Source organism: Mytilus trossulus, chromosome 8, assembly GCF_036588685.1.
Source record: "Mytilus trossulus isolate FHL-02 chromosome 8, PNRI_Mtr1.1.1.hap1, whole genome shotgun sequence".
Classification (NCBI taxonomy): domain Eukaryota; kingdom Metazoa; phylum Mollusca; class Bivalvia; order Mytilida; family Mytilidae; genus Mytilus; species Mytilus trossulus.
In genome coordinates this window covers 9,446,597-9,590,775 of record NC_086380.1, presented here as the reverse complement: position 1 = coordinate 9,590,775, position 144,179 = coordinate 9,446,597, and the positions used below count along the sequence as shown (strand labels likewise).

The window sequence follows — 144,179 nt, the reverse complement described above, 5'->3', positions numbered from 1 at the left end:
ATGTAAGAAAATACCAATGACTTTCTACACCATGAATACATGTATATTACCTTAGTCGTTTTTCGCAAAACATTTTTCAAACTTCGGGTCCTGAACATTTTTTTGCTTCGTACTTCATTTCGTATTTTGAAGTTTTGATTTGGACGTTACTAATGAGTTTTTTGTAGACAAAACTCGCGTCTGTATATATATACACAATAAGATGTGGTATGATTGCAAATATGACAACTCTCCACAAGAGACCAAATGACAAAGAAATTAAAACAACTACAGGTCACCGTAGGGCCTTGAACAATGTTGAAAGCACCGAAATGACAACTGTAAACAATTCAAACGAGAAAAAAAAAATTGCCTTATTTATCTACACAAAATTTACCCAAAATAAATATATAACACATCATCAAACGACAACTACTGAATAACAGGTTCCTGACTTGGCACACGTAACTCTGGCACATACATACAGAATGGAGCGGGGTTTGACATCCCAACCATCCACCTACCCTGGGACAGTGGTGTGACAGTACAAAAAACGACTATTACCATTTTGGTTTTCTTGTAGAGAGTTGTCTCATTGGAAATCATACGACATCTTCTTTTTATATAAATACAAATTAGTTAAAAAGGGTTAAGACGGATACTAAGAGAAATATATCTAACAAACACACAGAGTTGACGTGACTTGGTACTTGTATATTCCAACAACAAAAAGAGAGTAAGTATTGATCTGATAGTACTCACTGTTATTGTTAGTTCAAATTAGTAAAGTAGTTATTTAGTGATGCCATACTCTTGTTTTAACTGACATTTTGTATCTAATAATTTATATTGATTATACGAACCCACAGTTGATAGTTTGCTATTTAATCCGGAATCCAGAAATGTAAATAAAACACAAGTATCTTTACTTTCCTCACAGACTCTGCTATAAAATACGTTCATATCTCCCTGAAAAATTGATATTTGCTTATGAAAATAAATATTTTCTTATGCAAATAAAAGACAGTCAGAAAAAGAATAATATTTTTTATAACTGGTATTTAATATTTCATTTTCTGTGTCTCGTAACAAAACTTCTAAAGAAAGAAAGAACCTCCAACAAAATATTTTTTTTCGACAAAATAAATTCAAAATAGGTAATGGTTACCTTTAGATTAAAACACGATCCTGAAACTGTTTCGAATCAGCCTTAAATAGCTTTATTATATTTTTGAATATTATGGTTTTATCAGTTTTATTTTTCAACATTAAGTTTTTATATATTTGAAAATTGGGAAATACATTTAAGCATAATTTAATAGAAATTATTTTGGATGCTTAGATAAAAACTTACAGTTAAATGTTTTGAATTCAAGTGAATATCGATTCGAAACCATCCAGGTGTGACGGTTGCTGTGAGGATAATTGCTGCAGCTAATAAGCTTAATCCAATTAAAACAGCAGTCATTTCAATGAGTTGCTACACCTGAAGAAAGTAGCATGCTATTTATTTAAACATCTATTGAAAGAGCATGAGTTTATGTTTCAACACAAGCGATTTTTTTTTTATCTTAAAAATATTCTTTGCTCCGAATTATGACTTTTAAATGTGATATATTATGTATGTCTTTCATTTTGTACTTTTTCTACAGCTTAGTTTATATGTGTTTAACTTTAGAAAATTCTTTTGTCTATTTAAATATAGCTGCTAAGTAATGGATGTGATCATTTTCGATGACCTTTGCTTAATACACTTTAATTTGACCCTGTTGGTTGTCGTCTCATTCAGCATTCATACCACATCTTCTTATCTTATATTCATAAGGTATAATTGATAATTATCTCTTTCTTGTAAAGTTAAATTCACCAACTCTCCCTCTAAATTCAAAGATGTAAGTAAAAAGTTAAAACGAAATTAACAATAGCTATTACGTTCTTTTTTGTAAAGTTTAAAGGAATAGATACCTGTTAACATACCTGTGATAGGCACGGTACTTGTCTATCCCAAATTCATGTATTTGGTTTTGATGTTATATTTGTTATTCTCGTGGTATTTTGTCTGATGCATGGTCCGTTTCTGCGTGTGTTGCGTTTCGGTGTTGTGTCGTTGTTCTCCTATTATATTTAAAGCGTTTCCCTCGGTTTTAGTTTGTAACCCCGATTTTGTTTTTTGTCCATGGATTTATGAGTTATGAACAGCGGTATACTACTGTTGCCTTTATTTAACACACGTTTTCTAGTTTATATCATAAATGCAAGGTACGACTTAAAATAATGGTACCGTTTGATAACTTACAAGTTAACACACTTGTCTTACGGTGTTTTCAGTAAATGTCATACTTGACAAGGTAATAGTATCTACTTAGTGTTAAAGAGAAAACGAGCTCATATATCCTTTCTCTATTTATAACGTACCGTACGTATCGTGACCATCGTCTTCGTAGGATTCAGACGAATTACTAAGAGCATGAACTTTCTCAACCTGATATACCTCAATGGTAGCCGTGCCATTCTAACAGAAGGGTGTTCTTCAAAGGCGTCTCAATACTCGTATTGACAGTTTTCTTTGAAATACCCTTTCACATTTGACCTGAGCAAAATTTTGCATAACAGAAATCCTCTTCCTTTCTATGTTGTGTTAAAGTATTTACAAATGAATAATAAAAAGCTTCTTCCGAACTATAACTTTGGTTAATTATTGAACCTATGATACAAAATAATCACACATTGATCACAACAGTAGCTAATTTGTCATAGCATATTGTTATTTCTCCACTCATATCTTGTTGAATAATTGCAAATTGTCCTTAGTAACACGACGGTAAACAGTGGGTAACTGTAACGAGACTAAAAACCCTTTTAGAAATTCGATCCAGCTATCATCACTTTAATGATCCTCCCGATGCTGTGCTGACTGTTATTTCTCGTGTAAATTTCAGCTATAATGTTGACTCTTACTGCGGAGGATCTATACTAGTTTTTGATAGGTGATTCTTGTTGCTCAGCATTTAGTTATGTAAGTGTTTGACTTTTCACCATTTTTTTTGTTTGTTGTTATATTTTTTAATGGCATTGTCCGTTTTCAACTTGAAAATCCCTTTGGGATCTCTCTAGCCTCTCTTCTTACATGTTCTAAGATGGCTCATTCTACTCACCAAGAAGGTGTTAGGACGTGTTAAGATAAATTACGAGAAAAATTAAATGTTCAAATGTCGAAACGCATTTAAATATTAAACAAACTGTAAATCAATATATAATAAAGTTTCAAAATACGTGAACTATGTATATAACAAAAGTACATTCTTTTAAAACTATTAACAATGTAGAATGTACACTTTTGCTAAATTTATTCGCTGACTTGTCATGCCATGAAATAGTAAACCATGAAATATTATTGACTGGTGCATACGTTTTGCAAAATTCAAAAGCAATTCTAGACAGATAATTAAAATTTTCAGTTGTCCAAAAGCTAAAAAAATGTCATCTTACCTTTTGCGTAACAAGTTAAAACGTGTAGTTACAATCTAAGTAGGATACGTGTATTATCAATTCCATCAAAATAATGTCACAATATAATTTGTTAACATCATTTAAGACACAGAATTGATGTACATCAACTGAAAACAAGATTTAAATGAGAGCATATTTTCAATTAAAAATATTTTTTTTATAATATGATGTTTTCTTGGTTATACCGATTTTTGAAATACATATATACTTTCTAGAAAGTGTGTCTTGCAAGCAAACTGACCAAAGATATTACTTTCATCTGCAAAATCAATGCAATCGGCTGTTATGACTGCGGTCAGTTAAGTACAAACTAATGATTACTGGCTTGTGAAAAAAATTTCTTGACAACTGTGTGTTGACGTATTGGTGTCTTTGTGGGTAATTGGGCGGTTGCTAAGGGTAGTTTTTATCAATCTATTCTTTATCAAATGCAATGCTTTAATATTTAATAATATTTACAGATATAAAACGAATTGTCTATAAACATAACATAATAAAATTATTCAAACGCACACTAAAAAAATGACTTAAAGATTTGTATACATATTTATACAATTAAAAATCTGTTTTGTATTTAAGAAAAAAAGATATATTTGTAATTGAAAGTCTGTCTTGTTTTTCACCTTGTTTAAGTTGATGTAAACTAAATTTAGCCCTTGTAAATCATTCAAGCGTCCTAAGTTATGTTATCAAGTTTATTGTGACATTATTTTTTACTTAAAAGGTAGGTAGACATGTTTTTCTTCTTTTTGACAAACAAACATTTTAATTATCCGGTCAAGAATTTGTTTTTCAATTTTGTAATTAATATTTATCAGTTATAAAGAGAATAGTTTATCACTCAATGGCGAGTCAACGAACGAATTTATATATGCATACTCTACATTGTTTATAACTTTGAAAAACATATTTTCGTTACCTATGTAATTCATGTATTCTAAATGTATTATATATGCATTATTTGCTTTACATTTAAGTATCCAAAAAGATTATTTAAACAAGTTCTTACAGCTTTGGAATAAGAAGAAGGTTCCTAAATTATTTAAGATGTGGTAGGAATGATTAGTGAGGCGACATACAACTGAGTCAAAATGAAGTTTATTCAGGAAGTTCGCTGCTTAGTTTCAAAACAAATAGTTTTTCATAACACTAGTATATATTGATTGGGGATGAATTGAGGAATCAAAAAAGCAAAACAAAAATTACGGGTTGATGTGCTTGTTTTCGAGAAATTTGCCATTTAAATTTTAGCGGGAAATGTTCTCTCTTGATTTTTTATAACTTTAACATTGACCAGTTAAAGCTCTCAAAATCTATCAAAAACTAAATAAGATTTCATAAGACTTTTACAAATGGCTTATAATTATACATGTAACAGAATAATAAAAAGAAAAATGAGGGTCCATGGGCAAAATATTTTAAAGCATTCAAATGGATATAACCAGAGGATTTTTCGAAAATCTGGCAAACATTCCAAATCATAAAAAGCAAACATCATTAAGCAATAATTTAACTTTGGGTGTAACGTGTCTTCTGTTTGTTTTGTTTTGTTTTCCCAGCTCATAAACATAATTTTGTCATATGGCTGTGACGTCATCAACATTTTTTCTTCATTTACTCCGGCTCAAAACGGAATTAAGAATTAAATTATAAGGAATGACTGTAAAATGTTTAGTTTTTATTCGAAATAACATTAAAAATAAATGTGGTATGCTCCTTAATATAACCCGCTACGCGAGCTATTCAGTGTGCATCACATTTTTTCTGTTATTCGTAGTATTCTTTAAAAGAAAGGTTACCAAACGGGCTTGTTAAATAAGCAAAAACTATAAAGGGGTTATATTTAAGAAAAATGCATAAATGTTTTGAAAGTTATACACGTATGACCTAAGATGTAACATAAATGTACAAATTAAAGGGAAAAAAAACAGAAGTCATAATTCAAAAAAAGAATTTAAACAAACTGTGAATAGACACAAACATTGAATTGCATGCTCTACTAGATGTTCACACAAACATACACATTTTTTTCATCAGATTAAGCAGATAACAGAAATGACTACAGTTTTAATTGTATTAAATGTATTAGCTACAGCAATGATATTCACAGCAACCATAACACCTGGCTGGTTATGCTAAGATAATTATTTGGATGACACCAAGATGTCAGGTGTAGCTGTGAGTTGTTTTTAAATACTGTAAACCAACTTTTTTTCTGGGATATTTTATTTCTCGATTGCAAAATGTACATGATTTATTATTAAAACGAATGATTCAAGTTTAACAAATTGAGGCAATTTATATTTGCCTTATTCTTCTGCTCGCGAATATCGCGAAAATAAATCCCTCGCCAAAAATTAGTTGGTTTAAACATCCAAATTAATAATAATTGCATTATTAATATTGCTCAATATTTTAAATTTTTGTAAAATATATTCTCTAAATCATAAATTTCATATATGAAATGAAGTTATTCAATGCTTATTAAAAAAACTTCGTGATTGGATTTTAATATGATGGGAACCGTTAAATACATGTATATTCAAATTTTTGTGGATTGTTCTTGTTTGATATAGACATATCGATACGAATCAAAGAAAATAAGATACAAACTATCAAATAGCTAAATTATAAAAATATAATCTTTTGTTCTAACTGTCTTGTTTTTGCATGGACAAATATTTATTTTCATAAAAACAGATATCTATTTTCATAAGCAATTCGTTAATTTCCAGCTAGACATGAATGCATTCTATAGCAGAGTCTGTGGATATGACAGTGATACATGTTCTGTAGTTCCATTTCTCGATTATAGTTCAAATAGCAGACTGTCTTCTGTAGCTATAGGTTCGTATAATCTATATGAATGATAAGAAACAAAAGCTACTAGACAGAGCAAAGCACTATTATAATACTAATTTTACTTTGCTTAAAAAATGTAATGTAGACTAATTTAGGTAATTTATGAATTGTAGTAACATCTCTATACTGAACCCGAAATTTTCAAAATGTTTATTGATAAGTAGCATTGTCATCTTACAAATACCGTTTAAACCTCCGAAGCAAGGTTGTCGGCTCTCCAGACTGTCCAGATGCCATGTGCTTGATTGCCAGGTTTATAGTTTATTAACATTACTATAAGACGTGCGACGGTACTTTTCTATCCCAAATTCATGTATTTAGTTTTGATATTATATTTGTTATTCTCATCGGATTTTGTCTAATGTACAGTTCGTTTCTGTGTGTGTTGCATTTTAATGTTGTGTTGTTTTTCTCCTCTTATATTTAATGTATTTCCCTCAGTTTTAGTTTGTAATTCGGATTTGGTTTTTTTCTATCAATTTATGAGTTTTGAACATCGGTTTACTACTGTTGCCTTTATTTATGAGCCTCGGTCCTTGCTTGGAAGTTAATACCTTTCATGTCTACAAAAATTGACAGTGATGTGTAGTAACTACTCATTAAAACTAAGATTAAATTTGATAGTGCCAGACGCCTTTTTCGTCTACAAAAGACCCATCATGGATGATCTGATTAACATTTTAATAAGGCCAAATAAAGTAAGAAACACGCCGAGAACCCAAAATTTAAAAAAAATAACGTTTTGTGAAATACAGTGTGGGTAATTTGTTCCTTGGGTTTAAAATTCTAAGCATTTTTGAGTATCTAAAGTTTTGTAAAGAGAAAATGTATAAATATGACCAAATCAAAGTTAAACATGTAAGTGATAACGATGGGTCTAGCGAAACACTCGGGTGAACAACATATATTGGCATTGAAATCGTCCCAATGATTGTAAGTAAATTCAACATAACTATGAAAAATATTGTGTATGCTTGATGCTCTTAAATTCGAACCAAAAAAGGGTTAAGCCGAATTTCAATGTTTTATTATCACTTAATTTACCCCGCACCTTTTACAAGTTGACTCCATCTAACAAATAAGATAACTGAGACCAAATTTGGGCCTACAAAAATTCCATGGTGACATACATCTATCTATTGTATTTTGTCAATTTCATGTCAAAATGCTGGTTGTGTAATGAAAGTACCATGAAACTTTTAGTTCTTTCTGTAAATAGACGGTTAGCTTTTACTAGATTTTGAATGCAAATTCATTGAATAACCTTTCACAAAAGTTTCTGTAGACGTATAGTATTTTGAAGCTTGTGTCTGTCAATTTACTATTGACAGATAAAGTGCTATATTCACTACATGTTGTAACATCGGAAATATAAAGCACCCTAAATAGAAGTTTAGTGAAATTTGCAATGATCAAAGAAGGCATTATCACTGAACTAGTGCATATTGATGTGTAGGGGCCAGCTGAGACTTGCTTCCGGGTGCGGGATTTTCTTGCTGTATTGAAGAGTCATTGGTGGCCTTCGGCTGTTGTCTCTTTGACACATTCCTCATTTTCATTATCAATTCTATTATGAACATGTTAGTCAAATGATTACTTTTTATTTATTCAATTTCTTTTTATTCATTTTCCAGCGCGGTAGACACCACGTTATACCAAGTACTTTATTGCATTACAGTCTATGAACATTATGTTCAATATTTAGCTTCTTGGGTTTAATCTAAAACATTCTCTTCGTGATTTATGACCTAATTATTGTCTTTTGTAACGCGTCATTATTTGATAACGATTACCAAATACATGTATTATATTCACTCATACATAAATAGTTCTCAGGGAAATGAAGTTTGAGCCCTCGTCCTATTTCTAACAGGATACCGCTGCGTATTAGTCGTATGTTGTTTTGGCTCTCAATCAGACCTTAATGTGTATACAGTACATTTGTCTGTGTCCAGAATTATACTATTCCAGTGGTTAATTTTCCGGTCGATAAAAAGGACATTAGATATACTGTCTACTCCCGCCACTGTGTTTGGTAGTCCTGGCCATCAGCCTTGCATTGACAACCACAAGTTACTTGACCAATAATTTAATGGAGACAATATCTCACAACAACGGTACAATACCATCAATTGTAGTTATTAAGTAACTGACGAAACATCAAACAATAAAGATAAAATCGATTAACACGGATATGTTCTTAGCAACAAGATTAACAAGCTTTTTAAAAAAAAAGATGATTTAGTGGTATGGAGGATAGACTTTTGGAATAAACAATCTGGGATCGAGTGGAACACACCATTTTTGTGATTAAATCTTTTCCATTATTTAAATTGTCCTTTAATTTGATATTTTTTGTTTATTTGCAAGAAAGCTTTAACAAAGCCAAAAAGTAGACCGACAATGATAGAAATTATTGCTATTTCATTTTCTTGTCAAACATATTTCTCAGACCCCATAATATCGATATAGTGACATGCTTTGTACATACACACATAAGATCACATCTTGTTACGAAAACTACATATTTACAATATATAGGCTTACATACTTATTTTTTAGAAGGAAGATTTACGGAGTATCTTGTAGAAAGTATATTAACAATTCTATGTACGACTATTGGATGTTTTCTGACAGTTGTATATGTATTGAGAAGGAGAAATCAGCACAATATGCATGACTTACGGCACACAACATCAAAATTAACAAATGCTGGTGGATTGTGTTTGTCTATAGTTGGAGGTATGATAATGCCAAACAAAAATGTTAAAATGTCAGTTTCAATTCAAACATTAGTCGTCTGGCTCCAATTAGCAAAACACATGCATGCATGCGTCCCTTGGAAGTAATATGGTACTAAAATCATCTAGTTTAAAAATCTTAAGGTTTTTCAATGACATTTAGACAACCTGAAAGGGAACAAAACACTTCAGGTCGGACGTCGCGTTCCTAATGTCAGTAATTATTTACCTTCTCTTACTTTTTAACACAAATCTGCGTGGTTGATTCTAAATTAAGTAAAGAACATGTTGACATGCATATCAATTTTATGGTCATTTTTATAAATTTGCTGTTTGCAAAAATATGAAATATTCAAAATATTAACGATTTTCTTATACAAGGATTACCTAAGCCGTATATAGCACAACATTTTGGGGTTTTTGGTCCTCACTGCTCTTCAACTTTGCACTTGTTTTCGATATAACTGTTTTGATCTGAGCGTAACTGATGAGTGTTATGTTGACCAGATTTTTTTAATGTTAATAGGTTAATGATGATGTGGTATGAGTGCCAATGAGACAACTCTCTAAAATAAAAATTCATAAAAGTGAACAATTATATGTCAAGATTCGGCCTTCAACAAGGAGCAGTGGCTCACATCAAACAACAAGCTATAAAGGGCCCCTAAATTACAAGTTTGAAACCATTCAAACGGGAAAACAAACGGTCGAATCTATATAAAAGACGAGAAAACATGTATAAATTACAAAAACAAACCACAGCTACTGTACATCAGATTCCTGACTTAGTACAGGTGCAGTTTTACTGATTTAACTGAAATTGCTGTATAACTCCTGAAAAGGATATAAAATGTTCAATCCCAAAAAGTAGATCAATTCAAAAACAGTTTTGACAATCTGAGATAGGTTGAAATATAATACAATACAAATTTGCCTTTTCTAACATCTACCTAATTAAACACATATTTTTTGTTTTATTAATTCTTAAAGATACTTGATATGCCTATAATTCAGGTTTTAAAATGTCATCATCTTTTTCACGCATCTATTCAAAATATTTTTGTATTTATCATTCCAGGAGTGTTCGGGTCTATTTTAGCAATTGAGTTTGTCCAATTAAATAGGAAGTACGATAGTTTTAAACGCCACACTGGTTTTGAAAGAGTTTTGAGTTATTACGTTAGTGCTGGACATACCAACAATTATTTTGAGAAAAGGTTTCCCTACTCGTTAGTGATCATTTCTGAGGGTTTATTATTACTGGCAATATCAATCATCCGTCATATAAATTTGAGGAAAACTCCAAATATTGGAACCATATTAAGTGAACCTGTCAATGATCCTACTATTGAAGAACTTGAACTTATTGTCTCATCTACACCGTTAACTAAAATGACATAGATTTAGCTTTCACCGTTGTATAACGTCAGCAACAAAACACAGATTACTACATATCCAAACGGCACGGAACAGTAATAGCACGTATTTCAAAATCAAGAAAACACTGGTGACCAAATCTGCGATTATCTCAAAAGTTCTTAAAAGCAGGAGTTTAGTTTGTTCTTCTTATTTAATAAATCGTTTTAAAATATGCAATGCACCACTTTGAAAATGGCGTCGTTCAACAGTATATATAGTGTGAATTTATAAACATTTTGTAATGTTTTCGAATTAAACGATATTTTACCAAACATTCTTGGAAATATTTTCTCTTCGGATTTTTTCTCCTTCAACTTGGACAATAACGTATTGGATTATTGCATCATTGAAGAGTTATCAATTTCATACAATCGTCCTTCAGTTTCATTGTCTGTAGCAACACACATACAGCGAAATTTTCTCTCTTTATTTATTTATATGTCAATGCAGTACAGAGATGAAATTACATGTTAAAAAGTTCGAGTGCTTACTATTTATCTCCATTAGTGATAAGATTCAGTATAAAAGAACAGAACTAAATATGTCTTTAAAAGAGGTCAAATAGCCGTTTCCGTCCCCTTCTCCATATTTTGATTCAGAGCTGGTATACTTTTCTATAATTTTAAAATTATTTGTCCCAAAAGTAGTTCACTTGATTGTAAATATGCTTTTGAGATAGACCTGGTGCCATTTGTTTTAGAAATGTACTAAAAAATAACTTAGTTACATGGCCCAGTTTCAATCATAAGCAAACGCTTGTGTGTGCAATAGTTATTTCGACAAATTGAGTTATAATCGTAGTCTCTACACCGTGTTCCATTTACAATTTAAGACCAAACTACTTCAAGTCATCGTATCGTTTTGATCTGAGAATTACAAACATCGTTATACAAGTGAGAGGTTTAGCTACCTTTAAAACCGGATTCAATCAATATTTTCTTCATAAGGTAATACCTGTAAAAAGTCAGCACCATCGCTCAGGGTAAAATATTTGGCATAAAGGGTCAACCCGTGGTAACATCACGATGTATTCAAGCCCCCATGAATTATTCCTTAAATCTCTTTTTATTCTACTAAAATATGCCACTATAGTATAATGTATATAGTTTCAAATCGATGTTTTTCGCTTTTTTGTTTCAATGAAAGATCTTAGAGATTGAGAATAATGAATTGATAAACAATATTGCATCTTTCCAATTATGCTTACAATCGACGATGAAGGAATTTTGTATCTGCTTAGTTTCTTCCTCTTCCGTTTAGTAAAAAGCGAATTATTATTTCACTGATAGCCTTTATTTAATGATTGAGCCAAAAAATAATAATATATTAGATGTTTTATATATCTCGTACCTAGTGCCCCTTTATCAAAATATTATTATTGTTTAATTGTGTTACATTTTTACTCTTGCTTTTCAATAAACTATTCGACATGTTCTTTTATATATACGATAATAATAATAATTTTATATTTGGAGTTTTTATCACAATTCAATACAATAAATTTATGTATGGATATGTATGGATATGTATGGATATGTGATCAACATTAATAATTCGACAATCAAGTAGAACAAGTAAAAGACACAACATAACATAAGTTAAAGGTTTCAGCTCCCGCAGCCAAATTAAAATTCTTTTCTGTTATATAGCGCTTCAAATTTTTCGAGTTAGATACATCCTCGAGATCCAGATTTTAGGCTTTTGATGATGAAAATAAATCCAGAACAGCGCGTCTGAAAACATGAAATATATAACGTGTTCTTTCATACTTTTAAATAACTTACACGTATTAAATAGGAAAAATACCGGAGGTAGTACACCATTGTTTACAACACAAGTACATAATAAAAGATACCATTATTTACTATACAATGAATGCTGGTTTTTGGTCTAATTTTCAGGATATACATATCTTTTGAAAAAAAAGAAGTTGTAGAACTATTTCACAATAAAAATGTTTATATGGAGATTGATAAAACATATGAATCAAATAGAAAAAAAATACTAAAATATGTGTTGTAATTGCCAATGTGACAAAAAAGAGGGACGAAAGATACCAAAGGGACAGTCAAAGTCATAAATCGAAAATAAACAACAACGCCATGGTTAAAAATGAAAAAGACAAACAGACAAATAATAGTACACACGACACAACATAGAAAACTAACAAATAAACCCCACGAACCCCACCAACTACTAGAGCACTCTCCACAAATGACAAAATGACACTTAGATAATCTACTATAAGTCATCGTACGTACTTCAACAATGAACGAACGCCATACCGCATAGTCATCTATAAAATACCCCGAAATGACAAATGTAAAAACATATGGAACGAAAAATTTAACAGCCTAATTTATGTACAAAATATAAACGAAAAACAAATATGTAACACAGCAACAACGACAACCACTGAATTCTAGAATAAATTCATAAGAGTGTGTAAGGCTTAAACATGTTAGCGGGATACTAACCATTCCTGAATCTGTGACAGTAGTGGAACAGTACGCTATAATAACGAACATTTAAAATCAGTTGACAAAGCTTAACTCATTAGTTGATTTGATGGATTAATTGTTGGTCACTTAACGCCAATTTGAAGCACCATTTCGGGCTACTAAAGTATTTTCGTTGCAGCCAGGTTTTAGTGGTGGAGGAAGCTCAAGTGATTTGAAAACACATCCGACCTTAAAAAAAACCCTGACAATTCTAGCCAATTAAGATTGGAAACTAGTGCACCTGCATGGGCGGGGTTCGAACTCAGAATCCCAGTGTTGACTGGCTAGTGATCATACAAATAGAACTATTTAGACCAGTTAGCAACCGATGCACCCTTCTCATATATATATATAGATAGAAATAAAAGCAAGTTTAATCAATTCGGTCTTTGAGGTGTAATGTCACCATTGATTTCCCCATGTATATTAGTTATTTTAATTTTGCACATTTCAAAATTATGTGCAGATTTAATTTTGTTTCAAATACAGAAATATTGCCATGAGTAAATGGTTATCCTGTCCAGAACTATGGGGGGAAGGGGGGGGGGGGTAATCACGTAACATTTCATTGAATATTAGAAAATAATCATCAGTGGCAAGGCAATGCAATCAAGTCTTTTTAACCTGTGTGCAAGTTTAAGCAAGCATGTAACCTCAAGTATCCAGAATACTCCATAGAAACACCAAATAAAGAATTAAGTTTGCTTAGAAACATGTAAGATTTTTCATGACTCAGAAATGTTTTACTACAATAAAGTGTAGGATTAATTTCTAACAACTGTCAAAATCAAAATTATTTTATTTTCGACCCTGTTTCGTAAGCAACCGGATGTGACGTACTATGACGTACCAGAAACCTCGTCAATCGAGTGACCTATACAAATTTTGAAATATATGCAATGCAATGTTACGCAAATTGATTACTTTTGGGAGCTACTCGCATATACTAAAAAAAATCAATTAGCAGAGACTCACGATTTGCAATATCGACACATCTTTGTACATATAATTAAATTCTATGCGACTGTCATGCAAGTGAGAGATAAAGTTACTTATAACACAGGCTTACCAACAGTTTTCTACATAAGAAAATGCCTGCATTATTCTATATAAAAAATACCTTTAACAAGTCTGGAATATCACAGTTATTTTCGATTTGTTTAATTTTTGAGCTTTTGATTTTGCTTTTAGATAACAAACTTTCCGTTTTTAATATTCCTAAGAGCTCGATATTTGTGTTATTCAACTTTTTCGAAAGAAACTTAGACAGTAAAGAAGTTCAAAACCATTATATTAATCTTGATACAGGGGACCTATCGCTACAACAGATTATCACAGAGCTATAATCTAGAGAGCTAGAGAGTTGGAAAGTGACACGAACCCCCAACAACTTATATTCATATGTTTTCGTCATCAAATGAAGAAAGGATGTATAGTTAAGGGATTTTATTTTACACTATGTGTTCATCCAACCAGCCAATTGATTCGTAGATAAAAGAAAAATTAGTATACCGATGTTCGTTCAAAGGTTATAATTCGATTTATGTTCATGTAAAGTCATTTTACTTTAAAAACTGAATTTCAACCCTAGAAAAGGAGTGCCCTATTACGTTTGTTGTTTATTTGGATCATTTTTTATCTTGGATAAAACTAGGTCTTATCAATGTGCGAACAAATACAAATTTCAATGTATTATTCTCACGAACCGAAACATGTTTTACTTATGTCATTTAACCTTCAAAGGTAACTACTAATTTAAAATTAGGACACATGATCACTTACAGTCACAGGGAAGACAAGCGGAGTTGTTTTAAATGTATCTGATTGCGCTCATTCAAAGAGTATTTTAACTCTAGCATTTCTAGCAAAGAATCAAGATGACATTCGTCATAAATTTCTTGTTGTGTTAAACTATTTTGAATACTTTGTAAAAAGTAAAATCACAAAAAAGCATATTGCTAAAGAAAATTCAAAATGGAAAGTCCATAATCAAATGACAAAATCAAAAGCTCAAACACTTCAAACGAACGGATATAACTGTCATATTCCTGACTTGTAAACCAATGTATCTTCAAATAGACAAGATCAATAAGCTAATTACTGGTGTTCAAAACATTTAAGATTTTTTTGATACATTTTAAACGCAAAGTTATCTATACATGATAAAAGGTGACAAAATGAAATGATGACTATTACAGCGGATTTCATAGATCATGCACAATTGAAAAAAATTGAAAACAACACGTCTCATAGTTTCTTGCGTCCAATGCGCTTTTCTGGATTTACCTTCATCAGGAACGCTCAAAGCCAAACATTTGAAATCCGAAGATGTATAAGTACCGAAACCGTTGAAGAGCTATATGTCAAAAATACCTAAAATAAATAGCCAAATTAATCTAAAGGCAACTTTACCTGAGGGAGTTGAAACCTTTGTTTCTTAAGAATTTCAAAATTTGAAAACGGACAATTTTCATAGTTGGTTCAATCATGTCAGTACCGAAGAATTGACTACTGAGCTGATGATACCCTCGGAATCTAATAGTACACTAGCAGAGGTATCGACCCAGTGATATAGAAATTGAAAACAACACGTGTCATCATTTGAAAAGGTTTTAAAATGTTGTCCGTAGGGCACATGCCACCTAGTTATACTTTAATACATTACTACAATACATAAACTCAATATCCTACCATGTCTTAAGTGATACAGAAAGCTATCTCAATGAAAAACAACGAAGACATATACAAACTTGTTTTGAGAAAGTACATGTATATAACCAATAGTTAAAACGAACGATATTTAATAAAAAAAAACAATTAATTACTTATTCGTTAAGAAAGACACGTGTTGACAATTGTGTATTGGCTTATATATATCGTTCGTTATTGTGATTTGGTGGCTTATTGTCGTATCTCGATATCATCAATATTTTCCTGAATACATAACAATGTGTTTTATACTAACAGAAAATGAAACTTCATTATGTAAACCTCCTTTTTAATAGATGTTAACTAGAATTTGTCCATGTAAATCATTAATGTGCCCTAAGTCATGTTAACAATGTATTGTGACATCATTTTTATGTAAAAGATAATGTACACATCTTACTGATACAAATGTATTGTAATTACACATTTTAATATTTTACCAAAAAAAGGTAAGTAGACATTTTTGTTGCTTTAAAACAGCTACAAATTTTACTTTTTCCGCCGTGAAATGTTTTTTAAATTTGTTATTAATTTGAAGCAGTTAAGAACTAATCAGTTTAACATGCAATGGTAAAAATATCATCAAATGAATTCATACAGAACATGTTTTCGTTACATTTTTTGTTAGTATTTTCAAAACGTTAAATTTATTATGTACAAAAAAATTGTATGAAGGCAGTAAGAAATACCAAAAGGATGGAACAATTACAAAACTTGCAAAAAATTACCACGGCAAAAGGACAAACAAAGGAACATAACCTAACAAAGACAACTAAATGCTTCGCAACATTAACTACCCATCGAAAACTAGTGCAAATCCTGCATGTTAAGTAAGTTCACTTGTCATGTTTTAAAATTCTTGTTCGATTTTTGGAATCCTCTAGTTTTGTCCATTTGAATGCCTTAAACTATTGCCCATTGACCCCATTTTTCTGTCTATAAATCTTTTACATGTATCATTATTAGCCTTCGGTAAAAATCTTTTAAAATCGTTGTTATTTTTTAATAGTTTTTTATAACTTAAACTTGTTAAAGATAAAGCAATGAAAAATCAAGAGATAACAATGTACCGCTAAAATTTCAATGGCTTAAATCTCGAAAACCAGCACATTGACCTATATTTTAATTATTCTCTTTTGATTCCTTTATTAATCCCCTATTAATACATGCTATTCATATGGAAAGCTTGTAGCGAAGTTCCTTTAGATTCAATAATATAGCTAAACATAAAACAACAAATAACAGCTATAAGAGCATTCTGATAACCATTAAAATCCAGAGTAATAAGTCTGTTGTATAAAGGATTTTTTGTTATGTCAGCCGTTGCGTATCTAAGACAACTGCGTTATTTACAAAGATTTGAGTTGAGAATATAGAACGGGTCATGGATTTCATAAATCAAACATTCCTGTTGTCAATTGTTACACAGATACTTTATACCAAATTCTATTATTCGTCCAAGTTTATATAGAATAATAAACAATTTCAATTAAAGTATTTCCAACAATACAACATCACACTACCATGTATTGTAATAATGAACTTTTATTCGTGTAAAACGCATTAAGCAAACTTATAGAAATAACGAAAATGATTTTATTTTTTCATATACCTCGTAGCAACATTTGAGTACTCCCGTTTTTAAACAATTATACCAAAATATGCTTCTATTCTCGACAACTTGTTTTACTTGTATGAGACGGTCTTCTCGCGGGATCTTCTCCATAATACAGAAAATAGACAAAAAGGTTTCTCAAGTTATACACGTATCAACTAAGAAATAGAAAATTGAAATACAAAAAATGAAAAAGAGACAAAAACTACAGAACAAATACACGTCATTATTCGAAAAAAAGTAATTTGTTAAAAAATGAAAAAAAATATATCGAAACACCAATTACATGCTCTTACAGATGTTCACACTTGTTACTTTCCTTCAGATTTAGCAACTAACAGAAAATGACTTGTGTTTTAATTGGATTAAGCTTATCAGCTGCAGCAATTATCCTCACAGCAACCGTCACACCTGGCTGGTTTTGTTTAGATTTCCATTTGAATTATCCCCCAAAGACGATACATATAACTGTGAGTTGGTCGTTAAACATACTATTTTCCTTAGATTAATGCCATCAATTTATTGTTTAATATTTCATATAATAATTCAAAAGTGATGTTCAAAATATATTGTTTTCAATCTTACTAACGTTCAGACATTTAAGGATTAACAAAACAATTTCGATATCTTTTTTTTTTAATTTCAATTGCAACTAATTCATATCTTGGAATTGTTTCTTCTCGAAAATTGAAACTTGTGAATAATACTTTTCTATTCAGAATTTCAATACGAGACAAAAACAAATATTACTATAAGCAAGATATCAACATTATATATTTGTTTTCTGTTCTATTATCTTAACAATGAGCAAATAAACAAATATTTACTTTCCAGGTGGACTGGAATGTGATTTATAGCAGATACTGTGTAACCGACAATGATACATGTGTACATGCAGTTTCATTTCAGCAGTATGAATTGAATCGCAGACTTTTATCATTTGGTTCGTATAATCTGTAGGAATACTAAACAAAAAGGTGATAAAGAACATGGATTTTTGACATGTTTGCAAAGTGCTAAATAAACAGTGATTTTTTTTTAAATCAATTAATCAGAGACAGTCAATATACTCATTTACAATATACTAATTTACAAAAAAACACTACAGTATAATTCAAGTGAGTTATGAAGTGATATCTCTTTCCTGTATCATAAATTCTCAAAACACAAAATGAAGTATTACTTCCTCTGCAGAAGACGTTTTGGCATCAAAATACCGTTTATGTCTACAGTAATTGCCTGTTGCGTACAAAAACTCATCGTAGATACCAGCGTTAAAATTGTGAATGCCAGATGTGCTTTTTAATAAAACAGTATCATCTGTGACGCTGGCATTAAAACTTCAGAAAGCAATTAAAGAATGAAGTTGAAAAGCCTTTTGAAACCAACATTTCAGACAGTTTTGCAATATACTGATACGGTAATCCCATTTATAGGGTAAAACTCCTTAATATCATCATATAATTAACTCATCATAGATACCAGGATTTAAACTTTATATAACACTAGACACGCGTCTCGATTACCGAAAGATAATCAGTGACGCTCGTTTAAAGAAAATGTTTAAAAACCGAATAGAGTACGAAGTCGAAGAGCTTTAAGCACAAAATATTCTACAAGGTTTTGCCCAATACAGCTAAAGTAATATATTCCTGAGGTGAAAAGCATTATTTTTTCAAAAAATTCAAGTTTTGTTAACAGACAATTTATAATTATGAACATATCAATGATAACTCAAGTCAACCCAGAAGTGCTGACTGCTGGGCTGGTGATACTCTCGGGAAAATAAATCTCCACCAGCAGTGGCATCTACCCAGTGATTGCAAATAAACTCAGCAAATATGACCTTCCTAGGAGTTATTGCCCTTTATAGTAAATTTTTAACAATTTTTATAAAATTTGTAAATTTTTACTAACATTTTCCACTGTAACTGCTGGGTCAAGTTCATTAAAGATAGAGATAATTGTTAGCCGCAAGAATGTTCAGTGAAGTAAGATCTACAAACACATCACCATCACCAAAACACAATTTTGTCATGAATCCATCTGTGTGCTTTGTTTAATATTTAGACCAAGGTGAGCGATACAGGCTCTTTAGAGCCTCTAGTTATTATTGTCTGTCAAGCTTTTCGGTTTTAGAGCTTTATAATTCAGTGTTCATGAATTACTTAATCATTCAAACATTTAAGTGTTTCTTTTCAAATGTCACTTTAAAGATTATTTTAGAACTATAATTTACATCGTAATTGATTCAAATCTACATACTATTCAACATTTTAATTATGGAAAATATTTTCAGTTCATGTATGACAATTGTGTAAATGTTACTGCAAGTGATTTCTAGCTGATGTGATACCCATTCCAATAGTCATACTAGTTATCACTTGGATGTTTACATGATTTATCATTGCTAAGGTAATAACTGTAAAATATAGAGAGGGACGAAAAAATACAAGAAGGACATTAGACATAACTATGTACCTGTTTATTCTTAGTAAAAAAATTTAAAAAAAAGACAAAAACTGTATATGTAACGAAAGCTAAATAGATTCAATCTAAATGCAAACATATTTCTTTTTAAAAAGGAAGGTTTAAGGAACATTTTGTAGAAGGAATATTCACAATTCTGTGTACGACTATTGGCTCTTTTCTGACAGTTGCACACGTATTGTCCGTGGGCAGAAGAAAGCAGAACAACTCCCTTAACTTAAGTACAACAGATTCTAAATCAGCAAATGGTGGACTTTTTTTGTCGATAGTAGGAGGTAGATATATTTACAATGAAAATAACTTAAAAGAGTTTAGAGTTTAGATTGACATACATATGTATGCCTTTTTGTTTCCATTAACCAATTCGCAAACACACATGTATGCATGTGTCCTTTCGCAGCTATGATTTACTTTTACTTCAACACTGGCATGAAAATAGGCATTTTTTGTGTTATGAAAATTTGCTGTTAAATTTTTTTACAAATTGTTATAAATTCAGGAATGTATCTCCCTCATGCAAAGCTCTGATTCTTTTCACAGATTTGGCTTTTTTTTGGACCTTTTGGATTATGGCTCTTTGTCTTTTACATAAGATTTGGATTTTAAATATTTTGGCCACGAGCATCACTGAAGAGCCATGTATTGTCGAAATGCGCATCTGGCGCAGGAAAAGTGGTACCGTTAGTGATATTACTACCACTGGGTCGATGCCTCTTCTGGTGGACTGTTACTTCCCGAGGGTATCACCAGCCCAGTAGCCAGTACTTCGGTGCTGGCATGAATATACGGATTTTTTGTGTTATTAAAATTTGCTGATAAAAAATGTTACAAATTATTATAAATTCAGGCATGTATCTTCCTCATGCATTTTTTATATAAGATTTGGATTTCAAATAATTTGGCCACGAGCATCACTGAAAAGACATGTATTGTCGAAATGCGCATCTGGTACAGGTAAATTGGTACCTTTAATGTTATTACTGTATACATTCCAAGTCAAACATATTCGTTTTAATGCCAGGAACCATTTTACCTCCTTAAAACTTAACAAAATCTGCGTGTGCTAATATTATTCATAGTTAATGAATTTGGGTACCTTAAAGTTAAACTGGTTCCGCCGCTTCATGTTATTCGAAGCCATTGATTGCTTATCAAAATGTTCGATTATATTAAATGAAAAGGGTATATTTTTTACCAAAACATTATTACATTTTTAACAAATGATGTTGAATATCCGATAATGTTAACAATCAAATCAAACCATATGTCTCACGTGTAACTAATTAAAAACACCATATGTCTTTCATGTAGTTAAAAGTACACAAACATATGTCTTACATGTGACTAGTTGCAAACACCATATATCTTATATGTAACTAAATGAAAACAATATACGTCTTCCGTGTAACTTATGAAACCACCATATGTCTTACTTGTTTCTAATTGAATACACCATATGTCTCATATGTAACGAATTAAAAGCATTATTTATTTTCGTACACACGTCTTCTAAGATATTTGATATGCTTAGAATTGAGCTTTAAATTCGTATAGTCGTTTGTTTCTCGTTTTGTTTATATAGATTAGACCGTTGGTTTTCCAGTTTGAATGGTTTTACACTAGTAATTTTGGGGCCCTTTATAGCTTGTTGTTCGGTGTGAGCCAAGGCTCCGTGTTGAAGGCCGTACTTTAACCTATAATGGTTTAATTTTTAAATTGTTATTTGGATGGAGAGTTGTCTCATTGGCACTCACACCACATCTTCCTATATCTATTATAAAAATAAAAAATAAAATTTTATTCGTCATTTCAGGACTCTGATAGAGTTCATTAGGTTAAATACAGTTGTCGGACAAATGGAAAATAATGGCTTCGATATAAGAATGGAAAAGAGGTTTCCTTACTCGATAGCGATCATCTGTGTCGGGATATTACTACAGGTCATAGTTGTCATCCGTTTTGGAAAGTCGATCAAAGCTCCGCCAAGTGAAGATCGTTACATATCTACACCGTACACTGATTTGACATAAATGTGTTTTTTATCGTTCTGTCACGCCAACAACAAGACACAGATTTGTAAATTGCTGAACGGAACTATTATAACATTTATGTCAATACAAGCCTCTAAATGGATACTACATTTGAAATTATCACAACCATGAGTACAAACATAGTTTGTATTTAATCTTTTTAAATCGTTTTTTAAATGCATACCTCTATAATATAAGAGCGTCTGTACGTGTATAGTGCGATGTTTTAGAACATACAGTACTGTTATTGAAACGATATATTATCGAACAATCTTGGAAAATTTTCTCTTCCTCTAAATTCTCTCCTTTTCATGTTAACTTTATTTTATAATGATTTAATTATGTACTTAGTGACAGCACAATATATCATAAGTAAAAAATACAAAAAAATACCTCTCAAGGAAAATTCTAATCAGAAAGTCTCTTATCAAAAAGCATATACAAAAACCGAATTATTTTTACAAGATCAAACTAGAGGCTCTTACGAGCCTGTGTCGCTCACCTTGGTCTATGCGCATATTCAACAAAAGACACACTGGGGCAGATGGATTAATGACAAAATTATGTTTTGGTGATGGTGATGTGTTTGTAAATCTGAACATTCTTGCTACTTACAATTATATTCATCTTTAATGAACTTGGCCCATTAGTTACAGAGAGAAATATTTTGTAACAAAAAACTGTAACTCCTTAATGGGTCAATTGACCATTTGTGTCACGTTGATTTATTTGTAGATCTTACTTTGCTGAACATTATTGCTGTTTTACAGTTTATCTCTATCTATAATAATATTCAAGATAATAACCAAAAACGGCAAAATTTCCTTAAAAATTACAAATTCAGGGGCAGCAACCCAACAACTGGTCAGATAGATCTTAACTTGATAAACAATTAACCCCATGTTAGATGTGCTCTAATTGCTTCGGTTTCATAGTTATAAGCCAAAATCTACATTTCACCCCTATGTTCTATCTTTAGCCATGGCGGCCATTTTGGTTGGTTGCCCGGTCGCGACACACATTTTTTGAACTAGATACCTTAATGATGAGTGTGGCCAAGTCATTTCAGAGGAGAAGATTTTTGTAAAAGATTACAACAATTTAAGAAAAATTGGTAAAAGATGAATATAAAGGGTAATAACTCCTTAAGGGGTCAACTGACCATTACGGTCACGTTGACTTATTTGTAGATCTTACTTTTGTTGGTCATTATTGCTGTTTACAGTTTATCTCTATCTATTATTATATTTAAGCTATTAACCAAAAACAGCAAAATTTCCTTAAAATTGACAATTCAGGGACAGCAACCCAACAACCGATTGTCCAATTTGTCTCACAATTTCAGGGCAGCTAGATCTGAACTTGATAAACAATTTAACCCCAATTCACATTGCTCTAAATGCTTCGGTTTCAGAGTTAAAAGCTAAAATCTACATTTTACCCCTATGTTCTTTTTTTTAAGTCATGGCGGCAATCTTGGTTTCTTGGCCGGGTCACGCCACACATTTTTAAACTAGATACCCCAATGATGAGTGTGGCCAAGTTTGTGTAAATTTGGCTTATAGTTTCAGAGGAGAAGATTTTTGTAAAGTTAACGACGACAGACGCCAGACGACGACGACGGACGCCAAGTGTTGAGAAAAGCTAACTTGGTCTTTAAGGCCAGGTGAGCTAATAATATTGTAATTGTGCAGCTTTGAGGCATGTGTGATTTTATATATAACAAGCGAAAGTGCTATTGCCTAAGCCAACACGACATATATATAGTTCATTTATATACACATATATATAGTTATAGTACAATTTTACTTTACATCATATTTACTGTAAAATTGAGAATGGAAATGGGGAATGTGTCAAAGAGACAACAACCCGACCATAGAAAAAAACAACAGCAGAAGGTCACCAACAGGTATTCAATGTAGCGCGAATTTCCCGCACCCGGAGGCGTCCTTTAGCTGGCACCTAAAAAAATTATACTACAGTGTAGTTCATTGATAATGAATGCCATACTTATTTCCAAATTGTACACAAGAAACTAAAATTAAAATGACACAAGACTAACAAAGGCCAGAGGCTCCTGACTTGGGACAGGCGCAAAAAAGCGCCGGCGTTAAACATGTTTGTGAGATCTCGACCCTCCCCCTATACCTCTAGCCAATATAGAAAAGTAAACGCATAACAATACGTACGTTGAAATTCAGTTCAAGAGAAGTCCGAGTCTGTTGTCACAAGATGTAACCAAAGAAAGTAAACCATAGACAATAACACATAAATTACAACAGACTCCTAGCAGTTAACTGACATGCCAGCTCCAGACTTCAATTAAACTGAAGGAAAAATTATGATTTCATCATATGAAAATCCGGTGTAATCCTTCCCGTTAGGGGCTTAGTATCATACCATCATAACATATATGAGAAGAACATACCCCGTGTCATGCCAACAACTGGTTTTTGAATAAATGTGTTTAGTTCCGATACAAAGACCCTATAAGTGAATAAATATTAAGGCCAAAATGTGCAATCTTTAATGACCTGACAACAGTATCGTAGCTATATCCCTTCATAATTAGTCTATTCAAAGGTTTAGTTAGTTTATGAGGTGAATACTGACACCTTTGTGCTTTATAAAGAATATTTCCATAACAAATTGGATGTGAAATTTTGTCAGGGTGATGAAATCTTATATAATTAACTGTTGCTATGAATTAATTGACCATCGTGTCCTAACTCAGGTATCACAGTTTCTTATCTCTATTTTTTTTTAATGTATTTAAAATTGCTTAAGGTGGTATGGGTGTCTTCCTTCATCTTGGATTGTAAAAAAAACGGGAAACAAAGGTGCAGATTTTCTATCAAATTAGCAAAATTTGATGCAGGAATGCAGATATTTAATGTGGATTTTCATTTAAAAGAATCAATGTATAAGAATATAACTTATAATTATAAATATTTGTGCAAATATTCATTATTTTTGATTATTTATAAAAAGAAAAGTAAATGGCATTTTAAGGGGAGGTTACTCTTAAACCGTGCATTTTCTGAAGGATTCTACATGGAATTTTCCTACTTTGTATTTTAGGCGGGAAAAAACGTACGGTGACCCTATTCTTTTCTTTTGATATCCTCAAAGCATTGTCTGAAAGCTATCTTTTGCTTAAGTATTTAACAATTCTATCATTTTGTTTAGTTTCTAATCACAAAATGTTTTTTTTTCCTGTGTAAACCATATAAAATGTGTCATTTTGTCACGTCCTGTAGCTTGAGAAAATGCGCGGTGACCTATTATTATTATATTTTTTTTCAACATATATCAATAGATTCTACGTTTTGGCAAAGTATGAACAAATTCTATCATTTTTATTTTAGACTCCCATACCACCTTAATCATTGTGTCAATACATATTCCAGTTTTAATATAAAAGTGTTAGTTACTCGTTCTATTCTGAAAGTTTATACAATCTTATATCATTGTACATAAACTGTTAAGGATAAAGTGTGAATTGTGACACATGCTAATACAAGTGTTTCAAAAACCGTTCATAAACTAGGGGGAGATCTAGTGTAACAAAGGTATCCTATAATTAGTCAGGCCGAGATTACTCTGACGTCCGACGGCTGTTTTGCCCAGCTTGTCTGGCAAAACAGCCGTCGGACGTCATAGTTATCTCGGACTATCCTATAATACTATTTTTAATTAAAAAAGCAGAAAGTAAAAGAAAGCAAAACATATTAATAAATAGATAATACGAAAGCAAAATGAAGATTGTAAATAGATAGAATCAATAATTTTCAAATATGAATGACATTTATAAGATAAAACACGGGCCGGTATCAGAACATAGTACCTATTTATGAAAGAATATGTTTTAGTTTTAATGATACCATTGAAGTGAGAAACATGTAATTTTAAAATATCCACTATATGCAGATTTACGTGCTGTGTTGATTAGTCATACCAATTCTATTTTTCATAATTTTAATAGTATGTCAGATGACGATAAATTTGTATTTTTATTTAGTGATGAAAATGTTTACTTTTATACTGCCAATTCTGGTATGATATTTTACTGAAAAGAAAATGTTTATTATATTCTCAAATTTTGTAAAGTTTTGTCATTTTATATTTTAGATATCTCAAGATGGTTCTGTTACTGCTTCTGTGTTGTGTGATGTAGTCCATGACCTGAGAAAACAACTACCAAATATACTGGAGGTAAACTTCTTCTCAGATAATGCAGGATGTTATAAGAACACAATGATGATGGTAGCACTTAAAGATGAACTAGGAGATAAGTTGAAAACATACAATTTCAGTGAAGCACAGGATGGCAAAGGTAAAATTTCATAGTTTTCAACTTGATTTTTCAAAATAAAAAAATATTTCAATATATTGAAAAAAGATGACTCTCAACAAGATACCAAAATGACACAAAAATTAACAATTATAGGTAATGGTAAGACCTTCAACAATGAGCAAAGCCCATACAGCATAGTTATCTTTAAAAGGCCCTAAATGACAATGTAAAACAATTCAAACGAGAAAACTAACGGCCTTATTTATAAAAAAAAATAATGAGAAACACATACACAAATGACAACCACTGAATTACAGGGTCCTGACTTGGGATAAGCACAAACATACAAGTCAATTTTAGATTGAAGGTTTTTTTTTTGTTGTCTTCAGATGGGAAAAGAATTATCAAAATTTACATTTTGTGACCTACAACTGCATTAATGTATTGTCCTAATTGTATGCATGTATAATGGAATAATGGTACTTATTTTAAGCAATTTTAAAGGTCTTGTCTTCTGATCCTGATATTTGGAGAATAACTTTTTTTTGGTAGTTTCTCAAATATAAAATGTATATATATTCATATTGATTTGCAACCATTGCATTGTATGTAATGACAGTTTACAAATGTGTTGTAGGTCCATGTGACCGCAGAGCTTCACATATCAAGGCATGTGTTAGAAGATACATTAATGAGGGACATGATGTCACATCTGCAGAGGAGATGAAAAAGGTGAGTCTGAATAAAATACTAATTTTATATGCAAAAATAAAGAGTAAGAAGTTGACATAGTAAGAAGTATACCAATTACAAAAAGAGTGTTATAAACGTCTTGTCAATGAAACAAATCTCCATAAAGAGATATATAATCAGCTAAAGTCACTGTATGACCTTTAATAGAAAAAAAGTCATTACTGCATTGAATGGTTTACAGGGCTGAAATAAGTGAAAAATTATTTTTAAACACCTTAAGAAAACTTACAACCTAATTAATGTATAACACAAATTTCCAAAATAACAATGCATCTGACTTGGGACAGGCACATGATATTCATTGCAAGGTTTAACATATCAGTGTGTACACTACAGTAAAAATCAACTAAAATGACATACCCCACCAAAACGACATAATGAACAACCAACAATACACTAAGAACACAAATCATCATTTGAGAATTGGTATGCATTAATTTCAGCCAAGATGTTATGCATAGTTATATGATAAGAGAATTGGTATTTATTATGCATACCCAGTAACTTAAGTAATAACCTGTTATAAACATAGCAATTCTAATTTTCATTTCTGCTTATTTTTACAGGCTATAGATGTTAAACAGAAAGGATCATTTAGGGTTAGAGTTGTTGACATTGTTACTAATTTGGATGCAGAGAAGTCACAGATTAAACCAATTACTGGAATTACTCAATTGCATAATTTTTCATTTGATGTCAATGGAATAACAGTTTGGAAGGCATATGGAATAGGAGAAGGTAATAAACAGAATTATGAATCTGACCTATGAATAACTAACACATTTAGTTTTGTGTCGCAATGAATATCATCTGCTTGTTTGCCATGGTTAACATGGTTAAGGTGTACATTTAATTTATTGCACTTTTTCATGCTTAAACAAATAGTCAATATTTACTGCTTTGACCTTGATGGCCAATTGTCTAAACTGCTACTGTAATCACTAGCCAGTCAGCATTAAGTTTGTATGTTCATTCTCTGATCGGGCATTATAGACACCAATATACTAGATAAGATTCCTTATAAAAAGTTAGTGGTATTTTCAGGTCACCCCTGCTTCCTCCAACCATTCAACCAGATTGCCCCAAAATAGCCTCAAAAAGTAGCTCAAAAGTTGCTCATTATCCACCAACAAAAATTCAATCAAAATCAGTATAATTCTCCTGGTATGGTTCTGATAAAGCCTGTGCAACATTTTGATCTATTTTTCTACTCTTTTGAAGAAATGTCAAATAAAGCAGTAACTAGGTTTCATCTTGATAATTATGGAGAAACTGTTCAAATATAAGTGTCTTTCATGTGTTATTTTCAAAAAAATTGTCACAGTATTTCTGTCTGACACTGAAGTTTAAACTAGTTGTTGCAATACATTGAGATTGTATCAATTTGACCATAGGAATTGGTGACTAATAAGTATATAATTTTTGTAGGAAAGCGGATAGCATGGGAAAACATCGGAACCACAGAGCAAAGAACCAATCTGTTGGTTAAAGTTGATTGGACAATTACAGCTCCTCAGTTGTTGGAAGTAGAAGGTAATCCATTTGTTTTGAAAATAACCAGCTACTCTAAATTCAGAAATTATTGCGAGGTTTTTATCATTTCGAAAAATGCAACAGAGATGTTAACGCAATAATTTAATGTTGAGATATTTTATATGAATTTAACATTTTTTTCTCTCAAAATGTTAAAAATGAAAATTGCATTAAGTCCCAAATTAAAAAATGGCAATAAGTGCACACAATACTTTCTGAATTTACAGTAATCAACTTCCAGCTAAATTTTACTTTATTTTTTTACAATTTATTAAAACAATTTAACAATTTAAATTTAAACAGTTTTTTTACTTTTGAACATAAGAATTGCATGATATTTTTTTTTATGTGTAACACCATCATCACATCCTAAAAAGGGTGCACAAAAAAATCATTTGAAATCTATCCTACATTTCATTGCAGTAAAAATAACCTGTGCCATAGACATACATCTTGGTCTTTCAAAGCTCTATTATTATTTTATTTTGTGATTCTATAAAATGTTTTGGAAGCTTGAGGTTGCATGCAATGCTAAAACTTGTACACAGGAAGAAAAAAGGTGAAAGTTTTATTGTTAAGGTTTTTGTAAATTTGAATATATAGTACTGGACAGGATATATCACCTGTGTATTGTACTTTAAAAAGAGTTAACTAATAATAGGATAACCACAAATTCAACTTAAAAATTTCAAACAGAAAAAATATTGTAGAAGAGTCAGAACATATAATGATCCTGAAAACAGAGGGCATTTTGCATGCTTATGATTTCTTTATCTGCATTTTCTATGGAAGGTTAGACTAAACAGTAAAATTAAAGGGTAATATATTTTGCATTTTTGTCAGTAAGAGAATTACTGCAGTTGACTGTTATCATTTATTGGTAATAATTTCATCATATTTGAACATGAAATAAAATTATAAAATTGTGTTAGAAAATAATATGTTTTTTTTTAATCATTTCAGTTATGGCACAAGAAGAAGAACTTGTAGAACCAAACCCCAAAAAACAAAAGAAGAACTCCATCAATCAGCCATATGATTGCCCAAAAGATGGCTGCACAAGAGCTTTCAAAACTCAAAGTGCACTGGAGCAACACATCATTGTTGGTAATTGTGATTATCACAATGAAAAAACAACTCAAGATAAAGCCAAGTCAATGTATGGACAAAAAGTTAATTCTTTGTTTCACGGAACAAGGGTTCAACTGGATTGTAACTTTAATGACTGCCGTACATCAGAATCAGTAAAGGGATGGGCACTGAAAGGTAAAAAGAAAAGAACAGTTTTTACTCAATCTCAAGTGAATTACATGAAGGAGAAGTTTGATATTGGGAAGGTATCAGGAAGAAAAGTCGATCCCTTTCAAGCAGCTGATGAGATGAGACAGCTGCAAGAAGAGGGGAAATATGTTTTTTCAAGGAAGGAATATTTAACTGGGCAGCAGATTACAGCATATTTTTCAAGGTTGGCACTCAAAGACAGAAAGACCGACCTTGATGATTTCAGATCTGCCGAAGAGGAAAATAATAAAAGATGCCTTAAACAGGAGATTTTGGACAGTGTTTCTTTATAACTTTGATTAAACAGTGTCTTCCATAAATTGAGCTCAATCATCTAGTATCACAATTTTTTGAATAATATATTTATAGATAATTCAGTTTTAATATATGTGTACTTTTATGTTTTTTTTGTTAATTCTAGTACGAACAAAACCCTTATCTCATTTATCAAGGCAAAAACTTGAACTTTGCAAATTTGACCTTGACAGTTTAAAGTTGTCCTGAAAGTGCAATTTGAACCTTTTTTTTAACATCAAAAGGACATATCCTTATTCACTGACTAGCTTGATTAAAAATTGCAATTCAAGAAGATCTGTTACTCTTCTAGACTAAGACTAGACAAAGTTGAGTAATTTTTTTTTTTTTTTTACCTTGACCTTCAATTTTGAATTTTTACATCTGGCAAGTCTTATTTGTGTTTCTTTCTTTATAGTAATAACCAATGTAGATATATACTATTAACATTAAAGAAACAGCCAGGAATATCATTAAAAATCTACAAATTTTGGCAAAAATGTCAATATTTCAGATCTTTGACATTGACCTCTGACCTTGACCTTTGGAGTATTGATCTAAAAGTCCTTATCAATCTTTTGCTTTTAATAGCATCTCATTGGCCTTTACTTTTTGAACATTTTGGTTAATGATTGAATGTAAGAAAATGAAAAAAAAACTTACCTTGATATGTGTCAAATGAAGAAAATGTGCAACCCGGTGGGGGCTTTTTGGGGTTCATGTTAAAGTATAAATACTTCTTACCCCACTAATTTTTTTTAAATTTTGGACAGCATAATAACAATGTTCTTTAAAAAGAGTAATGACTTTATCACTGATTTGGTGCATTTTTATAAATTAGCCTTAGAAATCCATTCAATATTTGACATATTAAAAAAATGAAAAAGGAGGGGTGACCTTCTATATTTTTTTTATAGTAAGGAAATATAGATGTTTACCAATAGATGTATTTATGACATGATTAAACTATACTAAGTTCATGATTTCTTTGTTATTGCCCAATCAGTTATGCATAATGAGATTTGAATTACAGAAAATGGCCAAAAAAGGGTATTATTTTCATGTAAAATGGATGTAAATAAGCATGAATGGTTACCATGGCAACCGTACTGAAACTTTGAATTTTTTTATTGTTTAAGTTATTGTAGGGTGGTAATAGACTCTGTATACAAGTATGACCAAATTCTGAGACTATGCATGTCTGGCCCCCTCATTAAAATTCTGGTCCTTACAGAGAATTCGTCTTAATTTGTATCATATTTTATATTTTATGCGTGTAGCTATATACCATTTTTTATAGTTTCTCATAACTATTTTTAGAGTGACTCTTGTTTTATTTTGGAAATTGTAATTTTATGTAAATGTTTTGAATGAGGTGAGACTAAAATTAAATATTGTCTTGTCTAATACGTTAATTCAGTCAAATATGTTGAAATAAATATAATGTATCAACTACATTTAATTGTATATATGCCTTTTTTTGGTGTTATGTTGTTTATATGACGTGGCCTTGTACTTCAACAACTCGTTATTGTGTTATTGTGCCATGGTTAATGTTTGTTTACATGTTTATTTGTTTTATAGTGATAAAGATAATAACATAATGTTGACTTCTTCACCCCAATTTTTGTTCGTGTTTACCTGTCATGTCTTTTTGTTTTATTTACACATCACACACTAGCTATAACACCAGGTTAAATCCACCATTTTCTACTTACGAATATACCTGTACCAACTCAGGAATATGACAGTTGTTGGCGATTTGTTTGATGTGTTTGAGCTTTTGATGTTGCCATTTTAATTTTCTTCGGATTTCAGTTTTTTTGGTAATCTTACTATTTATATCATAATCAAATAGGAAATTGGTAAATACTTTTTTGGAAAGAAATCTTGAACTGAATGCGTTTCGATATTAGAATAGTAGACTTTCAATTTAATTGATTTAAAATTGATAATCTATATGACTCCACATTTGGAAGAAAATCTATAAATAATATTGCAATAATGATTTTGATTTAAAACAACAAACTGTTGAAATTCTTTCGGAAGCGAATACTTTCAGATCCAGCTTCGTTCAATTGATATATTAAATCAAATAATTGCAAACAAGGGATAATGTTATTCTCAAATTCAAAAAGACGTTGCTATAGTTGCTTGAATCTCCGTCATTTGGTCTCTGGTGAATAGTTCTCCTTCGCAATCATATCACATTTTACTACTGTTATTAAACTTGAAATTGGTCTTCGATGTTCGATTCACTTTTATGTTCGTTTGATTGCATTACGAAAAATAAAAGTTATACTCGGATTTATTTCCTCTAGATCGTGACAAAGGTTACTCTAAAATGCTATCTATGTCCGGTTAAATGGTTAAATTAATAAACCATCAGAAGATGATGTAAGTAAATAATCAACTTTATTGTAGTATCTACTTTGCATAAAAAGTGGAAGAACTGTTTCGTACCAATATTGACAAGGTAGTAAAGTATCAACCAACAAGTTGGTAAGTTTGTTATTTTAAGACTAGTTTGATATTTCTTAATTTGTTTCAGCATTATTTGTCTTCATTTCAAGGGTTCACAAATGATAAGTGGGGGCAAATTTAAACATTTGATTAAAATTTTGCTACTGAGTTGCTACATTTATTATTCTGTAAAAATTATTCAGCAACTCAATATGACGACTATTCTTTTTGTTTACTACTCATCAATTGAAACCAACGAAAGCAATGCGACATGATAAGTACATTAGAAATAGCATTATCTAAACTATACGGATTATATGAAAATAACAACAGACATAGAAGACAAGTCAAATACAGGTCATCATACAGCCTTCAGCATGAACAAAATCTATATCGCATAATCAGTAATAATAAGCCCGAAATAACAAATGTAAAATAATTAATTCAAACGATCATATGAACAGCATGACTTTTGTACAATACAATAAAAAACAAAACAAAAAAAACAACAAATATTATATATAGCAACAAACAACCACTGAATTTCAAGTTCCTGACTTTGGACAGACACATACATAATGTGGCGACAGTGGTTGAAGACCAATTGATGGCCTTCGGTTATTGTCTGCTCTTTGGCCGGGTTGGTGTGTCTTTGACATATATCCCATTTTTATAAATTGATCAATGTAATGTTTAATTATATACAAAATTAGTAAACAAAAACAGCCATCATACCAAAACAAAACATAGAAAATGTTCCTTCAGATCTCTCGTAATCAGTCTTTTTTTAGTTTGAATATAAAGTTGAACTTTTTTTACTTTTAGTATGATTAATAAAATAGAGAAAGGGTAAAGCGCCAAAGTGACAACAACCCTTCAAAAGGCCACATATGGGTCTTCAAAATAGCAAGAACATACTGCATCCGGAGGCGGGATACAGATGGCTCTTAAACAAAAACGTGTAATAGTTCAATGAAAATGAAACATTAAACACCAAAACATATAAAAGATCTAAAACTAAAAACAAAAACAACTTTTTTTTTAAAGGAACCACAGTTTAATAGAAATGTAAATGAACTAAAATTAAAAATCATTTTGATTAATTAAGGAATGACTGTAATATTTTTTCTGTATTTGAAGAAATAACAAACAAAATGTGGTGCACACTGAATAACGCGCGTAGCACCACATTTTTTATGTTATTTCGAATAGACAGAAAACATATTACAGTCATTTCATATAGTTTAATTCTAAATATCATTTTAATCCGTAGAAAACCATAAAAGAACGTTCATGACGTCATGGTCACATGACTAAATTATGTCTATGGGCTGGTAACAAAATAACGTCAGCCAATCAGAAGACGTGTTACATTCAAAATTGAATTAATGTATTTTAAACTGAAAAGGAAAAAAATAAGTCTGAAGATCTTCCTGGGATTACCTTCATCAAGAACGCTCAATCCCAAAACGAGTCTGAAGATCCTTCTGGGATTACCTTCATCAAGAACGCTCAATCCCAAAACAAGTCTGAAGATCTTTCTGGGATTACTTTCATCAAGAACGCTCAATCTCAAAACAAGTCTGAAGATCTTTCTGGGATTACTTTCATCAAGAACGCTCAATCTCAAAACAAGTCTGAAGATCTTTCTGGGATTACCTTCATCAAGAACGCTCAATCCCAAAACAAGTCTGAATATCTTTCTGGGATAACCTTCATCGAGAACGCTCAATCCCAAAACAAGTCTGAAGATCTTTCTGAGATTACCTTCATCAAGAATGCTCAATCCAAAACAAGTCTGAAGATCTTTCTGGGATTACCTTCATCAAGAACGCTCAATCCCAAAACAAGTCTAAATATCTTTCTCTGGTTACCTTCATCAAGAACGCTCAATCCCAAAACAAGTCTGAAGATCTTTCTGGGATTACCTTCATCAAGAACGCTCAATCCCAAAACAAAGACGAATGAATGAAAACCCTAACAAGGATTCGGAACATGAATGCTATATTATACCATTATCCCAAAATATGGTTTGCGCCCGAAAACATTAATTTTCAAATTATGAATGTTTATATCCCAAGTCAGCAGCATGTAATTAAGTGTTTGTCTTGTGTTGCTGTCATATTTCTATCTTCTTCTTCTATCATGTAAATCAGGTCGTCGGTTTTCTAGTTTGAATTGTAAAATTTGTCACTTCTCAGCCTTTCAGATCACGCTTTACGTTATGAATTTTGCTTTTTTGTCGCCGGCTGAGTGGTGACTTGAAGTTGCCAAACACATAGCTTCATTTGGTTTATAATTGTCTATTTTGCAACCATAGTTTTACTACATTCTTATTTATAATTGAATTATTTAATATCATTAATTAAATGAAATAGATTAAAGAGAGCAATCGATTTGTATGTACAATGCATTGTCTTTTTTATTCTCGTTGCAGAACGAAAAAGACGTTACTTATTAAAAAAACACCATGGATTTGAATTCAAACACAACTACATTGTTGAACCAAACTTCAAGCACTATACAATTACCATTTCCATCGTTACTGATCTTATTTCTTACTCTCCAACAAATTATCTTCGTGGTTGCTTGTACGAGTAATTTGTTTGTTATATATACAGTACTGAGATACATGAGCTTGAAAGACAGTTCGAACGTCTTTATATTGAACTTGGCTATAGCAGACTTCTTCACCGGTATATCTGTAGGAATTCAAATATTGTATATGTTTTACCGCCATTTAGACAATAATGCCGTTACCTGTTTACTACGTTATCAAGGAGTGGGTTCCATGACTATTGCGTCACAAGTTACTGTGTTCCTCCTCTCAATTGATCGATACATTACTGTCTGTTTTCCGGAATCGTATAAAGGAATGTCGTCGAAAAAACTATCTATCATTTTTGTCACACTACCATGGCTTGTGTCTATGTCTTTGTCAGTCCCGCCATTTTTCGGATGGAACAATTTTAAAATTGCTCATACGTGTAGCTACAGTCTTTTGTTTACACCAGATTACTTCTGGACAATTGCTATAACAGTTTGTTCCTTGAATCTTTTCTCTTTCATCGCTCACTTTCTCATTTTTAACGAAATTCGAAAATTTCACAAGAGGACAAGCCCGCTCATTGCATTGGCGATGAAGGATAAAATATTTAAAAGAGGAATACGAGGATCAAAAGTTATGTTATTCATAACAATAGTCTTTACCATATGCTGGATACCATCCATGTCATTTTCATTTGCTTACGCCAATGGGCTCACTAATGATTCCAATCTAAATGAAGCATCATTCTGGCTAGCATTCCTTGGCATTTTGAACAGTGTTATCAATCCTGTAATATATGCATGGTATAAGAAAGACTTCCGAAAGGCATGTCAAAAAACGTGTTCGTGTTGCTACGAACAACATCAGACACACTGAGCTACATGTGAATGACTACTCAACCACCGTAGAAAAAGTGCGCATGAAGAGTGGTCCGAGATGGTAGACATTTTTGTGAATATCCACGTACCCCTTCAGAAGTCTTTATATTTTGTCATAGTTGCTTTAACGTTTTTTTGTTTGAACTTTTATGTAGCAATTTCTTTAAGTTGTATTTGCTTTAAAATTGTTTGTCCTAACGTCTTTTACACTGACAAGCACACATGTTGTATCAACGATGCATACTATAAATAAAGGCAACAGTAGTATACCGCTGTTCAAAACTCATAAATCCATGGACAAAAAATAAAATCGGGGTAACAAACTAAAACCGAGGGAAACGCATTAAATATAAGAGGAGAACAACGACACAACACCGAAACGCAACACACACAGAAACGGACCAAGCAACAGACAAAACACCACGAGAATAACAAATATAACAGCAAAACCAAATACGTGAATTTGGGATAGACAAGTACCGTGCCACGTCTTATCTCAATATCTCAAAAATAAGAGAAAACACAAACGACTCAACGTTAAAATGCAACACACACAGAAACGAACAATATTATAACAATGGCCATCTTCCTGACTTGGTACAGGACACTTTTAAAGGGGAATAAAAGTGGTGGGTTGAACCTGGATTTATGGCATGCCAAACCTTGCACTTTAATGGCAAAGTTAAATATAACATTGAAATGACAACATAATATTACAGGACTACAATACAAATAAATATGAGAACACATTAGACAAAGAAAAACATGATGAATAGATAACAAAAGGCATCAGGTTTAAAATTCAATACGCCAAAAACGCGTAAATGAGTTGATTAACTGTTTGATTGATGTTTGATTTTTAAGGGCAATTTTGTTTTTATAAAATATTTTCTTAGGGCCAATTTATTATTGACGTAGGAATCTAAAGTGCTCAGAGTTCACCACTGACCTTCGGCAGGAAAGTTACATATAGATCTGTTTTGTTAACGAAGTCAAAAAGATGAAGTCTTCTAATTGTAGACCCCTGTCAGAAATCTCACCAGAGACGCTCGATTGGAACAATTTAAAATGCTAAGCAAACTGAAAATATAAAGTTGAAGAACATTGAGGACCCAAAGTTCCAAAGGGTTTTACTCAATACAAATAAGGTGACTATACCTGGCGAAGAACATCCGTAGTACTTGTATAAAATTACTTGTAATTAATATGTTCAGTATGAAGTCCTTCGATTGAATGAAAAAAATGAAATACACCACAACAAGAGTAAAGCAATATGTTTACGCAATCAATAGATTCTTACCCACAAAAACCTCTCGACATATGTAAAGTGGTTATAATTGATATAGAACACTACCGCGAAAGTGGTCTTTGTCATGTTATAGGAAAAGTGTGAGCAATTTTATTTGTTCTTTAATTGGATAAATTCTTTCAGGAAATTTAACGGTACAGAACAGTAATTTCAGGGCAGTTTCTTTGACATATTTGATTAGGACCAAATCACCAGCACTGATCAGGACAAAACAACTAGCACAGATCAGGACCAAATATTTTGATCCTCAACGCTCTTCAGCCTTGTACTTTATATGGCCTTTATAACTTTTCTGGATTCGAGCGTCACTGATGAATCTTATGTACTCGAAACGCGCGTCTGGCGTAAATACAAAATTGAATCCAGGTATCTATGATCAGTTTATTTACAACCACTGGGTCGATGACACTGCTGGTGAAGTTTTAAATCCCCGAGGGTAAGACCAGCCCAGTAGTCAGCACTTCTGCGGTGACATGAATTATCACTGAATGGTCATATTGATAAATTAATAACTGTTTGCAAAACTTTTGATTTTTTGAAATACTAAGGCTTTTCTACTTCAGCAATAGATTACCTTACTTGTATTTAGCAACACTTTGGGGAATTTTGGTCCTCAATGCCCTTCAACTTCATACTTTATTTGGCCTTTTTAACTTTTTTGGATTCGAGCATCACTGATGAGTCTTGTGTAGACGAAACGCGCGTCTGGTGTAAATACAAAATTTAATCCAGGTATTTATGATGTGTTAATTTACAACCACTGGGTCGATGCCACTGCTGGTGGGGTTTTAATTCCCCGAGGGTATCACCAGCCCAGTAGTCAGCACTTCTGTGCTGACATGAATTATCATTGAATGGTAATATTGATAAATTAACTGTTTACAAAGCTTTTGAATTTTTGAAATACTAACTTAAAGGCTTTTCTACTTCAGGAATAGATTACCTCAGCTTTATTTAGCAAACCCTTTAGGAATTTTGGTCCTCAATACTCTTCAACTTCGTACTTTATTTGGCCTTTATATTTTTTTTTCGAGCGTCACTGATGTGTCTTATTAGACGAAACGCAACTCTGTCGTAAATACAAAACTTAATCCTGCAGGTATCGATGATGATTTTTTTTTACTAGCACTGATCAGGACCAAATCACTAGCACTGACATGACCAGGATAAAATATATAATCACCAGCAGGACAAACTCACCCCATCACCTATACGGACCAATAGCACTGTTAATTATAACAACACAAAACGATAGAAGTTGGATCAGTATATCTTATTGTTTCCTGTTTTATGCCTATATATAGATAAGCACTTCTGTTAAACTTTGAATTGTTGATAAGGTCGGAGTTAATTAAAGCATATACTGGATAAAAAGGATATTATAAAATCGTTCTCACTGTTCACACGCTCATACCAACCAGGACTTTTAAAAATATATAGAGAGCGACCTCGATTCATTTCAGAATTTACTATATCTGTGTTATGAAAACATGAAGAGGTTGGCTTTTGGTTTAAAAAAAAATGCTAAAATTGTATTAATCTATTACACTCATATACTCCAAGAGTATACATCAGACTCGGACTTCTCTTGAACTGAATTTTAATGTGCGTATTGTTATGCGTTTACTTTTCTACATTGGTTAGAGGTATAGGGGGAGGGTTGAGATCTCACAAACGTGTTTAACCCCGCCGCATTTTTGCGCCTGTCCCAAGTCAGGAGCCTCTGGCCTTTGTTAGTCTTGTATTTTATTAATTTTAGTTTCTTGTGTACAATTTGGAAATTAGTATGGCTTTCATTATCACTGGACTAGTATATATTTGTTTAGGGGCCAGCTGAAGGACGCATCCGGGTGCGGGAATTTCTCGCTTCATTGAAGACCTGTTGGTGACATTCTGCTGTTGTTTTTTATTTGGTCGGGTTGTTGTCTCTTTGACACATTCCCCATTTCCATTCTCAATTTTAGTCTCTTTTATAGATGGAATTGTTGTTTATTCAATTATTTGTTTCTTTATATATGCATATATCCTCCGATTGTTCGTTTGGTATAGTTTTGTCTTCTGCTGGGATAGTTTTTGTCAGGAAACTTTCCGCCTCTACTTTTTCTTTTTCTGTTCTTTCTGATTCAATACTCCAGTCCGTCTTTTTCCGTGCCAGGAAGAATTGTAGAACCTTTAGTCCAAACACACCATTATTTAATGCAGTACTTGTTCCATAAATGAGTATTCGAAATTTATAGTTATCGTACAATGCGCATGCTCCTCTATTATTACACTTTGAGCTCCATAATAAACAAGCTAGGGCTATAATTTTTCCATATAAAACAGGGCCAGGAAACCAACCTGCAAACAGTAAATAATATAAACATGCTAGCAAATCGAATTAACTTTATTTAAAATAACTCAAAATAAGAGATTTTTTTTTTAAATCGTCAAAAAAAAAGGAGTAAAAATGTTTTGTTTTTTTGTTTAGATCTTAATGTCGACTCTTAGACATCAAACATACCAGCTCATAATTTTAATACACCAGACATTCTGTGCGTCTTCAGAAGACTCGCCGTTAGCGCTCAAATCAAAACAATTGAAAGCTCGAAACTTGTATCTAATGATGGCAATACGTATTCTTGATGATTGTTGAGCTATACCTTGAAGACTATGAAATTTTCATTCATGTCAATGGCAAAGGTCTATGCAAATACAAGAGTGGATTTGTAGTTTAAAGCAACACTAAAATGTTTTCAAAATAGGTGTATTTATAATTGGCCGTTTCATAATCTAAAGAAGCATGGGCAATTTCATTGTTCGTACCCCAAAATGAAAATAACGTCACGTCATTTGTTAAATTTCCATTGTTTATGGTGTACACTTTTGAAAATATTACCCAGGATGCATTAGATTCTAAAACGGAGAAGATGCTGTGTTGCCAGTGAGGAAAGTAAGATAAACCTTACCCAGCAGTGTAATGATGAAAGATGTAAATCCAACTACAATAGCTTTATCTGATGCTGACACTGATCTAAAATAGTTCAATTAAAGAAAACAAGATAAAAAAAATCAGAAAATAATGAATATATGTTTACTGATGAAAAATGCATTTTCTGGAGTTTTATTTGAATTCGACTGTCATGAGATAAAAAAAAAAAACTATATATGATACAGTAGCTGCGCTTCATTTCTCTCAGGCTCTTGCAAACCTCAGTGTTGGTACAATTTTGATACAAAATTATTTCTTTGTATTATTTCATAAAATCATCAAGTAAACTGTAAGTATAATTTAACTTAATTGACAAATTCGAACTGTTGTATAACTATGATATAACAAGTTTATAGATATAGGATGATGTGGTATGAGTGCCAATGAGACAACTCTCCATCCTAATAACAATTTATAAACCAATTATTTAAGTAAACCATTATAGGTCAAATAGGTTATTATTAGACTGTTTAGTCCTATGTATGCATCAACTGTTAAAATGTTTTTAAATTTAAAAAAATAACTGTTACCTGATAAGTAATATAAATCCTGGTATGCTACTGCATGACAGAACCAGTCTAAACAGCAATGATACAATAGTATACGGAATGAGAAACTGGCAAGTCCAGGTTTTACTGTAAGATCGCTTGAAGATACCATGTTGCCATTAAACGAAAGACATGAGCAGCTGCCATATGACTTCATTAGAAATAAAAATGTAAAAAAACGTTTCACAGATTTTTTTTTTTTATATAATTTTGTTGATATTTAATGCAATGTGACATAATAGTGGTGTGTGTGTCCGCAATTTTGAATCATCAGGTGTTGCTTTTTTCGTGCGTTCTCCATTTTTCGACATTGTTTTTTTTAGTCATGATACTTCTATTCGTCCAGCATTATAGTTTTTCGGTATTACAGTAGATGTTATAGGAACAACACTAAATTACCATTTTACTGTTCCTATATATACATGTACATATATAATAAGAAGATGCGGTATAATTGCCAATGAGACAACTCTCCACCAGAGACCAAGTGACTAAGAAGTTAACAACTGTAGCTTTACATACGATCTTTAACAATGAGAAAAACCAGTACCGCAAAGTAAGATATAGGGGCAGGGTTGAGATCTCAAAAACCATGTTTAACCCCGCTTGATTCCGCCACATTGTTGCGCCTGTCACTAGTCAAGAACCTCTGGCCTTTTTTAGCTTGTGTTTCTTTTTCACGGCTGCACGTGAAATAAAAATTGCAAAACACGTTGTACGACAGTATTAACCCTTTACTACTCTCTTCGGTCATTGCCAAACATACGACATCTCATTGTTTTAGTATAAAGTTATAACTGGTATGGCGTACTTTTGGTTTTAGTATAAAGTTATAACTGGTATGGCGTACTTTTGGTTTTAGTATAAAGTTATAACTGGTATGGCGTACTTTTGGTTTTCGCCGCAACAACATATAGCATCATTTGATAACTGATAGACATATATTTTAATGAATATCCGCTGCACGTTTGGTAACCTGCATCATTTTAAACAAGCAAACGTTACATATATGAGGCTCTGGGTATGGTTTACAGAACAGAGGATAATGGGGGAATGCAGTACAAAGGCCCCCCAAAAAGAAGAGAGAATAATGGGGTGCTAGTATATAAGAATAGAGAAGATGTGTGAAAAAAAGAAAAACAAAAAAAGCAAAAACAAAAAAAATGAAGAACTATCCAAGTTCGTATATATTACCTGTTGAAAATTTTCTGTACATCCAGCATGGCATGGTGAAAAGTAGTTGGTGTTATGTGTCTCTGCACACACTGGGAGGTAATTATCACCACAACGGCATTGGTGCATGCAGAGCGAGGAATTTGTGTTCAAATGTCTGTTGAAAAATTAAAAGACTTTTCTTTAACGGAATGAACTTATGAAAACAAAGTGAGACAGGTTATTTGAAATGGAGAACACATGAAATCATCGTGGATGAAGCAACTAATTATGTTTTTCAAAAATCAAATTTATAGATATTAATTGAAAAAGATACAAGATCAAAATAAAAATAATAATAAAAAATCGTTCACGGCTTGTAGTGAGGGAGGCGATATATTTTGATAGATACATACCTCATTTTGACTTACCGCGTAGGGGAAAACAATTAAAGCGCTGTTCCGATGCTTTTGGATATATTTTATGTCGTTCAAGTAATTTTCAATCATGTATTAAGATTCCTTCTTGTCCATTAAATACTTAATTAATAAAATTGTGAATGGAAATGGGGAATGTGTCAAAGAGACAACAACCCGACCATAGAACAAACAACAGCAGACGGTCACCAATAGGTCTTCAATGCAGCGAGAAACACCCTCACCCAGAAGCGTCCTTCAGCTGGCCCTAAACAAATAATATGTATTCTAGTTCAGTGATAATAGACGTCATACTAAACTCCAAATTATACACAAGAAACTAATATTAAAAATCATACAAAGGCCAGAGGCTCCTTGGGACAGGCGCAAAAATGCGGCGGAGTTAAACATGTTTTTTTAGATCTCAACCCTCCCCCTATACCTCTAGCCAATGTAGAAAAGTAAACACATAACAATACGCACAGTAAAATTCAGTTCAAAAGGATTCCGAGTCCGATGTCAGAAGATGTAACAAAAGAAAATAAACAAAATGACAATAATACATAAATATATTCTCCAAGTCACAGTGGCACCCAAAATAACTTTATGTTTTGTCAATAACTTGGTTAATAATCAGGTTACTTAGTGTGAATGTGTATTCATTTTTTTTTTGGTGCTTTAATCATTCTAATCATTTTCTGTGCTTTATTTTGTAATTCATTTGATTGTATAATTCAAATTTTGGGCACCATGATTGGTAATAAAAACAACTATCTTATTATTTTATCTGAAATAACAAAAGACTACTAGCAGATACTGATATGCCAGTTCCAGGCCTCAATTAAACTGATTGAAAGAATATGTCGTCATCATATGAATATCAGGCACAATCCCTTCCTTCCTTTGGGGTTTAGTATTATACCATCATGAAATATATGAGAAGAACATAATCCGTGTCATGCCAACAACAAGTTTTTAAATAAATGTGTTTAATTCCGATGCAAAGACCCTATAAGTGAATCAATATTAAAGCCAAAATATGCAATCTTTAATGATCTGACAACAGTATCGTAACTATATCCCTTCTTAATAAGTCTGTTTAAAGGTTTTGTTAGCTTCTGAGGTGAATACTGACATTTTTGTGCTTTGCTTTGTAAAGAATAATACCATAAAAGATTGGATGTGAAATACCAGAACGTATAAGAAGTCTGCATGTTGAGTTATATTTACGAATGATGTCCTTGTACCGATGATAAAATTTAGTAAATGTTTTGACTAGTTTGTGATATCGAAAATCCTGGTGTAATATTTTTTTCAGTAATACGTTAAAATCTAAAACGTTGTTACATACACCAGCGAATCGTACCACTTGAGATATATAAACACCGTATATGGTGACAAGGGAACGGATAAAAATGGATAATTCACGATAGGAAATTTACAACGTGTTGTTTTCATACTTATCATTTTAACTAACTAATCATATACCTAAGTAAGCCGCAGTACTGGACTGTTTTACATTGGTGTCGATATAATCAATTAGGTAAGGTTCAACTGGTGATCTCACGATTCCTTGACGTATCATTCCGGAAGCTATGATTGCCATAGCAACCACTGTATATGGTGTAGAACTTCCAACCCTTGTTATGTCTGAGGTATCCTCACACTGGTCCAGTATATGGTGTAGAACTTCCAACCCTTGTTATGTCTGAGCTATCCTCACACTGGTTCAGTATATGGGGAAGAACTTCCAACCCTTGTTATGTCTGAGGTATCCCCACACTGGTCCAGTATATGGGGAAGAACTTCCAACCCTTGTTGTGTCTGAGGTATCCTCACACTGGTCCAGTATATGGGGAAGAACTTCCAACCCTTGTTATGTCTGAGGTATCCCCACACTGGTCCAGTATTTGGGGAAGAACTTCCAACCCTTGTTATGTCTGAGGTATCCCCACACTGGTCCAGTATTTGGGGAAGAACTTCCAACCCTTGTTGTGTCTGAGGTATCCTCACACTGGTTCAGTATATGGGGAAGAACTTCCAACCCTTGTTATGTCTGAGGTATCCTCATACTGATCCAGTATATGGGGAAGAACTTCCAACCCTTGTTATGTCTGAGGTATCCTCATACTGATCCAGTATATGGGGAAGAACTTCCAACCCTTGTTATGTCTGAGGTATCCCCACACTGGTCCAGTATATGGGGAAGAACTTCCAACCCTTGTTATGTCTGAGCTATCCTCACACTGGTCCAGTATATGGGGAAGAACTTCCAACCCTTGTTATGTCTGAGGTATCCCCACACTGGTCCAGTATTTGGGGAGTTTTTGTACTTGATTGTGAATCCTCTATGGCATAAGTTTGGCACAGGTCTTCAGAATGACCATCAACCAAAGAAACATTTCCAAAGGATGTTTCGTTTGATAATTTGAATTCGTATTTTAATGGAGACTGAGGCAACATATGATATTGAACTAAGATATGCTGGTAGCCCAGCTAATACGTTGGAAATAAATAAAGCACGTGGTTTGTGAACTCTCCCAGAAAAGAAACTAGCAAATAATATAAAGGAAAGAAATCCTATATCAAATGCACTTATCAATAATCCACACTGAGTGCTAGAAAATCCAATTTTTTTCTCTAAAGTTGTAATTTGTGTCGAAACAAAAACTGTTAAAGTACTCGTAAACAAGTTAGATATGGCACAGAAGGCACAAAATACTTTCATACTGGCAAATCTTTGCATAAATTGTGGTGAAAATCCACCGATTCCACATCTAGTTGAAGGCATCATTATGGTTGTCTCAGTCTATAGCTGTCTGTTTCCAACCTCACTTTCTAGTGGAGAAATCGAAAGCAGTCCTAATTCTTAGTTAATATATGTTGACATGAACAGGCTATTTGATATTGTATTTATATTTGTGAATCATAAGAACCTATCAACGTCCACTCTGTTTTTGTAAATGTATTTCTGCTTGTATCAATCTGACGAGTTATACACTTCTAAACTAAACAAAGTAGTAATCGTTTACTGTTGATGAGGTTCGTAATTGTTTCTCAGTTGTCTTTTTAATACAGATTAGGCCGTTGATTTTACCGTTTGAATCGTTGTAAACTAGTTATTTATGGGTCCCTTTATATCTTGTTGTTCGGTGTGAGCCAATGATCCCTGTTGAAAGTACTTTGACCTATAATGGTTTACTTTCATAAATTTCGACTTGGATGGAGAGCTTTCTCATTAACACTCATACCATATATCTTCTTATATTTATTTTCCCGCCATTCATTTCAAGATAAAAGAAAAAAAGTATCTCGAAAAGGATTTCTTTGACCTATCAATACATTCAGCTTGTTTTGTTGCTACTAATGCCCCTACTTATAGTTTTGATTTTGAATTCTAGATTTTTCAATTTCACATAAGTAATTGGGCTTTTAATCCCCTTCAACTGTTTAATATTTATTTAGTCCTAAGAAAAAATTCTAAAAACAAATGTGTTACCTAGTATAAAAGATAAACATCAAAATATATCATTGCAGATTTTATTTTTATATGGTCCTATACAAATAAATACACAAGCACGTTTCATGTGTTATATCCCTAAACCTTGATATAGCTCCATGCATATATATATATATGTATACAACTGTTTATTTTCCAATACTTCTACTAAAAACATAACAATGAATTTGTTCTATTCTCCTGTATGTAGTTTTTCATGTCGCTTCAGATATATTTTCTGCTTGAAGATTTTGTTACACACGGGACATTCTAAAGATTCTCCTTTGCCATGAGACCGTTCGTGTGTCTTCAAACTAGCATTAAACCGGAACGTTTTCTCACACGTAGAACACTTGTACGGTTTACTGTCCGAGTGAATCATCAAATGTGTCCTTAGTGACGAACTGCCCACGAAGGCTTTCCCGCAAAACTCACAAACATATGGCTTCTCACCCGTATGTGACCGTTCGTGAATTTGTAAACTGCTCTTGAAATTAAATCCTCTCTGACAAACATTGCAATTAAAAAGTTTAGTATCAGAATGGATGCGCTCATGCACGTGTAGGGATCCGACCAGGAAAAATCTTTTATTACAAGTTGTACATTTGTGTGGTCTGTCACCCTTGTGAACTCTCGTGTGAGTTTCAAATTCACTTTTAGTGCTAAATCCCTTTTTACAGAGAGAACAAATGAAAGGTTTCACTTTTCTGTGTGTAACCTCATGTAGTTTTAATTTATATTTTGTGCAAAATCCCTTTTCACAAATGCTACATTTAAGCGGTTTATTCTTTGTATGTACAAATTTATGATATTTCATTTCTATTTTGCTCTTAAAACCTTTATTACATACCGGACATGTAAAAGGCCGTTCTCCGCTATGTATTCTCTCGTGAAGTTTACAACTAAAGCTGCTAGCAAACATTTTATGACATACAATACACTCATGGCGTTTTTCTCCCATATGTATCTTTTCATGTCTTTTCCAGTTCGCTCTCCATGTGAATTTCTTGTTACATATAGAACATTGGAAAGGTTTCGCACCGGTTCCACATCTAGTTGAAGGCATCATTATGGTTGTCTCAGTCTATAGCTGTCTGTTTCCAACCTCACTTTCTAGTGGAGAAATCGAAAGCAGTCCTAATTCTTAGTTAATATATGTTGACATGAACAGGCTATTTGATATTGTATTTATATTTGTGAATCATAAGAACCTATCAACGTCCACTCTGTTTTTGTAAATGTATTTCTGCTTGTATCAATCTGACGAGTTATACACTTCTAAACTAAACAAAGTAGTAATCGTTTACTGTTGATGAGGTTCGTAATTGTTTCTCAGTTGTCTTTTTAATACAGATTAGGCCGTTGATTTTACCGTTTGAATCGTTGTAAACTAGTTATTTATGGGTCCCTTTATATCTTGTTGTTCGGTGTGAGCCAATGATCCCTGTTGAAAGTACTTTGACCTATAATGGTTTACTTTCATAAATTTCGACTTGGATGGAGAGCTTTCTCATTAACACTCATACCATATATCTTCTTATATTTATTTTCCCGCCATCCATTTCAAGATAAAAGACAAAAAGTATCTCGAAAAGGATTTCTTTGACCTATCAATACATTCAGCTTGTTTTGTTGCTACTAATGCCCCTACTTATAGTTTTGATTTTGAATTCTAGATTTTTCAATTTCACATAAGTAATTGGGCTTTTAATCCCCTTTAACTGTTTAATAATTATTTAGTCCTAAGAAAAAATTCTAAAAACAAATGTGTTACCTAGTATAAAAGATAAACATCAAAATATATCATTGCAGATTTTATTTTTATATGGTCCAATACAAATAAATACATAAGCACGTTTCATGTGTTATATCCCTAAACCTTGATATAGCTCCATGCATATATATATATATGTATACAACTGTTTATTTTCCAATACTTCTACTTAAAACATAACAATGAATTTGTTCTATTCTCCTGTATGTAGTTTTTCATGTCGCTTCAGATATATTTTCTGCTTGAAGATTTTGTTACACACGGGACATTCTAAAGATTCTCCTTTGCCATGAGACCGTTCGTGTGTCTTCAAACTAGCATTAAACCGGAACGTTTTCTCACACGTAGAACACTTGTACGGTTTACTGTCCGAGTGAATCATCAAATGTGTCCTTAGTGACGAACTGCCCACGAAGGCTTTCCCGCAAAACTCACAAACATATGTCTTCTCACCCGTATGTGACCGTTCGTGAATTTGTAAACTGCTCTTGAAATTAAATCCTCTCTGACAAACATTGCAATTAAAAAGTTTAGTATCAGAATGGATGCGCTCATGCACGTGTAGGGATCCGACCAGGAAAAATCTTTTATTACAAGTTGTACATTTGTGTGGTCTGTCACCCTTGTGAACTCTCATGTGAGTTTCAAATTCACTTTTAGTGCTAAATCCCTTTTTACAGAGAGAACAAATGAAAGGTTTCACTTTTCTGTGTGTAACCTCATGTAGTTTTAATTTATATTTTGTGCAAAATCCCTTTTCACAAACGCTACATTTAAGCGGTTTATTCTTTGTATGTACAAATTTATGATATTTCATTTCTATTTTGCTCTTAAAACCTTTATTACATACCGGACAGGTAAAAGGCCGTTCTCCGCTATGTATTCTCTCGTGAAGTTTACAACTAAAGCTGCTAGCAAACATTTTATGACATACAATACACTCATGGCGTTTTTCTCCCATATGTATCTTTTCATGTCTTTTCCAGTTCGCTCTCCATGTGAATTTCTTGTTACATATAGAACATTGGAAAGGTTTCGCACCGGTATGTAATTGTTCGTGTTGTAACAACCCATATACAGTGGAATAGCTCTTGTCACAAAAGGAACACTTTGTTGAAGTACGCGTGTGTACAACTTCATGTTTTGATAATTGAATATTTGTAAGAAAACCCATACTACATGTCTTACATCGGAACGGACGTTCACTAGTGTGTATTAGTGTGTGCCTATGGAGACTGCCCTGTAATCTAAAACTTCTCGAACAAATAGAACAAGAATAAGGTCTTTCCCCCGAATGTATCCCTTGATGTTTTAGCATTGTTCCCAGTCCGGCAAATGATTTATCACATATCCCACAATTAAACGGCTTCTCACCAGTATGGATTCTGTCATGGCTTCTCAACTCACCTTTAGAACAAAAACTTTTGCTACATATCGCACAAGAATGTGGTTTATCGCGAGAATGATCATGAATTTTGAGGTGAGTATTTAACTGTTCTTTCAATTTGAACGTTTTATGGCAGACGTGACATGGAAAAGGTCGGAGATCAGAATGGGTTGTCTTGTGTCGAGTTAATTTATCTTTCGTTTTGAAACCTTTGTCACAATCCAAACACTGGAAAGGTCGTGCCTTGCTATGTGATAACTTGTGTACTCTCAGGTTGGTCGTGCAACTGAAGGTTTTGTCGCAAACATTACACTCAAATGGTCTTTCACCTGTATGTTTTCTGCAGTGAATTTTTAAGCTAGATGCATTTGGAAACCTTTTATCGCAAATGATACAACTATATACAGTTTCTCCAGAACACATTCTTTCGTGGGATAAGCAATGGCTGTTATGGTTGAAACCCTTCGTACACACCTTGCAAGAAAACGGAAAGGTGTCAGAATGGATTATTGCATGAGTTTTTAGCTGACGTTTATCACGGAATGTCTTTTCACAGATTTGGCAATTAAACGGTCTAAGAGCCGTGTGTGTTTTTTCGTGTATCTGGAATTCATTTCTTCTTATAAAGCGCTTAGAGCACGTGGAACATTCATAAGGTCGTTCGCCAGTATGAGTTCTTTGGTGGTCTCTTCTTAGTTCTTGTGTTTTGTATGCTTTATTACAGAAGTCGCATATGAACGGCTTTTCACCGGAATGAATTCTTTCATGTGCTTCAAGTTTAGATGCACAAGTGAACATTTTACTGCATGTGGAACACTTTAAACCACCTTTTCCAGAACATATCAGTTCATGAGCTTTATGGTGACTTTTAACATTGAATGCTTTCTTGCATACCTTGCACACATACTGTAAACTTTTAGAATGCATACGTTCATGATTACCAATTGAAGTTTTATCAAGTAACGTTTTATGACATATTGGACACGAAAAAAGTTTAGTTTCACTCTGTGTCTTCGTTTGCTTTTTAACTTCACTATGTGTCTTCGTTTGCTTTTTAGTTTCACTTTGTATCTTCTTTTGATTTTGAATTTCACTTTGTGTCTTCCTATGATTTTTTGTTTCACTTTGTGTCTTCCTTTGCTTTTTAGTTTCACTCTGTGTCTTCGTTTGCCTTTTAGTTTCACTCTGTGTCTTCTTTTGATTTTTAGTTTTACTCTGCGTCTTTTCTTGATTTTCGGTTTCACTATTTGTTTCCTTGTGCCCATTGGTTTCATAATGCGTCTTTATGGGCTTATTCTGTTCACTAAGTGACTGCTTGTGTCTCTTAGGTTCACTGTGTGTCTCATTGTGCTTCGTAGTTTCACCATGTGTATCCATGTGTTTCTTCAAGTTTTCTTTTGAAGCGAACCATTTACCACATTCGGAACATTTTGCAAGGATTTTTCTACCATTGGTACATGTCTTTTCTTGACCAAAAACAAGTACGTTTGTTCGTTTCGTCATCTCTGTAATAAGAAAAAACGAATTACAATAATATGCAAGACTTGTGTGTGGTTCGCTAAATTCCAGCAATAAATAGTTTAGGCAAATTCAAAACCAGAAACAATGATATATTCAGAAAGGTATAAAGGCTTGGAGGATAGAATACATTTATTTGTGTTTCTTTCTAAAGAGTGTAGGATTGTTGATTACATAAAGTACGTAGCAGTTGCAACCATACATTTTTCCTTTCAACATTGAGTTTAACTAAAATAAGCTAACAACGTGCCACTTAAAGCTAAACATAAGTTCATGCAAGGCATGAAGTTTTTACTCGTTTATGTTGGATATCGAAAAAGATATGGGATATTCATCCAGGAAACAAAATAAGTACAAAAGTCCTGCACATTAAAACTACACAAAAAGAAAAGGAACATGAAGTGTCTTTATGGATGTACTTCAACTAAGTCACTGGTTTCAAAAAAAAAATGCTTATCCACACCACACTGTTGCTGTGGTATCTTGGAAACTAACTGGCATCCGTCCACACTGTTGCTGTGGTATCTTGGAAACTAACTGGCATCCGGGTATCTTGGAAACTAACTGGCGTTTTTATTTTGTTGACCAATATAAGCAGGTATAACAAATGACCAATATAAGCAGGTATAACAAATGAAAGGATATAATGTCCTTTGGAAGCTTACGATTAACTGTACCAATGGACGCCGAATATATATTGAACGGCTCAAATCTTGTTTTAAATTAATAATATAAAAATAACACATAGCTGAGAGGGTGATAGAGCAGATTGGTACCCTATGTAAACATAATGTCAACCGCGGCGAAGGTTGATAATGCCTTTTCGAGGGGTTCCAATCTGCTATATCACCCTCTCAGCTATGTGTTATTTAATTTATTATACTGGATTTCCTATCATTATTGGCTTTTACAGATTACTTTTATTTTAAAAGTATTTTCTATGACGTCACGTGCATTACAACGTTACGGGCATTAGAAAAAAGGAAAAAAAAGTCAAGCAAGATGTTTTATTTTATTGATTTTATCAGTTGATAATAAAATCTGAGCCAAAACGTAGAACTTAAGCATTGTATTTTTAAATTCCTTGATGTAAATTCAATTCATTTTTCTTTGAATTATCGAGTTCTGATTGGTCTAGACGAGAGGGTAACATTACAAATCAAAGTGCTGGATAGCACCTGTGGAAAGTTTGCAACGGTTGATTGTAATATTTCGAATACTTTGTGTGTAGTCCTAGATTGCATGGTTAACTTTTTTTCCTACTTAAAAAAGAAAAAACTTTATCAAGAAATAATTGTAACAGGATGCTGCTTCGAAGTCTCCCAAACAAAGCTCTCAAAATTAGTCATTCCCACGGTCGCCTGACATTAAGCAAAGTCCAATACAAATTGGTCTGGTCTAGTAAAGTTATATTCATGATTTCGGGGTGGGGATCTAGACAGTTTACAAGTTCTCAAACAGGCAGGAGGTAGGGTAAGAGTGGCCCTAGGGGACTAGCCTTTTATTTCATCCGATTTGTTTTATTATTCCCTACAAGAATATATGTTGTTTCAATGTGGGGATTTCAACAGTTTTCAAGTTTTCGAAAAGGGGGTGGATCTTGACTGTTTACAAGTTTTCAAAACAGGATGGTGTGGGGTTACACCGAGGGACTTCCTTAAACTTCACTTTATTCGTTTTATTGTCCAATACAAGAATATTTATGATTGAGGGTTGGGGATCTCATCGTTTACAAGTTCTCAAACATAAGGGGTTGGGGATGACTCAGAGGTACTCCCACTATATTTCATTGGTTTTGTTTTGTTGCCCCATAAAAGAATATATATGGTTTAGGGGTGATCATCTCGACCGTATAAGTTTTCAAAAAGAAGTTGGTGGGGTCACCCCTGTGGACTTCTTCTCTCATACAAAAATATATATGGTTTGTTGGTGGGGATCTCATCCGTTTACAAGTTCTCAAACAACAAGGGGGTGGGAGTGACCTCTAGGGACTCGCCTTCTTTTGAATTTGATTTGTTTTATTGTACAGTACAAGAATATATATGGTTAAGGGGTAGGGATCTTGACCATTTCCAAGTTGTCAAAAAACAGGGGGTGAGGCTGACCTCTAGGGACTCCCACTTTATTTCATTGAATTTGTTTTGTTGCCCTATACAAAAATATATATGGTTTAGGGGTGGGGATCTCGACCGTTTACAAGTTCTCAGACATGAGGGGGTGGGGCTGACCCAAAGGGACACCCACTTTATTTCATTTGATTTGTTTTGTTGCCACATACAAAAATATATATGGTTTAGGGGTGGGGATCTCGACAGTTTCTAAGTTCCCAGACATGAGGGGTTGGGGCTGACCCAAAGGGACACCCACTTTATTTCATTTGATTTGTTTTGTTGCCACATACAAAAATATATATGGTTTATGGGTGGGGATCTCAACCGTTTACAAGTTTTCGAAAAGAAAGGGGTGGGGTGACTGACCCCGCTGGAGTTCCTCTATATTTCATTTGATTTATTTCATTGTCCCATACAATAATATATATGGTATATGGGTGGAGACCTCAACTGTTAATAAGTTCTCAAAAAACAGGGGGTGAGAGTAACCCCAGGGGACTCGCCTTTTATTTCATTTGATTTGTTTTATTGTAACGTATAAGAACATATGTTTAGGAGTGGGGATCTGACTGTTTTTAAGTATTCAAACATGAGGGGTTGGGTGGGGTGACACCATGGACTGAACCTAAATTTAATTAATTTGATTTGTTTTATGGTCCTGTGATAATTACTAAAAACCATGTGTGTCTGTCACTTACTGTTTTCTTCAAGTTTATAATTTATTATTGTTATTGAAAATTTAAAAAAAAATCCCTTAGGGTTCTATAGTATGGAAAAATATCTTGATATTCAAAGTTTTCAATCAAGACAAATTTTATGTAAATTTCGCATAAGTGCTCACCAATTAAGAGTAGAAAAAGAGCGACATAAGAACAAACCTATAGAAAGGTCACAGAGGACTTGTAATTTTTGTTCTCATAATGATATTGAAGATGAGTTTCATTTTTTAATTAACTGTCCATTGTATAATCAATGTAGAGAATCACTGTTTGCACAAGCTCATGAACACTGTCAAAATTTCAATAACTTGGACTGCAAATCAAAATTTTTATGGTTAATGACCACTGAAGATCAACATATACTGAAAAAGTTATGCATTTTTCTTATCCAGAGTTTTCAATTGAGATCCACAAATTCTGTTAATGGCTAAATCTCTTTTAGTTTATCTATATATATATATTTTAAATTCAAAAATTGAATTTAAGTGCACATTTCTCTATGTGTATGCATATTTCTTCTATTAATATGTAAATGCTTATAAACAAACTGCAGTAAAACTCTAAGGTGCTTATCATATTCCTGCAATTGTCAAGAAATATAATTATATACATAAATATCTAGTAATTGGTTGCTGTGTGTACATGGGAGAAAAATACCCTTATATCTAATCAGTTGGGGCTGCATATCATTTGTATGCAACTCAAAACACCATATCTGTTTAAAGGGGAATAATCCTTACAGAAATTGATTGATTGTCTCCCATATTACTTTCTATTCCATGTGCATGCAATAACTGTTCAGAGTTCTATTGTCATGTATTTCATTTTATTATTTCATTGTTATAACAAATCATTGTAATCATTGTATGAAATTTAAAACCCGCAAGGGTCCATAATTGGATTAATAAAGTATTCTTATTCTTATTCTTATTCTTATTCTTATAGTAATTTCCTCCCTTCTGTTGGCCCCTCAAAATACAACTAAATAGACCCCAAGAAAAAAATAATAAGAACTGAGCAAAAACTTTGTTTAGGAGTCTTAAAAGCAATTAGTATAATTACGATTTTTGTTATAGTCCGATTTCTAATGCCGAATATGTAAAAGGCCGAGTTTATTATAGTCCGAGTTTGTTGTGGGCCGAGATCAGATGAAATACCATGATACTTCCGATACTCTCGGGCTTTTACCTTTCGAATAGAAATTTGTAAAAATCGTAGTAAGCGACGAAAAATGTTCATTCATGAAATATTTTAAACACGCTATTAATTTTCTCTTCATCCGGAGGAAGGTAGGAAACCTTTGAAACCGGGATTGTAGTACTCCCAGTTGGAGGCACACATATACACTGTGTATCATCGCCACCGGATATTGGGTACTAACGAAGCGGAGAAAAATAGAAAAAAAAGTAAATCATTTACACTCATTTGATGAGGGTGCCGCTTAAGAAATGATTTTCTGATATATAATTCTTTAAATTATTAGGTCGAAAAGTACAAAATTAATACAAGATTTTGTGTAATACTCCAAAACTTGTCACTTAGTACCGGAAAATTTCGAGGTCGATCGTCCTCTGTTGCCCCATTCTCAAGATATTTAACTGTTTTTCGTTATTTTTTCAGACACGTGTATAGATTATTATAGTATGGCATCATATTTACTGAAATTTGATGTCAAAAACATGTTTTTAAAAGAATATGGACAAAAACATTGTTTGTTTGTTGTACGGCGAATTGCAAAATAACAACTTTTGTCTGTACGGCATCTTGTTATAAATTATAATTTTAAGAGGAAATTAATCACTGTTTAAATAATATCAAGTGACGATATTTTGTTGATATCAAAGCTTTACAGGCTTAGAAATATGCAAATTGTCTTACTTATCAAATATTATTAAAAATATATGCCGTTAATTCAGTTCAGAAGGCTTCGTTGCGTACCGCTTTTTGATTTTGTACAAAAAATGATTTTTTTTTCAACCATATTGTCCTAAATACATTCATATATCGTTATACTACTAACGACTGGTGTCTTATTTGTTGTTAGGGTGAAATTTTGTAAACGAATTTAATAAACCGTTCATTTATCTTTTAATTGTTGGTGCTAGCTTTTTTTAGTTAAAACAGTGGAGTTGTGGTATGATAGCAAATAAGATAACTATCCATCAGTATCAAATAAAGTGTATGTAAGCAATTATTTGCTATCGTACAGCCTCCAACAACGAAAACTCGTACCTTATAGTCGGCTATAAAAAGCCCCGACAGAAAAACATGGAAGGACTCAACAAGAAAACTGACGGCCTAACTCATAATAAAACAATTTCTGAAAACAACAAATAAGATAGAGATGAAGCAACGACAACCTCCGAACCACAGGATCGAGAATTCGGACAGACCGGGCACATAAAAATTGTTTAATTATCTAAATTCTGAAATGATTCATTTGTAAAAAGAAAAATTAAGAAAATACTTTGTTTTCATCGCAAGTAAGGAGAAACAAATTGTGAATTGCATTTCGAATTAACCGTGAGCTCTCTTGTCAGTTTTTTTTAAATAATATATAATTTGTATACACATAAATGCTGTCAAGCAAATGGTTTTTCTATCTAATGCATTTTATCCTCTGCATAATTAGAGGGGGGAGGGAGTAGGGGTCCGTTAACATGTTAACAACACCTCGATTTTGGCAAAAATAGTTAACAACAAATTTTAAATGCTGATAAAAAGTAAAATCACAAAAATACTGAACTCAGAGGAAAATCAATTTGGAAAGTCCATAATCACATGGCAAAATCAAAAAAGAGTTAACAGCAACTTTAGTTTATTTACCCTTTTTTTCCAAACTACCCAAAAGTAATGAAGAGAGGAAGTTCATATCTTCAATGTATTAAAAAGTATGAAAACCACTGTACAAAGTCGTAGAAATGCCAAGCTCCATAAGGAATCTTTTATAATGCTGACTAATTTTCAGAAAACACACGCAAGTACCATATCTTTTTATTGACACATTGACAGACAATTGCACGGATGGAAAAGCAGACGGAGTGATTGACTCCAAGAGAAAGGACTGTCATGAATTATCGATAATGCTTCAAACAGCAGTTTTTAAAAGAGGCTTCTTCTGGTTATATATATTGTTTCAAGAGTATATGTTTTATGTCAATCAGTCGTAGCAAACTTGGGTTATCGTCATGACATAGGAAAGTGTAACAAACAGATAGAATAGGGCGCGAACATTATTTTTATTAAGCCTCATTTATTAGGAAGGAAGGGGAGGAGGTTGTTTAAAAATTATGTGTGTCAATTTTAAGTTTTTTCCTCCCCACCCTAGTGCATAATGTTCTCGCTGCGTTCAGTTGTTTCTTCGTATTGGTCGGGCTTCTGTTTCTTTGACATTTTTCTCATTTCCATTCTCAATTTTATCAAGGATTTACCATACTCAAAGTTTTTTTAAAAACATTCACAGTAACATACACTCCTTTGCGGAAGCAACGTAAAGAACGAGATGGACAGCAAATTTTATTGTGATTCTTGTAAATATTAGTTAACAGAGAAAATGATGTCAAAAACAGTTTTAAGTATTAAGTAACAGATAACAGGAATTTCAATTTCAAATAAACAGTGAACAACATTGCAAATTTTAACACTTTTAAACAAATTTAAACCTTGAAAAGGACAAAAACAGTTTAACATAAAAAGGTACCCTTCCCACCTTATAGATATTGAACTTAATACTTTATTTTCTTTTAAAAAGACGGCAAATAACTATTTTAAAATTAGCAAGTTGCCATACAGTATTTCTCTCCGCTTCGTTCGTACCCAATTTCCGGTGGCGATGATACACAGTGATATATATGGATCTGACGCATGTCTGAAGAATACCGATAAAATCATAACGTAGGAACTGCTGTCTCGTGTGTATTGATTTTACTTTCCGCGTAGCGCAGATCCGCGAAGTAGTGTTTGTTCGTCTTTCAAATGAAGTTGAATTATTTGATTTATCGATGAAAATTCAGTACATTTTTATTCAATCTGTATGCTATTAAAATAGAAGAGCTCAAAATTTCAAAAGCATAGTTTTCAAACACCAGTACTACATTATCTAGAAGTAGGACACACTTCCTAAAGTCAGTTAGTCTGTCTCTTTTCCGGTTAGGCCGATGCCTTAAGAATTTATTGCTATAGCAAACTTTCCAAAAACTGTCACCCGCTCAGCCATGTGATAGAGAAAATTGACACTTGTCTTAGCCAATCAAAAATGGCATTTTAAGTATAATAAAACATAAATGTTGTGCTCGTGGTACAATGGTTCATTATTAAATCTTGAAAGTTCACATACTAATAATTTACACAATATGCATGTTAGCATTTCATATGAAAAGTTGCATTTGTTTCTTAGTTCATCATGAACTGAAAGGAGTAGGTCCGGTAAGGACCGATTTTGGCCTCAAATTTCAGGTTCATCTGACGAAAGATTTTGTCCATTTTTTAAACACTTAAGTGTCTATTTCATTTGATTCAATTAGTTTAGGTGAAAGATTTTAACTGAATTCAGTCATTAAAAACTTTTCAGATGTTTTTTGTCAAAAAATCCGTGTTCATCCACAATCTTTATATATGTTAAGTATTATTTAAGAATTGAATGCTTCTTTTTGTAAATTTATTGGGGTGTAAAAGCGTTGACCGAAGTACATTTTGTATGAAGCGCGGATGCGCTTCATTCTAAAAATGTACGCACGGTCAACGCTTTTACAACCCTATAAAGTTACAAAAAGAAGCATTCAATACTTATAATTACATTTTTTTTAGCAAGGATGATGAAAACACGATCTTTATCAAGTTTTATTTAATTCACCTGTGCACTTTATTGTTGGACCTCGTGTCATCATGAATGATAAATTTTATTGTCCCATGCATTTGCTTACAGAATAACATGTGATGTGTAGTTAGCCAATCAGAATAACGTATTATAATGAAACATACATCTAATGTAATTATCATCAAATACAACTTACATTTCAATATTAAGGATGGATCCTAAATAGGCATATGTTGCTAGTTTCTGATTCCTTCGGCCACAATGTGATTATATAGGGTGTTACATATTGTATAAAATGTATTGAATTTCATAATAAAGTATAATTGTTTACATTAACTTTAAAAAAAAAAATAGTATTATAAATTGCCTTAACGTTTTGATCTGTTCATTGAGGAAATATATTCGTGATTTTTTTTAATATATTTAAAAAAAAAAAAAGGACTGTTTGCTTGCAGTCGCTTTCGTTCATACCAAAATAAACTTTGGTAACATTCGATGCTAGTATATAACTTATTTGAATAATATATTACTGAAGGTAAATTCACAAAACATAATATGACATTTAAAAAAAAAAAATAATATAAAAAGAAAAACAGACTTATTTGGAAACATTTTTTAAATATATTTTGAACAACGTACGGGGTAATGTTTACTTACTTAATTCAAAGATATTCCAGATTGCTATAAACTTACATCTTCAAAGAGGATTCACAGTACAATAAACCCAAAACAATTAGCGCTTTAACTAGGAAATATTTACTTAAAATGACACGTTAATATTTTTACTCACGGTAGTTAAATTAAAAAGACTTAAGGACCAATGGGACAAAGAACTAATTACCCATTATTCTAATTATTTAAATCCATTGTTGAAAGCGTATGTAATTACTTTTTCGTTTTTCCAAGTTGTTCAATTTCAAATTCTTACAGATATGTCTAAATTCTAAAAAAAATCCTCAGACACGTTAAGTGTACAAGAGGATAATAAACTATCAGTATATAATAAATGATAGGTTGTGCCATCTTTGCGAATCAAGAGACGTAGGAGATGAATATCATTATGTTATGTCATGTAATACTCTAAATCAAGAAAGAAATAGGTTGTTACCACACTACTGAGTACTGTACTCTTCGTCCAAATATTTATAAATATCAACAATTGATGATCCCTTATAACTAGAAAAAATATGTAGATTAATACAAATTATAAATGTGAGGGTCACTCCTCCTGGTTAGTTTGTAATTTAATGGCGAGACTGACAAAATTCTAACAACATAAAGTTAAATAAATAATCATGCTTCCACTCACTAAAAAAAATCAATCTGATACATGTTTTTATCTAAAAAAATACTTCAAGGTTTTTTTTCAGGACCAATGACAGCCAGGTGTGTTCAGTCGAACATGACATACAGATATAACTTTTTTTCCTAGTTATCTCACTTGTATTTGTACTATAGTAACTGGGTACAATGGACATATGTGTTTCTAAGTTTTACGAATGGTGGAAATACACATTGGAATAAATAATGAAATTCGTTCCCGATTTCTTTTTTGCAAAGGTTACAAATTCTTTTCTCATTATGTATCAGAAAAGATCCATAATCTTAAACACAATTTATTGTCTGGAAACCATAAAATGCTTGTTTTTGGTCCCTCTCTCTCCCTTATTCTGCATGTTTGGGGCAATTACCCCCAAACTCATCTCAGCCTTCACTTTGTGATACTGTATGGAACAGATCCTTATACACTTACACACCTGTAAGTTATTTAATGTCCTGAAACTACAAAATAAATATGCTTGTTTATGTCGGAACTCTTTTTGGTCACTAATTCCCAGCCCCATGCAAAATCAACCTTCCTTTTGAGGTATTGAACCTTCTAATAACATTTCATCGAGATCCATTTACTTAAACTAAAGGTATTTTACGGAAACCAAATGTCACGGTTTTCGGACGACGACGATGTCGTAGTGATAGCATTATACGAACCCTAACTAAAATGTTTGCGGTCGTATAAATATTGCATGAAATTTAAAACATTGCTTTTCATTTTCAACATGTACATGTCATTGACACTTTATTGACCTTATACTTTTCAACATCTACATGTATGACATGTTTGGCTGGAAAATGTTACCTATACTGCAACCAGCTGCACATTATAAGAAGTGTCCCCTATCCGAGATTCAGAAGTAATTAAAATACTTTGTTGGTTTTGTCTGGGTTAAGATAAATAAGCATGAGAAGGGGAAGTCTATATTCTGACACGACGGCCATTTAGACACAAAAGTTGGGTTTTTTTGCTTTTGTTTTTAGGACTTAGTTCAAATAGTTTGAAACACTTAGAAAATAAATGGGGAATGTGTCACAGATGATGTCCCCGCTTGCATGAAGTTCTATAAAAAGGACATTACTCAAGAATTGTAAAAGTGACGCTATCCAAATTTGTTCTCAGTGATCTGATTTTTGTGGTAGTTAGCATTGTTTATATAAATTTCGTAATATTTAGTGTGGGCTTAAAGTTAAAGAGTGGTAACACAAAATTCAGCAATTTTTCTATTTGTAAAGGAGCATATAACTCTACACCAGTAAAAGATGCGCCATCCAAATTCAAAATTGATATGTGTTTTGTGGTAATAAGCATTGTGAATAAGTTTCATAACATTTGGTTGTCGAACAGAGGCAAACTATTTTTAAGTTAGATAACGGAAACCATTTTTTTAACGTACGTACGGACGGGCGGGCGTACAGACAGATAAGGGTAATTTAATTGTCCCCGGCCGTTACTATGGCAGGGACATAATGTTCCACACCAGAATTGCTCAGAATTGATATGGGCTTGATTTAAATTTTGATAATCGAAGTTTTCAAATCATTTTGTTTTTGCTTTGCGTGTAATTACGTTATTGATGTTTTTGACATTATCATAAATATTTTTTTTTTCTAGCAATTAGGTATGTGTCAGTGCAGCCAGTTTACTGCTCTTCAGTAAACGGATATGGATAGTTCCTAGAAAACAAAGAAATACTTATACCAACACCAAACACGTGAATACTGTAATTCAAATAGACAGATTTTTTTTTTTTAGAAAAAAACATTGATAAATAACATTTTAATCTGCTATATATAACCAGGGACTTTCTATACTGAGATAGTTGGTATACAAAGTCCCTGTGCTAACCGAGTACCTGTGACAAACTTCATTGGCCTAAATTATAATGATTCTATCATGATAAACTTCATTGATAAACCAATAACTTTCTTTTATACTGCAATCAGCTATTTTACTGTACAGATAAAGCTATACGTATAAACGTTAGCTTTATACGTCAATGACCCCAATTGACCTATAATCCCCGCCTCCTTATTGTATTTCATCAACAACATCACGTCACGACCATGACAACGTAAAGTAACAATGGTCAAACTTTTTTGAATTTAAACTTTTATGTCTTCAAATTGGTTATTTATATATCATGTTTATCAAATGCTATTAATTAAGTTCATTTTCCCTTTATAATTCCTTAATACGCCATTGTCTTACCACCTGGACTACGCTCAAAATGGTACCCCAAGAGGGAAATTCCAAACACTTTTTTTAACAATTTTTGTTACATGTTTTTTTCATTTTTCATTTTTTTTTCGATTTCAGTATAAAGACAATATACGTATAGTGTCTTGAAATATGAAATTTATTTGTATTCGGCACGAAACGGGAAAATGCTCGGTAGAACCTCGCATTTTCCCGTTTCTAAGCCTCATACAAATAAATTTCATATTTCAAGACACTATACGTATATTGTCTAATTCCTTGAAATTTGTTTCAATTTCAATGGACAATCATAATAGGAGCTATTCTAAATATAGTATCCAAAATTAATCATGTTTTAATGTTTGACACCAAAAACATAAATGGCAAATCTACTTATACAGGTAAATTTTCATATTGAATGAAACGTAATCTTTGTTTAATATAGCCATTAAGACGTCTAATATGCAGTATACCACCAGAGTATACCTTTACTTCAAGTATTTGTGTTATAATATTGAAGAATCAATAGATAGAAATATATTAATTTTTAATAGACAGTGAAAAAATTACAAAACACCTGTTATATTTATTTACCTGAGTTCTTGACCTAGCAGTTTAAACCAACCAAAGAAATTTATACACGTTTTGATCATACATATTTTCGCGTCACTGCTTTCTTACACGTTTACACCGGTTCTGGATCCCTGTTTTAATGCAATCGTTTGCTCACTTACAAAACGCACCTTTACTGGTATCTGTATACAAACATACATCGAAAATGGATTGGAAGCGAATGCTGGTGCTGCCGGCATTATTGCTTATTCTGAATATAGTTACTGCAGATGATGAAGTTGATCTCGAAGACAAAGTAGTAGTGAAAGCAGTTGTTGAAGTAAGTTATCTTTTATTAATATAAACACCTGGTATAGGGCCACCAAATTGAATGGCAATGTTCAGTATAACTAACTTATGGGTGTCAAATCATAATATATTTATATTTTTCTACTCTATATATCCTTTTTACTATTTCATTCCATTCTTTAATCTTATACCAATTGATCTCTATTATATCTGTATTAAATTTGAAAAGATCTTTGACACATTTTATTCTTTATCTTATGAAATGTTTGCCACTGGACTTAAAGAAGAAAAAAAATCACTCAATGGCCTGCATGTGCATTTGGACAGTATGTGACCCCTCATTATAGCATAGTCACTACAGATGTCTTTGTTCATGATAAGTGCTTGCAATGGATAATTTACTGTGTTAACAATGTTTTTTTGTTTATTGTAGAGTTGTGGTGGATGACGTTTGAACCGACTTCCAGAGGTCAAGAGATTCATCTATGATGATATCCCTCTGTTGTATCCTTTACTTGTATTCACTAAACAGGGGTTTACTCAAATTTGATTTAAATAATGAAAGGTTCAGGATCAATTGAGATATAAAACAAAAGTCCTCCATAAGAAATCAGTTGTGTAAAAGCATCAGTGTAAAGAATGGTAGGAGTCCTTGACTTTTGTAATTTAAAATGGAAAAGTCCTCTCCATGAAAACACTGGTCCTGGGCATCAAATATACACAAAGTAGAACTCGGGCGTCATTTAAAGTAAGTAATGACTTTGTTCCTTGAATTTAGCTCTTACTGGAACATTCTACCTGCTTTCTGTGTAAGTTTCAGCAGCTTTCAGCTAAAATTAATGTTTGTGTTAATTGTTTTGAAAAGCAGAATTTAAATTTCCAAAGTATCTCAATCTCTTCTACAATGTATGTTTCTTTGTCAGTCATGGCTGCATAATTAATATTTGGTAAGATGTCTTACATTAAGATGTACAGGTACACATCACTACTAGAAGCCAACAGTAGAGGGTAAATTATCTATTAGAAACATGCACCTGTTCGTCTAACTTTAATTACCATTTGTAGAAAATTAATCCAACCTTTATATATATAGATATTTGATCTAATAATTGACTATAAGATCTCACTTAAACTAATCAGAGTCAGATTTAGAGGTTGGGGAGGGGGTCTTGGGTCTTTTCTGACAAATTTTGTTGCTTATACAGGGAATGACTGGAACAGGGCCCCTTCTTATGAAAATTTCTAGAACAGCCACTGCTATTTTATATTAACCTGTTTTTTTTATTCTTATTGTCAAAACTATTTATTATACAAATAACAAATTAATAAAACAAAATTATATATGATAAACTGATTCAAAAATTGATTTTTTTCGCTAAAAGATTCCTAAGCAGATACACAATGAGTTCTTGTAACAGGTGGTTGACATATATGGTGTATTCAGTGACGCATGTTACCAAAGTAGACATAAGTTCTACAAAATCTTAAGTTAAAATTTTAGGACAACTGTCATATATACAAAATAATGAAAAAATAAATATCAGACTTATGTTTTGTAAGCAACACATGAGTTTCATTTTCAAATGACTCATCAGTGACCCTCAAAGCAATACATCCTACAGTAATTAGTTTTTAGGACATTTATATACAACAAATATCTTTTTAAGTAATGTTAGAAATAAATAACCTCTAATGGTTCATCATAACTGTTTAGCAACTAAGGCTGTGATTACACCTCAACGTTTATTACGAGTACAGACAAACCTCTTCCAACTGAAAATATACAAAGAGACCTAGTTATTCAATTGAAAGTTATATACATTTTTGTGTTTTAAAAAGAAGTTGATTTTAAGATATTATAATTATTCACCCCTGCAAAAGATTATAACATATATATAAACAGATAAACACACATCTGATTTTTTTTGTTAAACTATCTCATATTAATCTAATGCCCGAGGGGAACATCTCAAATATTTTACCAAGATAATTTGTTATGTTAAATGTGAAGCAAAAAAATATAAATTAACATTGAAAACAGGAAATGCTTATAGTTTTCTAAAATTAAAAGGCAGTACATTTTATATATATAGCTACAGGTTACTCATCTATGCTAGCCAAGTGTTACGATTCATATCATTCTCATTTCATTCGTTAGCAAAGATGTAGGTTTCTTGTTTTCATGCCTTCAAACTTTAACCAGTTGCAGTTTTCAATCAGACAGACTTAATGCAAAAAACTTATGATGAAACTATAGATTATTGTTTTTATGCTTTGATAAACCCAGTTTTACAGAATCCTTTATAAACATGTTTGATTATATAATATATTGTTTCTCCATTGTTTTTTTCCTTAACAAGGAACCAGTCACAATGTTGAATTTAAGAAGGTACCTGGTGCCCCTCCAATACTCTGCTTAAAGAATGCAGCAGACCAAGATGTGGAGGTAGGTACAATACATGTATACAATTATATGAGGGTGTAGACAGGGTTTAGTGTAGAGAGTATTGGACAAACCTCCATCCATGCCCTCATGTATATGTTTGTATCAAATATCTTTTGAATGTGCATTGTTAATGTATATATCAATTCAATTTGAATGAAAGAAAATGTGGAGAACTGGTACCTGTAAATATCAGCAATCCTTTAACACAAAACTTAAAAAAAAAAAAAAGGAAATAATATTTACATCATGGAACCCTTGGTTTAAAAAGTTTGAATGCTATTTGTCAAGATCAAAATCATTTCTGTCTACTTTTTAATAGACACATTGTGACTTTTAACAGTCGGTTTTAAGTCTTTCTTTTAAATTAACATAAAAAAGGGGGGATTTTTTAGCTTTTGGACAATTACTCTAAAACGCTTTGAGTAATTTTCATAAAACTTTGGTGACTAATTGTTTATACATCTTTTGAAATATGTTCTTTTTATTTTTATATAATTTTCTGATTTGACATTGCAAAATTATAGAACTTCACACTTTGGCATGTTTGGAGGGGTTAAAAAATGTTGTTCCTTAAAAAAAAGACATAGTTATTGGGACAGCCTAAAAATTCTATAAATCATCATTACGGTAGTTATTTTTTCTCTGATTATACAATTTTGTAATTCACTAATAAAATTACCTCCAGTTCTGTGTCTGAGTTTCAGTGTCAATATTAAACTCAGAGTCTTCTATTTGCTTTTCTCTAGGAAACTTTTTTCAATTCCATCTCCACAAATAACACAGAGTTTTTTTTGGTTGTACATGTTTTATAAATCTAAAATACTTTTTTGAAGTAGATCTATAACATTCTGCCATTGGAAACTCGGACAATGATATGATGTTTGATCATATGTACATAAATAAGTCTGACCCTTATAAATCCGTAGTTAGTTATAAAATGAAAATAAATTAACAGTTTTGCCAATTTCTAATATATATCAAATTTCACTTTCCTACTGTTATCATATCAATAGATCACAACAGTGGTCAAGCCTTAGGCAAAAGGCTATATACTTTGACAAACTTAAGGACACCTTAATAAGGAAGTATAATGTCAATTTAATACTTCCATGTATAATGGTCAGCTAAGAGACAGCACTTATTTGACCATTACTATTATCATGGAAGTTTAAATATTTAAGTATTACTTCCATGCTGTTATCTCAATAATAAACAATTCTTATCCTCTAAAAATGTCTAGGGTTGTTACCACATAATCTTCATCACCAGTAACTATAATAATCCTGTCGTTATATTTCACTCACTTCAATTGCTGCATTAATTGATCTCTGGAAGACAATGACTGTAAGGGGGCACTGTAATTATTTGAGTTATATCAACAGAAACTGATATTTAAGTCACTGAGTTATATCAAGGAAGTATTATAAGGACAAGTAGCAAGTTTATATTGTAACCTTCATATCTCAGTATGAAGAAAATGAAAATACATATAAAAAAATACCAAACACCAGGGCCCAGTTGTTCAAAAGTGTTGCTAGGCTTTTGATGTTGTTGAACATTGTTTTAAGTGTTTTAGCCAGTCATTAAATTTAACATATATATATGTTAAGTGTTGTTCAAAATTTGTAACGCTCAATGCAGTCGTTAAATCTGTTTTAAATCTTATCACTTCATATACCTCAATTAAATCCATAACACAGTGTTAGAGATGGCCACCTTAGCTTGGTTTCATGTACCAGTTCAAAGAAAAAAAAATATTATGACAGGTTTATTTGATTATTATAATTCTATCAAAAGCTTATTGTCAGCTTTCAAATTTTCTTTTCAAGTTGATATGTAACAGATTTAAAATTATAAAAAAAACTATAGATTAAAATACATCTCTACATTTTTACAATCTAATTAAAATTAAATCTCCTCACTTGGTCGCTGAGTGAAAAAATGAGCGAGTGCTAAGATTTAGTTTTAATAAATGAGATTGTACGTTTTTAAAGATTTTTGATTTTAATATGATAACGTTTCAACATGATGTGAATATTTCTTTTTCAGAGGATAGACATGGAACCTCTTAAAAGAGATGAAATAAATGATTTATTAAAAAAATGGAATTTTTATAAAAAGAGTTCTGAAGATGAAGAGGTCCCAGAAGGAGCAGATGGACCATACGAACTTAAAGAAGAATTATAAAATGCTCATTGTATTTTTTGTGCCATTATAAAATCACCATATCATGACATTTATCTTACAAAAGGATACAAACTACAAAATTATTTCATTAAGTCCAATTACTGTTTCACAGATAAAAAGTGAATTAAGTACAAATTTTAAAGGATTTTTTTTTAATTAACTTCTTCAATGCTTTCATTTTTCTTTCATCACACAATTTTTCTATGCAAATTTACATCATAACATAATTGCTTTTGATATTTAATATAGTTATAGACAATACATGTTTTTACTCAAGTAAATCTGCCAACCAAAATCCTATTTTGAGGGTTTGTGACTGAGAAGTCGACTGTTAGAAATTTCCCTGATCAATTTACATGTGGTACAAGTATGTGTGATGTTTATGGGTGTATTATTTTATATTTATGATTTTACATGTGATGTGAAAGTGTGTCTGACCTTGAGAGTCAAACCAATTCAGTATGTCTGACCTTGAGAAAATTATTGTTCATTGAAAAAGAAGTAATTTGTTATATTTTTAGAAACATTATTGAGAATATTAGCAGAAAAGTTTAACAATGACAGTATTTAAAATCTTAAATGTTGATATGAACTGCTCTTTAAAGTTACATTGAATTTGAAATGAAGTGTTTTAAATTTTCAAAATTTTATTAATGTTATATCTATTGTCTTCAAATTGGTATCATTTATGCAAAGTTTTTTATCCATGAGAATTGTAACAATGATGTAAATGTGTGTGAAAGCTTAATGAAACATAGTGTAAATTGCAGTGAGAATTTCAAAACAAAATATTCATGTTTAGCATTTTTCATTGTGATGAAATCCACAGAGATTATTGACTCTGACAAGTTGATTTTTCATTTTTCTTTAAGAACCAGTGTATATGAAGTTTCCGGTCAAAAGCTTTCGACCAGGAATGGATGCTTTTACTGAACTTATTGGAAAAAGAGATTTGTAATTTCTTAGAGTCATTATGTTGTGAAATATATTTTATAATAAATTATTCGACTCACTTTTTGTTGAATGTTTTTCTTAAATCCAAAATTATTAATTATTGGAGTTTAACACCACTTTAAGTTCGCTTGTTTATATCATGGACGCCAGTCTTCATTGAAAAAGTTAGCGTACCAGGAAAGACTTTTTTAGTAGGAATTTGGTAGGAATTCAAATACAGTGGATTTAAGCAAATATAGCTCTGCAGCATTTCTATAAAAGCTTGCAAAACAAAACTTGGACCAACTTGCTTGCTATGTTTGTTTGGTTGTTTGCAAACAATAGGTAAGCGGAGTTTCAGTCTGTTTAATATACACTGGGATTTGATTGGATCACATTATGAAGCAACAAAACACCAGAATTTCCTATTCATAACTAAAGGAAAAATTTTGAGACTTGGTCCTGCTTTGTTTCATAAAAAAGAAGGGCAAACATAGATACAAGTATCTTGTCTTAATCAGGGATATGTTGGACACATATAATGTAAACAAGAGTGCACACACTGAAATATCTTGCCTTCTTTACTTATCATTGATATTATGTTGATAGTTCTAAATTTAAAGCTTTATAACAACTGTCATATAATTATATAAACTTAACATTAACCAAGAGAACTAAACATAGACCAGTGAACCGTGAAAATGAGGTCAAGGTCAGATGAACCATGCCAGGCAGGCTTGTACATCTAACAATTCTCCTATAAAATAAATATAGTTGACCTAACGCTAATAGTTTAAGAAAAACAGACCAAAACACAAAACATAACACTGAACAATTAACTGTGAAAATGAGGTCAAGGTCAAATAAAACCTGCATGATTGACATAGATCATAAAATATATCCATACACCAAATATAGCTGACCTAATGCACATAGTATTTGAAAAATAAATTTTGACCACTGAACCATGAAAATGAGGTCAAGGTCAGATGACACCTGCCAGCTAGTTATGTACACCTTACAATCGTGCCATTCACCAAATATAGTAGACATATTGCATACAATTTAAAAAACCAGACCAAAACACAAATCCTAACACTGAGCAATGAACCGCGAAAATGAGGTCAAGGTCAGATGAACCATGCCAGACAGGCATGTATAGCTAACAATTCTTCCATACACCAAATAAAGTTGACCTATTGCTTATAGTTTATGAAAAATAGACCAAAACACAAAACTTAACACTGAGCAATGAACCATGAAAATGAGATCAAGGCCAAATAAAACCTCCACGATTGACATTGACATAAAGATCATAAAATATGACCATACACCAAATATAGCTGACCTATTTATTGCATATAGTACATGTATTTGAAAAAAAATATCAAAACTCAAAAACTTAACTTTTAACCACTGAACCATGAAAATGAGGTCAAGGTCAGATGGCACGTGCCAGTTGGACATGTTCACCTTACATTGCTTCCATACACCGAATATACAAGACCTATTGCTTATAATATCTGAGATATGGACTTGACCATCAAAACTTAACCTTGTTCACTGATCCATGAAATGAGGTCGAGGTCAATTGAAAACTGTCTGACAGGAAAGAGGACCTTGCAAGGTACACACAAATCAAATATAGTTATACTTTTACTTATAATAAGAGAGAATTTAACATTACAAACTAGAGGCTCTAAAGAGCCTGTGTCGCTCACCTAGGTTTTTGTGAATATTAAACAAAGGACGTAGATGGATTCATGACAAAATTGTGTTTTGGTGATGGTGATGTGTTTGTTCATCTTACTTTACTGAACATTCTAGCTGCTTACAATTATCTCTATCTATAATTAACTTGGCCCAGTAGTTTCAGAGAAGATTTTTGTATAAGATTACTAAGATTTACGAAAAAATGGTTAAAAATTCACTATAAAGGGCAATAACTCCTTAAGGGGTCAACTGGCCATTTCGGTCCTGTTAACTTATTTGTAGATCTTACTTTGCTTAACATTATTGCTGTTTACAGTTTATCTCTATCTATAATAATATTCAAGATAATAACCAAAAACAGCAAAATTTCCTTGAAATTGCCAATTCAGGGGCAGCAACCGAACAACGGGTTGTCCAATTCACCTGAAAAATTCAGGGCAGAAAGATATTGACCTGATGAATAATTTTACCACTGTCAGATTTGCTCTAAATGCTTTGGTTTTTGAGTTATAAGCCAAAAACTGCATTTTACCCCTATGTTCTATTTTTAAATGTGGCGGCCATCTTGGTTGGTTGGCGGGGTCACGCCACACATTTTTTAAACTAAATACCCCAATGATTGTTGTGGCCAAGGTTGGTTTAATTTGGCGAAGTTGTTTCAGAGGAGAAGATTTTTGTAAAAGATTACTAAGATCTACAAACTAGAGGCTCTAAAGAGCCTGTGTCGCTCACTTTGGTCTATGTGAATATTAAACAAAGGAAGCAGATGGATTCATGACAAAATTGTGTTTTGGTGATATGTTTGTACATCTTACTTTACTGAACATTTTTGCTGCTTACAATTATCACTATCTATAATGAACTTAAACCAGTAGTTTCTGTGGAAAATGTAACCGGTAGTAAAATTTTACAAATTTTATGAAAATTGTTAAAAATTGACTATAAAGGACAATAACTCCTTAGGGGGTCAATTGACCATTTTGGTCATGTTGACTAATTTGTAAATCTTACTTTGCTGAACATTTTTGCTGTTTACAGTTAACTCTATCTATAATAATATTCAAGATAATAACCAAAAACAGCAAAATTTTCTTAAAATTACCAATTCAGGGACAGCAACCCAACAACGGGTTCTCTGATTCAACTGAAAATTTCAGGGCAGATAGAACATGACCTGATGAACAATTCAACCCCGTGTCAGATTTGCTCTAAATGCTTTGGTTTTTGAGTTATAAGCCAAAAACTGCGTTTTACCCCTATGTTCTATTTTTAGCCATTGCGGCCATCTTGGTTGGTTTGGCGGGTCACGCCACACATTTTTTAAACTTGATACCCCAATGATGATTGTGGCCAAGTTTGGATTCATTTGACCAAGCAGTTTTAGAGGAGAAGATTTTTGTAAAAGATATATAAAATTTACGAAAAATGGTTAAAAATTGACTTTAAATGGCAATAACTTCTAAAGGGGCCAACTGACCATTTTGGTCCTGTTGACTTATTTGTAAATCTTACTTTGCTGAACATTATTGCTGTTTACAGTTTATCTCTATCTATAATAATATTCAAGATAATAACCAAAAACAGCAAAATTTCCCTAAAATTACCAATTCAAGGGCAGCAACCCAACAACCGGGTGTCTGATTCATCTGAAAATTTCAGGGCAGATAGTTCTTGACCTGATAAACAATTTTACCCTGTCAGATTTGCTCTAAATGCTTTGGTTTTTAAGTTATAAGCCAAAAACTGCATTTTACCCCTATGTTCTATTTTTAGCCATGGCGGCCATCTTGTTTGGTTTGGCGGATCACACCACACATTTTTTAAACTAGATACCCCAATGATGATTGTGGCCAAGTTTGGTTTTATTTGGCCCAGTAGTTTCAGAGGAGAAGATTTTTCTAAAAGTTAACGACGACGGACGACGGACGCCAAGTGATGAGAAAAGCTCACTTGGCCCTTCGGGCCAGGTGAGCTAAAAATGGTTAAAAATTGACTATAAAGGGCAATAACTCCTAAAGGGGTCATTTGACTATTTCGGATATGTTAACTTTTTTGTAGATCTTATTTTGCTGAACATTATTGCTATTTACAGTTTGTCTCTATCTATAATAATATTCAAGATAATAACCTAAAACAGCAAAATTTCCTTAAAATTAACAATTTAGGGGCAGCAACCCAACAACGGGTTGTCTGATTCATCTGAAAATTTCAGGGCAGATAGATCTTGACCTGATGAACATTTTTACCCCATGTCAGATTTGCTCTAAATGCTTTGGTTTTTGAGTTATAAGCCAAAAACTGCATTTTACCCCTATGTTCTATTTTTAGCCTTGGCGGCCATCTTGGTTAGTTGGCGGGGTCACGCCACACAATTTTTAAACTAGATACCCCAATGATGATTATGGTAAAGTTTGGAGTAATTTAGCCCAGCAATTTCTGAGTAGAAGATTTTTGTAAAAGTTAACAAGACGGACGCAGGACGACGCCGGACGCCGCCGGACGCCGGACGCCATGTGATGAGAAAAGCTCACTTGGCCCTTCGGGCCAGGTGAGATAATAATGTAACCTTTTTTTCAAGTAGTCCCTGAAACATGAAAATAAGGACAAGGACATTGGACATGTGACTGATGGAAACTTCGTAACATGAGGCATCGATCTATATACAAAGTATGAAGCATCAAGAACTTCCACCTTCTAAAATATAAAGCTTTTAAGAAGTTAACTGCGGGCCCCGTAGCCCCTGTCTGATCACTATCCCTATGAAGAGCTTTCTGCGACAAAAGTTGCAGTCTCGACAAAAATCACTCTGATTCAAACATAATATTGACAACAATTGAGCTGCATTGGATAGAAATAGACCCTATGCAAGTGCATGTATACATGTATGAGATTTTGATTTTGGATTATTGAAATACAAAATGACGACTTTCTGTCTGTTTTGAATGTTTCTCATCACAATTCAATTTTCAAACAGTTACAGACTTTCTGTCGAGATTTTTCAACCTGAAATAGGTAAAAAGAAGCTTTGATATTAATTTTGCATAAGGTCATATTTGTGAGGTTTGGAGCACATGACTTTCAATAAAACAATTTGCATTCCCATTGGAGCCAACTGTGCTCCTCTTCTTGCTGACTTGTTCCTTTATTCATGTGAGATAAGAATCTTCTTATGGAGGAATGAAATGATTCACATTATCAGTTGGCTTCACTTTTACTAGATAAATGAAATCCTCTTATTGAATAATTCAAACTTGGTCACTGTTATAAGCATCTTCTCATTGAACTTGCAATAGAAAATACAACAGATAAGGTTGAGTCTGCCTCATAAATTGACTTACTTCTTGAAAATTGACAATTATTGCCAGCTTAGAACAAATCTTACAACAAGAGATCATTTCAGCTTCCCATTTGTGAGCCTCCATTTCTGTGTTGAAACTTTCCAGCCAAATGCCTGCATATTGAGTATATATTTCCCATTTGATTCAATATACCAGTTCTTGCATTTCCTATCATGATTTACATCAGGGGCGAATCCAGCCATTTTAAAGGGGGTGTTCTAACCCTTGGAACCGCCACCGATTTACATGTTAGAAGGTTGCTACTCACATGGAAGCTGTTGAACTAAGAGTTCCAAGTAGAGGGGTTGAAATCATCCCTTAAAGAATTTAAGGATACCATCCCAATTTGGTTGACAGTTATGAAATATTTTACAAATGACAACAGATATGTTCTGATTGTAGTAACCACAATCTTGTTGTCTTCCTTCAATATGACCTACTGAATTCAGACCTGTGATTAAATTTGTGCATGAGCAACACAACTGGTGCCATTTGTGCAGCAATATCTCCTTTCCATTGTTACGCACCCGAGATCACCCCAGTAAAATGTTCCTTTGGTATCTTACAACCCTCTTTTGCAGACCATTTATTAAATCATTTCTTTTCACAGAAACCCAAGAAAAATATAACAAAAGTTTTCCTTGTACAATGAGGATTTTAATACTATTTCCAAACAGGAAGTGGCTACATGACAGGTGTAGAAGTGTGTACCCAGTACAACTCAACATATAAGGCTGCAGTCCTAAAGTCAAACTATTTTTAAAATGCCTATTCATGTTGGGGATAGGCTAAAGAAATCACATCTCTCATAATAAACGGGGAATGACACAGATGATTCCCCCTTGCATACAACATTTTAAATGGAAAACTGAAGAACAGTAAAAGTGATGCTACCCAAATTCATACTTGATCAGAGTTTTGTGGTAATATAAAGTATTGTGTAGAAGTTTCGTAATATTTGATTGAGGCTAGCAGGTTAAACCAGATGCTCCACAGGGCGTAGCTTTATACGACCGCAGAGGTTGAACCCTGAAAGGTTGGGGCAAGTATGGACACAACATTCAAGCTGGATTCAGCTCTAAATTTGGATTGTGATTAAATAGTTGACACAGCATAGGTTTCTGACACAGAATGAATGTGTTCTAATGAACTTAAAATTTTTGTTTTCTCTTAGAGCAATTCACTATACTGTTGAATATTAATCCTCTCAAAAAAATGTTTGAAGAAATTTTAATTCTATTTATGAAATTTCATTTCAAATGAGAAAATTGAACCCAATTTTTTTAAATACATCCCCCTTTCCCTTATTCCAAATTAATCTCAATTAAATTTCTAATGGAGTTTGCAACAATAACTACTCATTTAAATACATCATAAAATATTAAGATGTAAAAAAACTGCTTGTTATCACTGAATGGTAAAGATTATTTTAATTTATCAGTTGGTAGTAAAAAGTGAATATACATTGTATATAACAAAGATTTGAGTTGATTCTGGACAAAGAAAGATAACTCCAATTAAAAAAAATATTGCTATTTCACAATATTGTGCAATTAGATATTTCTTGCTTACTATTCTGGACAAAGAAAGATAACTCTAATTAAAAAAAAATATTGCTATTTCACAATATTGTGCAATTAGATATTTTTTGCCATTGTGCAATACTGTGCAATTGAAAAGACCTGCTATTGCACAATACTTAATATAATATTTTAGATCCTGATTGGGACCAACTTGAAAACTGGGCCCATAATCAAAAATCTAAGTACATGTTTGGATTCAGCATATCAAAGAACCCCAAGATTTCAATTTTTGTTAAAATCAAACTAAGTTTAATTTTGGACCCTTTGGACTTAAATGTAGACCAATTTGAAAACAGGACCAAAAATGAAGAATCTACAAACACAGTTAGATTTGGCATAACAAAGAACCCCATTAATTCAATTTTTAATGAAATCAAACAATGTTTAATTTTGGACCCCGATTTGGACCAAAATGAAAACTGGGCCAATAATCAAGAATCTAAATACATTTTTAGATTCAGCATATCAAAGAACCCAACCAATTATTTTTTTGTCAAAATCAAACTAAGTTTAATTTTGGACCCTTTGGACCTTAATGTAGACCAATTTGAAAATGGGACCAAAAATTAAGAATCTACATACACAGTAAGATTCCGCATATCAAAGAACCCCAATTATTCAATTCTTGATGAAATCAAACAAAGTTTAATTTTGGACCCTTTGGGCCCCTTTTTCCTAAACTGTTAGGACCAAAACTCCCAAAATCAATACCAACCTTCCTTTTATGGTCATAAACCTTGTGTTTAAATTTCATAGATTTCTATTTACTTATACTAAAGTTATGGTGCGAAAACCAAGAAAAATGCTTATTTGGGTCCCTTTTTGGCCCCTAATTACTAAACTGTTGGGACCTAAACTCCCAAAATCAATACCAACCTTCCTTTTGTGGTCATAAACATTGTGTTTAAATTTCATTGATTTCTATTAACTTAAACTAAAGTTATTGTGCGAAAACCAAGAATAATGCTTATTTGGGACCTTTCTTGGCCCCTAATTCCTAAACTGTTGAAACCAAAACTCCCAAAATCAATCCCAACCTTTCTTTTGTGGTCATAAACCTTGTGTCAAAATTTCATAGATTTCTATTAACTTTAACTAAAGTTATAGCGCGAAAACCAAGAAAATGCTTATTTGGGCCCTTTTTGGCCCCTAATTCCTAAAATGTTGGGACCAAAACTCCCAAAATCAATACCAACCTTCCTTTTGTGGTCATAAACCTTGTGTTAAAATTTCATAGATTTTTATTCACTTCTACTAAAGTTAGAGTGCGAAAACTACAAGTATTCGGACGACGACGCCAACGTGATAGCAATATACGACGAAAATTTTTTAAAATTTGCGGTCGTATAAAAATGGAAGTTTTTCCATTTGTTTATAAAGGGGCATAACCCCACCACATTATTTAAGTATGTGTCTGTCCCAAGTCAGGAGCCTGTAATTCAGTGGTTGTCGTTTGTTTCTGTGTTACATATTTTTTTCCCGCTAATTTTCTTATATGAATAAGGACGTTAGTTTTCTCGTTTGAATTGTTTTACATTGTCTTATCGAGGCCTTTTATAGCTGATTATGTGGTATGGGGTTTGCTCATTGTTGAAGGCTGTACGGTGACCTATAGTTAATGTCTGTGTCATTTTGGTCTCTTGTGGACAGTTGTCTCATTGGCAATCATACCACATCTTCTTTTTTATTTAACTCTAGAACGGTAAATGTGACACCACAAAAAAATCAAACTTGATCCGTGTTTTGTGGTAATAAGCATTGTATACAAGTTTCATAACACTTGGTTGAGGTAAATCTATGCAAATGAACTGAAACCAATTTCAGGACATAGGGACAGATGTACAGATGGACAAGAATAAAACTTCATACTTCCTTGGCTACAAACAGGGGTTATGAAAACTGACTAATTTTACAATTTATAATCTACAATTATCATTTTTTAAGGAGGATCATGCACACAGTGCTCTTTCTTCTAAATCCATGCCTGCATTAAGTTGATGGGTTCATGTGACAATTGTAGTTTCTACAACACAGATAAATATCAAGTAACATATAAACAGTTCAAATCAATTTCTTTAATACAGAACATATCATGTTCTCATATAGATACATTATAACTCAAAACAATATCAAATAAACTATTTAGAAAGTCAAACATTGAATGATCATGAGAGTGTAGAAGTATGTAGTTTCAATTTTGAAAAAAACCCACCAAATTCATAAACTGAAATGTTGTCAATTATTGAAGTTTCACTGGTTTGACAAACCATATCTTAATAAACATTTTTGACTTTGTCTTTCTTATTATATAATGTCTATAACAAACAAAATTAAATCAACTCTATGGTTTACGTTACTTCAATTACTGGCACTAACAGTAACATGTTGCTTTTTAAATTATAGTTTAATTTGTAGATAAATGTATTTACATCCAAGATAAATTAGCACTAATAAAAAACAGTTAGTCTGTATTGTTTAAAATTAAATTGAACAAAATAAAATGTACATGTATAACATATTTAACATCCTGTTAGTAATATGAAATCTGTCATTCAAAGTGTATTTTGGAATTTACAGTTCATGGTATGACAAGGTTTTGTACAGACAAGAGTAGTTGAAAGTATTTAAATAAAACCTGCAATACTGTATCAAGAAATCATTTAGATTGTCATGTTTGAAAACATCATACTTATACATGTACTTTCAAAACCACCAAAGCCGACCCTTTTTCTGTGATTTTATCCTAATTTCAATAACAAGATGTTAATTTTTTTAATTCTTCATGTATACATGATCTTTATTGAAAAAGAAAAGTTTTTTAAACCATTCCAACCATATCTGGAAAAATCGAGAAAAAAAAAAAGTCCATTGGCTAAAAAATTCTACACATCCAAAAATAAAAACTTGACTTGTAAAAAGATTTGTATTGTATAAACACACTGACACTCTGGTAATTTACAGTCTGTTTGGAAACTTCAACAATATAAATAATGTATATATAGCACTATCTGTAATGACATTTCAAGACCAGCATAATGGGTTCTTCAATTAGCTTCATAAAGAAATCAGGCATCCATTTTATTACAGTTTTACTGAAAGTTTGCACTTTGAACTATAGATTTGGGAGATACTACAGTGTGCTATGTTTAGGCAAAACTTAAAAGTGTTATGCAGGTATGGAATCAATAGGGTACACCATCTTTTCAATTACGAGTTTAAAAGTTCCATATTTGTTTTTATTAAAGACCCCCTGCAGAGGTACTCAGTCAACTAACCTTCCACATTGTAAAAGCTATCACTCTTAGTTTTTTATACCCAGATAGCACAAAAAAAAATTGACAATAGTAACATCAGTAGTGAAAGAGCACTGTCTCGCACAATTAGAAAAATATAGACATTGTAACCAAATAAAAGATTGTATGTTTGACCTCTGATTTTTTTTAACTTATTCTGAAATATTTATTAAAGCGTATTCTGGGAAAAAAACTATTATCTTTACGTAACATCTTGTTGGTTTAATTCTGAAGCATGCATAGTGAATTTTCTTAATAATTCAAAATTAACGAATGTTGGCCAATATCTGCATAATTTCATATAACTTCAATTTTCATTATAAACTTAAAATAAATATGTTAGATATAAACAATTTGTCAAATCACACAAATTTATAAAATTGTCAATAATCCTATTCCACTGTAGAGCAGGATTCTATTTGAGGATTGTATCGTCAATAGATTCCAGTGCAGATTCCGGTTGTTTACATAATTTAACAAGAGATTTATAAACAAGTTCATTTAGTGATTCTCTCATCCCTGCATCAAGGCTACCAGAAACACTCTGAAAGTAAAATTAAATCATTTCACATTAAAACTGTATGAAATATTCAAACAAGTGTAAAATAATTTCTAGAAAACTTTAAGTCATGTTTTTAATTGGGGGATATCTATAATTAATCATATAAAGGGGTGATACCTCCCAGTTTGGGAAGTACATTGAATTTAAAACTGATAAAAATTCTGCATTCAAATAACATTTGGTCATTTATATATCATTTAACAGTTTCCAAGCCTGAAATTAAAGTTTGCTGCATTTGTTTGAACCTGTCTTAATTCAGGAACTGATGTTAAGTGGTCGCAATTGTCGTTTATGGATGTGGTTCAAACATGTATTTTGTTTCTTGTTTTTATATAGATTTTCTTTTTTTAATGATTTTACAATTATCATTTTTGGGGCCCTTTATAGCCTGCCCTTTAATTTGGTGTGAGCCAAGGCTCTGTGTTGAATACTGCACGGTTATAGCTTGCCCTTTAGTTTGGTGTGAGCCAAGGCTCTGTGTTGAATACTGCACGGTTATAGCTTGCCCTTTAGTTTGGTGTGAGCCAAGGCTCTGTGTTGAATACTGCACGGTTATAGCTTGCCCTTTAGTTTGGTGTGAGCCAAGGCTCTGTGTTGAATACTGCACGGTTATAGCTTGCCCTTTAGTTTGGTGTGAGCCAAGGCTCTGTGTTGAATACTGTAAGGTTTACTTTTACAAATTGTGAATTTGATAGAGAGTTGTCTCATTGGCACTTATACCACATCATCTTATATCTATGTGTAATGTAGATATGAATAACTCTGGACTATATTTACCTTTAATACTGTTTCATCTTTTCTAAGATGGAGTACAGCAACTACAGCTATTTCACTGTTAGTTTTGACAACAGTATTCTTTTCTTTAGTCCCCATGACTAATGGAGGAATCAACAGTTTGACGTGATCATCTGTGAGATTACCCCCACTGGATAAGTGTGGGATAATCTGTGTCACCAACTGTTTTACATCATTCGAATCATTCTTCATTCCCTGAAATATATAATTATTTTTACTTCATAAGACATTTTAAATATTAATCTATTTTGGGAGAGATTAAGAGTAAGGGCAAGGGTTAAGGAGAGGGGTAGTGTTCCTCCATCTTTTCTATTCCTCCCACAGACTTCTAAAATGCTTATATTGTTTCACAGGATTATTGGCAAATGAATAGCAAACAACATGCTCCTAACAGCAGCAGGGCGCAGCTTTATACGACCGCAGAGGTTGAACCCTGAACGGTTGGGGCAAGTATGGACACAACATTCAAGCTGGATACAGCTCTAAATTTGGATTGTGATTAAATAGTTGACACAGCATAGGTTTCTGACACAGAATGAATGTGGTGTAATGAACTTAAAATTTTTGTTTTGCCTTTGAGCAATTCACAATGCTGTTGAATATTAATCCTCTCAAAAAAATGGTTGAAGAAATTTCTTTTTATTTATGAAATTTCAAATGAGAAAAATTGAATCCCCCCCCCCTAGTTTTTTTTCACATCCCCCTCTCATTTATTCCAAAACTAATCACAATTCAAATTTCTAATGGAGTTTGCAACAATAATTACTCATTTAAATACATCATAAAATATTAAAATGTAAAAATGTGCTTGTTATCACTGAATGGTAAAGATTGTCTTAATTTATCAGTTGGTAGTAAAAGTGAATATATATTGTATATTGTATAAAACAATGATTTTAGTTAATTCAACAACCTATTCTTGACAAAGAAAGATAACTCCACTTGAAATTCTTGCTATTGCACAATATTGTGCAATTAGATATTTCTTGATATTGCGCAATACTGTGCAATTGAAAATACTTGCTATTGCACAATATTGTGCAATTGAAGATTTCATGCTATTGCGCAATACTGTGCAATTGGAAATTTCTTGTTATTGCTGAGTACTGTGCAATTGAAAATTTCTTGCTATTGCACAATACTTAATATAATAATTTTAGATCCTGATTTGGACCAACTTGAAAACTGGGCCCATAATCAAAAATCTAAGTACATATTTGGATTCAGCATATCAAAGAACCCCAAGATATCAATTTTTGTTAAAATCAAACTAAGTTTAATTTTGGACCCTTTGGATTTTAATGTAGACCAATTTGAAAAAAGGACCAAAAATCAAAAATCTACATACACAGTTAGATTTGGCATATCAAAGAACCCCATTTATTCAATTTTTGATGAAATCAAACAAAGTTTAGTTTTGGACCCTTTACTTATACTAAAGTTATGGTACAAAAACCAAAAAAAATGCTTATTTGGACCCCTTTTTGGCCCCTAATTCCTAAACTGTAAGGACCAAAACTCCCAAAATCAATACCAATCTTCCTTTTGTGGTCATACACCTTCTGATTAAATTTCATAGATTTCTATTCACTAATACTAAAGTTATGGTGCAAAAAAGATTCAACTACTATTCTATACCAAGAAAGATAACTCCAATTGATTTCTATTTACTTAAAAACCAAGAAAAATGCTTATTTGGACCCCTTTTTGGCCCCTAATTTCTAAACTGTTAGAACCAAAACTCCCACAATCAATCCCAACCTTCCTTTTGTGGTTATAAACCTTGTGACAAAATTTCATAGATTTCTATTTACTTAAACTAAAGTTACTGTGTAAAAAAAAAAGAATATGCTTATTTGGGCCCTTTTTGGCCCCTAATTCCTTAAATGTTGGGATCAAAACTCCCAAAATCAATCCCAACCTTCCTTTTGAGGTCATTAACCTTGTGTTAAAATTTCATAGATTTCTATTCGCTTTTACTAAAGTTAGAGTTCGAAAACTAAAAGTATTCGGACTCCGACGACACCAACGTGATAGCAATATACGACAAAAAAATTTTCAAATTTTGGGGTCGTATAAAAAGCCGGTAAAACATCAGCAATCATCTGTATTTCATAGTATTCTTGGGTCCCTGAGAAATCTTTAATCTTACTTTATATATTATATTTTAGTGTTGAACACGTAAATTACTTCTATCCATTACCTATTACTGACGAGTGTAGACCGACTTATTTTTTCAGGAGCAATTTCTTTTCACGACTTTCTAGTAGAAAAATAATGTGAATATAAATTGTCATGATGATGAAGTAAATTTGAGAATAACTCTATTAATACACCAGGAAATTGGCTAGATAAAGATCAACACGAAATAAAGTATCCATGAAAATAAGTTGGTTAACATTACTTAAACTATATTACCTTGATGAGACTGGTTAGTAGTTCTATTTTCAGTGTTAACATTATTTAAACTGTATTACCTTGATGAGACTAGTTAGTAGTTCTGTTTTCAGTGTTAACATTATTTAAACTGTATTGCCTTGATTAGACTAGTTAGTAGTTCTGTATTGCCTTGATTAGACTAGTTAGTAGTTCTGTTTTCAGTGTTAACATTATTTAAACTGTATTACCTTGATTAGACTAGTTAGTAGTTCTGTATTACCTTGATTAGACTAGTTAGTAGTTCTGTTTTCAGTTGACCTTTGGTTAACATTATTTAAACTGTATTACCTTGATTAGACTAGTTAGTAGTTCTGTTTTCAGTTGACCTTTGGTTAACATTATTTAAACTGTATTACCTTGATTAGACTAGTTAGTAGTTCTGTTTTCAGTTGACCTTTGGTTAACATTATTTAAACTGTATTACCTTGATTAGACTAGTTAGTAGTTCTGTTTTCAGTGTTAACATTATTTAAACTGTATTACCTTGGTGAGACTAGTTAGTAGTTCTGTTTTCAGTTGACGTTTGGTTAACATTATTTAAACTGTCTTACCTTGATTAGACTAGTTAGTAGTTCTGTTTTCAGTTGACCTTTGGTTAACATTATTTAAACTTTATTACCTTGATTAGACTAGTGAGTAGTTCTGTTTTCATTTGACCTTTGGTTAACATTATTTAAACTTTATTACCTTGATTAGACTAGTTAGTAGTTCTGTTTTCAGTTGACCTTTGGTTAACATTATTTAAACTGTATTACCTTGATTAGACTAGTTAGTAGTTCTGTTTTCAGTTGACCTTTGGTTAACATTATTTAAACTGTCTTACCTTGATTAGACTAGTTAGTAGTTCTGTTTTCAGTTGACCTTTGGTTAACATTATTTAAACTGTATTACCTTGATTAGACTAGTTAGTAGTTCTGTTTTCAGTTGACCTTTGGTTAACATTATTTAAACTTTATTACCTTGATTAGACTAGTTAGTAGTTCTGTTTTCAGTTGACCTTTGGTTAACATTATTTAAACTGTATTACCTTGATTAGACTAGTTAGTAGTTCTGTTTTCAGTGTTAACATTATTTAAACTGTCTTACCTTGATGAGACTAGTTAGTAGTTCTGTTTTCAGTGTTAACATTATTTAAACTGTATTACCTTGATTAGACTAGTTAGTAGTTCTGTTTTCAGTTGACCTTTGGTTAACATTATTTAAACTGTATTACCTTGATTAGACTAGTTAGTAGTTCTGTTTTCAGTTGACCTTTGGTTAACATTATTTAAACTGTCTTACCTTGATTAGACTAGTTAGTAGTTCTGTTTTCAGTTGACCTTTGGTTAACATTATTTAAACTGTATTACCTTGATTAGACTAGTTAGTAGTTCTGTTTTCAGTGTTAACATTATTTAAACTGTATTACCTTGATTAGACTAGTTAGTAGTTCTGTATTACCTTGATTAGACTAGTTAGTAGTTCTGTTTTCAGTTGACCTTTGGTTAACATTATTTAAACTGTATTACCTTGATTAGACTAGTTAGTAGTTCTGTTTTCAGTGTTAACATTATTTAAACTGTATTACCTTGGTTAGACTAGTTAGTAGTTCTGTTTTCAGTTGACCTTTGGTTTACATTATTTAAACTGTATTACCTTGATTAGACTAGTTAGTAGTTCTGTTTTCAGTTGACCTTTGGTTAACATTATTTAAACTGTATTACCTTGGTGAGACTAGTTAGTAGTTCTGTTTTCAGTTGACCTTTGGTTAACATTATTTAAACTGTATTACCTTGATTAGACTAGTTAGTAGTTCTGTTTTCAGTTGACCTTTGGTTAACATTATTTAAACTGTCTTACCTTGATTAGACTAGTTAGTAGTTCTGTTTTCAGTTGACCTTTGGTTAACATTATTTAAACTGTATTACCTTGATTAGACTAGTTAGTAGTTCTGTTTTCAGTTGACCTTTGGTTAACATTATTTAAACTGTATTACCTTGATTAGACTAGTTAGTAGTTCTGTTTTACCTTGATAAGACTAGTTAGTAGTTCTGTTTTCAGTTGACCTTTGGTTAACATTATTTAAACTGTATTACCTTGATTAGACTAGTTAGTAGTTCTGTTTTACCTTGATTAGACTAGTTAGTAGTTCTGTTTTCAGTTGACCTTTGGTTAACATTATTTAAACTGTATTACCTTGATTAGACTAGTTAGTAGTTCTGTTTTCAGTTGACCTTTGGTTAACATTATTTAAACTGTATTACCTTGATTAGACTAGTTAGTAGTTCTGTTTTCAGTTGACCTTTGGTTAATATTATTTAAACTGTATTACCTTGATTAGACTAGTTAGTAGTTCTGTTTTCAGTTGACCTTTGGTTAATATTATTTAAACTGTATTACCTTGATTAGACTAGTTAGTAGTTCTGTTTTCAGTTGACCTTTGGTTAATATTATTTAAACTGTATTACCTTGATTAGACTAGTTAGTAGTTCTGTTTTCAGTTGACCTTTGGTTAACATTATTTAAACTTTATTACCTTGATTAGACTAGTTAGTAGTTCTGTTTTCAGTTGACCTTTGGTTAACATTATTTAAACTGTATTACCTTGATTAGACTAGTTAGTAGTTCTGTTTTCAGTTGACCTTTGGTTAACATTATTTAAACTGTATTACCTTGATTAGACTAGTTAGTAGTTCTGTTGAAATGGTTAACATTATTTAAACTGTATTACCTTGATTAGACTAGTTAGTAGTTCTGTTTTCAGTTGACCTTTGGACTGTAGATATATCAGAAGGTATCCTAAACATCTATATCCACACAGGCATAACGGAATCTGTAATATGTAAAAGATAATTAATACCCGTATATCAGAAGGTATCCTAAACATCTATATCCACACAGGCATAACGGAATCTGTAATATGTAAAAGATAATTAATACCCGTATATCAGAAGGTATCCTTAACATCTATATCCACACATGCATAAAGGAATCTGTAATATGTAAAAATAAGTAAAACAAGTATAGGGTCTCATCAATTTGAAGTACCTTTAACATGACGAAAGAACAAATCCATTTTTAAGGTAGCCAGAGTGTTTAAATGTTTGACAATGGTTAACTTCTGTAAAAGACTTCTGGGTTAATATATTTTCAGGGGAGTCTTTTTAAATTTCAAAATAAAAACACAGGTCACAAACCTTGTTTCATCGACAGACCAGAAAACATAATGTCCATAAATGGGGCATAAAAAGAGGGGATCACAGGCTTTATTTTCTTGACAATAAAATAAAAACACAAATAGTCTTATCAAACTCAATATAATGATCTGCCCTTGATTTAGATATTTTCAATATGAATTTACTGAATAAAGAGGGGAGAGGAGCTCTCAGAAATATCTTGGGTAGATCAGGACTAAGAAAATCTATGACAATATCTTATACCTACCCTATCAGAAGTTGTTAAATCCAGTACTGTCTTAGTTATACTATCTTCAAACTGTTTACATAATTTTTCTGCTGATTCCTTTAAAGCCACACCTAATGCTATTCCTTGACCATGTTTTACCATCCAGTCTTGACTAGGATCAGAATCTAAAGGAAAAATCAAAATATAACTACATTCAATATTTTTCATGGGATGCCATTATCGTGGATTTCATGGGTAAAGATTAACCACATATTCAAACATTCATTTTCTATAGATTTGTATGCACTCTGATTAAACAACAAATTAAAACATCATAGAAAAATCGATTTGTTCATAATTTTAAAATAAACGAATCCACAGTATATTGAAAGCTATTTCTGTTTCAAAAATTACTAAAAATAGATGATAATTGCAGAAAGTTTTGTGGCATAAATTTAAACATATTTTCAAAGATAGTTTAAAAAAATTTCAAAAGAGATAAACAAGATGCAATGTTCATGATTTTTGCAAATAATTTTATCCCTTCAATGCATGTTTCAAGAAGTTATGATTTGTAGGGTTAATGTTATAAGGGGGTGGTAAAGAAGGTACTGAACACGGAAACACATGAAATAATAATCGCAAAAATGTTGCATGAAAAAAAAACGGGAAACACGAAGCACGCAAATTGAACCAAACACAAGAAAACAAAGAAATAAAACATCAAAACATGAAAATACGGGAAATAAAAAGGCCAAAAACGTTGCTAAAAAATAACCCTTAACCACCCTCTTATAAATGCAACCAATTTGCAAAAAAAAATAAAAAAAATAAAAAAATACTTGTTTTATTCAAGAACCATATATTCATAAAATCTTCAAATCAAACATTTTTATGCAAAAAAAAACAAAAAACATTTCATTTTTAGGGCTACTATTGTCCTATATGAAACTTTCTCTTCAATACATACTAATATATCAGTATAATGACTTTTGTAATACAGACATTAATGATGTTTATAAATATGCATAATAATAATTCCATACCTAACAAATGGCTAATCATAACATCAGTAAGATCTACATCGGAGAGGGACCCACACATGGCCCCTAGACAAGCTGATGCAGCACTTCTGGTTGTCTCTTCCTGGCTACCGAGCATGCTCAGTAATGTAGAGGATGCTTGTTTCTTTAAAGGTTCGGCCATCTTAGAACCAGCACCAGTTAAACAAAATCTTAATGCCTGAAGCATTGTATCTCTAAAAAAACAAATATTGCTATTAATAATCTCTAATTGTTTATTTTCTTTGTTAGAAACCTGTGTTAATTCATTGCCACAAAAGCAGATGAGTTCAGCTTTTTGCCCTGTAAATATATGCTTTACGTCTAGAATATAGAAGTATTTTTCTGTGAATTTCAACTTTTTATGTTTATTGCTTAAAAAAAGTGATCATTGTGTTCTGTCTGAGTATAAGCTTTGCAGGATTTTTTAAAAATGAAATTATTGATTTTAAATTCTTTTTCAATTATCTCATGGATTGTGAGGTTTTCAGTTACAAAATGTTATTTTTCTCATTTGCAGTAGGTTGACTTATTGTCTGTGGATGAGTAAACAGAAGGATAACAATATGCCCTAATTATCCCTGTCCATGGAAGGGTAAAAATATCTGTAGAAAAAACTTACCTTACTCCACTTTCTGTAGCATTCTTAATACCATTGAGTAGTTCTGTAAATAATGGATCAACTCGTACATGTATGATTATTAGTTGTCCTAAAGCTGAAGCAGCCTTCAACCTTACTGATCGCTGAGGGTCGTTTAGAGCTTTTAAGAATGTTGTCTGTAACTGTGGCAAAAATGGCTTCAACATCACACCAACCTGCCAAAATATAAAAAGCTTTAACTTTATATCAAACTACAAAAATATAAATGGATGTAAATTTGTTTAAACTATCCAGATAAAAATGGCCTCAAGATCTTATTAACCTTATAAGGAAAAATATATCCAATAAATTTTTTTAGAACAGAACCAGAAAACACACTGTGCCATGGAGCTTTTTTTTGGGTTGGTAAACATTTCTTAATAAAAAGATATAAGTACTTTGCATCAGAAAATTTGTTAATTCTACAAGTGTCTTTGATTGCAAAGATACATTTTAAACTATAATTTTGAAATTGGAATTTTTTTATCAGACCCAGATATGGTTATTGTTCAAATAAATGGCACCAATTTCAATAAATCAGAAATTTTATTAACCAAAAATAATACAGAATACTTTTAAGATTTACCTGTAATATAAATAAGACTTATTTTATGACTTTCTGAACACCTACCTTAGTCAATAATTTAGTTAATGTGTCCAATACAGCAACTTTCAAACTCCATACAAATCTGTCACCAAGGATACGAATCAAGGGACCAGTAATATTTAAAACAGAAACTTTGAGAGCTTCAGCATTGGTAACATCAATTAATTCTCCCAGGCCAACAGCAGCTTGTTCCTTCAGTTCCTGTGTACCACTTAGGATACCTTCCCTAAATATGGGCAAGACTGGTGTGATTCCCTGTAAAAATAGAAACTCATTAAGGAGTTCATTAAAAAATGAATGACTGTCACTACTATTTATAATTAAATCTTTTACATGAATAATTTCATTCCATTTTGGCATGTGCCTGAACATATTTATTTTTAAAGAACAAGTTAATTTGTGGACATTAACACTTTAATAAACTACAAGAATATTCATGCATTTCTTTACAAGTAATTAGTTTGAAAATATGTTGATCCTAAAGATTTTTTTTGGTTATATGATGAATTTTATCACATTTTAACTTGTATTTTATATATCTTCTGCAAAATTCACATTTAATTAAACCTGAATGGATGAAACGTCATACATTATCATAGTCCAGGAATACATTTACAAAATTATATTTAGCCCCATACAACACACAAGACGTCTGATTACCTTTTTAGGAATACTAAATCCTGGCAATTCTGTACCCTCCATATCAGACACAGCGTATTTAACAGCTTGTCTCACATCTGATATGTACTGTAACATCTCTGTTGCTTCTATTTTCTGTAATAAAGTATAAATATAATTATCGCTTTTTTGTGCATTTTTCCTTTGATCTTTTTTTGTGATAATTTTCATATCATGCTTCTCGCTTGAGATGGAAAAATTATCGCTCGAAACTAAGGAGGCCACGTGGCGTTGCTAACGAAATTGACATTGAAATTGACAATGTCGTCATAGGTAAAATAGCGATAAACAGATTATCATTGGTCATCTCAACTCGATTGCTTTTCTCACTTTCGCTGTACCTGCTCAAGCGAGAAAATCAATCTCGTTGAGATAATCAACGATAATCTATAACTAGATAAACTGTCAGGAATTTACTTAATGAAGTAGCTTCTCAAATAATTCATGATATAAAAAAACAGAAGAGGTGATATGATTGCCAATGAGAAAACTGTCCACAAGAGACCATAATGACACAGAAATTAACAACTATAGGTCACTGTACGGCCTTCATCAATGAGCAAAGCCCATACTGCATAGTCAGCTAAAAAGGCCCCGATAGTTCAGTCTTGTAGTACTAGCTACTAATGTTAACACCCTTTCTGAAGAAAATCATTAATTTTTGTCTGAAGGATTCAATATTTTAATGGTTTAGAAAAGAGTTTCATTTATGACTATAATAAAATCATATCAATGTACCGTTGGCTCTAAAATTTTCACTTATTTTTGAAATTTTGATGTTTTAGGAAAAATTGTTTCATTGATGAAGTTTTCTACCTCTATACATTTTCACTTTCGAATTTGATTAGGTAAATATATGTATTGGTGACTTTTATATTAACTAAACCATATCAATTTGTTAAAAACTATCTAATCAAGTTTGGAACTCTGTTGGAGAACATTGGTGACAAATTGCAAAGTATATGGTAGATACAGTAACCTTTCAAAAATTATTTTATGGATGCTATATTTTTTTCCAATAATTAAGGAATCATTAACTTAGACATTACGGACAAATACCACCATACTACTACTTACAAATGATTAATATGAATATCTTACCTTAGTCACTGCAGAAAGACACTCACATGAGGCTACTAACAAATGATCAATATAGAAATCTTACCTTAGTCACTGCAGACAAACACTCCCATGATGCCAGTAATATTTTGTTATTTTTCCTAATAAACAGTGCAATAAGTCCTCTGAATAACTGCACCATGTAATCTGAATAATCCACATCTGTGTGTTCACAGAACTGATGTAGTACAGTAATGGCTGCCCAACACAGGTCTTCTTGTTTCTGACTGGAGGCTGACAAGAGTTCTGTAATTATGATTCTCACACCTGTATCATCCTTCACTGATAACACCACTCGTTTACAGTACTCCATCTCCTGGTAAATGAAACCATATAAAATACAGTGAAAACTCCCTAAATGAAACCATAAAAACATGCTGATAACCATTTAATTATTTTTCAAGTATTTTTAGTTTATTCAAACTTTAAAATAGTCCACTTTGTGATGATTTACTGATGTTTTTTCTTGCTAGGTGAACTGTGTGAAGTCATTGTTAGCTTAGGTATACTACCCTACTTATAATGACTTCACAGTTCAGATAGCTAGCAAGCTATCCAAAGATAACTTTACCTACACAATCAATGCATTTTGCTGTAAACCTTAGATTAATTCTGACATAAACAAACCTGAGCCTCCTCTGGTGTATCCCATTTCTCACTTAATGATGACAGTAAGGCAGGAAGTATTTTAATCAGGTATTTAGTTAACGTCTCTCCTGCTACAGATGACAAGAATGACAATGCTTTTGTGTTCACTGGTGTTGCTGTTAGCTGTAATATAAAAGTAACTGATATGAATTTCTTCTTTTTACTGTGAGGTAGTTGCCAAAATGATAAACTTTACAGATAAGATGGGTATAAGATGAATTCAAATTTTGTTTTGAAATTTTAAATAAAACCAAATGCAAACCCTTTATGTGACAGCACTTTTATTCAAGATACTTTTAACTTCATTGACTACTTTTCCCTGATGCCTGTAAAATTTAATCCCCAAAATAACACATTCATCTTTTATCTAATTAATAAAAGGAGTAATATTTAACAGAGTATCTGTATCTGGCATTTAATCTTTTTTTCTTAATTTGAAAAGGTATGTGTATTCAATATGAACCCAATCGTCTACCCTGCTTTCATGATATTCATGTATTCATGAATAAAGTAGAATATTCATGAATATTCATGAATATTCCACTTCCATTCATGGTTACTATTCCAGTGTCAAAATTATTCATGAATATGAAACATGAATTAAGTGGAATATACATGAATTCTTAATAACTGTTTGGAGACAACAAATAAATGTTCTTAAAATGCTAGTCACTTACTATATCATAGTATAATCAAGTTTCCTTCATTCAAAATTGTTTTTTTGTGGTAATAAAACCCTTTTTGTCAATATGAATAAACATGAATAAGAATGAATGTTTGGACTTAGAATTTTTTTGCATACATTTCATGAATAAGAATGAATAATGAGGAATAAATTTTGGACTTAGAATATTTTTCCATTGTGTGACAAACATGAATAAGCATGAATAAAGCTGCATGATAATGACTCAGAACTATTTGTGGTAAACGGCATAAAAATTGATAATGAAATTTGTTCTAGGACTTTTGTATACGTATATTTTTACTTGATTGTTGATGCAGAATAACATACATGTACATGTATGTATTCCACAGTTAAATGAAAAAAATATATGATAATTTTAATAGATAGCTCATGTAGGTGATATTCATAACATCTTCATACAAAACAGCTCCCCTGCGAGATGAAATTCATGAACTGATGAACCACCATGAACTGTTCATGAATGTTCATAAACAATGCATGACTGTTCATAATGAGTTCATTAAGTTTCGTTCATGAATTTAGTTCATGAATAGTTCATAAAATGCAGTTCATGAATATTTTCTGAACTTTAATGAACTGTAAGTCAGTTCATAATGTTCATAAATTGTTCATAACACATGTTCATGAACATTTTATGAACTTTAATGAATAAATGAATACATAAAGTTTATAAAAAAATTCATAAATTTGACTGTCATACAAGTTCTCATAAAATTTGACATCCATTACATTGTATCATGACATCACAATTAAAGTGCTTTTAGCATGACCTCTAGTTTATTCATTTACAGATCTTGAGATCATTTTGAGACAAAATTCAGTTGAATAGCAAAAGTGTAAATACATGTATGAGGGGGAGGACAGGGGTAAGGGAGACAGGGAGGAAGGGTGTAGGAGAAAGGAGAAAGGGGGTAGGAGAAAGGAGAGGAAGGCTGGGAGAAAGAGAAAAAGTTGGAGAAAAAAAATAAAATATGAAAAAATAAAATATCTCTCTTTTTTGTGGTAAATTAAAGAAAATAAAATAATCATTAAAAAAAAATCATTTAACAACAGATATTAGCTCAGCACCTTTTTCTTTTTTTCATACTATGCCAGAAGAGTGTTACATTTTTAGAGTCATACAAAATTTGGGACTAACTTTGAAGTTTTGTAACTTACTTTGAGCTGGAGATGTTTCTCATGTTTCGTTTTTACAATCATGACAAATTTGGTAAACTTAATTTCTTTCTTCTAAAGATGTAATTTCTGATTGTCTCTCAAAGTTCAAACATGTGCCTTTCTTAACCATCATACGGCACATAGAGGAACTTGGAAAATAAGGACAGATTAATGACAATTCATTCTTTCCCAAACATTGCAGACTGGTGTCAATAATTATCATTATTAATGAATTACGTTTACCTATTGTAAAACCTTCAATGACTTTGACAAAAGATTACAATGTAGACAAATGATTACAAGTGACTGGGAATAGAAAAACGTCATAATGACGTCAGCAAAATGATGTTTTTGACGCTTACAATACAAATGAAGATGTTTGATGAGGAGTGAAGTAATATAGCTGTCAAAACAAAGCAGATTTGTTATCAGATAAGTAAATTATATATATTTTGATTATATTTTTTTGCTGAATAACTATTTGTTGAAGCATTTTATAATAATTATTGATTAATTAAAATAAATATAAAACACCAGAAAGTAGCCTTTACATTTTACAGTGTTAGTTTAATGATTTCCATTCAGGAATAACTGATAGATTTGTACAATATATTGTATTTCAAGGTAAAAATAATTCATGCTTCAGCCACTCTTATGATTGTGTGTGGGTAAATTAAAAGGGGAAAAAGGGGGGTAGGTACATTATTTGAAATGTCATGAAAAGGCTGAAGTGATATTCATGTTATTAATCTTACTCTATTGATATTTTAATAAAAACAACATTTATTAAATTAAATTATTACATTGTATTATACCTGTTAGAAACTGTTTAATCTTGAGTGCTTATTTATAAAAACAAATATCAAGGACTTTTGATTCTTTGTGGAGTGATTTTTGATTTTGCAGGGGGAAACTCAGATGCATTTATTGATTAAAAGATCTGTTCAACTGTGAAGAATTTCAAGCAGAACAACTGCACCAAGATGTTATTTAGCATTTCTAGTTGGAAGTCCTGATACAGCAATTTTAATTACAGACAGGAAGAGAAGTTTACTTATGATAATAACACAAAAAATGAAAATTCAAAAAAATCCTTTTAAATTATTTCATGAACTTTAGATGAACAGTTCATGAACTACAAGTGGACAGACAATGTTCATGAATTAAATTACTAATGAACAGTTCATAAACACAGTAGTTCATGTGTTCATGAATGATTCATGGACTGGTATGGTTCATGAACAAATTCATGAACAAATTCATGAATCATTCATAAAAAAAATTCATGAACTATACATGAACAGGACATGAACTACAAATGGACAAGCGTGTTCATGAACTATAAAATCATGAACAATTCGTGAATAATAAAAGTTCAAGAACTATTTTTGTTCATGAACTTTAATGAACCAAAGAGTTCATGAACACTTTCTGTTCATGAATAGTTCATTATTCACTGGTTCATGAACGTGCTTGTCCATTAGTAGTTCATGTCTAGTTCATTAACTGTTCATGAATCTTTTATGAACAATTCATGAATTATGTTCATGAATCATTCATGAATCATCCATGAACATTCATGAACTATTCATAATCATTTCGCAGGGGAGATGTCAAGAAAATAATAAGCAACAAAAGTGACTTTCAGTCATGTGTCATAGATGTTTTCCTGTTCATTTTTGGAGAAAACTAGCGGGTTGGGTAAAGTTAATGAAAGGAAGAAAAGCCAATGCAAAGGACGACGTCAAGCCAGCATTAGATAGGCCTACATAAGAATTATTGACAATAACAATTTTTGAACAATTCCCAGATAAATGAGAAAAAATATCATTGCATAATTACAAAATGTTCAAAAAGCTATCCGACTAAACAGGTTTGGATTAAATTCTAGATTAAATAGTGGACAATTTTGCTAGCTTTTAATGAAAGTGATTGTAAAATTCATATTTCACAGCTATCATGATTAAAAAATATTTTAAACTTAAATGTCTGTATTTGCTTTTGGTTTTCAAAAAACCTCTCAAGGACACTTATTTCAATATTCATGGTTAATCTAGAATATTCAACCATTCAATATTCATAGTTATTCTAGAATATTCAACCTTTCAATATTCATGGTTATTCTAGAATATTCAACCTTTCAATATTCATTAAATATTCAAGGTTATTCTAGAGTATGTATTTAGCATTCAAAATTGGGATAGATATATATTTTTCATTCATGGTGATTCTAATCATGCATTATTCATAGACATCCTATTTCATGTTCATGAATATTCTACAGATAATTATTCATGTTTAATCGTGGTTATTCAGTTCATACAATATTCATGTATATTCAAGCTTATTCAGCTCATACAATATTCATGTATATTCAAGGTGCCATTTAACATTCATGAATATTCATGAATATTCATGAACTGTTACCTTGAATATTCATGAATATTCATGAATATTATTCATGAATATTCATGAATTGTTCATGAATATTCATGAATAATTCAAGGTCAGGAAAGCAACAATAAGGATTGGTAATAATGCACAGCATTATGAAAGTCTTAAGACTAATAAAATCTTTCAACAGAATTGTTGTACATATCTTAAGACTTTAAATGTTTATATATATTACAAGTGCCTCATAGTTTTCTTAACAATAACAAGTCATAAAATATAGTCTACAAATGCAATTTTTTTTACAAAAATACAGGTGATAATATCAACAAAAGAATATAATAATTTTGAATTATCTCCCCTATTGATAACATTCTACAATAAATGTTAGTTTTGAACCAATTATCATAAGATCAACACTACTACATTGCAGATCAGTTCTGAATCTTGTTTTGAAACTAAGAGAAGAGAATCAATGAATTTATATGTAAATCTGTGGTATTTTTTTGCATTTGCTAACATTATTACAACACCTGATTTTATAACGCTACTCAAATTTAAAGATATATAAGTAATGAAAACACTATATTAACTATGGTGTGATGACAATGCTTGCTTTAGGGGTAACATACAAGGCACATGTTGCTAGTACCACCCTTGGGAAGGTCTGAGACATAGGTAATCAACCCTCTAGAAGGGGGTGCTCCTAACGGAGGAGTGAGTCAATAGAAACCAGGCTAAGCTGGGAGTTAAGCATGTGATGTCTATAGACTGATGCATTACTTCCAGTTCTAGTTGAAAGGGACTCATTACCAGCAAAAGTAGTACAATTCGCAAGATGGTCCAAGGACCATAACTCAATTCAGACTACTCTGCCATCACACCTCTAATTTTTATTGGATATTTGATATATGGTTATGAAGCAGAAAGACAACAATATGATTTCATAACTGTCAAGCCAAATGGAAATAATCACATAATTTGTATACAAAATTTAAGTAATTGGAACAGGAATTTTAAGGTCAGTTTCATTTATACAAAATTTTAGTAATTGGAACTGGAATTTCAGGGTCAGTTTCATTTATTATCTGACCAAAGTCTAATGTTTTAAAGACTAACCAAATTTTGTGAAAGTCATACACAAAAACCCTAATCCTTCATACTTACATTTATATCTTTTATAGGCTGTGCCTCTTGCTTAATCCCTTTCATATCTTTATGAATAAAATATGCTTAAAATCAAAGTAATATATAATTTTTTTTGTTTGTTTATAAAGTGCTTACAAAGGCGGATATCTTTTTCCAATTTAAGTAGGGATTTGCCCATACTTTACCTCAGACTAAATCAACCCCTGCTTTAGTTTGATCAATGCACAATCAATAATAACTGAACAATCTTCTACTGAAGCTAATTTGATAATGAATTTTACCTGTGGTATCAAATATGGTAACACAACATAACTTTTGACTGTCATGACTTGACGTAATCCATCCAACGCTCTCTCTGCTAAATCATCATCATCCTGTTAATACAATCAAAATTATAACAGTGAATATTTTAAAACAGATCTAGAAGAAATGACAAAATTATAATATATAAGGGGGTTTTAGATACATACCAGGTTATTTTTACAGGGTGTAACTTTTAGCTTATTTTCGCGTAGAGAACAAAATCTCCAAAATAATTACAAAAATTTTAAAGTGCAGATGCAAATTAAAGATATTGATAAAAGTTTTGAATTCGCCAAAATGATACCGGCAAAATATTTCGTATACCTTATTCGATGAAAATAACCCGCTCTAACAGTATTTTAATAACAGATTTCATTTAGAGTTATCTCCCTTTGACAAACAAAAAACATTATTTCCATTCTCCATTTAAACTGCATACCTTACCATATTTACATTTACCTGTGTATATAATTGTATATGGCGACTCTTGGTATCTTTTAAAACATTTAAACACACTGCATTTGTTTGCACCTGTCCTAAGTCAAGAATCTGTTTATCAGTAGTTTGTTGATGTGGTTCATAAGTGTGTTTTTATATAGATTAGACCCTTGGTTTTCATGTTTGAATGGTTATACACTACTCAATTATGAGGCCCTTTATAGCTTACTGTTTGGTGCGAACCAAAGCTCAGTGTTGATGGTGGTATTTGGACCTATAATGGTTTTCTTTTACATATTGAGACTTGGATGGAGAGTTGTCTCATTGGCACTCATACCACATCTTCTTATATCTATAAACATCAATTATAATCTTTCATATTATTATTCACCCACCAGTTTTGACAATAGATAAGGTAAGATCTCATCAAGTGCTCTAGGACCTATATTAGCATGGAGATTTTCAAATGTATGAGCTGCTGCATCTCTGACTGCAGGTAATGGATCAATCAAGGCTTTCCTCACGGTAGGAATCAAACTTTCAGCATACACAGCTACCTGAAAGACAGTCAACAAGCTAAATACAATATTAAGGATCTCCATACATGACCATCAAACAGTACGGGATGTGTAGATGTATGTGTCTACTTACCTATTAAAAACCATTAAAAAGTCAATATGCAGTTAACTTTTAGACCAGCTTGCGAGTAACAGAACCCAAAAATATTTGTTTAAGGCCTCTCACTTCTTCTTTTTGATGAAATAAAGTATAAAGCAAGAATATGTTCGTTATGCCCTGCCAAAAAACATATCAGTTTCAATTTGATGTGACCACAACATACTGTGAATTCATTATTATTCGTTGGATACTAATTTTCATTGGTAATATGGGTACAGGTGAACCACAAATTTTGATCCTACAATTGTAAGAATTAAAGGCAGCTATTGTTAACACAGATCTCTTGATTCAAATATAAAAATATTTTTATGAAAACTGGTGAACTGCCTGCAAGTTTTTTAAGTTCTACTACAAATGTTGTGAGCAACAAACAACACCACTATTTAATTAACCAGAAATGAAGAATTTACTGACATTTTGCAATAATTTTAGATTCAAATATTGTTGTGGTTATCAAACTCTTTTCATGAATTCAGTCTTTCATTTAGAGAAGGTTTTTAGATTGATCTTAGGACTGAGAGATAACCTACATGATCTCTGCTGGTAGATGCCATGATTTCTGTTAGACCAATACAGACACCTTGCCTCTGGTCAGCTTGGTCAGAGTCCAGGCCATGTTCTAGGATGGGTATAATCTCTGGTAATACTCTCTCTCCTAATTTCTTTACCAAGTCTCCTAATGTTCTAGCTGCCACCTACAAAGAATTATAAAATAATACATACTACAAATTTCAACAATTATTTCCCCCTTTTTGAAATATATGATGAAATATATAAAAGACATAAAATAATCTCACACCATGTTAATACTTTATGAAAACAGTTCCCTCTTACAGGCCTTGGTATAATGATATTTGTAATTTACACAATAAAGGGGGCAGATAGGCAAGGATCAATTCCTTATTTGTCCTTTTAGGATTTAATCATTTTTTTTTACCATTGCTGTAGCTTTATGGCTTAAAGTAATGTTAGTTAAACAAAAATGTAGTTACAAATCTGTAAAACATAAGTTCAATTTTTTCCCAAGCAAGTAAACAGCATTTGTACTCCTGTGTATTTACTTTTCACCGAAATATACCATCTGCAAAATAAGTGAAAATAAAAAATGTAAACAACACTCATCCTTGTTGAGAGTAATTTTCATACAGATTTGTAAAGCCAGCTGACAATCCTAAAGTAACCATAATAATATGAAAATACTACTATTGATTTGAAGGTAGGCAGTGATTTCCCAAAGTAGACAATGTAATTACCTGTCTCTTGTCATGGCTGGTACTTGCTAAACATCCCAGTAACAGAGTGAACAATGTTCCCAGGATCTCTCTCAATGTCTGTGGAGTGTGAGCTACAATGATCTTCCACACATGAAGTGCTGACTGACGGACAAGTAGAGCTGTGTCAGATCGACCCATGTATAATCCAGCCAGGACACGAGCTCGTCTTTCCTTTCCTAGAGCCTTCAGAATTGCCTGAAAAAAAGTAATTTCTCTAGTGAATTACCGGTACATGATTGAAAAACTTTTATACAGTTATATGTACATCACATAAAATAAGATAAAACTTTTAATTTGCATGCAAACCATTTATTCATTTTTATTTTCTGAACTTCATCAGATTTTAGTATTTCATAAAAAGCTTTTTCATGTTTAATATTACCTATTCCCCTCTATCCCTATTTTTTTTTATATATATATACCTATTCCCCTGTATCCCTTTATTTTTTAATATATATATCTAAGACATGTTGCACCAAAAAGTACTTGTAAATTACTTTACAAAATCAAAATACAATATTTTATCACACTTTTGACAAATATTCAACCAAAATTGCACACTTAACACGATTCATATTGCCATAAAATAGTTGGCTCTGAAAATTAAAGGTACTGAATGTATGAGAAGGTATTGCACAAATGACAGTATATTATAAGCAAGCTCATGCATTATAATTTAAAGCTTGGACTATTTTCCTACACTGTGGATTCATTATCATTCATTGAATACTAAATTTAACAGATTCATGAGTACCAGTGAACCATGAAAATATGAATTCAACGAATTACAAATTTTCTTTAAGGCAATATGCAGATTTTGCCAAAACCACACAATTATATATCTACGAAAATGCAAGTTTTTCTCAATTGAGGAAAACTATTACCCATGAAAATAAATACAATTTGATCTACAGCTAAAGGTTTTTTTCAAACTTTAAAATACTTGAATAAGTAGCAGTCTACAAAATAGAAGTTCCAAGTTTTACCTTTCCTGAAGTTTCTGTTCCAAAGTTGTCATCGTCATGAGCTGTTTCTGTGGTCATCTTACCAGTTACACCTATATAATGTTGAACAAATGTAATAATATTAATACTTTTACAATTAATTCTAACTGGGTAGCTATTTCATTTCATTGTTATTTTTCCCTACTTTTTGATGTTTTAAAACTTTAGAAATGTTTTAGCATCATTGAAAGCCTATTCCAATCCACAAGTCTTTTCAGTGGTTGCATTTGTCATCTTTTTGTTCATTTGGATAATACAGCAGATCTAAGTTAAATTCATTTTAATGCAATTTTTTTGTAATGAAAATTTCAATTGGACATTGACAAATATTTAGAAGGAGCAAATTCCACGTTCGACCAGTACATAACTAAGAAAGTGACGATTTTGAATTCAATTTTTTTTGGTATGTAATTTCTCACAAAATAAACATGAAGGTCTCCTTTTGAGTCTCAAAATCTTCTTTTTGTCAACATTGAAAATATTCTGAAGGTATAAATACGTCTAGTGTTTATGTTTGATATCATGAGTATACATATGATGTCACATTGTTTAGTTGCTAAAGACAATGCAATGTATCACCAACTTTTTCATTTATGTCATTTTACGCCAAAATATTTATTTAATATTATTTATTTTAAAATGCTGTGTTAGAATTTGCTACAGTAAAATCTACGTTTTATAAAGGGCTAAGCTTAAAATACAATACAGTTATCTCCTAAATCTATGTAAACCTTACCTGAAATACGATACAACAGATCTCCCAACAACTGTACAGAACTATATCTAATTCTCCAATTATCATCAAATAATCCTTTCTCTAATTCTGGTAAGAGTAATTCTATAGATTGATCTGCATACAAGTTTATAATCCTCTGTCCAGCCAGGAGGGCAGTCTCTCTTACATATTCTGATTCATCTGCTAAAGCCTACAAGTATCAATAGTAAAATAGGTTTAGTATTTCTCATTTTTTTTATAGATTAAGACTGTTTGTTTTCCTGTTTGAATGGTTTTACAGTAGTCATTTCGGGCCCTTTATAGCTTGCTGTTCAGTGAGCCAAGACTCCATGTTGAAGGCTGTTCTTAGACCTATAATGGTTTACTTTTTAAAAATTGTGACTTGATAGAGAGTCCTCCCATTGGCACTCTTACCACAAATTTGCATTTATTTTAGACAATTTTGACAAACCCTACCACATTTTATATGTCTAATGACACATGATAACAAGACATTTATTTGTATTTCTTTGATATCAAAGTCGGGGAATTTTAGATTTTGAAGTATCCAGTATTTTTCCCTTAACTTAAACCTCCTCAGTTGCATTATTCCACCTAAAGTGGAAAGGTTGTAAGTGTCTATCATCGCCTTGGTATAACGAAAGACTTGAGATTTGTATTTGCATAGTCTCCTCTTAGGATCAAGGGCAGACTGATTAGCACAGTGTCACATTAAAGTGTTTAGGTAGGATGACATGTCTTCCTGTGGACTGTAACTTTATGAACTAGCACATTAAAAACCAGCATTAGTTTGTTGGTCTTTGAAAAAATAAAAGAAGGATTCATTCTCATATTTCATTAACATATTACTGAATTAGCCTTTAATTTTCCACAGGCTGGTCGACAGCCATTCATCATCATTATGCAATTTTGTGTGTATTAACCAATACATATAGAATATATAAATTGATTTATAAACTTTTCTCACCTGTAAAATGGAAGGAATAATAGGTCCAATATACTCCATGAAATCATCTTTGAAGACAGAAGGTAAATATATGTACAACATGATGTAACCATCCCTGACAAATGGTGGGATGTCTACCCTCTCAGCTGTCTGTATAATACCAGGCATCAAACGGTTTAACTCCTTCTGGCCTAATCCACCAATTACTTCAGCCAAACCTAGCAACAAAAATAAAACATTTTAGTTTTTGTTCTCCTTCCCAACAAAGTAATTGGGTAAAACCGCAGATGAACTGTGTGCAAAGCCACCAGCATGGTCATTGTTTATAAAGGAACCTTACTTTGTTTAAATAATACAAATGAAAAGAATAATTACAGACACTGCTAGAATTTTACCCTTTTGTTGTATTTTAAGCCATGACAGTCATAATGGTTGGCAAGTGAGATCATTAGACAATCTTAAATAAGATACTATAAGGGTGGCTCTGGTCAAAATTGGTTCAATTTAGAGAAGATTTGTTTAAAACTATACAGGCAATGAACACCTGATGCCATCTACTACTGAGAAAAGCTTATTTGGTCCATTTGATGACCAACACTGGATTGTAAAAATACCTTGGGCAGCACCAGATCTGTCAACAGAATTAGCCTCAGATTTCAGTGTGTCCATCAGCCATTTCAGTAGTTCATCAAACTTGGCGCCACCAATACCTCGTACCATAGCACCAAGAGCCTTAGCTGATACAGTCCTCACTTCAGGGACAGGGTCCAATAAGGACTGCTTCAATCCTGGAATCAGTTTCTCTATATAAGGATCCAAATCCTAGCAAATAAATGAAATACATTTGTAACAAATTATACAAAAGTATAAGGATTAAATTAACAAAAAACTTTAATATACTGGTTGTGGAATTGCTTAAGTATAGATCTTGCTGTTGATTTACTCTTTGTAAATTGTCTAACATTTCATTACCCTAATGCCTTTTAAAGCTTACTTTTTTTCCAGGATTAAGGAAAACTTTTTTGTTTGTAGATATTCAATTTTCGTTGTTTTGCCAAAAGGTTGTTATTTGTTGAACATTTAATTTCGTATTTAACCTGTGAAATCAATGAATATTGGTATCCATCGAATAATAATGAATTCACAGTATATACAGTACAAGTGTTGATCATTATTAAAGTCTGTATTATGACCAGTATTTGTTCAAAACATTTTTCTCTGGTCATAGATGGAAACTTTTTTCATTGACAATCATACCACTTTGTGTTAGGGCTATTCCAGAAAAAAAAGTATGGGGGGTTGGTTGGAAGGCACATTGTATTAATAATACATGGGTGATGGGTATCAGATCAACTTTTCACACTATAATGCACTATAATTCTCAATTACAATTGTCTGGGTGGCGGGTGCTGACAAAAACTGCCTTCCAACCCCCCCATACATTTTTTTCTGGAATAGCCCTTATTTCCAAATAGACAAAAAATAGATTTGTTTTTACCTTTTGATCCGTCAATGATGACATGTTCCCTATGATCTGAGCGGCCATTTTCCTTGTTTCTGTCTGTCTGTCCTGGAAAGCTCTCTCCACTACAGGCATGATCAAAGCAAGAGATGGAGCATCAATAAAATGTACAAACTTTGTCTCTAGTAGTGACTTGAGACATCTCAGTGTCTTCTTAGCAGGATCTTGTAAAGCATCGAGTAGTACTGGTACAATTACTGAAAATAAAGAAAAATGTTTTTAAAAATGTACTTTTTCTTTGAAGGTCTATTTCAATAATCTGAAAATCCTTTGGCTATTATCTTTGATCTAATTAACAAGTGGTACTGTGAAGTTTGAGTTTTATTTTCATTTCAGTAAGTAGTAATTAGGAACATGCAGACTTCAAATAGAGTGAGCACTAATTTTTTTAATTATTTTCTGAAAAATTGTCTTCAGATATAGTTCTATGACTAGAATACATGAGAAATTGATCTGTTGTCGATGGTAGATCTTTGATAATTTCTGTCAGATTTGTTTAGATCTTTTCTCAGAGCAATGTATAATTTACAAAGTGTGTATAAACACATGTCTTATGTTGAAGATTGTATAATTGACATCTTATTGTCCTTTAAGCATCAATGGTAACCCCAACAATTGCTTCTGTTTATATGATATTGATTACTATAGTACTACTTAATACCTTGAATTTCAGGATTTTTAATGACATCACCAATCTGTCTGAGAGCCTGAGCTCCTGCCTTCTGAACCTTGACATGAGAATCTGTCAATACTTCAGTTAACTTTGGTACAATATTGGGTAGACAGGCTGACAGTTGTTTAGGTGCACAGTACGCCATAGCTCCCAGTAACTCTACAGCACCTAGAATTATAAAAATTGATAAAAAAAATGGTTGAATTTTCTTTAAGTTTAATTACATGTATAAAGTGTAACAGTATATCTGTAAATAAATGATCACATGTTCAATTGTAAAGTTCTAATTTGCTTTGAAAGCTGTCAATGGCAAGTTTCAAAATAAAAACATGTTATTGTGCAAGTAAATATGTTAATGTGGTTGAAATTAAATTATCTTTTTGTGTGACTCTTGCTGTGATTGATTGATTGTTGGTTGCTTTACGCTGCATTAGCACAAAAAGGCTATATCGTGGCGAGACTCCTGCTGTGAGACAAGTACATATTTACTTGTACAACAAACAAAACATACTTATAAGATACATCCTTATCATTCATTTCTTCATAAGCATCTGTTTTGATATTTTTTCGGTTTATCAACAATAATATGTATGTATATGCTCTGTGTAAGCCTCTCTTTTGAGGAGCACCACCATGATATACAGTGTAAAGAAGGACATTCTAGACCCTGTATTAGCACAGTTTAATGCACACATTAGCTTATCAAGTTCACAATCCTGGCCATGTTGGGTCCTACTTTCAGAAAAAGTATGTAATGAATCAAATGTTTTATAATTAATTTCTTCCATCACACCTGTACTCAATATTTCCTAAAGTCTAACCTGCTTTTGTTCTCCATGCATCTTCTTCCAAACCTTTAAGTAAAGATGGCAGCACTAATTTAACACCATGTGCAGTGAGCATGCCCATTACACCTCTTGCTGTATCATCGGCGGCCTAAAACACATTAAAAATAAATAATAATCCTGAACCTATTGCAACAGTAAAGATTAGTATATTCATAATACAGATTGTTTCATCTGTTGAATTTTACAAGTAAACATTTGAAAGTCATATCAAAGAGTTTCAACATTTGTAGATCTACATAAAGGTTTATATTCTTTACTTAGTATTTTTCCTATACATCAGTTTAATGAAATGAAAGTAAGTATTGCTGTTTGGTGTGAGCCAAAGCTCTTGTGTTGAAGACTGTTCTTTGACCTATAATTGTTAACTTTTTACACATCATGATTTGGATGGAGAGTTGTCTCATTGGCACTTATTTAACAACATCTTATTTCTTATGTATAAGTGGATGGCCTTACCTCTCTCACATACTGGCTGCTATCTCCAAAACAGAACAGTAAATGTGGCAGTATGTGGACAACATAAGGTTCAAATAACTTGCCTAACATAGTACATAACATCTCATAGGCAAACAAAGCACCTGCAAGTATATCAAAGTTAAACTATTGATTTTGTTTTACTATTTTGTCCAGTAAACTCAAAGGAAAGTATTTAACTAAGTTGGCAAACAAAGGAAACATCATTCCTTTTCTTGTTATCATTCAGCTGTCCTATATGTGCTTGTATTATTACTAGGTGAAGCACATAATAAAAAATTTCAGATAGTGCCATCAAATATGAATTTTAAGCTGTGAAGATATGTCTCATTGGCAATCAATAATCATATTCACTGCAGAGTTTGTTACTCATGCTGTTTAGATGCAGTAGAATGTAGTGCCTGAAGTGTATGCTTTTATATTCTAAAGTTGGTTTTTTTTTTGCTTATGAGAGCTGTATACATATTCCATTATAGTTTAATATTTGTTTTACATGTGTAATTTTTGATGCATTTTAAAGCTGACTATGTGGCATAGGTTAAGCTCATTGTTGCAGGCTGTACCCTGACGTCAAGTTCTTAATTTTTAAATCATTTGGTCTCTTGTTGCGAGTAGTCTCACTGTCTATCATATCACTTCTTTTTACTTCTATAATGACTTTTCATGTTTGACAAGAACTGATCTTTTGTTGTTGCTTTTTTAAAATATGGAAAACTATTGTTTTAAAGTCATAAGAAACCTCAAATCAAAAAAAATAATGCATATGTTTTTTATAACTCAATGGATAGTTTTCATTATAAAACTTGTGTACATATATTTTTTTCTGAAGAAAATTCTTTAATTTATTCATATTTAGAAGAAGTTTACTTTATTTTAATTGCTTGCTTCCAGCAACCAATTCCCCCCCGACATATTTTCCGTATGCAAAGTGACCTCAGTGTGACCCATCTCGTAAATATCCGGTGATCACAATACGCATGGATGTCATTAAAATAAACTATTATCTGAATTTACATGTTAAACACGTGCTCTATTTTCATGCTTTTTTGTTTATTTTTTGACGATTGTTGACAAACAGGTGACCATCTTTAAACTTCGGCTTCAAAACACAAACTTTAATTACCTGCCATATTTTCACAACAACACTGACTGATTGAAAAAAAAATGACGATTATACGAAATTTACACGAAAAAAATGACAAATTTGTGCACAGAAGACTAAGTTTATGATGTTTGTATGCATTGGTTCAAGATTTGGAAGAACATAATTTTTCACGGGTCACTCGTTTCTTATGACTTTAAGATAAAAAAAAAACAACAAAAACCAAAACCCGCAAGCAAAATGTGATAAATTATTTCAATATCAGAACAGCATATTTCTTACCTTCTCGTTTTCTGGGATTCTTTTTATCCTTAACAGCATCTTCAAGCCTGGACATAATTTCTTGTTGTTTGAGAGCAGTTATACCAAGACCTCTGACCAGCCCAGCCAAACCATAGGCAGCACCCTTCCTTTCTCCATAATTATCAGAGTCTAGCAACAACTGCATCAATCTCTGTACCAGTTCTGGAGCATCACTTCTGATACCAGGAATAAGGGGAGGTAAACAGTTAGCAACAGATTGTTGTACCTAAGAAATATGAGCACAGGTCTATATTTCATGAAAAATACTAAAAGTAAGGCATTTTTTATGTGAAAGTAGCCATCAAACTTTATGTTTATGAGGTATTTGATAATTTTTAATCAACAAAATCATTTGGAACACAACAAATTTATGTATCGATGATGTTTTATCTATATATTATATTAAAGAAAATAGAGGTGTTCAGTATAACTAAAATTTTACACAATCTTCAAATAAAAGAACATTTCTGTGGAAAGTGATCATTTTTTAAAAGATACTGACTTGTTCCATTTGAAAATGTGGATGTGTCTCTGGTACACACATGCCCCATCTCTACTGCCATTTTCAATGTTCAGTGGACCATGAAAATGTGGGGAAATCTCTAATTTGGCATTGGAATTAGAAAGATCATATCAGAAGGAAGTTGTGTACTAAGTTTCAAATAGATTGAATTTCAACTTCATCAAAAACTACCTTGACCAAAAACTTTAACCTGAAGTTGGACGGACTAACAGACGAACAAACATATGAATGGACACACAGACCAGAAAACATAATGCCCATAAATGGGGCACAATAAATGGGGCATAAAAATGGGGCATAACAATGTATTTGGTCCTCCACTTATAATACTTAGCTTTCAGACAACCAGCATCATTTAAGCTTCAAGGAACATTAAAGTAAAATTTCAAATATTTAAAGCTTGACTTTTTAATTTAACAATACCCAATTTTTAACGACCTTCTCATCCAAACTTATTGTTCCATGCATAATAACTAGCAATAACTGATCTTCTAACACTTACCTCTTGTGAGGGGGTTGATAAAGCACCAATCAACTGAGCCACGATAGGTTTGATTTTAGGATTGTCCTTATCTAAATGTTTAGCTAGACATCCCATCAGGATGACTATACTCTGTCTGACAGCATCATTACTGGCTGTATCTGGTGCACTACTTAGGAAATCTTCAAATACGGGTAATAATATGTTCACATTCTCCTACAACATACAAATGATGTAAAATATAAATTCAAAAATTATTATTTGACAGCAAGTAACAAACTGGTGTATCATCATCATCATATTTTAAAGTACCTGTATCAAATCAGAAATTACATACATTATTGCTGTTGTACCTTGTTGTTGCTGCTGTTTTTATTTGGTCCATTTGGAAATATATGATGTTGTCCACGCTTTCTTCTCTTGAAATTCATTAGTTACATGTTGAGTGAAAGTTATTGTGAAGTTTCCATAAAATGTTAACATAACCTTTTAATAAAATTGAGAATGGAATTGGGGAATGTTTCAAAGAGACAACAGCATGACCAAAGAGCAGAAAACCAGGCCCCACTAATTATCCCCCAAATACAAGACATTTTGAGGGAATTTGCTTTTTGGGGTTCATATATAGCTAGGTTCTTGATTAACTTCTATGTAACCTGCCTTTTCATTAATTCAAATAAATATAAACTTTCCTTTGTTGGGTTTTTCAATTTGTGCATATCATCTTTCAATAAAATTAACAAAACTTAACTCCCCAACATTTCTGACATATTTTTGGTATATCTTTTAACCTTACCTTTCCATGAGTATTTATAACAGCTAGTGCAGCTTCCCTCATACGAGACCTCACTTCTGGTGCCCTGTCTGATAAAGCATCTGGTACATAGAAAGAGAACAAATCTTCTATCTGATCCTGGGGTACCAGTGGAGCTATACTCTCCATGGCATATGCAATGCCACTTCTGGATTGATAATTATCTGGTGGTGGCTCTCCTATTACACGACCAAATGTGTCCAGTTCTGGAGGGGGAAGCTGTTTTAAAATTCAATGTAATACAAACATATAATCAAAATCTCTGAAAGGCATTCTGTATATATTAATGTGAATTTTGTGGTTCAAAAAAGGAATTTAATACACCAGCGTTCTGCTAAAGTTGCTGAATACATTCTATGAATGGTTGGTGAGTCTTGTGTTTGTTATCAAATTACAGGTAATTTATAATAATATCTAATTCTTCAACGTTATTGTAAATTTCTAAAATTTTCCTTTGATCTCATGCTCCTCTATTTGAGATTGGTTCTTTTCTCTCAGTTGAGTAGAGCTATACGATGATATATAAACTCATCATAAATACCAGAATTTTTTTTTTTTGTGTACGCCAGACAGGTGTTTCATCTACAAAATACTCATCAGTGATGCTTGAATACCAAAAAGTTAAAAAGGCCAAATAAAGTATGAAGTTGAAGAGCATTAAGGATCAAAATTCTTAAAAGTTTTGCTAAATACAGCTAAGGTAATCTGACAATTAATGCTGAATATGAAAGCACAGGATGGTGACCACATTTGTGTACACTGCATATAATTTATGTTTATATTAGTTTCTTAGATTTTCCATACTGTGATACAGAATTTTGTGATGCATGCACATGATGTACTTTAATGTATCTTTTACTATAAACAGAAAATTTTATAATCATATTTTTCTTGGAAAGTTTTGCTGCACCACCATCTAGATTTTAGTTTATTCTTGTGACTTACATATAATTTTTCATTATATTTCTCTTTAAGTTCTGCTATTGTAGCTGTGATGTACTCAAGGTGGTGACTCAGGGTTTTATGTAGTGCTTTAGCTGCTGCTTTCTGGATGGTTTCCTCAGGATAAACAACATCAGTAGCCAGGGGAGTACACATGTCTTCATAGGGTTCCTTTAAATTCAGCTTCTCTCTCAGTCTACAAAATGTCAGCAATAAACTTACAATAATTGAAGAAAATAAAAGATTTTATACAAGGATGATAAAATGTCAACTGTTCTTTATTTTTACAATATATATTTTCTAAACATTATTATGTAGCTAGCCTGTTACTCATACTGTAAACTTGCAATTTCTTACTCTAACATAATACATAGCTTTGAATACTATAGGTATTAAATAATGTGTGGTATATATTATCTTTACCAATTTATTCACTAAAATCTATATCATGTTTTTGAAAAATTCACATTTTTTCTCTTTGAAAAATAAAAATTCTATCTTCAGAATTAAAAAAAATCTTAGTTAGATGCTAATTACTGTTAAAAAAGTTATTGTTTTCAGATACATAACTACTTGTAATTATATCATTTGAATAACTCTGCCATTTAAATATAATATATCAATCTATTTTTACCATGACAATCCTCCTACTTACTCCTCAGCCAGTTTTTGTACATTTTCATCATTATCAAAACATGCCACCCAAACTCTCTGTGCCACTTTCAATCCTAGTTCATAATTATCATCAATATTTGGCAGTGTGCCAGACAAACACTTCAGACTTTGAACGGCAGCATCCCTCCCAGCTGTACACGGGGACATCAGTGCATCAAGTAAAATGTTAATTTCCTCTGGGGTAGCCTTGGCACACCCCTCCTCGCCAGAAATACTCTCAGCAACCTCTGTTAGACCGACACTGGCCATTTGTTGTAATTTTGATACACTTGTTGTAATGACTTGTAATAATAATTTCAACATTTGTTCTTGTGGCAACAAAGATGGATCACTCTGAAATAAAAAAAAAAAGTGTAATACATCATTTTTTTTTGGTACATGCGTAATTTTATAAAATTTTATAATGGTTGAAAAATAGCTTTCTTTTGTAAATTATCAAATAACAGTAACAATTTGTGTGTGGGTTCCTACTTTTGTAGTTGGTTGAAAAATAATTGATTTGTGGATTTTTTCATTTTGTCCAATGAAAAACCATTTCATTGGGTCAATTTATGAATGTTATCAAAGAAAATTTATTCCTTAAAAGAAATTTTCAGTAGTTCTGGGTGATACATTTTAAAATATGTGTCCTACTTTTCACAATTTGTTTGGTTCGAATGAAATTCCTAGTCTAAACTTTTTTTTAACTGACTAAAATCAAAAAATTACAGTTTTCTTGTTCTTTCTTTCTTCATACAACAGAAATTTCAAAATCATTTTCTTTTATCACACAAAATTTCAAAATCGTTGAAATTGAAAACCTCCTATACTTACATCCGAATCATCTGTACTTCTCATTTCTGAGTGTGCCGATATCAGAACAATTGCTTTTGACTGTGGTTCAATGTCCTTTGCAACCACTTCCCCGCCACTTTTTAAAACACAACTTAATAAATAGTAAAAGAACGTAAACGTGAATGCTGGGAAAAGTTTGTTTTCATCGTCATTATCATCATTATCTGATATGGACAAGGAATATAAAAAGTTAACAACTCTGGTTCCTTGTTCTGCTGGTGATTCTTTTCTCCATTCAGGGTTTACTTCAGTTTCTGGATTCTGTAATCTCAATGTAACATTACTGACCAAGTTTCCTGAAACGAAATTTTTTTTTTTTATTTAACTGTAAATTTTTAAACAGAATTTAACTTCAAAATTCAATGACTTAATACAAATGAAATTCTGACAAAATTGATATTCTTATGTTCTAGTTGTAAAATAAATCTTAAATTCATGCTACATTCACAAATACTTTTAAACAGATATTTCCATTTTTCAAATGACAACAGTTCGAACACAGATTTGCATTAGATATATTTGTATTCATTGATTCTCTCCTTGACTATCTGTAGTAAGTGTATCTTACCTAACTGAATATCATCAAATGAGGCCTGACCTAAGTCTAAGAACACCTGGCTGACCTGGGGAGCAGCTAGGGGGGATTGCAATAATGGTACAATTAGTTTACACAGGTCCTTCATGTATCTACATAGTGATTGTTTGTCCCCTTCCAAAGCAGCCTCTAATATCTGACATCCACAGCACAACTCTTGGTTCAGCTATAACAAGAAATTATAACAATATTCACTCCAATCATCAAGCTATACTGTATTCATATTTTTTTGCAAATCAGTTAATCTATTCAGATCATTGTTCCCACATACGATTGTTTTCAAGTGGCAATCTGAATGTACTACCTTTCATCCCCAATGTCCAGCTTTGCAGAACCTTTCTAGTTTTTATTGTTAATAGTTTAGAATACTGTAAATTCAGAAATTATGTGTGCATTTAATATTGTGATTTTATAATTTTATACTTAAATGTGATTTTTATTTTTACGATTTTGAGAAAAATCCTGTTTAATTCATATAAAACATTTCAAAACTATTGCGTTTACAACTCTGTTGCATTTTTCGCAATAATAAAAACCTCACATTAATTTCTGAATTTACAGTATGCATGAAATAATTGCCACTGGACATTATGGACAATCTTTTGACAAATAGCTAAGAAACAATTTATAATCTTGTGAATGACTCATAAACAAAATCTTTCAATAGATTTTCACTTTAAGTTCCTGTAGCAATCTAAAAGACTTGATCATTTACAATAAAACTTATAAAATGGTTTGGCTATCTCTGAGATAAAACAGTCCAGTACAGATATAGGCCATATGAGACTTTATATGGTTTGACGTGCGTAATAAGTTGATAACTGTGAAATTGACATGTACATCTTAAAATACACCTTCTGGCTATTTGAAAATCTGGGCTGGTGTTGGGAGAATCTGCTACACTTGAACTTTCAACTTCATACAACAATAATTTTTTCATTGTGATTTCAGATATTTTGTTTTAAGACTTCAAAAGTTTACAGTAGCCTTTGCGATGTCTATTAATGGCTGACAAATAGCGATAATGTGTACAATTATATAGACAAAATATCATCTACCTATTTCTCATTCTAAATAAAATAATTTGAACATGAAAACTGAACCTGATCACTACGTACACGACCACGACTACACAACTAGACAATGAATGCTACCCATACCTCTGTTAGCCTAGATCTGATCTTTGATTCCTTTTCTCGCTGAGCCTCTAACATTTCTTCTTGCTTCTTAGTTAACTTTGGTTTAGTTTCCTTTACAGATCTTCCTTTCTTCTTGTCAAGTTCCTAATTCAAAATTCAGAAAGAGTATTAATCCATATCAAAAGTTCATTTAATCAGAAAGACATGATGAATATAAACTCCTTGAGAGTAAAACTAAAACGTATGGTTGTCTCTTTTAAAATCTTAATCTTTTAGGTTCTTTGAGTAATTCAAAAGTGATAATGACAGGATTTTGGTTATTGCTGTTATTTTAAAATCAATTTGCAATTTTTAGCGATTTACACCACATTGAATATACATTTGAATTGATTTACATTGTTGAAGGCCGTACAGTGACCTATAGTTGTTAATTTCTGTGTCATTTTAGTCTCTTGTGGACAGTTATCTAAATGGCAATCCTACAACATCTTCTTTTTTATTTTGGGCTTTTGCTGAGAACCATATATTGACACCTAGATGTCACTTTTGGTTATATTGTGTTGTTTTATGGGTTGATGTCTCACTGATATCTCCTGCAATCAATGAACAATATTGAATGAAGAAACCCCGGTATATAAATGAATGTTATACAGTGTGCACCTATATAAATCCTCTGAAAGTATTATATGAATTTGTTCATATTGTTAACTTCTCTTGACATACTTTTCTTAATTCTATTTCAGCCATTTGTTCAGCATAGGAGTACAGTTTATTTTCTCTTTTAATATTTGCCTGCTTACTATCATCATTTTTCTCAAATCTGTAAACAAATTGTACAATATGAAAAAGATTAATAACAGAGTCCATTTTTTATAACTTACTGTGAATACATTTACTTTTTGTTGTATACCAATTTTCTTGGGTTTCCTGGGTACAGGCTAGGTGAACCACAAATTCAAATATTCAAAGATTACAAATTTTCTGTAGGCTTTAAAAGCAGAGAGAAGCTGGTGCTTTATTTCATTTTTTGTTGTTGGTAGAAACTTATACAGCAAACAGGTGAATGAGTTTGGTTACCCCTTTGTTATCTTTCGCATCTTCTATACAGTACAACTCTTTGACAAAACAATATCTCCCTTGGAACAGGGCCTAGTCTTCAAAAAGTCTTCTTTCTTTTTCTCTTGCAAATCCAAGTTTACTTGTTGCTTTTGAAGATGATTTGAACTTTTACTTGTTCATAAATATTCATGGTTTTGTTATTCTAGCTAGATCTAGATGTGTTACTTTTAAATTCTTATTGTAGGATATATTTTGTTTATATGTTATATGTATGTTTCAATGGAACTGCCCTTAATAATTACAGTATTGGTTTTGGATATTTATTATCTATAACAAGTCATTTTTTGTTTGATTTGTTTACATTTGTCATTTTGTAGTTTTTTGTAGCTGATTATAGTGTATTGGCTGTAATCATTATATCATAATCAGTACAATGACCTAAAGTTGTTAATTTGGTCTCTTATGAAGAGTAATCTCAGGGTTCTCACTAAGGCAAATCCATGAGTCCTGGACTCATCAAAATCTGTCTGGACTCGCCATTTACAAAACTAGCGAATACACAGATGCATCAAGATTGAAATATTTTGTATAAACTGAACACATTTAAACACAAATATCAGCATTTTATAGCAACAGTTAAAAAGTGATCTGAATTTAATGTCATTGCATTGCTCTATTAGGAAATGGTGACTAAAAAATTACATTATAATGCAATAAAATATTTTCTTCTTTCTGTTGGGACTCATCATGGCTGAAAATGACGAGTCCCTGGACTCGCCTTCAAAAATCCTTAGCGAGAACCCTGAATAAATCTCATTGGCAATCACACCACAACTTCTATGTTAAATTCAGCATATTTCAGACTTACTTTTCTAACATAGATTTATCAAACAGCTCTCCACTAGGAGTTAGAAAAATACCATATTCCTCTCTTGTGATCACTGTTAATTCTGCATTGCCTAACAACCGTGATACATACTGGATCATAGGTGGCAGCACTATATCTGGAGCTATTCTTACTAAGCAGGAGAAGGCATTTTTACTACTCTGAAATATATCAAAACTACAATGATTAATTTTATTTATAGGAGAGTAATATGTTATTGAATACATGTATGTTAACTGATATATAATATAATGCGTAATAGATTTACCCTGGAAAACAATAAGCTGAATCTGAGTTTAAGTATATTTAAGTAAGTACCATTGATAAATATCAGGTTGATTAAAGGTGTAATTTATCATTTTTATTCCTCAGATTAAAAACTAACATTAAACTTAATGTTTTTGTCATTTGGTCAAACATTTATAAAACATCATTGTTTTGCTATATGGGAACACTGTTTTGAAATTCTTAAAAATACTTATAGGATTTTACCCTTCCAAGGTCCGGAAATCAAGTATGTTGTGGTAGTGTGGGTGCTACTCAGTGTTCAACTTTTTATGTAGTGTTAAGTTATTGTTTTTTGCACAGGCTTTCTTTTTTTCTCAACTAAGAGTTTTAACTATCACTTTGGTGTCTATCTCCTCTTTTATAAAAAGTTTATATGTAAAAAGTTCATTTGTCTCTTTGACACATTCCCCATTTCCATTCTCAATTTTATTATTATCATCATTTGTCTCTGACTATCTATGACTAACAATCAGATTTATCCAAACTTTCAAGAATTACTTTACCTCTGATAGGTCCTTTCCTGTCATCACAAATTTAAGACATTCTGACAAATGTTTTCTAACAAAATTCTTGCAATCTAATTTCAATTTGGCTACAATCTCTGTCCATGTATCTTTGTTCTCGTAAACTAAAAAAAAAAAATTGTATCGAACAGTACAACTTCTGTTATTTCAGATATTATTCAGCTGTCTTTTATTTATGTGAATGTTGCAACTGAATGACTTTTACAATAATAATATCTCACATTCGATATATAGGATACATATATGTATGTTGATTTTCCTGAAATCACAATAACTATTCTCTTCTTAATACACTCTTCAAAATTTCCATAATAAAGGCACAGAAACTTTTCTGAAATTACAGTAAATGATGGACTAGAAAACTTAAATGTAACTTTTCTAAAAATTTGACTAGCATGTAAACTGCCTTGAAATAGGAAATACAAATTTTACATTCAAAATTACCAAGGATATGCTATACATAACATTGATTAGGACTCGTACCTAGAAAAACATCTTGCATACATACTATCTTGAAATTGAAAATAAAATTTTACATTTGAAATCTTGGGACATGCTATATATAACATTGAATAAGACTGGTACCTACAAAAAACTCTTCATATCCTTCTTACCTATACATGGATGGTGTGCAGGGACCAGAGAAGCCTTAGCTATAGCCTCTGCATCTTTTACATCTGCCTTCTCTACATAACTAACAGTCATAACGGCTCTTGTTAGTATGATTGGTTTAATATACTTAAGTTGTTCAACAGTGCTTTCCTTCTCTGTATCAAATAATTCTGGTTCAATAAACTAAAAAAAACCAAGACAGCTAAATTTCCACCTGTGGTTTAAAAAGTTCAAATAGCACTCATTTGGTATGATAGTGAATGCCGAAATCCCTGAGCTTTTATGACCTTACATGGAAATTTAAAAGGTAAATTTGAGCTAGATTTTTTGTCTAAATTTTCTCAATTTCATATATTTTCCTATTAAATTGATGATTTATTTCAAAATTTCAGATTTAAAAAACAACAATTTTTAACTTGAGAACAGATTTAAAGATTGATTCCAGCAGGCTAGAGATTTATATTTCTGTAATTCATTACAGTTACTATTTTAAAACAAAGACTAAAAAAGACTCCTCTACTTCTTTAGAATTCTGGGCCACAGTGTGTGTTTAATTTGTTCATTGTAAAAAAAAATGGTGCAAAGTTGTTTTCAATACAGACTGTATGTAATCCAAATAAACTTGACCTACCTTTTGATTGGATAATAATTCTTCACATTCTGCTATAAGAGCCAATGAGATAGATGTTCCTCCCAGAAGAGACAGCAGACGTTTGATTGATAATTCTGTATGGTGTCTTACTGGTCGGGATTTGTGGGTAAGACAGTAGATGATAGCTCCATAGTATGGTCTGAAACAAAAATGATTTATATGTTCTGAACACAAGAAATAAAATAGTCTTATAATTAAGGTCTTTAAATTTGAATAATTTTCTTTTCTATAAAATCTATTCAAAGAGCAATTTTAGTGAAATAAAAGATAACTTGATATAGTAAACCAAGTATTCAAGTCTGTTCATTGCACTGACATAAAAGTGAAGCCATTTTTTTTCAAATTACACAAATAAAAATATATCACTGTACTAAAAACTACAAACAAAAATATCTTATCTTTGAATAACCCTTACAATTATGCCTCAACGGTTGACTACAAACAGGTTCTACAATCTAGTTTCCAACAAATACTCAACCCAAACAATTACATTACAACTTACATATCATCTTCTTAAACATATCGAGTGTAAATATTACGAGTGATGGGGTAGAAACAGTAACTGTAAACCAACTAATTTTGGTGAGTGGTTTATTTTAGCAACTTTTGCATTAGTGGCCTTCGGCTGTTGTCTGCTTTATTGTCGGGTTGTTGTTACTTTGACACATTCCCCATTTCATTACTTAATTCTATCAAAAATAACGCAAATATTAAATGCCACAAATATGTAAAACTTGGATCTTTCCTATTCACCTACATTAAATATATTTGAAAACCACAAAATTAAAATCATTGTAACGTACTAGAAAGGGCTAAAAGTGAAATAAAGTATCTGTGAAAATAAGTTGATTTACAGTATTCATACCCATCACCTCTCTAACATTTTCTAGAATAGCACCAACTCTGATGAACCTACTTTGATATTTTTTCTGTCATTTTCTGTGGGTATTCTAAGATCAGTCGTTCAGACAAGGTTACCACATTCATCAATACTGAAATATATATTTCATATTGAAAATATAAGAACAAACCTCACATATATATATACTATATTTCAGTATAAGATACAATGTTGAGATACACATGTTTAGCAATGCATATTATGAGGTTCAAATTGGCAATTAATCTTACTTCTGCTTTAACCTGAACATTTATTGTTGCATTATTGTGATTTTACATTTCTATTTACAATGAATCTTTGCATACAAAACTGTTGTACAAGGTAAAAATAACAATTCCTTTTTGATGAATTACATTTTTAAAAGTACTAAGCATCTATTAAAAAGCGGGTACAGCTAAAATTAGTAAGCAGATACTCTCTAAACAGATTCTTTATTAAGATAAACCATTTACTATTCCAATGGTCCAAAATATTAGAATGGATGAAGGGGAAAATATTTTATAGTGGTACAACATCCACAAACCATCTTAAAATAATAATTTAAAAAAAATCTATTTAATAACAGTGACCTTGAACCTATCAACCCAAAAATAAAAAGTGTTCTTCAATTTGAGTTCTTGTTCCTTTTTAATATCTTTAACCTCAAGTAAGAGAACTACAGTTGCAATCAAGACACCATTTCTTCTTTTTTAGTTTCAGACATTTACCTTTGATCTATATAAAGCTATTGACCTTAGATTTATACAAAAATAATAGCATACCATCATTTTCAACCTGAGACAGGAACTTGTCGTTAATGAACAGTTGTTTTTGTGCATCTAACACTACACTCCAAAATGGACCCATTTTAGTTTCTGAAAAAAAAGACACAACATCTTACAGAGTTTATAACTTTATTATCTAATTCAATTATAATATATCATGAATGTTTGATAACTAAGAAATTTAACTTGTGCTACTCACATGAAAAAATAAGACAATTCAAATGTTCAATGAGTATATCTTTTGTCGCAATATGAAATATTCATTGTAAAAAAATAACAATTAAATAGCATAATCATCTCCTGAAAAAATCACTTGACAAGTATGATACTGTTAAACACATATTATCTTTATGTTTTTACACTTAAAAAATGTCTCATTAAGTTTATCAAAAGATCATGTCTTTAAATTACAAGAAAATTGAAAAGAACTGATATTTGGATTTGTCCAGAGCATGACCATATTTACCAGCTTGAATATCCACCAATGAGAGCTTGACTAACAAACAGGATGCTGTCACACCTTCAGCTACTATATTTGATTGGTTGGCTTGTCCACTGGCCTTGGTTACAGTCTGGATTAACATTGGAATCAAATCTACAGCCTGGGGAATTGTATCTCCTATAAAACAATACAAGTTTAATCAAGAAAAGTACATACTACTTTTCATTTTGAGTTCTTCCACATTTTAATATCTTAGGAGCTTTATTAACTTATCGTATACTCATTGTTGAAGGTCATACAGTGATCCTGAGTTTTTCACATGAAAAATGCATATCACTTTATAAATTTGCTTTGTCTGAAGCGTTATTTTCTGAGTTTACCTTCACCAGATCTAGGAAAGCTCTAATCAAAAACTCTTAAAGACAAGGATCAACTTTTACTGTATTAGCAAAGGTATAGTTATTAAACGCATGCAACTTATTATATGAGACACTTGGGAATTACTGGTAAGCCTGCACAGAATGTAATTACATTTTTCTTTGATATTTCTTAAATAAATTAAAATAAATTGTGATTAAGCATGGTCTATGTTTGAGCAAGCACTTTTAAGTTGTGTAGAGAACCTTTAATAACACACTTTAGTTATAACAGGCATATTTTTCTGTAATAACATAGGTGTGCTATGCATGACTGATAAATCTGTTAAATCTTTCTATCTAAATTAATATACATTACGACAATAATGATATCAACAGATCTTATAAACATTTTAACATAACAAATGATGTATATTGGCACTTAAAAACATGTAACACACATATATATATATATATTATCACAGTTCTTTGATTTTGTTAGTCGACAGTAACAAATGTGTTATTTTTCTCTAATAACTCTATAGATTTTGAACCTTGACTGTATGATGATAATAGAATTTAGTGTTGATATTGAAAAATTCATCTAGTATTTGATATCAAATGTTGAGGATTATATCATCCATAAATGATTACCTTGGAAAGCAGCATTCATACATTGTAGATAGGCATTCCTCACAGCTGATGTTGATGTCTTCAAGGATAATGCTTTCTGGAGAAAAAAAAAGTAGCATATATTTAAGAAGCATTTAAAACTTTGTCACAAAAATGCAGATATGAATGCTCATTTTGCAACGTATCATTTTTTGAAACAATTTGAGTAGAATTGTTGTTTTTATTTTTGCAATGTTTTTATTGAAAAAATAAAATCTCACAAATTTAAGTATAGTGGCATTACATAATAATTCATTTCACATATTCATCTCATATTCCCCAACAGCAATAATAAATGCACACAGGAATATCTAATTCAATATTTTTAGTAAATGATCAAAACTTTTCAAATACCAACTAGTACTTTACCTCTGTCCTATTCACCATTTATATTTCTGACTATTTTCATTATAATTTTTTTAAACTAACTTATGCTGTTTGGTTTTTCTTTTGAAATATTTCTACATTTTTACCTGCCTGGACTATTTACAATTTTTAATACTATAGGGTATTAGATTTTGATAACTACTGAATGCCATATGATGACCATCCTATGTTTACATCCTCATCCTTTTGTTTCTGGTAGATAGTTGTCTCATAGGCAAGCATACCACATCTCCCAAGGGCTATTCCATTAATATGTATGTAGGAGGGTAGGAAGGAAAGTTGATTTATTGAATGGGTCATGATTTTTTCAGTTTGCTTCTATTACTATTACGTATTATCTAAAAAATAATTCTTGGTTATAGGAATAGCCTTTCATTTTTATATGAACTTTTACTGCATCATGTACTAACTTTAAACCACAGGATCAGTTTATCTGGTACACACGTGTAGAACTTTGTACACCATAGAGATAGCATCTGTAGAGCATGGACCAGTGTACCTTCATGGACTGTTAAAGTAAAAAAAATATCAAACATTAAATAAAATTTGTAAAAGTTTGTTTTTTCTAGAAATATTACTTTTGAAATTTTTCCTATCAAAAAAAATTCCCTTACATTTATTTTTTAGCATTAATTTTACTGTACATGAATCAATACATCAATTTGTAGAAGTCGTTTAAACTTACATGAATAGTAACATATTATGCATTGGTAATTGTTCATTAAACAAATTTGAATATTCTTCTTTAAATGTGAAAAATTAAAATACATAGTTAGTTCCATCTTCAGTTCAAAAGTCACTATTATGTGAACTTTAATATTTGATTTACTTTCACTAATGGCAGTTTTTTGCTTGATTGACTGTTGGTGTTTGACACATTTTTCACACTCTTTGCTAAATTGTAGTGGTCAGTTTTCCATGGTAGAGGAATCAAGAATGGCAAGAGAGAACCACCAACCTTCCAAAAGAAAAACAGCCAATCCTAGTGAAACAAGATTAATAGAGTTGAATGCACCTGCCACAAGTGTCAGTGTAGGCAGGCTAGCAGTATAGTTGATGAACTATCCAATGAAATCCATAGGAAAGTATTGGGAGAAATTTAAGGAATCTACAGTTTTAACAGCAGTGAATATATGATACTTTAACATACCTTCAGCCTGAAGTAAGGTAAGAAAGTTCTCTGATACATTGGTACTGAGGTTCTGTAGAGTATTAGCACCACTGACTGCATTCTTGCTGACATTACCAATGGCTTGGAGGACACTGATTCTCTGGTCAGCCATGCTTAGTTTTCCTTCTGAACCTGCATTATAAGAATATAATGTGTATCAATACCACACTGTGTGTCTTTATTTTTAACTAACATGCTTCGTCTGTATGCCATTTTGTGCTTCTTTGTTCATGTTTGAAGGTTTTTGAAGTGATTACAATTATAGCACAATGTTGACTGCTGTATTTTTGACAATTTTACCTATTATGTCTGTTTGTTTTGTTTTAACATTGTTGTCAATGAAATGGAATTTGATGTGTCTGTCATACTAGTGAGCTACACAAAGGTTCCTGTTTTGATTCCTGTTACAGGATGAAAATTTCAGGGACTGAATTTTTTGGCTCTACTGTATTTGCGATTATGGTTTTCAGGAAACGATGATAGTCTGTCGGAAGGGGATGATAAATTGCTGACCCATGCTAAGAGAGAGCCATATCTCTTGCATGTACAGGGCTCACACTACTTCAGAATTATAGGGAGAAGTGACTTCTCTTTTTGAAACTGATAGGGAGAAGTGGTGAGATTTGAAAGAGAAGTGCTGATTCGCGCGGTGCGCTACAATTTTTGGATTTTACTGTAGTATAAAAGGTCATTTGTAAATAATGTTCTTTTTATATTGTTCAATTCATATCTGAGTATTCAATTAAAGTAACATTTCAAATTAAAAGTTGTTTAAATTTAATTATGGTCCTTGTGAGAAACTTACCAACTAAATGTCTAGCAATAAAAAAATTTTTTTTTTTAAAAAGGTAAAAAATTTATAATATATCAATTACAATTAAATTAAAAACTATCTTGTGTATGAAATCAGTGTTTCTCATCAAAAGATATATAAAGGTAAGCTGGGCCATAATATATTGATATTAGTGTAATAGTCTAAGAGTTAAGAATCTTTACAATAGTGTACAATAATCCATATAAATTATAGGGAATTATATACACCAATCAATAATGAGTTTATTTAGGCCACGTTTTTTTAATTTGTTGGTTTACGGATTTTCTCCATGAAAAAGTCGGGTCGGTCGGTCGGAAAAAAAAAGAAAATAAAAGATCTTTCAAGACATAAAACTGATTTACAAAATAAATATATATATTTCACCTTTCTAATAATATGTTTGTCATACTATTTTGTCATCATTCTTAAATTTTAGTTCGATGAAATAGTATTTCTCAGCTGTAATAAACATCGCATGACGTTGTCTAATAATTTCCCGTAAAAAAGGGGTACACAGACAAAGACGAAATTAAATCGTCATTTCACAGACAAGAAAAAGAGATTCATGTCGGTAGCTCATAATTAAAACTTGGTGAATAATAATAAGCACGAAAACTGATAAAGACAAAAATGTAAAAAAAGTCGTACGAAAATAAGTTTCAACACACGTGTCAAAAACGTATTAAAAGACTTGTCCCACTGGAAAAACTGGAATATCGGTTTAAATAATAGTTGTCATGCATTCCCGTTTTTTTATCCAAATGGACAAGTCTATTTCTAAGAGAACAGGCATCTTACGGACTGGTGACAAATAAAGGAAACGAACATATTGTGTAACTGGTTTTAAACACAGGTTTCGTTCCGCAAAATTATTTGCGCAAACAACATTTCAAGGTCATTAATAATTGATTTGTCTATTTTTAGAAACGCAAACTGAAAATTTAATTTTTTCACAACAGAAAGTGTCATCACTTCTGTAAGTGATTTATACATTTCCTTTCATAAAAAAAGATATTTATAATTATTTTTCAGGGATAATGCATTTAAGGACGGCGGGAATAAAAAAGCATGAACACAGTGTAGATACTATTCTGTACGCTATCCGGAAGTCGCGATTTTCGAAGCGAGGATTTCAAACTGGCTAACAGAACGGTTTTGTTTCGGTGCTTTTTCTCATCATTTGTTTACTCCTATATCTGTAAAGTGCTTTGCACATCTTAAATGTATGTACAACATCATAAATATCAGTAACTGTAACAAAAACATGCAGTAGAATATAAAATATACGCGTGCATCACACCAACTTCATAGAAAAAAGTGAAATCGATTGACAATTTTGCTCTCGTAGTACAAAGCAAATAATCTTTTATTGCACATATTTGCATCAGTTTACAGTAAAATATATACAGTTTCAATATTCCTACCGTATTTTAGTAGAATGTTCGTATTTCAAATAAAAAATATGTTTTCATTGAGGATCCCAAAATAAATTTCTGTACGATCAGTCTAAAACTGACTGTATTCTAGTAGCGATTTCAGATTTTTTGTCTGTATGACCAGTCGTGATTTTGAAGACATACGTGTCTATGTGATATAATTTATGATTGTGTCCATGGAACTATAACGTGTAATTTCTTTCATCAGACAATACAAATATATTTTTGATGATTTTTGTAGACGGCAAAATAATTATATATTTGTTCCGTCAGTCTTACATAAAATCAAATGCCTTAAAAGCAATACATGATTCGCTTGTGGACTTTGTATTAGAGTGTCGTTGCAGTTATCTGTTTAACTATTACATTTTTAAGACTATTTACACCGTCTACCGTTGACCAATCGGTGATTACATACATCAAGCATGTCTCTTTTAAAATGACAAAAAATAGATAGAGAGAGCTTTGTTTAAAAACTTTAGGTATTGAGGAAAGAATTAACGAAATTATACCCCGCCACTTCTATAGTCCATGTTTTGGAAAAAAATAAACCACCAGAAAAACTAAATTATAGGTGCACAGGGGCATCATTTAATAACGAATATGAGAAAGTTTAAACTTTTATTAATACTAGTACTAGTATATGGTAAGTTTTTGAAAGTTGCGTATAGTAAGCGGGTACCACCCAATAAGGTAGTGGAAAAGTCCATATCATGGAAATAAAAAACTGATGATTTTTCGAAAAACCAAAATAAGAGGTACACAATTGAATTAAATGATAAGGAATCTGAAAAATATTCATTAAGTTATGACAAGTGTCTGAAGAAAGTTGTGGATATAAAATAGGTACGCCCAATATAAGGTTATGACAAAGTCCATATTTTAGATAGAGAAACATCAAAAATATTTTTACAAAAAAATCAAAATAGAAGGTCCATAGTACATTAATAGATTAAAAATGGAGCGATTTTAGAAAAGTTTAACAATTGGTTTTGGAGGTCACCGTTGGAAATACCTGATATAATGCAATGTCCAAGTCCGTATCTTATATGAAGAAACCCCATAAAATATTTTTAATAAAATAAGAAATACATTCCTTTTTTTTTATATAAATAAGGCCGTTAATTTTCTCGTTTGAATTGTTTAACATTGTCATTTCGGGGCTTTTTATAGCCGACTTTGTGGTATTGGCTTTGCTTATTGTTGAAGGCCATACGGTGGCCTATATTTGTTAATAGCTGTGTCATTTTGATCTCTTGTGGACGGTTGTCTCATTGGCAATCATACCGCATCTTCTTTTTTATATTATAATTTATGATACGGAATCCAAGTAAAAAATAATTAATAGTTATACCAGTGACGGATTCAAGAAAATTGGGATCCGGCGGTTTGAAACTCTTTTTTAACTTTCAATGCATTTGTATGGGAACATATATTTGGAATCCTCTTTTCTCCTGGATTGGACCCCCTCTCCATTTAAAAATGTCTGGAAACCCCAATGTATATTAAATGGTTTATGAGGAGATGCGCTTGCAAAACCGGCGAAACATGTTCTACCAGTCCAACAGACGAACGGAAAGACGGACATCATTATCACTATAAACCATCGCTTTACAAAGTGGTGTACAATTGAGTGTGAAAGAGACAGATCTACATCCAAAACAAAGTGAAGGAACTGTGATCAATTATAGGCTACAGTACGGCCTCGAATGTTTGTAAATTCATGCATTTTTATATAGTAACAATTAAATCTGTGTGTTTGTACAATTTTAAGTATAACGGAGGACATTCCTGAAACTTCTATAAACAAACAAACCTTCTTCTTATTTCAGCCACATTCAAACATCCTTATACTTAATGTAGTAAGTCGAGTACACCCTATCAAGCTAAAACATGTTTGAAAAGTTTACAGGATGTGCATTTATTAAAATATATTTGTGTTATTTAGAAAAATGCCATCTTCTAATGTATCGTAAATAACTTTGAAATCACTACTAGAATACAGTGAAATAAAGACTGATCATACAGTTTCAAAATATACAAGCTCGACTGATCGTACAGTGAGAAATTCAAACAAGTGTAATTTTCTTATTTCTGGCTTCAAAGATCTGGCTGAAACTTTTGCCACCACTTAAAATATACTTTATTTAGTAAATTAAGTCTGGATTTTACGTTAATTTGTACAGTAAGAGTGCAAAAAGATTGTTTTTAGGTTCACCGACTGATTTTCCTTAGTGATGCACTTGAAAATCTCTTAATTAAGGCAAAGATACGAATAATGAATGTGCTAAATTTAATTATAAACCATTTGTGAATATCGATGTCAGCTGAATTAATCATTAAGCAATGTACCGTTGAACATCTTACCGTTTAATATAGTATATCCGACAAATTTAAAATGTGATCCAAAACGTTCTCGCTTCGAAAATCGCGACTTCCGGAAAGCGTACAGAATAGTATCTACACTGTGATGAAAAGTCAATTTTATTTTTATTTTGGAAATCAGCAAAATCAGGTCGGCGGATCCGTAAACCAACAACTAAAAAATCCTGGCCTTAGATGTAACCAAAAGTCTTTTAATGCGTGTGGAATTCGTAATTTTTCCTTTTGGGATCAATATTCTTCTGTCAGCTGTTCCATCCGTGTGTCCATAGTAATTTTTGTAAAAATACGGATTTCGGTCATAGTTGGTCCGTTTCCGATCCGTCGTTTAGAAATTGGACAATGGCTGACGATTGCAAGAAAAATTACAAAAATAAACGATGTTTGACAAGTTATTTGGAAAGGATCATGACGTTTTTAATGCAATGAATGGATTGAAGATTTACTGGGGGCAACTTTTATCAAGTTTAAATGAAGTAACAAACTTATTTAGCAGCCAAAAGTTAGGTTGAAGTTCGTTTTCTAGTAACAAGCACCGGAACTTCCGGAAGTGCACCAAGTGATAAAAAGTTGTATTTTTATCAAATAACTTGCTACACACTGCAGAAAACGATGCTTCAACCTCATTCCATAAGATTATTAATCGTTTATGTCTAAATGTCTTTTATTATCAATAAAAAGTTGATGTTTGATCAACTTGTTAAAAATTGAAAATGTCCGATGACGGAAGCGACTGAAAGCGAGTATTGTAAATAACAGGGCGACTTGTCTTCGCTTTTGGGGGTCGGGGAAAGCGAAGTGACGGTCGGGAAAGCGACTTCTTTGCCCAAGTCGCCTGGTAGCGTGAGCCCTGATGTAAAAGACACCCTTGTAGATTTGGAAAAAGATGCTCCGCAGGGCGTAGCTTTATACGACCGCAGAGGTTGAAACCTGAACGGTGGGGCAAGTATGGACACAACATTCAAGCTGGATTCCGCTCTAAATTTGGATTGTGATTAAATAGTTGACACAGCATAGGTTTCTGACACAGAATGAATATATTCAAATGAATTTAAAATTTTTGTTTTCTCTTAGAGCAATTCACTATGCTGTTGAATATTAATCCTCTCAAAAAAATGTTTGAAGAAATTTTCTTTTTATTTATGAAATTTCAAATGAGAAAAATGGAACCCTTATTCCAAAACTAATTTCAATTAAAATATTCTAATGGAGTTTGCAACAATTACTACTCATTTAAATGCATCATAAAATATTAAGATGTAAAAAAACTGCTTGTAATCACTGAATGGTAAAGATTATTTAAATTTATCAGTTGGTAGTAAAAAGTGAATATACATTGTATATTGTATATAACAAAGATTTAAGTTGATTCTGGACAAAGAAAGATAACTCCAATTAAAAAAAATTCTTGCAGATATTTCTTGCTTACTATACTGGACAAAGAAAGATAACTCTTAATTAAAAAAAAAATTGCTATTTCACAATATTGTGAAATTAGATATTTCTTGCCATTGCACAATACTGTGCATTTGATAAGACTTGCTATTGCACAATACTTAATATAATAATTTTAGATCCTGATTTGGACCAACTTGAAAACTGGGCCCATAATCAAAAATCTAAGTACATGTTTATATTCAGCATATCAAAGAGGCCCAAGAATTTAATTTTTGTTAAAATCAAACTTAGTTTAATTTTGGACCCTTTGCACTTTAATTTAGACCAATTTTAAAACTGGACCAAAAATTAAGAATCTACATACACAGTTAGATTTGGCATATCAAAGAACCCCAATTATTCAATTTTTGATGAAATCAAACAATGTTTAATTTTGGACCTCGATTTGGGCCAACTTGAAAACTGGGCCAATAATCAAAAATCTAAGTACATTTTGAGATTCAGCATTTCAAAGAACCCCAAGGTTTCAATTTTTGTTAAAATGAAACTAAGTTTAATTTTGTACCCTTTGGACCTTAATGTAGACCAATTTGAAAACGGGACCAAAAATTAAGAGTTAGATTCAGCATATTAAAGAACCCCAATTATTCAATTTTGATGAAATCAAACAAAGTTTAATTTTGGACCCTTTGGGCCCCTTTTTCCTTAACTGTTGGGACCAAAACTCCCAAAATCAATACCAACCTTCCTTTTATAGTCATAAACCTTGTGTTTAAATTTCATAGATTTCTATTCACTTATACTAACGCTATGGTGCGAAAACCAAGAAAAATGCTTATTTGGGTGCCTTTTTGGCCCCTAATTCCTAAACTGTTGGGACGGAAACTCCCAAAATCAATACCAACCTTCCTTTTGTGGTCATAAACATTATGTTTAAATTTCATAGATTTCTATTTACTTTAACTAAAGTTATTGTGCGAAAACCAAGAATAATGCTTATTTGGGCCCTTTTTTGGCCCCTTATTCCTAAACTGTTGAAACCAAAACTCCCAAAATCAATCCCAACCTTTCTTTTGTGGTCATAAACCTTGTGTCAAAATTTCATAGATTTCTATTAACTTAAGTTATAGTGCGAAAACCAAGAAAATGCTTATTTGGGCCCTTTTTGGCCCTTAATTCCTAAAATGTTGGGACCAAAACTACCAAAATCAATACCAGCCTTCCTTTTATGGTCATAAACCTTGTGTTAAAATTTCATAGATTTCTATTCACTTTTACTAAAGTTAGAGTGCGAAAACTAAAAGTATTCGGACGACGACGCCAACGTGATAGCAATATACGACGAAAATTTTTGCGGTTGTATAAAAAGAGCAGGCTAATGCCGCTACAAGACAGCACTCGCACCAGCAAAGTGGAAAAGGATAAATACATGTAATATAAGTTACAGTAACTTGTTTCCCAATCCACTATTAGTATTAAAAAATATGATTAAAACTTAAAAGTGAGAGGTTTAGCTAGCTATAAAATTAGGTTAAGTTCATCATTTTCTACATAAGAAAATGCCTGTATGATTCAGGAATATGACAGTTGTTATTCATTAGTTGATGTGTTTGAGTATTTTATTTTACATTATGGACTTTAAATTTCCATATTGAATTTTCTCAAAGTTCGGTAAAAAATTATACAACTGCCTTAAAACTATGGCATTCTGTATGTTAACAATACGAAGTACATACTTCTTATTATAATATCTTGATTGGTTTAACGGTCTTCTGTTTCAGGCTTAATATTAAAATGAGGTTTATTTTCACCATTATTACAATTTGCAAAAAGATTCTGTAAATAAGTTTCTAACCATCAACGATAACCTACCATTCAAGACAGCAAACAAATGTGTAACAATCTTTTCTACAGCCTCGTGATCACTACATTGTTCAGCTAAACTCTTGAATGCATGTGCAGCCTCTAGTCTAGTATTCTCCTCCTTAGATCCAAATTGTGCTGCAATAAAAAAAAGTTTTGCTGTTTAAATCATCTATTAAAGAATGTCAATAGCTAGGTCTGTTGATCTCTACACATTGTTATGTTCACTAGGCATTTATTATTAGTTTTGTGGAGCACCAATTTTTTGGTGGTTTCTGTTGGTATAAAAAACCTTAGACCACAAATTTGAATATCCAACAAAGGTGTAAATAAGCTGTAGGCTTGAACAGAAATATATTTTAACAATTCCACAAAATCAAATATCGAGGAAAGTACAATTTTTCCTTGATACATGAAAACTTGTAACCTCGAAAATAAATGTTTTCCATGAAAGTTTAACTAATACCGTATAGTATGTTATTTTCATGGGGTGTAAATTTTCACTTATTTTCATGAATACAACAAATTGCCACAATAAATTCCCCCATTTTAATAGTGTACAAGCAAAAGTTTTGAATCCACTACAATAAGAACTGCAAAAATATTTTGTTTACCTTATTCAATGAAAATTGAGAAATTTTACAAGCGCGAAAATAAGCTGCTGTATGGTATAAGATCTATTTATAAACAACTTACAACCAATAATCTTGGACAGATCAGTAACATATTGACCTAAATCTAGAGAAAGGCCTGACATCAGGTAATCAACACCTATAAAATACAATATTATTCATATAAAAAAAGATAAAGAAGAAAGCTCTCAACGATCTTACATGCTAGAAACATACATGTACAATCAAAAAGATTTTCCCATATATATGCTTGTCTATTTTTATGTTTCTATATAGCACAATAGCTTTTTTATTTAAATTGATGAGTGTTTTTAGTTTAATTACTTCCTTGCTGAAGGTCACATCTCTGTCCACTTCATATGCAAAAGATAAAATTTTTTTTTTTTGGTTTGTCATAATCTTGGATATCAAAAACACTATCAAATCAGAAATCAGTCTTTGAAATTACCTTTAAATTTTTTAGTTTTTTTTGCATGGACAATTTAGTTTTTAATCAGTATAAATTACATTTTCAGCTATCACAAATAACTATAAATTGTCTGTATCAAAATATATATACGATCTTTTGTTTTTACAAGATAATTAAGGGATACTATTAAAACAAATATACAAACTTTCTAATATGACTTCTGGATTCCTCAACATAGATTTTTGTGCCGCTGGTAAAATCTGTCCTTTCATGTCGTCATGACTACAGTGTCTTAGAATATCCTTACAACTGACCTATAAAAGAAAAAAGATTTTGATAAATATTGCAAAATATGCGAGTCTTACGCTTCTAAGTAAGATGTGTGTTGTCTGCTGTCTCCAAATAATATAAAAACAAAAATTAAAATAAAACGGTAGAACTTCCTAATCTGTAGAAGCTGTGCCAGTTCATTAAGTTTCAATTACTCAAAAGTCATTTGAAGAAGTTGTAGTTTAAAAAAGTTTAAAGATGATTACAATGAAATGATAAAAAGATTATTTCTATCCTCATGATCTTCCCAGCTATTAAATTTATATATATATGACACACTAGTTATTATCCAGTTGAATTTTTATCTTCACATTCTAGGTTTAACAATTAATGATGGCAAATTATATGTGAACATTCATTCTGGTGCAGAATTATATGAAGGAGTAGGTAAAAAATCAGGTAACTTACAAGTAACTGTATTTGTGGCTTAGTTCTACTTCCAAGTAAATGCTTCACAAATATCTCCAAGAATGGACCCTATAACACAATAAAAATGTAACAATTTTAATGTTATAAAAAGTCAAAAGTTATGTTCAAACTGTTCATATTTAAATGGTAAAAGCAAAAAATTTAGTCATATATAATTGAAAAGAACTTTGTCATGTTTTCTGGCAAGAAGGTTTCAATAAAACAAAGAAAGAGATTGTTTTACCGGTATACTCAAATTCAGTGGAAACAGAAATCCAGTTAATTATCAGTCAAGAATTTAAATCAGTCATTCATAAGTGGGTTTTATTTATTTTGTAAGCATAGATGACCAACCTTGACTTAATAGCTTAATGTCAATCTAATATACCACATGCTTACCTTTAACTTAATAATCAAGTCCTGATTTCTTTTGTTGTAGAGATATTTCATGAGTACACTGGCAGCAGACAGAACAAACATAGAGGGTTCAACTTTCTGTAACATCTGTCCATACTCCTCTGGTACCTTGTCACCCTGAATAAAGAGAGTATTAATTATGTGAAAAGTTCTTCATTTTAAAAATCCTAAAACAAGAATGTGTCCATAGTACACAGATGCACCAATTGCACTATTATTTTTTATGTTCAGTAGACTGTGAAGGTAGGGTCGAAACTTTAATTCGGCATTAAAATTAGAAAGATAATTTTATAAGAAACATGTGTACTAAAGAGCCTTCCTTCTGTACTATATCTACTACCAGCTGAAGCTTGCCTTTGGGTGCAGGATTTTCTTGCTGTGTTGAAGACCCATTGTGGCCTTCCGTTGATTTATGCTCTTCCTAAGTGCTATTGTCTCTTTGACACATTTCCCATTTCCATTCTCAATTTTATATGTATTTTATTATACCCATCCTTAAATCTTACTTCACAAAGAAATACAGTTCTCATACAAATGTGTCGAAGACCATACTTTGACCTATAAAGGTTTAATTTTATAAATTGTGACTTCGTTGGAAAGTTGTCTCATCTGCACTCTTACCACATCTTCTTATATGTACTTACACTTTTGAAGACATGAACCATCTTTTTGTACACAGCTTTACTGATGTACTTATTTCCCGCTGCTAGAGCTCCATATACAAATCCACACTGGACTGAAACCTAAAATCAAATGGCTTCTAATTATTCATGTATTTTGGTAATTCATGATTATATGATTATTCCCCACACAGCCCACACTATATTGTCTCCTAATTATTCATGTATTTTGGTAATTCATTATTACCCCCAACAAATCCCACACTATGAAGTATCTTGCAAAGCAGAAGTAATATGATCAAATGATATGCTGGATTTTTTAAAAGTTTAGCTACAAGTATAATTACATAAGGCACTGTAAGCAAATTACAGAAAAAGGTTATTTAAAAAAATTAATAGACTGATGAACTGACAACATTAAATGTGAACCAATGAACCACGTAAATGAGGTCAACTAAAGTTGACTTGAAACTTTAAAATGTGGATCAATATAATGCAACATTGAAAATGTCAAATGAACTTCAAATCAAGTTGACTATTTTATCTAATACTTATCCACGTACAAGTTGTTTAATGTCATCTGATGATACTTGAGATTTGTTTCGGTATATTTCTTTCAACACAACACAGATCCATGCTAAAGCGTACAAGGACTCTCCTGACAAACTGTGGCTGCAATTAAAATACTGTCTTTATATGTGGAAAACAAATACATGTGCATGTAATGTTTGCAAACAACACTAACAAATTTTCTTCCATCTCAAAACAAATACTGTTAATCATGTTAATTCAGAAGTTATTGCATGCATTTATTATCATGAATTTTGAAGAATGAACAAAAAATGCAACAGAAATCATGATCATTGCAAATTTCAGAAAAACTGCATACATAAACAAGAAGATGTGGTATGATGACAATAAATCAAATTTTATACCTTGCATTTACAACATTAGTCTGGAAAGAAGACTTTGAACTAAGAACAATAGCTGTATTCTTTACAACAACTGCAGGAAAGGCCTTTGTTAATATCTGTATTATCTTCAGTACAGCTCTTCTAGACTTGGCATCTTGATATGCTCCTACTGACTGGACAAGATATTTCAGTATTCCTTTCACTGCATTCTCTGGTAAATCTGAAAATACATTTTAACAAGTTTAAAATTACTAATAATTGTTTGATTTTAACTTTTGAAAGAAACTATGTATTGCTTGAAGATGGTCAGTCAAATAAAAAAATAAATGGGCAATGTGTCCATGATGCCCCTGCTTGTATATCATATAAATTTATAAATGGACTATCTTAGGAACAATTACAATCATGACAGTGACGCTATCTCAATTTGTATTTGATTTTAGTTTTGTGTTTTAGTTTCATAACATGGTTGAACTTAAGGTAAACTTAAGATAGAGAATAGAAAGGAAAATAAACTGTTATCACAGAGATATGTCTCGCCTTTTTGTAATTTTAATCACAAGCTAATACATGTAATGTAAGCAAACCAATCAAAGTCAATAGACCATGACTGAGGGGGCAGAGCCAAATAATCTCCATGGCAATGAGATGTGACAATGCTAATACATCTGCATGCCAATTATCATTGATGTACAACAAGTGGATCTCCATAAACTGACCTAATCACAAAGTAATACATGTAAAGTAAGCAAACCATTCAAAGTCAATAGACCATGACTGAGGGGGCAGCGCCAAAAAATCTCCATGGCAATGAGATGTGGCAATGGTAATACATCTGCATACCAATTATCATTGACGTACCACAAGTGGATCTCCATAAACTGACCTAATCACAAACTAATACATGTAAAGTAAGAAAACCATTCAAAGTCAATAGATCATGACTGAGGGGGCGGAGCCAAATATTCTCCATGGCAATGAGATGTGGCAATGGTAATACATCTGCATACCAGTTATCATTGACATACCAATAGTGGTTCCCCATAAAACTGAGCTAATCACAAACTAATACATTGTTGACGCCACCCCTGTCACCAACGCCGGAAACAGCATACCTATGTCTCGCTTTTTGACACCGTCAAGGCGAGACAAAAATCAGCAATTTTCCACTTGTATAAATCTGGAATTGTTTTAGTGACACCACCAAAATTCAAACTTGAACTGTGGTGATAAAAATTTTGTTTAAGTTTCATAACATTTGGTAGAGGTGAACTTAATTAAGAGTAAAGAAACCATCTTTGCGACATAACATGCAATCTTTAATGTAATCATAAATATATCCCTTTTTAATAAGTCTGTTTAAAGGTTTTATAAGCTTTTGAGGTGAATACTGACACTTTTGAGCTTTGTAAAGAATATTACCATAAAAGATTGGATGTGAAATATATGGACGCATACGATGTCTGCATGTAAAGTTAAAATGTATATTTAGGAATGATGTCCTTGTACCGATGATAAACTTTAGTAAATGTTTTGACTAGTTTTTGATAACGAAAACCCTGGTGTGATAATTTTTCAGTAATAGATAAATTTCTCTCACTAAAATCTAATGTTACATACACATATACACTAATCGTGCAAGTTGAGTTCTAATGCAATTTGGATTTAACAATGCATTTTCATTTGCTAAAAGTTGCCGTCAAATCCACAGTTGACCAGGTGTAACTAAGGAGCAACCTGCCATTTTGAATTGATGAATCAAAAAATGTTCGATTACTACTATATAGTATTAAATAAAACAACACCCACCTCAATTTTGATTTGACGGTCGCAAATCTCAGTTTTTTGCTGTCTACGCTACGCGTCGCCAGTAAAACTGCATTTGCAACCGTCAAATCTACAATTGACGGTGGCAACTCTTCAACTACAGTACTGTTTTTCCTTAAATATATAAACACCATAAAATTGTGACCACACAACTTTATATCATGTGACAACAGGACAATTGCTAACTTTGCGACAAAGTGGTGATAAACATTTTGTTTAAGTAACATAACATTTGGTAGAGGTGAACTAAATTAAGAGTAAAGAAACCATCTTAGAGACATACACTACAGCTCATGTGGATTTTGCTATTTCCACGTGCCCACCGTGGGCGTGGGCACTGAGTGGGCATTACCTGTCCACGGGGGTCCACGTGTCCACGCGTTGCCGTGGACAGTTGCCCACGCGTGTCCACAGGTATACGAGTGGGCGGAAGTTTATCGATCCATGTCTATTGCGTGTTTTACATGAGTCAGCAAGAAGCTTTAAATATATACAATGTAACAGATATGGTATGATTGGCAAGGTTCGAGACTACTCTTTACAAGAGACCAAATTTGACAAATAAATTAAGAAAAAAACGAGCGGTGTTTTTTCTTGGGTATTTCAAATATCTGTTATTATAATCCTTGATAATAAAGAATCTTAATTTTAATATTAATCAATTTCAATTTTCACGTGATTTTTAAAAGATGAAAGCAGTTCATAGATGCAGCTTAAATGAGTATTTTTAAATACCGGTAAATATTTTGACCAATCATAATGAACCAGTTGAACCTAGATCCTCAAATTTCATACCCTTCGTGAGCTTGTTTGTAGCGTATATTTGCAGTTTCTAGATCCCTATGGTGTTATATAAAAAAATGTTGTTAAAAATAGCTACTGTGTATCGATTTGTGTAGTTCAGGTAATACACGAAGGTCGAACACAATTTAAAGGTAAACGAAGTGTAACGAGCTATTGCCAAGTATCTGGTTATTCACCAGTAGTGCTAGATGGGATCTGAATAAAAGTGACAAGCAATCATGGTACAATATAAAGTCAATGTCAGGAATATATAAACTTTTTTGTATGAGGCTGAGAAACTGGGGAAGGGCGAGGTTCCCTTCAACAGTTTTGCGTCGGGCACAAAAATAAAAATATTTTCTTGACATTGAGTTATTGTGTAAGTACAAAAATGTATATGATCATGATATGGATTAATTGAGAAAAAAATATTCACACCTTTAAGACTCGTAAAATAAACAATTTCAAGGGATATTCAGTAAAAATGATAAGATCACCATTGGATGATTTTGTTTCCCGTGGGAGATACGGCGATGCAAGTAATTTCTGATTGATAAGTTCCATTTCAGCTACTTTGAGTTTCTTATTCTATTAACCTTTATGATATTTTCTATTTCAGCTTACTAATAACGGCCGCATGCCCCCAGCCCCGGCGGATAAGTCGGGGTCTGGAGAACCCCCGGTCATTCTTTAACGATTATACAAGGGTGTTCCAGAAACATAATTAAAAGCATTTCTAGCATTAAAGGGCCGTTACAGATTGTATGAGATACATGTAGGAATTGTATGCTCTATGTGAGGAATTCACAATTTGTCAGCGTAAATGACACTGTTTACTTTCATTTTGAAAACAAATTGATCTAATATGCAATATTTCATTTTCCTTTGCAGATACGTACTGTGGTTGTACGATGCAGCTTTGGTCTTTAAATACAGTTTATGACATATAAATAAGTATAGTTTGAACAGAGATCATTTATTATCTGAGTTGTGGGGCAGTTCTTACACATACTTCTCGTGAAGTTATCCTTAGTCTACAAAAACATGTAAATGTATATCTTGAATATTTCTCGAAAAAGTATACTATTTAAAAAATAGTACTTTCTGAAGATTATAAACAGAAACTGACTGTGGTCTTTACATGCGACATATGAAAATGTAGGGGGAGGGGAAGAATAGAGAAAAATGTGAAAAAATTGTAGAGAATAGTGAGGTGTTTTAACAAACTAACAAGCTGTAAACAAAAACTAATTCATTCAAATTTGCACATGTCATCGTGCTCATATACATGTTACCCAATCTTTAAGCCCATTACACATTCTTTATGTGTACATGTCTGTCCCAATTAAAGAGTCTGCATATCATGTTGTTGTTGGTTCCGGTCTGTCTTGTTTGTTTTTCGTACATTGTTTTGTTATAAGTTTAGATGTTGAATTTCTCAATTGAATTGTTTCAAATTCTTCATGTCGTTGCATTCGACTTGACACTATTGGTTTTCTTCATTGCTGAAGTTTTCCGTCTTTGCTTAATCCACTGCATGTGAACTTTGGTTGATAGTTGTCTCATTGGCAATCTTACCACATCTACTTATTTTTACATTTGTGACAATGCTTCACGTTTCATTTACAAATTAAAATTATCCAGACAATTACCATGAATATCATAGAAACACGAGAACAATTCAACATCTATAACTGTGTGGCGAAATATCAAGCATTTTGTCAATACCATGCCGCCAATGAGGTTGTGGAGTGGGTTTTTAAAGAATAAAGATTAAGGAAGAAAAAAACACAAAAAAAACAAGGATTAGACTAGAGAATAAAGACGTGCTAAAATACAAAGATATATAGAGAATGATGGATTACAGTAAAAAGATGAGAGATAAAAGACAAAATAAAATGGGGAATTCACCATGCATGTATGTGTCTGTGCGATACATGTACATGTAGCTTATATTAATGTGTGAGTTTCACAGTGAATGTATTTCATACTCTATTAGAATTCTTAACATTTCTAACTTATGGTTTCTCTCTTGTACCGAATGCAAGGTACAATATATATATAAATTGTCTTTCTTTGTGCATTTAAAAGAAGAAACCTGAAATTTTCTTTTATAAGATTACCAAAGACGACAGCAACTTCTGGTTACTATAACAAATGTGCACTCTGAAAAAAGGTTAACCTGTAAAAGTCTGTGAATAATAAAACAATTGTGACAATGTTTGGTGCATGCGAAGTGTTGGAGGAGTTGTGTTTATTTCTAAAGAAACAAAATATATTAATCTACAATAACTTTTCTGAAATATAAATAATTAACTGTCAACATTACATTGCATGGTTATTTGCAATTTGCAAATAAAAGTACTGTCCATAATAATGGTTCCATCTTTCTCGTGTAGTGTCAATTGTTCTTGCAATCAAGCCATAAACCTATTCAATAGGGTCGTTACTAATAAACAAATTCAATATGAACTGACACCTAGGTGTGAAATGAATATAGTATGTCTATTGTCTCTATGTCAAAGTGAATACCTGAATGGCTTCATACATTGTTCTTCGGTACACCCTTAACCCCCTTTTCCCACTTTAGACATTACCTGACAGTACCTGCACAATATTATAAAAAGATAATGCAAATTTGGTACTGTATCATTTGTTATAATTCGTTCAACGCAATGGCAACTACTTTCCGCTCACTAAGTCTGCAAAAGAAACAACCAACACACTATTTCGTGAAGTTCACAGCATGTGGTTCTTTCCAAGTGAGATCAAGAGGGTTCTTCAAATGTGATGGAGAGGTATGTACATTTACATTATTATATAGCTGCACATTAATATTGTATCCATTTCATTTTCTTTTCGGGGGGCTATGGATTTTTTTTGGAAAAAATCATTTGTTTTTTACCCTAAGAAAAAAAATGTTTCGTTTCACCCTCATCTGTCACAACAAATATGTAATGCTAGAATTGAAGGAGAGGTATGTACATTTACATTATTATATAGCTGCACATTAATATTGTATCCATTTCATTTTCTTTTCGGGGGGCTATGGATTTTTTTTGGAAAAAATCATTTGTTTTTTACCCTAAGAAAAAAAATGTTTCGTTTCACCCTCATCTGTCACAACAAATATGTAATGCTAGAATTGAAAGAAACAAAAATGTTTTCTTCGACTTGTCGCCAAAGAAATAGATTGTCTATCGCCGAAAGTGAAAAAAAAAAATTTGTCAAGAAAAAATCCATAGCCCCCCCCGAATATCAAATGGTTGGTGCCTAAGAGGGGGCCATGTTTTTTCCTGTCCCAGCGTTTCAAATGGGTGGGCGCCTAAAAAAAAACCGTCTTAATCCGCCCTTGAAATATGAGACTATTATAACACTGTTAAAAAAAGTAGTTTCAGCTGATATCAATAAAAAAATCTATTTTCTGAAGACTATATGCAATGTATATATTCACCCAACTTTACTTACAGAAAAAATAACAACTCCATAATTTAAATATAGAAATGGGAAGACATTCTCACATTCGTAGAGTCAAATATTGTAGCAATTAGAAGATGAAAAACATTTTTCATTAGATTGTATATTAAATAGGGAACATAGATACAACTTCTTTTTAACAATTTGGAACTTTTCCTTTAAATACTATGATTTGTCTGATCCAAAAAGGTGATTTATATTCAAATTCAAATGCAACTATTTTATTGGACAAAGCACATGATACAAAGCGTATTCCAAGATCTAAACACATTAAACATGACAATTGGTGCAAAAACAACATTATGGAAACATAAAGAAAACATTTCAAATACCAATTATATATACATGTATAATATCACAGTATTACATAGTATTATACTTATGGTAGACCAACTGACATTAGATTTTTATTACGAACTTCAAAAGCTTGACTTAAATAATTATATATTTGTCTGGTGTTTACCAGATTTACTGGGTTAAGTAAATAAAACGTTGATTTAATATCATCATCATTATTAAGTTTTTTGAAAATATCAAACTTCTCTCGAAGGTCTTTATATAGACGACAATATAAAAGAAAATGAACTTCATCTTCTACTTTATCTTTACAAAGTTTGCAGTAATTATATGATATATACTCAATAAATACCTTGAGGTTCAACATCAAAAAGTCATTAGAATCGTGGAAAAGGGACACTTGAATAATTATTGTAATTAAATCATTGTGTATAGACATGTATATTCTTAGTTGGTCTTTTTTAAAGTTAAGTTTTATATTATAGCTTATATGGCAATAAAACATTTGAATTTTATAATTATCATGATGTATATATGTTCCGGACCTTATGCGTACTTTTTCAAATTCTGGTACGGTCAGACCGTACGCGTACGGTCTGGTATATTGCAAAAAAATTTATCTTATCAAGTATTATCATTAAAGGGAAACTTCGCAAAAAAACACAAAAAATGATATGTTTATTCTGTATAAACCATGATCTGTTATTTTTAGACTGATAATATTGCAAATAGTTAAAAAAGTCAAAATTTCAACTCATAAATAAGTGTTCCGTGAAACTTGAATTGTTTTTGGAAACCCTGTTGTGATAATTTTTCAGTAATAGATAAATTTCTCTCACTAAAATCTAATGTTACATACACATATACACAAATCGTGCAAGTTGAGATATATAAACACCATAAGATTGTGACCACACAACTTTATATCATGTGACAACAGGACAATTGCTAACTTTGTGACATGAAACATGCAAAATCAACTTGTAATAACCCTTGAGCTCTAATGTAAACATGCCACTTGATATTATGATATTATTTTCTCATTTGACTGTACATAGACAAGGGGGGAGGATGTCATATACATGTCTGGATCATGAAGTTGAATTGTTTTCTCGATAAAAATATGTGAAAATGGGATGACATAACTGTTAATTCCTTTTTACTTCACACAATGCATGCCTAACTTATTACCTTGTTTGCTTGAACAGAGTGCCACATCATTCAGACTCTCCAGTCTCTCTTTAGTGCTCGGATTTGTCACATTTTGAGCAAACTTCTTTAAAATATCAGCACTCTGCAAAAAAGTAAAATATAATTTATTGGATTGCAAATATGCAATAACCATGAATCAAATAAATGTTTTGCTAGTTTTATATATTTACCGAAATCGCCGCATGTTCCGCCATGCTGGATGGTTGTGCAATGCCCGGTACGGCAAATTCTATGTATTTTTCAGTCAATGGAATATATGATATTGTTTTGGGCGCTGATTTTAGGCTTAAAGTTGTCGTAAAGACTTATTTTTCAGGAAATGTATCAATTTGTATCTGGTTTCTTCGTGGAAATTAATGTTTTTCATAACATCGTGTAAGGAACTCTTTTAAATTAAAGATACAAAAATGTAATAGAAAAATAATTTAAAAAAACCAATATCGGACTATTATCCGGAAAGAACTAAGGAAATCTGTAATTAGTAATTAGCCATGAACAGTCAAAAAAGCATTTAATTTGGCACATCATATGATTTCACTAAAGAAACAAAATTCCATGATTTCATCTGATATATTGAGAGTTATTGAAGATCTATAACAAATATTATACTCAGTTTTGCCGGCTTTGGCTCTTTTAAGCATTCATATTTAAACATGTTAAATTAATACTAGTATTCTTTTCTTTAATATAAAGTCTGTAAAAAATCTGTATTAAAAAAATGAAGATATAATACTCATTATCAGTTATAAAGCAAAGCATTCAAGTCCCATATAAAAAAATCGACATTCTAATTAAAAATTTAATAAAAATATGATTAGTTTTGCGGATATATAGAAACAAATGATATATATATATTACAACATCAAAATGCTTTACAAATCTTAAAACAGCAGTGTCTTGCCTTTGGTGCATTTTTAATCTGAAAATAAATTAAGAAAGATACATAAGCTGCACATAACACTTGTTTCTTCTGCGTCTGTATCAGTTTTGTAAAATTTGCAAAAATACATATATTATTGTAATTGTAATAAGTTTATTGCAAATCAGCATATAATATAATACTATAGCACCAACAACCTTTATAATATAGTAAGCGACATAATATAAATGAAAACAGAAAGCAAAATAATAACAAAAAAAACCAAAAAAAAAACCACCACATATTAAACAGATAGTACCTTATATAATCTACTTTATCAGTTGTGACTGTAGTTTCCAGTTTTCATTTAACAAACAACAAAGTTTTAATACCAAAGTTCTTGAACTTGTTTGAATAAGTGATAAACATTTTGACATATAAGGCCAAGAACAATAATATTTAGGCAAAAATCTTAAACGCAGATGTCTATAGGCTGGACAAATCATTACAAAATGATATTCATTTTCAATAGCTTTCATATTGCAACATTGACATAGTCTTTCATTACGAGGCACATTAGTATATCTACCAGTTTCAATGTTGAGTTTAAGTGAACCACATCTAAGTTGTGCTTAAAGGTTTAACATTGACATCAAGAAGTAATATTTTTCTAAGCAAAAGTCAATTTTCAACATTTTCAAAATATCAAATTTTTCACAATCGAGCACACTAGAACGCCAGCTTTGTATAAACTGATCGTAGAGGCGTAGTTTTAAAACATCATATGAAAAAATGCATTTTCTTTGTTATACCATAAAAAATCATAACCAAGATCATTTAACAAGGTTCGAACATTTGACGCCCGGTTTGTTTTACCATTCTCAGCATCATTAATTAACATTTTATATACATCAAATACAATTGGATGTTTCTTGGTATATTACTAGTATACATTATAATTATCTTTCATAGAATAAATGCTGACAATAGATTCAATGCATCTTCTGAACAATATTTCTTTATCATTGTTAATACTTTAATGTACTACAGACTAACCTCGAATCTCTTTTTCACAGTTGTACATAGTTGTCGTTTTCAAAGTGCTTTAAAATCTGCCGAGCTTTTTAAATAGGCACTAGCTACGGTTACATGGAAATATAACAATAATAAAAATGTTATTGTTACATTGAAGACTAATTGCCGGAATGTCAAGTTGGGCTAGTAAACGATTTATTACGAATGTAACAATAAATTGAAACGTATCAAAAGCCTGCACATGCATTACTTCAGTTGCAAGTTAAATTGAAACAACGAATGAAAACATTTGTAAATGAACCTAGGCACCACAAGAAAGACAGACCCGAACAGTTCTAGACAAAAACAATGCTGAAAGCATTAACCATGTCTTTAAAGTTGTAAAACATTGGACAATGTTGGAAACCACAGTCTACTTTAGATTTAATAATAGTAATAAAAAAACCTTCCGACTGTGTGCTGGTAGAATTTGTACACCTGAGAGACTGCCTTCATAGTTACAAAAACTATACGAGTTAATTCCCAGTGAGGGCAATTGTTTGATCTCTGATGAATCCTGGCGGAGAAAAACAGAATAAGAAAAATGCATATCATGGGACAATTGTTTACTGGACAAGAAAAAAATGAAATTTCCACGAATTCTTGTCAAAAGGAAAGAAAAAAAAAATAGAGGACAGAAACAGGATTATACATGTGCACTTTATGTTTAACATGTAGTAAATATGTAGAGCCATTGAAGTAATAAATAATTGTATGAAAATAAAAAAAATATTAGTCACTTTTTAATTCTTTGTAAAAAGCTAACTAGCATAACAAGGAAGGAGAACGGGATATTGACAAACGAGCAAAACAGACCGTTAAACTAAAAAATATGATTGTAAAATGAAAAATGAAAATATAATAGAAAGACAAATTCTTTACAGACAAAAGAACTGCCGCTAATCACACACAGACATATTGTCTGTCTCACATCTTTACTAAATCTAGAAATTGACAATGAGGGTCGGTTGAAAACAAACATTACGACAAAATAGATGATTTCAGATTCCCAATTGTGAACTTTCCATTTATGTGGCAAAATTCTAACAGCGCCTGCATACGGAGTAAATATCTTCCAATTGATACGATATTCCTGGGCTTGTATTTCCTATCATGATTTTCTTGATAGAGGGTTGACGCTCACAAGGAAGTTATTAAACCAAGAGTTCCAATTGATAAAGTTTGTTGACTGTAATGGAGTAACCGTTTCACAGATGATATCGGATATGTTCCTTATGTCGTACAATCTACTCCCCTTTTCACCACGAATGTGACCTACCGATTAAGACTATTTACAGGGTTTGTAATAGCATGAGCAACACGACGAGTGCCACATGTGTAGCAGTATCTGCTTACCCTTTCGTAGCAGATGAGACTACCCCCAGATTTTTGCGGGGTTTGTGTTACTAAGTCTTTAGTTTTCTATGTGGTGTCGTGTGTACTATTGTTTATCTGTTTGTGCTTTTCATTTTTGGCCATGGCGTTGCCAGTTTATTTTCGATGTATTAGTTTGACTGTCATTCTGGTATGTTTCGTCCCTCTTTTTGAAGCTCATATACAAACATCTATTATAGTTTTAATTTAAATATTAATACTTGAACACATTTAAATACAATTTTCCATCTTTCTAACAAGTTTGTTTTGAACATTTTATTGTTCACATGAAGTCACGTTCTAATTACTCTCTGAAAATGCTTAAGTGCCTAAGCACTTGAAAATTATGCAAAACAAGGAAATATATTTCAAAGTACCTTTTAATTTTCTATTATGAGAACTAAAATACAAAGACAATTTATTAGTTACAATACTACATTACGGTAATCAAGTCCAATTTTAAAAAATAATTTCGTTTCGATTTCTAATGTCTTTTAAGAAAAGAATTACGCTAGCAATTACATATATACACTTTATGTTCTTCTTCGCTATACTCATACGAACATAAACATTGTCTTTATAATACATAAATAAAACAAAAAGCAATTTGGGATGAGAAATTGTACTGATCAGTTTAATAGAAATAAATTGTGACAACTCTGGTCATGTAAATCATGGTCTCTGGATCTCCAAAAAATAGTAGGAAATCTACAAATATAAAAATGTTAAATCCCAAAAAGTTAACTGCAATTACATATCATGAATGCAAAATATACATGTCGATCTGATCAGTAGTTTTTTCTCGAAAAGAGAAAAGGCGCGAAAACTAGATATATATATTTGTGTGAAAACCGAATTACTGATTTAAGCGTATGCGAATATTTATACGCCAAATTAAGAAATTAATTTATTATATCATATATGCACAACAGTTCCTATCATTAAAGACAGAATTAATTCTCATATATGATATGAACACGGACACAGATACAGAGTATTGTGAAAATTCATTGAAAGGGAAATGAATATTGGAATTTGAAATGTTGAACGGTCTTAATATTATTTCCGGTTTGGTTAACCTAAAATCGAAATCATGTCAAAAAGTGAAGTTAACGACGGTTCATCAAAATAAAACTGCAAATTATCGGCAAGTAAGTTTTTGTTCATGCAATTATCATTTTCAAAAACCTGGAACTATTATACTTTTATGTTGGTATAATAGTCCCAGCAAAAGCTAAATGTAACAACTAGAATGACAACATGCGTTAAAGACCGACCTTTCTTCT

The 144,179-nt window shown here is 31.9% G+C and overlaps 5 protein-coding genes across 7 annotated transcripts; 3 read left to right on the top strand and 2 right to left on the bottom strand.

The window, feature by feature from the left end:
* The first annotated feature begins 8,921 nt into the window (after nucleotides 1–8,921).
* LOC134681640 (uncharacterized) lies at nucleotides 8,922–10,645 on the top strand. The gene is made up of 2 exons (XM_063541293.1): nucleotides 8,922–9,093; nucleotides 10,171–10,645. Exons 1-2 carry the CDS (start codon nucleotides 9,024–9,026, stop codon nucleotides 10,491–10,493), a joined length of 393 nt encoding a protein of 130 aa, XP_063397363.1. The 5' UTR covers nucleotides 8,922–9,023; the 3' UTR covers nucleotides 10,494–10,645.
* Nucleotides 10,646–26,079: 15,434 nt separating this feature from the next.
* Nucleotides 26,080–30,123, top strand: LOC134681639 (uncharacterized). Its single transcript, XM_063541292.1, has 5 exons — nucleotides 26,080–26,195; nucleotides 26,794–26,888; nucleotides 27,476–27,647; nucleotides 28,338–28,442; nucleotides 29,406–30,123. Exons 1-5 carry the CDS (start codon nucleotides 26,117–26,119, stop codon nucleotides 30,014–30,016), a joined length of 1,062 nt encoding a protein of 353 aa, XP_063397362.1. The 5' UTR covers nucleotides 26,080–26,116; the 3' UTR covers nucleotides 30,017–30,123.
* Nucleotides 30,124–47,599: 17,476 nt separating this feature from the next.
* LOC134728255 (zinc finger protein 431-like) lies at nucleotides 47,600–65,959 on the bottom strand. Of its 3 annotated transcripts, none has more exons than XM_063592799.1 (2): nucleotides 65,645–65,959; nucleotides 47,600–50,467 (listed from the first exon to the last, which is right to left on the bottom strand). In XM_063592799.1, the coding sequence occupies exon 2, from the start codon at nucleotides 50,463–50,465 to the stop codon at nucleotides 47,769–47,771; it is 2,697 nt and encodes an 898-aa protein (XP_063448869.1). In that variant the 5' UTR covers nucleotides 50,466–50,467; nucleotides 65,645–65,959; the 3' UTR covers nucleotides 47,600–47,768. The 3 variants fall into 3 exon arrangements, with proteins under 3 accessions (XP_063448869.1, XP_063448866.1, XP_063448868.1); XM_063592796.1 differs by lacking the exon at nucleotides 65,645–65,959 and adding an exon at nucleotides 62,253–62,359; XM_063592798.1 differs by lacking the exon at nucleotides 65,645–65,959 and adding an exon at nucleotides 58,784–58,882.
* Nucleotides 62,257–68,164, top strand: LOC134728256 (selenoprotein M-like). Its single transcript, XM_063592800.1, has 4 exons — nucleotides 62,257–62,550; nucleotides 62,953–63,023; nucleotides 64,887–64,965; nucleotides 67,015–68,164. Exons 1-4 carry the CDS (start codon nucleotides 62,371–62,373, stop codon nucleotides 67,150–67,152), a joined length of 468 nt encoding a protein of 155 aa, XP_063448870.1. The 5' UTR covers nucleotides 62,257–62,370; the 3' UTR covers nucleotides 67,153–68,164.
* An 8,615-nt stretch (nucleotides 68,165–76,779) lies between these two features.
* On the bottom strand, nucleotides 76,780–139,979 carry LOC134728254 (stalled ribosome sensor GCN1-like). The gene is made up of 51 exons (XM_063592795.1): nucleotides 139,757–139,979; nucleotides 139,566–139,668; nucleotides 132,012–132,210; nucleotides 131,640–131,748; nucleotides 131,101–131,199; nucleotides 130,439–130,573; nucleotides 130,040–130,108; nucleotides 129,507–129,615; nucleotides 128,957–129,031; nucleotides 128,270–128,398; nucleotides 120,347–120,499; nucleotides 119,607–119,704; nucleotides 118,792–118,867; nucleotides 117,806–117,958; nucleotides 117,337–117,429; nucleotides 116,591–116,666; nucleotides 115,654–115,813; nucleotides 115,025–115,205; nucleotides 114,390–114,514; nucleotides 113,581–113,759; nucleotides 112,377–112,473; nucleotides 111,675–111,797; nucleotides 110,488–110,680; nucleotides 109,899–110,215; nucleotides 109,066–109,418; nucleotides 108,414–108,606; nucleotides 107,451–107,687; nucleotides 106,676–106,870; nucleotides 105,630–105,876; nucleotides 104,228–104,349; nucleotides 103,745–103,859; nucleotides 102,912–103,091; nucleotides 102,227–102,447; nucleotides 101,343–101,550; nucleotides 100,750–100,946; nucleotides 99,783–99,972; nucleotides 99,029–99,099; nucleotides 98,022–98,237; nucleotides 97,299–97,463; nucleotides 96,486–96,647; nucleotides 95,631–95,723; nucleotides 89,925–90,068; nucleotides 89,344–89,613; nucleotides 88,161–88,274; nucleotides 87,525–87,755; nucleotides 86,876–87,069; nucleotides 86,239–86,450; nucleotides 85,232–85,377; nucleotides 84,519–84,620; nucleotides 79,352–79,564; nucleotides 76,780–78,556 (listed from the first exon to the last, which is right to left on the bottom strand). The coding sequence occupies exons 1-51, from the start codon at nucleotides 139,778–139,780 to the stop codon at nucleotides 78,428–78,430; spliced, it is 7,995 nt and encodes a 2,664-aa protein (XP_063448865.1). The 5' UTR covers nucleotides 139,781–139,979; the 3' UTR covers nucleotides 76,780–78,427.
* Between the last annotated feature and the right edge of the window lie 4,200 nt (nucleotides 139,980–144,179).

Excerpts from the sequence above, each read along its gene's own strand:
- LOC134681640 (XM_063541293.1), top strand. The coding sequence starts at position 9,024 with ATGCATGACTTACGGCACACAACATCAAAATTAACAAATGCTGGTGGA. Across the intron at positions 9,094-10,170 it reads GTGTTTGTCTATAGTTGGAG|GAGTGTTCGGGTCTATTTTA; the intron begins GTATGATAATGC and ends TTATCATTCCAG.
- LOC134681639 (XM_063541292.1), top strand. The coding sequence starts at position 26,117 with ATGATGATGGTAGCACTTAAAGATGAACTAGGAGATAAGTTGAAAACA. Across the intron at positions 26,196-26,793 it reads TGAAGCACAGGATGGCAAAG|GTCCATGTGACCGCAGAGCT; the intron begins GTAAAATTTCAT and ends AATGTGTTGTAG. Across the intron at positions 28,443-29,405 it reads TCAGTTGTTGGAAGTAGAAG|TTATGGCACAAGAAGAAGAA; the intron begins GTAATCCATTTG and ends TAATCATTTCAG.
- LOC134728255 (XM_063592799.1), bottom strand. The coding sequence starts at position 50,465 with ATGACGAAACGAACAAACGTACTTGTTTTTGGTCAAGAAAAGACATGT.
- LOC134728254 (XM_063592795.1), bottom strand. The coding sequence starts at position 139,780 with ATGGCGGAACATGCGGCGATTTCG. Across the intron at positions 110,216-110,487 it reads ATTTGATGATATTCAGTTAG|GAAACTTGGTCAGTAATGTT; the intron begins GTAAGATACACT and ends ATTTCGTTTCAG. Across the intron at positions 109,419-109,898 it reads GAAGTACAGATGATTCGGAT|AGTGATCCATCTTTGTTGCC; the intron begins GTAAGTATAGGA and ends TTTTTATTTCAG.